This window comes from Protopterus annectens, chromosome 7.part0, assembly GCF_019279795.1.
Source record: "Protopterus annectens isolate FY-2018-M chromosome 7.part0, PAN1.0, whole genome shotgun sequence".
In the NCBI taxonomy this organism is placed as follows: Eukaryota; Metazoa; Chordata; order Ceratodontiformes; family Protopteridae; genus Protopterus; species Protopterus annectens.
In genome coordinates, this window is record NC_056739.1 from 1,821,850,481 (window position 1) to 1,821,994,659 (window position 144,179).

Below are 144,179 nucleotides of genomic sequence, written 5' to 3' on the forward strand. Positions count from 1 at the left end.
GCACAGTACTTGTTTACATTCACAGTTCATGACATTTTTATTGGAACTGTGCAGGCACCTTTGCTCTGTCGTGGTATTTCTTGTTATTATCTATACATCTGTTTTATTTTAAAATACCACGTATTGACCATGGCAGATTGTTTGGAAAGTAGCGTTGAACTACCATACAATCCTCTCAATATTCCACCTAAGAAGTTGGTACATTCCAGGCTACAGAACTGTGTGATTGGTGACGTCAACCCATTGTTAGAGGCTGAGTTGGTAGCTTCCAACAATGGCTCGCTTAGCAGTATGGAATATGAAAGTATTAATTCCACTATTTCTACTATGGAATCGGATTTTTTAAAATTAAAACGACTCAAAATGCAACGTTTTCACTTTGAGGTTTGCATCCAGAAGAAGATAATACCAAGGGGACTCAGGATTCTAAAAATGCCAACCACAGGTAATACCTATCCTGAACTTCTTTTTCGTTGGCAGCAGTTAAATATTGAACTAAGTATTAACTATATGAAGCTATTAAATGAGTTCTTCTTACCAGAAGAAGTCAAACTACAAGAAGCTATAGAGAATAAACAACATGATTTGTATAGTCGATACCAGTCTCTAGTAATTGACCCACTTTTAGATCGCCTGTTGGATTCAGTGTGCTTATATGAAAAAAGACTTTTGGAGCAGAAGAAATATAAGTTAACCAGAGACTTATATGATTTTGCAAATGGGCAAGTCTTCACTTGGCCGAGAAATATTAGAAATGGACATGAAAGGGTTTCATTTCCTAATAGTAACAATGTAAATGTGCATAATAATGACTGTATTATTAATAATGTTTCTAATGTAGAAATGAATCAGAATGATGTTCATTTAAGCACTGACCAAGACAATTCAAGTATTGCTCCACTTGGAGAAAATGTATCTGTACCTGTGTTAGGAAATGTAACTAATGCTATTAACTCTGACCCAAATAATTTGAATGTAAGAGGTGCACTGAACTATTCTGCTTTAACATCTAATAGCCCTATCCCTGCAGATAGCAGAGATAGAGTCAAGGGTAACAGCAGTGACATAGTAGTGCGTAGTAAAACCACTTTCTTGTCTAATATTAATACAGGATCAGATAAACATAACCCTTTCCCCATAGCAGAGAACTCTGCCAGAGGGAGAAATCGCTCTATGAGCAGGGAAGACAGAAGAGGAAGGCTATAGGAACAGACTTGAGAGAACCAACTATAAAGAAAATGTGGGAGAAAATGACTTAGTCTGGAACCTGTCTCATAGACCCATCGACAGGTTTGAAAGGGATGTACTGAATAGAGGTCTTTCATTTATTCCGTCCAGAGTTAGCAATGTCACTGAAACTATCCTTGATGTTAAGTTATTTGTCAGAAATGTACAACTGAAGATGTTGTTTAAGAATAGTGAAAGAGGAATGGCTGATGGTCATTTCAGGAAACCTAGCACATATGTTCCTATTTTACACCCTATACTTGATACTTTCAGCAAAATTGTTGAAAAGGAGTTATTTAATATGAAAGAAAATAATGATGGCATTAGTAATAAGCGAAATCTAACACCGAAACAGTTTAATTCCCTTCAGAATCTAAGAAATGACAGAAATATATCTATAAGGCCGGCAGACAAAGGTGGGCCAATAGTTATTCTAGACAAAGACATATATAATAGAAGTATGTTTGAGATGCTTAGAGATACAAGCTATTATGAATCTATATCTAGACATAGGGTACAAGAATTTGTCTCAAAGGTACATAATGTCTTAGATGAATTATATAAAAGGAAACTATTGATATAAACTTGTATAATTTCCTTTTTGTAGACACACCTGTCACTCCGGTTATTCAAGGACTACCGAAAGTGCATAAAAATCCAGAAAATCCCCCAATGAGACCCATTGTCTCAGGCCAAGGATGGGTGACAGAGTATTTATCAGTGTTCATTGAGAAGACATTAAGACCTATAGTTAATTTAAATACTTTTATTTTGAAGGATTCTAAACAATTCCTGTTGGATTTCTATGATGTAACTACAAAATTAAAGAATATTGAGTCAGTCACAATGGTGACAATGGATGTCACGTCACTGTTCACAAATATACCCAATGATGTAGGCGTTAGTAATATTAGAACATATTTAGAAAGACATAGTAGTTTAAATGCAACTAAGAGTGAATTACTTTGCTTATTTCTTAAACTGGTATTAGACAACAATATTTTCTTATTTGAGGATTCCCTATACTTACAGAAGGATGGCATAGCTATGGGCACTCCCTGTGCCAATAGCTACGCCAACCTAGTGATGGCCTCATGGGAAGATGAAAAACTTTTTCAACTTGAAACATTTAAGAAGTTTGTTTGTTTTTATAGGAGGTTCGTGGACGATTTGTTTTTTCTGTGGGCTGGCCCAGTAGAAGATCTGTTCTTATTTTATGATGAAATTAATTCTTTAACCCCTTTTTTAAAATTTACTATGATGAGTTCTAAGGACAGTATAGCTTTTTTGGATGTAACTATACAACGCATGCACAATGGACTTTTTAATACAGGTGTACATAGGAAAAACTGCTATAAAAACACATTACTGCACAGAAATAGTATGCACCCTCAACATGTCTTTAGAAATATTATCACAGGACAGGCTACAAGAGCATCTAGATTAAATCCCAGGCAGAGTAATTTTGAAAAGGAACTTGAGGTACTAAGTAATAGATTAATTACACAGCTACAACCGTGAAGAAGTAGAAGCTTGTTTTACTAACGTTGTGCAGAAGAGAGAAAATGGAGCTTGCCCCTATTTTTCTGATAAGGGCAATATCTATTATAGAAACTTAGATAGAATAGAGGATACAGTTGATAGTGGACAACAGAAAATAACTTTATTCTATACTCAAGATGTAGGTTTGGTTAAGGATGTGTTAAATAAACACTGGGAAATCCTTACCACAAATTCTGATATAAAGGAATTAGTAGGTGAACATCCACGATATACATATAGAAACAAAAAGAATCTACATCGGCTTTTATGTTTTCCAGACAGTACTACACTAAACACATCAGGTTTCGAGGTACTGCAGCTTGTGGTAAATGTAATTTTGCACATATATAGATAGTAGTAATATGTTTATACATCCTGTAACTTCAAAACTTTATACATTCAAGGCTACTGGTTCATGTCACACAGAACACTTAGTTTATTTAGCTACCTGCCTGGAATGTAGTGGTTTTTATGTAGGAAAAACAGACAGGCAGTTGAGGAATAGAATCAGGGAGCATGTGTACCAAATCAGAATAAAATCTGAAGTAAATGCATTATCCAAACATGTCCTAAAGGAAGGGGCTAGACATAGGTTTAAGTTCATGATTTTACAAACTAACTTACCTAGGAGGAGAGGGGGAGATGTAAGGAACCGAACTGAACAGTTAGAAACAGACTGGATAATTAGATTGCAAGCACACATCCCCCCAGGACTGAATGACAAGACTCCTTTAAAACCCAAATTAAAAAGTAGAAAATTTAAATATTAGATGTAATATCATATTATATGAGATGTATTTTACCCTATATTTGTATAAACTTTTTTATATTAACTTGCTACATGGTTTTATATGAATATAAACATTCATTGAAGTAATAGAATTCATTGCAGCTTATGTGAATGGTTTGCCTTTCTTAAGCTGATTTTTTTAAAAGCAGAATTAATTGTTTAATTGTTTGATTAATTATCTATGAGCATGTGTATATAAGTCAAGTTTTTAGTTCAGTTATATCATGGTCTGAAGAAGCTGTAAAGCGAAAGCGCTCACCTCCTTGTTATTAATAAAAAGCAGTTTTATACATGATTTTACAACATCGCTTTTTTAAAAAAGAAACTGATTTTGTTGGAGTACTGGTCTGAACAGACATCTGCAGCACAGTTTATGCTTTAAACAACCTAGCTTCTTTTGGAAGATAAACTGTTTTTGTTGGGACATTGGTCTGAAGAGACATTTGCAGCATAGTTTATATTTGTGACCTAAAACTGCCTGGGTGAGTCTTGCACAGTACTTGTTTACATTCACTATTCTGCAAATATGTTTGCAGTTCTACCAGTTCAATGGTACACACTTGAAATAGTAATGTCAGACACTGCCACACTCATTTACATATAGAAGTACATAGACTGCATTAGTATTCTGTCCTCCTGTCTGGGGTACAATAACCAATAAACCATATACAAGCAGCAGAAGCCACTGATATAACAGTCAGTCTGTCACAATCCCTTAACTGATGGGCACTGCTACTTAGTTGTATGACTGATGGCAAAGTATTAGTGCATGTGTAATTATTATTTTTAACTTAGAATAGAAATTATTAGTGGGCTTTGCTGCTTGATGCAAGTGCTGTGCAAATGATGAGTACAGAAATGTAGACATTTTTTTCTAAAGCATTTCTGGCAATATGTGTAGTATGTGAATCTACTTTTTGAGATGAATAATTTAATGTGTGATGTTGTTTGCAGTACAGTGTTGAAAATATGGAGCAAGCAAAGGATAGGATACTGGTAAAGTAAGTGAAGAATAACCAAAATGGTGTTGGGAGACTAACAACTCTATTCACTACTTCATAAGGTAAAATGTTATAATAAAAAAAAAACTTTAATAAATGTTGTATACAATGCTGAATTTGAACACCTGCCAATCTTACTCAAACATTTGTAGATCCATATAATATCTGATAATAGACCATGTTTCAATTAGTAGAAATCACAGTTGATGGACTCTTGACTTATATATGTAGGAAAGGGACCTGGTTTATGGCATTACATGTAAAGAATGGTGTATGTTAACTGACTAAAATATTAATTCTAAGTTATTGGTTTTAGAATAATAAATATTAAGTAATACAGGGTAATTGCTGTTACTTGGATTCAATCCCATAGACATCTATGTTTACTGAACCATTGAGTATTGTAGTCTTGCAATGGCTATTAGTACAGATAAACACTGATAGCCTATTTTTACAATAAGTGCTATTATGAAATGGAAATCAGTCATCCTTGAACCCATACTTACTCCATACCTCTCTGACATGTTGCAGTCTCTCCTGATGAGCCTCCCTGTTTCCTTTAATCTCTGCAGAAGCTACACATAACAAAAATAAATAAATACATAAATACAAAATGAACACTTGCTTGTATTGCCAAGTCATGGTACTTTACTGGCTGGTTATGACCCACTAGTCTTACACAAGTGAGGTGGCACTTGTGTATGAAAATATGCCTACCATCTGTAAAGGAGGTCCTACTATCATTTTTTTTAAGTCACCATAATGGATACTGCATTGTTCACCACTGTGTAAGGATGCCATTTGATAGGTGACAGCCTTGGCTAAGCCATTCCAAGCCTCAACCTTTACTGTGAACCAGTATAGTCACCTTGGCTGTACCAGTTAACAAGGAGTCTGGCAAAAATCATGCATCTCCTGACGCCACCTATCTGCACTAAATGGAGCACTATCTTCACCATATCCTGGCATACATTCTCGAAAGTCTCTAGAAAAATGACAGAGAATTGAAGCTCAGATCAAATATTGTGTGAACCAGCCTGTGCTCAACAATGGGCAAGCTTGACAACCACATTTGCATGACAGAAAGCACAGAAATGGGATAAAAGGGAATGTATTTACTAAGTTGCCAATGTCCAGTTTAGGTGAGAAACATGGCAGTAAGACTTATCCATGTGTGCCAATCATTATATATACGGATTCTCCAGAGCAGCTCCAGCAAATGCTAGTTAACACTGATATCCCAGTTACAGTTCAAACAATATATTGACATCTCTGATCATGTATGCTGGGATGGTTGATAGCATTCATAACATGAACGTTGTCACAATCAAATTTGACACAAAAATCTCAGTGACATCATTGTTATTACTAAGTATTGTCCTTATGCACATTTTCAATACTGCACAATGCTTTGGTGACACATAAGAAGTTAATAACTGTGAGTAATACCACCATGGAATTGAACCCATGACAAAAAGGAACAAAAATTCTGAATAATAAGTGTTAACTGTTGATTCCATAAGGCAACTGACATTCCTATAGTGTAAGTTGAGGAATGCAGATCTGTATATGATTGGCTATATATCTATTTCTAACAAGTCTGTAGCTATTGGACTATATAGGGTTTCTTTGGAATAATAGTTTAAAGCAAATATGTTTTTCTAGCAAAACAGTTTTCGTTGTATTCATATTTGTAATGTCTTCAGTGCTGACTGATGTATGCCAAAGGAAAGATTATTTGCATAGGCAAAGGTAAAGTCATAGTGCATAAGTGATTATTATTTTTGATTTTTTGCCATAGTATGAAGTTCCAGCTGTCTACAGTCATTTTTGAATAGTGACAATGCACCTTGCCAACTGTTGGACAGATAATAAGAAACAAAACAATGGTTTATCATATGTGTATAATGAGCTGTTATTATCAATGATAACATTATATATTTGTGGATTACAAATATTTAGGAAAGGCCCATACAGTGTACAAGTAGAATTGTTCTCCAGTGCATACATCAGTACTATGTAAACTTAGAATCAGTATAATTATATGTCATTGAAGCATTGTACTAACATGTTTTGAAAGCTAGGTTGCTGTGCTCTTCATATTTTCTGAATTCATTATCTTGCTAATTTTACTTCTTCATGATATTGCACATGTACTATTTATTTCACATTATACACACAGAAATAGTTTATTACTCTCATCAGTGACGTGAACAATGCAGATGAAAAAGGTAACATTATAATGATTAGCAGCCATAGTACACAATTATATTGCATTATTAACAGTATGTATTGCATGTGTAGTTCAGTTTAATGTAAAGAAGATCACTTATTATGTCATATGAAAATAAACTATCCCTACTGTGGATTTCAGCCCGGCATCACTTGTACTGTTAGTTAGAATGTACTTCATTAACATGTTGAGCCACTGAAGAAGCCACATAGCAAATGTAATTTTCTGCATTCAGTTATGTTTAACATGCTATGTAAGGTGTGCTACCACCAGTGTCATTTACGTGATTGACAGCTAAGTCTTCTCACACAAAGTGAACTGTCATTCCTTGTACTGATGGGCACCAAATGCATAATGCCAACCACTGTGTAAAGGATGAAGTCTAAAAAATTGCATTTATAAAGCAGTTTAATGAGTTCTCAATGGTATGGGGTTTTTCAAGGAAAAAGATTTATACTAAGGATCTCTACTTTCATGTAGTTGGTACCCTCACAAGATTTAAACAATGCATGTATGGCACTACAATGATACACTGACATGATGAATAAGTTTTGTCACCTGACCACTTTCATACAAAAATGGAGAATGTCAAGCACATGTGTTTAGCATTATACTTCTGAAATGTACATTTAGTCTGTGCTATACCCATGGTAACACACTGTTGTCATCTGTCCTGTCACAGTACAATTGTGTGACTCTCATCATTGGAGAAGTGAGGATGGTAAAGCATGGGAGATTTCAAACAACTGTCTGATATTACAAAGATTTCATTATTATTTTAGAACTGTTTTGTATGATGATAGACAGTGTCACAGTACCTGCATAACAATACATGCTGCTCTCCATAAAGATAACAGCCTGTATTTCTCTCCACTTTCTTGATGTGTTGTTTGGTCTATTATAAATATTTTGTTTTATATCACAACAAGGCTATGACTCCAAAATCCAAAAATAAGGGGTCATCTTCTCAGAAACCATCCTTCTAGATGCTGATAATGAGGTCATACTGCAGCTCCTCTGTCTCCATGGGGCACAGTTGCTAGATCCATGGTCCACAGGCAAGCTTTTCTGTGACGATGTCTGGTGGCAGGTGGTTGATGATGTCAACAATGTTAGTAGCCACATCTGTGACTACCTAACTTCTGACATAGGGCCAATGACATGATTTAAAAAAGCTGCTGACAGAGCAAAGGCTATAACACTGGAATGAAGATGAAGGGCTACTGGCAGCAGGCCTTCTACTCAGCCACCACTCACTAAGCTAGAGGAGTTCCTGTTTACTGTAAGGAATCACTCAGAAGAGGTTCACAGTGTGGTGCTGGATGCTGAGGCAGAGGTGGAGGACAACCACAGAATTTCCACTAGTGATGTTCCAGTTATGCTGTTCATATTTATAAATTAAGTACTTCTTTACAATTTCAGTTACGTTCTATGCTTATAATACCTTTGTCAACTGAAATGTGTGTGTCTAGGGTCATCTGGCATTGTGGTACTATGACCACCTGCATATGGTAAGGGCTTATACCTTATTAGTATTAGTTATATGTATTACTGTTTAGGATTATTTGCATTTGCATGTGTAGTTGATTTATTTAGGCATAAGTGTATTTTATTCGTATGTGTGCTTCTTTTATTTTTCTATTTTCTTGGTGTATATACAAGGAAAACATTGTCTAACACCAGCATTGTGGACCTCCCTCTACCTGATGTTTTCGACTGATAACCTCTGATGAGAATGGCAGCAAGGAACAGACACAGTTTGCTGTAGCAGAGGGCATATGTGACACAGACAGTGTATCTCACACATCCCCTCCTCACAGTATGGACACAGTTATTATGCCTAAACATACCCATGACACAGACTCATGTGAGAGTGGACGGGTTGATTGGGACATGGTTGATTAGGGTAGTGTGTTTACCCCAGTTGTAAAGATGGTGGAATCTACCCCAAGCCTTCGCAAGCATGAAATGCCACATAAGGGTGTCAGTAGAGGTGCTCAGATAAGGTAAGCTTACTACCTTCCCCTTGCTGTTAGTGCATCAGTAGCTGCCACCCATAGTAAGTGCAAGCCCATGATGGTAGCAAAGCAAATTCCATGAGGACCGTGGAAAAGATAGATTACAGCATGTTGTGCATTTTGATGTATGAGACTCCAAGAACCATATGTGCATCTCCTTTGACAGGATGAATGAAACACTGGGCCATGCAGTGTCTGTCTTGGATCATCTGAATAGTGAGAAGCACGATCCATGAGGCCAAATTGCCAATACATCATTAGCTGTGAGTCAATGTGGCTGTGGACATGCCATATCTCACTCCCACAGTGGTACTACTTCTGCTGATACATTGGTGCTGGATGTGTTCCACCCAGACATGGCCAGCCACATGGTTATGATCAAGGATATAGTTCTGATAGCAGCTCATCTAGCAGACATCATTCATGTTCAGGTATCACTTCAACGTATGCCCAACGTCATGGAGCTAGCAGAGTTGGTTCACAAGTCTGGGGACATCCACTACAAACTTGATCCTCTACCATGCATGGCTCTCACCTGTCCGGGATGCTAGAGTGTAGTGCTGGAACAAATGCTGTGACTGTGTCTCTGCAGACCCACACACACAGTACATCATGTTGACCATGACACATTCTTCAAAATGGACTTTTTTATATCTGTAGATACTTGCTCTGACAGTGCATACTTTGTCTGACCTCATATCTCGCATTCACGCACACTTCCTCTGTGTCAGGCTTATGTTCCTGTAATCCCCACATGCTGTGCAAAAGATGATGACTGAGCCCTGCTTATTGCACAGACTGTAAATTAGGTTGCATATGTTTGGTACAGAGTAGCTAACCAATGCTTATTTTGTCAAAGCTCATGTTTTCATTAGGATATGTAATAGTTTTCAATTCTGTTTAGTTTACTTAACTTCAGTAGTGGTATTAGTTGTAGTAATAAAAGTAGTAGTACTGATACACATAGTAAGCAGGCAATGCATGTTTTAGGCAACTATGTTTTCTTTGTACTGTAGAACTGCAATTTGTCGTGTGTAGTTTTAGTACTATTAGCAGTAATAGTAATATAGTAACAGTAGTAGTAAGTAATAAGTAGTATCAGTAGTAGTAGTAAGTAGTAGTGGCAGTGGTAGCGATAGTAGCAGTAGTAGTATTAGTAAGTAGCAGTGCTAAGTAGTATTGGCAGTAGTAGCAGTAATAGCAATAGTATTAGTAAATAGTACCATTAGTAGCAGTAATAAGTAGTATTTTTAGTAATAGCAAGTAGCAATACTAGCAGTAGAAGTTGCAGTAGTAGTATTAGTAAGTAGCAGTAGTAGTAGCAGTACTGCAATTTGTCATTTGTGCCTTAATTTATTTTTTCCAACTGTACTCATACGATTGTATAGATATCTTGATCATCTACCTGTGTACAGGATGCTGAGATTGCCCCCTACCCCTGTGGGGTTGATTGACATGGGTCTGCTTATGTCTGAGACACAAGGTGGCAACATAATACATATGAAAGTAAATATGTGTGTTATATTTAAATGCATCATAGTTAGTTTAATCTGTATTTCCTCCATATATCAGTCATTGTTATGAAATTCCTGTATAGATAATCATTGTGTTTTTTAATGTTTACTTCTATTTATGTAATATATAATATATTTATTACAGGTTCATCACACTGTTACTGCTCACAGGTTCATCATACTGCTGCTGAGAAGGTTCTAGCCTTCAGTGGTCTATATCTGATGCTCACAGTATGCATCAGTATTACTGTTTGCATCTGATTAGTTCTGTTGTTTAATTAAGTGGTAAGTGTATGTGCAATTTGCTACCTCTTAGCAAGTGCCATGGTATATTGTGCACACTTCTGTCTGTCATGATTTTCCCCAATTGCTGCTTCCTCATGTGACCTATCATCTATGTTGGCTAGCCCTTCCTGTGGTGCTGGAAATTGTGGCCCTGTTCTAGAGCACCCTGCTACAAAGTTTTCTAAGTATAATGTTATGTAAGATGGCACAGACAGCATTTTGGCAGAGGTGGTGGGGTCATATTGCAGTGCATCTCTAGACTTAGCCAGGCAGTGGAGCTGTGATTTGAGCAGGACAAATGAACACTCAGTGATACTGCTAGTCTGTGCATGTGCAATATTGAACCTTGCTGAGTGTAGTTTTCTCTAAGAAGTCATACGCCAAGGCTCTAGTCCATATCTGACATCCTTGTAGGATGTTGCTACTTTCAAGTCTTAAGTACAGGTCACAGGTCTGTTTGAGATGTGGAAACTGCCAGGGTGACCTGTAAAAACATTGCACTACAGACCACCTTACAGTTGATGGAGTGATAGTATTTCCTGATCACATACTTCTTTTCTATATCACTAAGTGGGGCTTTTATTCTTGAGGCAGAAGCCTGTGAAACCACCACTGTGCACCCTATAGGTTGCTAATAAATCCCTGTAGCTAGTATACATACAGCTACACATACCTTCGTTTCCACTGGGATGAGGTCTCCATGATTCCCACGAGGCCTCATGTGAGAATGGCAGATGTCCACTGCTTACTGTATAATATCTCTGTCCACCCTGTAGTGCTCTAGTATTTCACTTTCCTGTAGTCCATGGTAGGTCAAATGTTGTCTGAACACCCTTCTTCTAGGCTGAGGTCTGACAGCAGCAGCAGCTTGTATAAGAACCTGTTGTAGATACAAGTTTATAATGGCTGTGATGACGCCTAACATTATTTTTTAAAGTTAGATTTCAGAGTTAAAGCAAGTGCAACATGTTCATGCTTGCTTTATATGTTTCTGAATTGCTCTTCCATGAATTTCTGGTTCATTAGCATACAGCATGGCTGATTATATTGTTATTAACATATACCTCTCAAACTCTTACAACACAAGAAATCTGGACAAAGCCAAAAATAATGAGAGGACAAAGTCAAATTTCATAAAGTTGCTAGAATAAAAGGTTTTGTGTTTGCATGGATTTTCTTAAGGATATGAAGTCTGAAACTTAACTGCCTGTCATTGTTTAGTGAATTTAATCTTCACTGATTTACCAGAAAACCACAAGTTTAATGAGCAAAAAAAAAATATATATATATGAGGCAAAAATCTGGACATTCTGTGAAAATCTGGACAGTTGAGGTCTTTGCATATTTGGTTGCTAACCCTTCTTTAGCAGGTGGCCATGAGTTGTACTTTTATTTTCTTAATCACAAACTCGTTGCTTGACACTCCTCATCTCACACAGCAGCTTAGCATGAAGAGCAAGCTTTCATGAATCTGAGTCATATTGTGACCAGTGTTACTAAGCAAAGTAACAGCACTTCTCCTCATAGGGAAAATAAGTATGCTTCTAAATGATTGCCATGTAAGATAGCTTTCATGTATCCAAAACACACATTAACTAACAGAGAAGATGTTACCTTTACATTGCAAGTATGTTATACATAATGCATAAAACAAAGAATCCCAAGGTTGTATGGAAGTCTTATACAAGGACATGAGTGATAAAAAGCATGCTGGAGGCACTTTTTTTACAGATGCAAAGGGTATGCTATTCTTTAAAAGTATAAACAAATGTTAGTCTGGTCTATGCACAACAATACCTATCAAGAGCAGAGATCATACAAAAAACATAGCTTCATGGCATAGAGAGCTGGATCCCTGACTATAATCTAAATGGTGTACATTTGATTAATGGCTCAGCCATGAAGGAGATGGATGCAGGAGTAGGAAGGAAGAAATGGCTTTTTGCTGACTTGGATACTCTGGGATAGATTGGTTTTAGCTTGTGATCTGACACATTCCCCAGTGATGCTGACAGTACCATAAGCACATGGCACATTATGGCCATTATTTTGGCACTGATGGAGGGTACTGGAAGTAACAAACATCATGTGCAATGATGCACATGACGTCTGTAGCTCCTCCCAGTTATGAGCCCTTGTGGTCATTAGTTCTCTTGACTTTACACTTTTAATTGCTCTTTTATAAATATTGAGATGCCTGCCACTTACCCATCCCAATGTATGGGCAAAAATGAAAGGGGGTATACTCTGGAATACTGGGATCTGATTTTCTTAATGCTTTTTTGTTCCCCTGCTAAACATTAGTCCATTTGTTTATTAGGCTCAGCCCATTCATTCCCATGGATAAGGTATATATGCCCAGTTCCATAAAGCATTGATAGCTATGCAGGGATGCCATCCCACAGGCAGCCATGGGAGTTGTTCATGCCCTCACCAATAACCCAACAATTGATGGCATTGTATTATATCACTGATCTCACCCTTGTTGGTGAAATGAGCTCATGTGTTAAAATGGGAACTGTCTAAGTTCCTCTTCACACTCATGGTCACTTCTTAATAAGTGGAGATAAGAGCTACTGTCACAGACTTGATCAGTCATATCTCACATACTTGCTATTGTGAGCATATCATCCATTTTGACATGGAGACTCAGCTGAACCAGATATGACCCACCTGCCCCTTCCCAGGGTGGGAACACCCATTCTTCAATGCTCGCACTACAAGGTGCACAGGCTGCTCTTTGTTCATAAGTCACAAATGGCTGAAGCATGACTGCATCCCTTTATGCCATGTAGTTGGTTTGAATTTGTGATATGCATTTTGTATTTTTTAAACAATGTTTCAATAATCACATGGATAGTAACATCATCCAAGCACAGGAAAGATTCTAAGTCACCTATTGTATTACTGGAATTACTAGCAGTTTTATGATATTCCATTAAGCTTATTTTATGCAGCAGAACAGTGATTTAACTGCACATTTTTCAGGTCAGCCTCTACAGATTGATGACATCTAGTTGCTTAAGTATTGATTGGCCAAGGCACAAAATGCTGCACTTTCTAAATGGGTACCACTGCAGATTCCTATGCTGTGGTAGTTTTCTCCTTTCTTCATATTTGTGTTAGTATATATAAGTTCTGCTAAAGGTGTGATAACAATGCTTAAATGGCTGACAAAGTAAAAAAAAATATCTTACCACCTTACATGTTAATACAAGTTAGACATAAATATACACTACATTTATAGTAAGATATCTAATCTTACTAAGATAAGGATCTATCCTTTTTTCCCTGTTGTAGTTTGAGCAGAGATTAAAGAACTCTATAGGCTCCATAGCAACAGAAAATCTTATGTTTTCTATTTGCATTACCTGGTATTAAAGCTGAAGATAATTTTGTGCGAAATGTTCCAGCCACTCAGCTCATTCCAACCTGTTCAATGCTGAATCCCCCATCTATGTCATCATGCCCTTTGTTGACTGAATGCCTGATTTTCTATCGATATTTAGGTGCCATCTTAAGAGATGGGATGACTTCTCTAAGCATATGTACTTTCCCCAATGCTTGCTATATTTGCTAATCTCACAAAAATCTGTTGCTTACCAAAAAGCTGTGTCATCTGTCTCATGCATTCAGAAGAGATGATAAAGCATTATATGCTTTCAGGATATTTATTGTACATAAACATTGTCAGGAACTGTAATTGGAGCATGTATTTAAGATTATGGATTCACACATAACTTCAAACACACTCTCATGTGCATCCCCATTCATGCCTGCGTTTGCTCTGGCTGACTGCAGAAAATGGCACTATCCCTGCATGTGCTCAGTGACTTTATACACATGCTGAGTGCTACGGTGGCTGGTAAAGTACAACATGCACAATGATCTACAAGCAGGGCACTTTTACATTATTCATTCCAACATGAAAAATAGTGATGTCATAATCAGCCTTAATCCTTCCTGTCCTTGATGGGATGCCCTTACTTTTGACCTCATAGAAGGCATGAAATTGCCATATGCTCTGTTTTATGTACAGTGGAGTTACCATCTAATTGAATGTTTTTGAGGTTGCCAAACCAGAATGTCTGCATAATCGATTTTCTAATCTGTTTCAGTTCACTGTTAATCCTTGACATCTTGTTGTTGTGGAGTCTTCCTACAGCCATTGAATGGTGACTATATATATATATATATATATATATATATATATATATATATATATATATCATTCACTGTGGTCATTGGGAGGTCTGCACGATATGCTTGGAGGTTCCAGTTTCAATGAGCATATGGCCTCTCCAAATTTAGACATGGTCTTTTTGGGTGCAGTTTTCATAACTTCTGCGTGTGGTAAGTGTATCTGTATTCTCACAGAGTGAAGCCACTGCTGATAGCCGATATGGATAGGTTTTCAGATCTCACAGACATTTAAAGACATGTCAAAAGCAATGGCATTTTCTGTGAATATAATGCAGTGTTTCCTGTACCTTAGATAATGCCATGTCTACATAAATAATCTAAAGCAAGATCACTTGTATAAAAATATAATTTAGATAAATGTGTGCCGTGAGTCAAAACATTTTAGAAGTACATTGGAGAAGGTGGTTAAAGATGGATTCACTGCAGCTTATTTCAAGTGGGTGGGAATATGACATGTAGGACATATATATAGGAAATATTAATCATCTTAAGGAAAGGGCTTTGGCAATATGATCAAGCAGTACTAACTAATATGGACAAATGAGATGAGAGTATGAGAAGCTACTGAAGTCAAATTTACTTAAGGAACAGTCATCTCAAGACCCACTAAGCTTTAAGAACATAACAGCTGCAACAGGAACATAGTTGATGAGGTGAGGAAAATTAAAAATATTCACAAAGCAGTCTTTCTCTTCTAGCTTTCACAAGAAAACCTTGACATGTTTTCCTTACTTTAAATAAAAATGATCCCCTCTCTCAGTTCAAAATAGTTTACATTTAAATGACACATATGGATTTCTTGAAATGTAGAGAAGTGCATGATAAGAAATTGAAGGACAATTGATCATTTGTTTGCAGTGGAGATGGGAAGAAGTAATTGGGTTTTGAAGGAAGGGCAGGCCTGCAGATGATGAGGAGGTATATAAAAAATAAGTAGCTTTCGCCTGGAAGGCAGAATAAATGAGCAGAAGAGGATGAACAACACTAATAAGTTGTGTTTGAAACGTTGGAAGTGGGATGAGGAATGAAACAATACAAACAAGATTTGATAACAGATACAAAACCAGAATCTAGAAAGCATATTCTCTGGTAGGGTAGCTGAAGGCTAAGTAAGAAGAAGTTAATGTTTCTAGATAGCTGAAGGGTCGTACCAAAAATGTGAAGAAGTTATTTGAAAGAGGAAATATTGGAGTTACAACAGACTGCATTATTTAATTTAGGAAGATTTAGAAGAAACCCACCTATCAGGTTTTATTGATGACTACTGTAACCAGGTATAGGCAGATTGATTTACGTAGTTTAGCTATAGAGACATTGGGAGAGTATAAGGAGATGAGCCCTCTGAGAAGGTCATTCAATAGCCTCTGATGGGCAATAGCACTACCATGAAGTATGCATATGATCCCCTATGATAGAAGGGCTATATATAGCACTACCATGAAGTATGCGTATAGTCAAACACAACTTATTAGTGTTGTTCATCCTCTTCTGCTCATTTATTCTGCTTTCCAGGCGAAAGCTATATATAGCACTACCATGAAGTATGCGTATGGTCCCCTATGATAGAAGGGCTATATATAGCACTACCATGAAGTATGCTTATAGTCCCCTATGATAGAAGGGCTATATATAGCACTACCATGAAGTATGCATATGGTCCCCTATGATAGAAGGGCTATATATAGTACTACCATGAAGTATGTGTATAGTGCCCTATGATAGAAGGGCTATATACCTATTTTTGGTGAGTGGCTCATGCTATTGTCATGAATAGCAGCACCTTAAGATCATTAGGTTTGTGAAAAAAAACACCATAACATACTATTCTACCTAGATTTCTTGGTTTATAATTATATTTTAATGCTATAGAGAATATGTATTTTTAATTAGACTGGGTGTATTTTTTAATTAGGTGTCATCATGCACCTTTATAATGTTTTATTATTGTTGCTTAAATTACCACCATTGGGGACATCATGTGAATTTATTTTTATATTTACACTTTAATGAATGCTATTTAGTGAAAAAATCAGTAATAGTTAATGCCTAGAAAGGAAGAGAAGGACTGATATGGACCTTAAGTATACCTCTTAAAATTCTTGGAAAACATAAAATAATTTCAGATTGTAATAAAAATTCAAAAACAAACAGCAAAATTAATTAGTACTCAGAGAAGATTATTTTCCAGTAGATCTCACAAAAAAGGTGGGAAGACTAGGGAACCATTCAAGTGTTATTTTTGTAAGACCTGTGGATTTAAATATGTGTTAGTGATAAATCTTTCTCAGTTGGTCTTCTGGTGGGAATAGCTAGGTTGCTGTGCCAGATTTTAGTTCCCATTATCTAAATGATTATTTATAAGACATTATGTAATGAAACACACTCCATGATTTCTTCTAATGCTGATGGGACATACTTTTATAGAAAATGGACTAAGAGGCCCACATATTTTTGTATAAGGCATCCCTGTTCTGTAAAAGCTGACAGTAGAAATAAACCAATTTTGTTTTGCAACATTGTCTGTTTTAAGTATAATGTACTCTTGGGAGCCATGATTATACAGGAGATGTTTGATAGAAAGGCTGCCCCCTGAATATGTTCTAAATGAAAATGAAATATACAGATACAGTGCTAGACTTTATTTCAATGTATTCTTGTCAGTTAACTCCAACACCCTCTGCTAATATGTAAAAGGGTTTAAAAAGAAATTTAAAGAATAAAAGTAGTAAAGGAAGTTTTGTGTACTTGTTTTGAAAAATAGTTGTCATTTGATATTGAAAAGTCAGTGTTTTCCTGATTAAATTAATAGCCTCAAATCTTGGAAAAAAAGCAGGTTTAAAACTGTCAAGACATGACTATTAATTTTCATATCTGTTTGCTTTTTCTTTGACACTTGTGGCTCTCATATGAATAGAATGCTTCTGTGTTTACTACAACTACAAATCCACTGTCAGGTCCATTGGAATAAACATAAAATGCCCTCATTATCACATAGGCAGCAAAAGTTTAATTACTAACATGGGCACCTGCTGATGATGGTGACAGGAGGATGAGTGTGCCTATCTTCACTGGGTAGGAGCCTTGATGACAGCCTCCATGGATTGGAGGAGACGTAATAGCTAACAGATATGGGGACAAAAAGCATACAAAGAATTACAAATCACTAAAATGGCTACCAGTTTCTAAATTGTGTAGAAAGACATTCCCCAGGATTCAGCAAGCTTTGCACAGTGTGCAGGAATACTGCAAGAGCTGCTGCAGGCAATATGGCAGACGTGTGATCCAGGAATGAGCTCCCAGGACATGCACAAGCATTCCTTCACTTTTCCTGCATGGACACAGACCCTGTATGATAATTACCTAATTTGCTTGTGAAGCAGGCAGGCGTCCATGCAGGAATAGTGTAGACTGCAGAAATGTATTCAGCCAGTAGCTAAATACATTTCTGCAATCTAGAAAACGGAGACATGACAGCCCGTAAAAAAGCATGTATTATAAGGGTCAGGCATGCCAATGGCTAAATATATGGCTATAGGCATGAAAAATAGTTTCAGTTATAAAAATAACTTTATTTCTTTTGGCTGATTTTGCCCGTTTAAATGTAGGGCAGCGGTGTGCAAACGGGATCGGCCCGAAAATAAGAAAAAAGCTGGAAATTAGCTTTTAAACCAAAATCATCATTTTGTCATAATAGTCAATGGCATGCATAACACAACAAGACCATGGAATAGTGGTTGCTAAGTGGTAAGGCTGAGTGTCAGTTTTGTAACCATGCATTAGCAGTCAGTTCTATGCAAATGAGGGGAATGATACTGAATCACAGAATTCCCCTCAGTGCTAGCTTACACTCAACCATGTAGGTGCAATAACACCATGGTCTAAGTCTAAGAGCTAGATGACCTCACGAAGGGGAGTGTCATGACTGCTCTAAGCTTATTGGAGCACAATGGCCCGTGTTTGCCCTAGCTAAGCACAGCTGAGGAAGGGGGTGTATCTGAAGCTGCCTAGCAGTATTTACATTGCCTAAACAGGTGTGCATGCTGCGCACAGGGTTTAAAAAAAAAAAAAACACAGGAAATAGCAGCTCCATTCACATCTGAGCACTGGGTTTGCGTGGTGCGCCTCAGGGGTGAAACAGGAAGGCAATGGGAAAGGAAAACAGCAGTAGGAAGGTAATCAAGGAGAACTAGCATAGCTGGCAGGTGAAATGTATCAGAATCAGCCAATTACACAGGCAGCAGCCTAGCCCAGCACACTACTATAAACCATGCAAACACCTTTCACTCTGGTTTTTCTCACAAACTCTACACCACTGGTGTACACAAATGGGGAAATTTTACATAACAAAACCAACAAAATGATAGGGGCTGCTGTCACTCTCATAAATCAATATGTGGAAGAGGCTGAGGTAGTGAGGATGAGAATGCTGATGACCAACCCACAGTGAGGAGAAGGAGAAGAGTGTACAGACCCAGGGTAACCTACCAGGGGCTACATGAGCTGGAGATAGTGAAGCTCTATAGGGTGGACAGGGACCTCCTACAGCAAATTGTTGAGCTGTGCTGGCCACGCCTCACACACAGAACCAACAGAGGGGAACCCATCCCAGTGGATACCAAGGTATGTGTAGGCTTAAGAATACTAGCCACAGGTACCTTCCAAAGGCCAACTGGGGATATTATGGGGATTGCACAGGCATCAGCATCCAGGTACTCCACCAGTTCCTGGATGCCATGTCAGCACATGCCAGTGAGCACATATATTTCCACAAAACCCATGAGGCATTGACCAGCAATATGCATCTCTTCCACCAAATAGCAGAATACCCTGAGGTACTGGGTGTTATAGACTGCATGCACATGCACATCAAAGCACCACCTGATGAGCGGGGTAGGGTCTACATAAACAGCAAGGGCTTCTTCTCCATCAACTGCCAGGTCATGTGCGATGTCCAGAGCATTATAATGAATGTGTGTGCTGGCAGCCCTGGAAGATATCACGAGTCCCACATCTGGCATATGACGCAAATGTACCAGAGATTTGCCAGTGGGGACATCCCATATGAACACCTAGTGAAGGATGCTGGTTACTTACTGGAGCCGTGGCTGATGACACCCATCAGAAATGCACACACACCTGAACAAGAACTTCAGAATGAGGCACACACATAAACCAGAATCATAATAGAACATGTGCTTGGGATGCTCAAGTCACGGTTTCAGTGCCTGGACATATCTGGTGGAGCCTTGCAGTACTCTCCAGCTACATGTACACAAACTTTCATTGTATGTGCCATGCTACACAATATGATCCTGTGGAAACAGCTACAGTAAAAGGGATGCCAAACATGATACTACCTGTACTTTACCATGTATAGGGAGTGTACTATGTGCATCCATCATAGTCAGCCCTCCAGCGCCATTCTCAATACTGACACAGCCACAAGGTAAGTCACTCAACCTATTAATTGATAAATGGAGTAGTATGTTCTGCTACTTGTATCCATGATATGGATGTGAGCATGCAAGAGAATTGGGTGGCTGAATGGGATGGCAGCAGATAGTAGACACCTATATGGGCAACATGAAATCCATAACAAATACTGGTGTCAACAAAGTAGGCAGTACTAGACAAAATGACAAATACCACTGCAGGACATGTGGTAGGCCAAATGTGTGTCCATAGGACACACACATGCATGTCAGTGAGGCTCACATACCCAACAACAGTCTCAGCCAGCAGGACAGGTGTAGATGACCACAAAGAAAGGCTGTGCTAAGGCCTCCAATAGATGGCAATGGAGAACAGCCCCCCTCCAGACCTACACAGACAGACTACAGGTCAGGCAGTTAAATGTTAGTTCTGAAGGGTAAGAAGTCTGAAACTGAAATGTAGGTCAATAAAACCTAAGATCTGTACTCCACTGATATGCCTCTAGTCTGCATGATAGGTCAGAATACAGAATGCAATGGAAGCCAACAAAGTACCTGAAATACCAGTACAGTCATAGCAAATGTTTAGAGTTGTCAGGTGTGCCCCACCCCCACAATCCAACGTAGAAATGTAGTAACATGTACGTGTGGGTTTAATAACAGTGGAACACAGATTACCTGAGCTGGCCAAATTAGCAGGATAGATTGATGCACGTGTGCAATATGCAGGGTTCTGTGTGTGTTAGGTTGTTGTGTGTTGTATATTGTGTGGAAGTGGTCAGCATGTAGGCATGGAGGGTTGTGTCCCAATGACCTATGGCCAGCACTGGTAATGACAGGGCCATGTTCTGACAACTGCAGTGCCAAACACAATGCATCTCAACAAGACCCAATCCAGCAGTCATCCATACTCATTGTTCAGATGTAATATCTATCACCATTTGAAAGATGGACATGCCATGAATGTGGGCCCAGACATACACACAGTACACAGGTGGAATACCCTATACAGAGCATATAAAATGTAACTGTCAAATGCACACACCTTTGGAATTGTACATACAGGTTATCAGCACATTAGTTGTCTGTGTAGTATGGAATACTGATGAAGTCTGGCCAATCACTGGCAGACCACAAAAGGCATAGTTATGAAGTAATGAGAAACTGCTGATGTCCCCACACAAGCCAGCATATTGAAAATGTCCCAGGAATATCTGTGAGTCAGCTGCAAGAAGCTTTCATAGCACACATGCACTCAGCTCACCCCACCATCAGCCACAGGTTCATCACAGGTCATATTCCTGCTGTTGGGAATGAGTACAGTATGACCCCCACTTCTGTATAGGAATACTCACATAATGCAGCATGCTGAAGAGTTGTCCCATGCAGGTGTGTCCCTAGCTGTAAGCAGCACCCTGTCAGCATCCACACCAATGGATTAATAAGGACAGGAACTATTGCCATTAACACCTTGCACACCTGTTCTGTCATCCCAGGGGATTCCAGTGGCTTGCAGCCTGGGACTGTAGGAGTGACAGAATGCACTGGCCTGCTATAGATGGCCTGCATCACTACCAAATGCCCTACAGTCCTCTGTCAAAGGTCTGTGCCTCACCCATACTGCCAATTTATGTTATCTCATGGGGTCCCAAATAACATCATAACACAGTGCACAGAACACAAATGCAAGACCATGTTGACAAACCCCAGTAGCATGCCCACCATGTCCTACTGCATGAACTGTGGACCAACCCCTAAATACCACTGGAATGAAGGCTAACTATAGGGATACTTATCAGATATTGCTTGCACAATGTTAGGAAGAGGGCAGAATAACTGAGGGGGGTGTAGAAGCAATGACGCCATGGAGTGTGTGAAGTCTGAAACTCTGATGTGTGCCCATATTACCCCTGCCTGCAAACCCAGTAATGGGTGGCTACAAACCTGCTTGTAAACCACAATGTGAAGGGGAACAGACCAGATATATGAGCCCTGCCGCTGAGTAATCTGTGTGAATCTGTACAGCTGAGAGGTACTGTCACAGCAGGATATGGCCATTCTGTCATGTCAATAGATGTACAAGCAGGGGATCCTCAGCCACCACAGTACCAAGGTGCTGGACCATTTACAGAGACCCATCAGCAAGTGTCTGCCGCTCCCCCTCCAGAATGGCATGAGTGTGCAAGAATAAGTAGGCTGCAGCACAGCTTCATTCATCTTGTATTCCCCAGGAAATTACTTTGAGCAAATAAGTATATCTGGCAGTAGTTGATGACATAATACATCACAGTGTAAAACAGTATGTATATCCGGATATCTCTGCTAACACCAAAACCATGTAGCACAAGCAGCACAGACACAATTAGTTACAGTATCCCACTATCCTTTGCCCATTGTAACTCCATATTGTCAACCTATCTACAGAAACCCTGCAGAAACAGGTTGCTAACTGTGGGTGTAGAACACAAATGCCTGCACTGGAGTACAACCTAACTGTAATGGATTCACAAATTCAATACAGAAGGTCATACTGGGCATACTCCCACACTTAGAGACATGAAGCCCATGTCTGACAACAAAATACAGAAAGGTCATACTGGGCATGCTTGAAGCCCATGTCTAGCAACAACATTGGACTATACATATCTGTCAGTCACAGATGTCTGTGTACACACGCCACATTGCACACCAGTCATGCTTTGCACAAACATCAGATAGGAATACACAGATATATCCAAGGATAACACACTATAATAGGTCAAGCATGCACAAATAGAGATGTGGGGAACAGGGAGACAGACAGTGATAAAGAGCTTCCCATCATGAGGCCTGTCCCACCCACCACACATCCACTTGGCCAATATCACATAATGTGCCAATGTCTATCACTGTAGAAATTTGCTTCTGGTAGCCCTTAGCACTATAGTGTCTGTGGCACTTGTGATAACTGTGTAACATGAGAGTACAATTCATTATTCATCTAGAAGTTGTATACCCAGTCCTGTCAAATGTAAAGTTGTGTGTGACTGAGTGTTGTGTGTGTGTTTCCAGAGGAATGGTTTATGGCCCATTCACACACACTGCACTCCCCATTGCCCTACTTTAGCAAGCCTGCTGATGTCAATCACCTTGAAATACATCTTTGGTCAAAGGCTATCCCTATAAGCTCCGTGATACTTGCCATAAATGTGGAATAATATAGTAACAGTAACTACACAGCTATGGGTTTGAATCTCATCTGTGGCAAGTGCTTGTGTGTGTCTCCAAAAGATTTTGGCCACATTTACAGCCAGTACACATCTCAGAACCTGACTTTAGCAGTCCTGCAGATATCATCTGCCTTACAAGTATCTGTTGCTAAGCCTAAACCATATCAGGTCAGTGGTGCATGTGGTAAATGTTTAACATAGCAATCTATAAAGATTGTTAGATAGAGGTTTGAACCTCACCCTGGCAAGTGTAAATGTGTGATCAGGGTAAAACTTTTTTGGGGTCTCTCACCCACTACATCACCCAATGCCAGTATTTACAAGGGCTGGTGATGTTCCTCACCTTAGAAGTACCTTGGGACAACATCCATCTGATAAACTCCATGGTGCATGCAGTAAATGTGGTACACTGTACTAGTAATGCATAACTAGGTAGGGGTTTGAATCTCAGTACTGGCAAGTGTGTGTGTCATCAGTATCCTATGTTGAGGTTGCTGTGATTGTGCAATGGCAGGATGCATTGTGGGGTGGGTTTTGCTAAATTATTATATTGAGGAGATACTATATGTCACAATGTCCACCTTACAAGGACAACAGATGTCAAACAGCAGAGAGGCTGGTGCAGACAATCCATGTGAAATTATGGATCGGTGAACAATATAGGCAACCCTTGTATAACTCAGAGAACACTCTCCACCCATGTCTCACACACAAACACACTTGGCTGCGCAACAACCACTATATTGGTAGTTCCCTGCATATTGCCCACATATAGTAACCACGGTGTGATTGCAGTAGACTATATTCCTATTGAACACAACACTGCCACTGACATCAGAATGTACTGTGATGTGTGACATCTCCTGACTAAGTGTGTGTTATCCAGCAAGTAAAAGGACATGGCACCCTGTTCCATCCGTACAATAAGCAAATAAATGCTTACAGTGGTCCTTTGCTATGTTCCCCACTGGACGCCTGCAACAACTGTAGAGTCTGCAAATGTAACCCACACAGGGAATATCATGCCTTATACACATGCCCTGTATGGACAGATGCCACTAACTCCACTGAATATCTGTATCATGCTGTCACTGTATGTGCAGGCATGACCTCAGTTCCATAGCCAGGTCTCACCAAATGAGGTCAGGAATGCCACATCAGAAGATAGCAATCTGTCCACACAACATGCCCCAGAAACTTCAAGTACACTTCCACACATCACAGAACATGCATGTGAGACGTGCACAACCCAGACACTGTCCATGTTATGGAATATAGATCACATACATGGCAAGCATTGCACAGCACTGGCCAGCCACAATAATAACCCAGATGAGTGGATGGTGAATACAATACCCGCCTATGTGGGCCAATCCAGGGACTACACCCCTGATCCACACTGGAGGCCATTGTCATGTGGCCTGATGCCAAGGTATTCCCTTTGCCTGCCTTGTACAGCCTTCAGGCACAGTCAGCTACTACACACCTGTGAAGCAATGAACCCATGCATCTCAGTACTGGCAAATGTGTGTGTTTGTTTGTGTGTGTGTGTGTGTGCGTGTGTGTGTGTGTGTGTGTGTGTGTGTGTGTGTGTGTGTGTGTGTGTGTGTGTGTGTGTGTGGAGATTAATGGTTTTGAAGCCATTCACACTCACTGAACCTTCCATTGCCCTACTGTAGCACGCCTGCTGATGTCAGGCACCTTGAAATAATCCTTTGCCCATATGGCAGCCAGATAAGCTCTGTGGTGTGTGATAACTGCGTAATACTGTAGTGTAGCAAACTAGTTAGGTAGGAGTTTTTATCATGACTGTGCCAACTGTGATAATGTGTGTGATTCCCTGAGAGAGTTTGGGTGTGTCTTCCTTGACACTTGCTTTTGTGGGCAGTCACATGTACTACACTTCCCTTATCCCTGCTTTATCACTGTTGCTGATGCCACTCACCTTCAAAGATACCTTTGGAAAGCTCTCCAACACGTAAGCTCCATGGCATGTGCAATAACTGCATAACAGTGTAATAACAATACATAGTCAGGTAGGGGTTTGAAACTCAGTACTGATAAGTGTGTGTGTCATCAGTGTCCTGTATGGGTATTGGGGTGATTATGTAATGTCAGGATCCATTGCAGTGTGGGTTTTGCTACATCATTATATTGAGGAGCTACATGTCCTATTGTTGATATTACAAGGCCAACATTTTCCAAACATTGTAGAGATTGTTTTAGACAATCCTCAGCCATAAATGTGTACAGCCATGTGCAATTACCATGTGACAGTATGGATTAGTACACAATATAGGCAACCACCGTCATAAGGCCCAGATACCACCCTCCACCCATGGATCATACACAAACATGCCTGGCTCTTACTCTCCTACTCCCTTCCTTTCTTAATTTGTCTCTGTCTACCTCTCTCTCACTCCCTCTCTGGTGGATGTGGAAATGTACATCTGCTTTGCTTAGGCAGCAGCTTGGGTTTTGTAAGTGATGCTCATGATCAGCTGGATGGCCTTTGCATTAATTGCAGTCCCCACTTGCTAATTGCATGTCGAACAGCTGTGGTATCATTCCTTTAGACAATTGCATGGGAACACACTCCTATAACTGAGCACTTCATGTGGGTGTTGGTCCTTTTCCTTCACTGTGAGCAGGACTTCATGTGGGTGTTTGACAAACAGCATCACAGAGAGTAGTTGGATATACCTCTTACAAAATACACTGTGGAGACAGGCCAACAAACAGGAGGGAGATGTTCCAGACATGGGGACAGAGTGTAAGTATTGCTCTTCTACACTTGAAGTAATGTTGGGTTAACAGGGTTTGTGTGGATATAGGTGTTCTACATGATTTAATATCTGTCATGACAGTGTTATGTGGTTGGGGAAACTCTCACCTGTAGGGCTATCTGCAGACTGGCCAGTGTTTGGAGTCTTACATGTGTTGGGTTACTCACACATTTCCTATCTTTAGAAATGCAGTAGCATACTCTGATGATTGCAGTCAGTATATGGTGACATCCATGTGAGTTACTGACTTCATATCCCACAGAAGATATATGTCACAACAAACCCTGTTACACCAATAAATGTATGAGTTTATCACAATATTGCCCTGTGTTAGTGCCTCCAACCTCAAGTCTGTCAACCTTTGTACATATGTCATGCAGTAAGAGGTGCATATGTTCAGTACATCATTATTTACTGACATCATACCTGATAAGTCAGCGAGATATCAGACTGCTAGACATGTTATGTATAGTAGGCCTTATATTTGAGGACAAAACCTGGACATTTTGTTGTAGTGTGTAGAGTAGTGAGATCTGTGTACTTACGGTGATTGTTGACAGAGTGTATATTGTGAATATGTACCTTGGCCAGTGTACAGACTGGGGTAGATGTCATTGGTGTTGGTCCTGTTCTATCTGATGTTGTATGCTGCTCCAGTGTATGTTACCCTATCGGAGTACAGGTTTGTAGGGCCAGACCGACACATGCCATGTCACAGTCAGGCATCAGAATAGACAGTGTATTGATCCAGTATATGCAGGGTTAGTGTGTGAGTGGCACATATGAGGATGGTGTTGTTTACACAGTCCATATACTGTAGTATTATTTAGGCTTACCATATGTGACTGTGGCTGTGTTTAGATTGGTTGTGGTATGGACTTTCACACTGGACATTCCTGTAAAGTACATGCGTATTCCCCCATAAGACACATAGGCCAGTGTTGTGGCAGTCTGCCTGTAGTTTGCACAGTGCATTGTGACATGCATAGCAGCAGTGGGATGCTGTACAGTTGTATGTCACTAACTAGTGGGTAGTATGTGGGCCTGTCACCTCTGCTCCTCCAGTTAATATGTGTCAGGTAGGAGTGTGTGAATGTATAAACTGTGTGAGCTTATCTATTCCAGTATTTTCATGATATCCACATGGCTGTAAACATCAACTTTGTCAGGCTTGGTCCAGACATCTTGCACTAAGGAGTTCTGTGTATACCACATTTATTGGTCATATCTCTGCTGTATGCCACAGGATCATTACTGTGATTTGTTTGGTATGGCACTATGATGTTCTTATGATGCCTGTGGCGTACATATTAGTATCAGATGTGATTTCCTACTGTAGCAGCATTCTACATTTATTTTTATTTATTTATTTATTTTATTCAACATTTGTTAACCAGGAAAGTCCAACTTGGAATGAGCCAATTTTCAGCGGAGGCCCGGGGAGAAATGCTCCAGACGCATGTCTTTGTAACGTGGGAGGAAACCTACATGAATGCAAGGAGGACATGCAGACTCTGCACAGAAGGCACCCCAGCTGGGGATAGAACCGAAGAACCTCTTGCTGTGAGGTGACAACGCTACTGCTGCACCATTGCGCCAGCTATACATATATATATATATATATATATATATATATATATATATATATATATATGCATACATATACGTATATACATATATGTATACATAATAGACATATATATATGTATGTGTATATATATATATATATATATATATATATATATATATATATATATATATATACATACACACACAGACACACACACACACACATATATATATATATATATATATATGTATATAAACCAATATACAGATGTATATAAATACATATATAAATGTGCATGTATACATATATCTACATATGTATATATATATATATATATATATATATATATATATATACATATCCTTGTTATGTGTAAACATGAGTGTTATATTTACCTTCCCAGACATATCCCACCATATTTATGGGATATGTGTATATATAGATATAACAACATACTAACTCAACAATATTTCCACCATCAAGTACTACACAATTGTATAAGTGAAAGGAGTTGTTCACTACTATTCAGTACGTGTACTGAAAGATATATTGAAAAAAACAACAAACGTCTTCATAGCTGTGATGGGTTAGTGGTTAACTGCTGTGAATGTAGTGTTTAAGGTGCTTGGTTCAAAACCTGCAAGGGCTGTTGATTTTCTCACTAGGCAGAACAAGGATTGTTAGATACAGAGTGGTTAAGGCAGTTTTGAGCAGCTTTAAGTGGGTTTGCATGGGTTTGCGAGAAGCTAAGATACAGTTAAATGAAAAGGCAGTTACACCATGTAGGCTTTCCTTACCAGTGCACATATGTGCTTATCATTTACATTTATGCAATGCTTACACCTGCTAAGCATAGTCCAGCCCTGGTAACCAGTGATCACATTCCAGTCTAATAAAATAGCAGGGTAATGACATTGTTAATAAGTGTATTTAATTCCATGTACATAACAGGCTTCTATGTGGTGCCATTACAGTATCAAGGGGGTGTGAGTCTACCGTCTGGGACACCTGAGTATATATGGCTTGTACAACACTCTTTTCCATTTGAATGTGTTTCATAAATGGGTAGTATCCCAGGTTATATGCAGTCACAATGGCATGTAGTGTATCATTACGTCACTACTGTTAACAGTGCTTTCCCAAGTAAGAGTAGATTGCAGATTGTAGTACTGGAACCAAACACCCCTGCTTACAAAGAAGGACTCTGAGTCCTGACTATCATGCTCTTGGTGTATGAGCTGTGTGTCATTAAATATTTACTACTGGATATTGATCTGACATGTGAATGACACTGAAGACTACTGTGTGTATGGGACATGTCATTGAGGACTGATTTCATGTAGTAATGGTACACCTATTAGTGTCAGACATCTGTCTGTCAAAACATTCACCCTAATGCATAACTGGTTGGTTAGCTGATGTCTGCCTTTCCTCTGTACAGATGTGCAGATGTCAGGTATCCATCTTGGCTGCTTACAGGCAATCTATGCTTGACTGTCACTGATACATCTGTCCAGTTGTGTTATGAATGCCACAGCTAGGAAACCCCACCCTGTATGCACCAGATGACATGGATACCTCAAGTACACTACCACAGTCAATAAAACATGCTTGAGTACTGGTCTCCAAGCCAAACCTGACCATGTTATGTAACATATGTTGCATACATGTCAATTGGAGCACCTCACTGGCCCTCTTCAAGAAGCAACCAGACGAATGGATGTTGCATTTAGCTCTCACTCTGAGGATCACTGATGTGGCATCAGTTGATAGATGGCCTACTGACAAATGGCAGATTTGATGATACCACTGTACCCACATTCCCTACTCTTCTCATCTCTACATGGACAATACCCTGGTACACACCTATGAACACCTGCACCTATGGACCCCAGTCCTGACAAATGTGTCAGTGTGCATTACTGAGAATAACTGTGTCTGTATGTTTGTAAACCTGCAGTTGATAATACCCTGAGGCCCTTCTCACCCACTACACCCCTATTGCCATAGTTAGAAATGGCAGCTGCTGTAATGGACATTACATGTACCTTGTTACACTCTTCACCCTATGACCTACCTGGAGATTACAGTACCAGCACAACACTGTTGTACAAATGGGTAGATAGGCACGGGATACTCTGAATCCTGGCAAGTGTGTGTATGTGTGCAAGTGTGTATATTTGTAGGATACAGCATTTTGCAGCCACATTCTCCTAATACAATACACCTTGCCATACAGTATAAGGGAAAGTGATGTCACTGACCGTAGGATAGCCATGACAAACCATCACCCTATTATCCCTGTGGCATGTGCAATAGATGCACATCCCTGTAGTAACACTCTTGAGATAGACAAGGGGCTGTATTGCAGTCCTGGTCAATGTGTGATTGTGGGTATGTCAGAGTATTATCTTGGGTTTCAGTGAGTAAAATATCCAATGTGGGGTGTAGGTGCTGAGTATACTGTCTTTACACCATGGTACCCCCATTAAATGTCCCAAGGTCCACTGTATGGGGACCACTGTCATCATCAACCATACAGGTAAATGATTACACTAGCCAGCCCAATGATGCATGTGCTGTGTTTAAATTATCTGTAACAGAATGAACAAGGTAGTTAGCACTGATACACCCAGGTCTCTCAGATGTGTCTTTGACTATTATGTGTTTGTCAATGTGTATATGACAGTATGTTACACTATGTAATGTTCATAAAAAAACAGTACATCCCCCATTACCATACTGTACAAGGCCTGGTGATGTTCTTCAATTAACAAGTAACCTGGGACACACCTCATCCTAAAAGCTGTGTGGTGTGTGCAATTAAGGCCATACGCATTAGTAGCAATAAGTACCTAGGTAGGGGTTCTACTCTCAGTGTTGCCAAGTAAGACTGTGTGTGTATGTGAAGGGATCTACTTCAGTTTGCAAAAAACACATGTCCCAGTAGGTCATCTGTCTGAGAACTGACTGGCAAATGCTAACATTTCAACGCATGTGGAAATTCATTTAATCAAAACTAGTAGTAGATATGTAAATGCCCTCTTCCCCACTGTATAACTGCACAGCAATACTGGGGTTGGTATATATAGGTGGGTGTGGATGTTGTGGACACAGCCATCATCATTGGGGTCATTGTTGTGTATATCCCTCCACTTAGTCAGCTGTAATACTGTACAGTCTATGTTAACAGGTAACGTAGTTGTCAATCACACTATCTGCAGTTCTATACCACCCCGCACCCTCCAAAGGGTAGGACTGTTCCACCCACACCAGCACACCTATGTTTACCAGGATTTCACTTCACTGGGGAAGGGGACATATACCCTGCCAGTACCATCGTCAATGACATTAAACTAGCAGATTGATTATTTACTGATGTGATGTTGTGCCTATTCTGTTTTGGTGGAATTACATAGGCTAACATGGGTTCCCTGCAAAAATACATGCATCCATGTGTACAGTATTCTCTGTGTATTGCATCAACACCAAAGCCTGTGTGCATGTGTGTGTGTGTGTGTGTGTGTGTGTGTGTGTGTGTGTGTATCTGTGTTATACAAAAACATGTGGTGTGTAACACCCAGTACACTTACCATTGCCCACTGTAGAAGGGCTGCTGACATCAGCCACCATGCAATCACCTGTATACACCCCTCAGACCTATCAGCCATGCAGTAACTGTTATACAGACCTGTTACTTGTTCAGCTGTACCCAGGATATGGAACAGTCAAGGTGTCACCACAGTACCATACCCCTTGTAGGAAACAACAGCAGACCAACATCCTGCTGAAACACAGACACCTACAACACAAATGGAATACATTATGGAGATCACAATCAGTCAGTGTTAATAACAGCTATAATGCATCTCAGCTGGACAGCTACACATCCTGACATGTAAGCATTAAACTTCAGTGCTGAAAACATGTTACACAGCATTACATTGGTACACCTTAGTACATTTACCCTGTACATCAGAACCATATTAGCCTGTCCCTGCATCGATGTTATGGATGACAGGGATGTGGCACAGGTATTATTATATGCACAGGGTGTGTTGTAGATTTGCCAGAGACCTAGGGTGAGCCATTTGGTTGACATCATGTGTGTGTGTTAGGTGGCTTCATTATTAATTGGGCTGTGCAGATGTGGTGGGTGTAGGTATGGGGTTGCCCTAACTGTGTTGGTGATCTGTGTGTGTGTGTGTGTGTGTGTGTGTGTGTGTGTGTGTGTATGCATGCACACAGTTTTGCCATGTGGCTACCCTATACAGGGGTTTGTTGTACAGCTGCAGACCATACCTGGCAGGGTGTGCAGTTTACCATCTCCAGCCATGGACACGAGAACTGTGCCTGCCAGGGGTTCCACGGGCACTACCAGGTACAAGGCCAGATATAGTACTTTCCCTTGATCATGACAAATGTCCATTGGATCCAGGGCCCTCTTGGGACCAGCCAGGGCCACATGCATGTGGCCTGCTATGCTGTGGTGTGGACAGTGCCCCCCCCTGCAGTGCTGGTGCTGGTACTGCCACTACGGGAGCAGCTCTGACTTGTTGCATGTCCACGTTGACCTCCACCTGTTGGTGTTGCTGACCTACATCCATATGGCTGTTTCACTACTCCCACCATATGCTCAAGCACAGACATTGCATGGTCGAGGATTCCCACTATCTCACCCAACTGTCTATCCAGGACCTCTGCAAAATAATGGTGGACACTTGCAAGATCATGGATGTTGTCAATAACAGCAGAATGAGTTGCCCTCTGGAGCCTCAGACCCTGTCTGGTATAACGTTCCATGTGTGCCTGTGTCTCCATGATGGTCTGAAACATGCATCTTGTGACACCTGCTGTGGCACTTCTGCCAGGGGCATGATGACCAACAGCCCTCCCACGAGCACCCCTGTACATCTGCCTGTGTGGTACCTCACCAGTCATCCAGCTATGGCTGCTGTGTCCAGACACACTTGCCATAGTCACCCCACTGTCCTGTCCCATGCCACCACCCACCAACTGTCCCTCATCTATGGCTACTGGTGATGTGGTGTATATATAGGCAATGTGACTGTGTGCGGAGATGGGGTGGATAACAGTGGGTTGTCAACTGATGGCACAGCTTTAGCCTCTGACAACCCTGCCTGCGACTCACCATACCTATCATATTTGTCAGAGTCTGTATGGACACTAACATCAGTTTGCCTGCCGGAGGGACCCTGATCCATCTTGCCACCTGTGAGGGGAAAACAAGAAATGCACTTTAAGACATGTATGTCATTGCTTAACTGTACACACGCTCACACACACACACACACACACACACACACACACACACACACACACACACACACACACACACACACACACTTACTTACAGGTGAGGTTGCACAAAGATATTACACACAGATTTTTCATTACCCAACTGTCAACATGCATGACATATGACACTCAACAGCATGCACTGCAGCTATAGTCAATCCCTGTTACCAACAGTTTACATCTTGTTGATGCATGAGTTGTGTTAGTAGGTGATTCCCCTTCCCCTGGGACACACTGCACCCATGTACACAGTATTGCTGTGCACCTGTTCAGCACCCTGGCATGTACTGTGCACCTGTCATGTACTTTGCACCATATCTCACAGGTGTACATGCCATTGCTGAATGTGTATATGTGTGTCAGTCATGTTTGCTTTGCTGCTCACAGCACCTATGTGTTTGCCCGACACATACCTGGGATGATATGACGACAGATGTCAATAGTGAATGCCTGATGTCTGATTTGCAGATCTCATCATCAGTGGTGCATGTGTGAGCAATAAAATACAATTGCACTGACAACCTTCAAAGCTTGCTGTGGCCATGAGGACTGTACACACCCTTATTGACATGGCACCCTCTTCCCTGATATGCCATGGGGCCACAATACTGCATATGTTAACATTACACAAACCTGATATGTGACATATGACCTGTGCAATCAAATGCAGTTTCAAACAAATGTGTTAGTTGTGCAGATGCTGATTGAGATGCATACAATATGTGGGTGTATAAGTGTGCACACCCTTAACATGTTGGTTTGTTGCATCAACTGTTAAGTGTACTACAGGAGTCTCTTTTTCTGGAAGGGGTATACTAGCATGGCCCATCTGCACTTGCCAGTATTTGGTCACTCTACCCTACAAATGTCCCCCAACTCTGCCAGATTGCAAGGTCAACTCATGTGCCTATCCCTTGGAGGTCACAAAGTGCCTTCACTATTGCTGTGGAGTCAGGGTTATGTCTGCCACAATTCATGACCTTGACTGTGTGCATATACAACCATTTTTAGTGATATTTGGATGTCTGCTTCAGTTCACTGTTGTATTAAAGGAATGCACCCCTCCCCATCCTCAGCCTTTTTGCAGATGCTTGACAACTATGGGCCACACATGAGTGTCATTTTACAGTGTCCCAAATTCAGAACACTATGTGTACCGGCCTAGTCCCTGTTAATGAACGGCAAACATACAGGTTTACACTGGCACCAGTAAGGTACAGATGGGGATGGTGGGCCTGAGGTGGAGTAAGGTGTTGCTTGTGCAGCACATGTATCTTTATTAATATTGTCTGTAGGTTTCGAACTTGGTCTTGGTACACCATTACAAATTGCAATACATGCCTTTGGGTGACTTTTGATGTTATGCATATGCTACCTGTAGAGAGCCCTGGATGATGTTTCCTGTGGAACAACTTTCCCATCTGATTACCCTAACCCATAGGCCACACTTATGTAGAGTCCAGGCAATTGTTGACACAGGTACTGCACAGCCAGTTCTTGCTAGACATTCTTGAAACTCCCTCAGTGTTGTGGCATGTTTCTAGGGAGCCTCCATGACCAGTTTGCAACATGTGTCATCATCTGTCTTGGATGGCCATCTGTTTATTTTCTACATTAAGGTTGTCCCATACTTGCTCATCACATACATGACTGCACTGTTTGCCATGGTATATTCAATGGTGAGGTAAGGCTACATCTCCCACTCCTGAGTGCTACCTGTTGGATATGGGATCCATTCCATGGTTTGTAAGATGTGTGCAAGCCATGGCTGCCTCTGTTGCAGGTGAGTGGGCAAATTACATGACTTTACATCTTGGACAGCAGACCATTTCTTGGTGTGACATTGAGGACCTGTACTTGATAAAGGTGCATACTCATGAAGAGTGAATGCTGTCAGTACCTCAAAAGCTGCTTGAACAATATGTTATTTGGAGTGTGTGCATACATATGCTTCCAGTGTTTGTTAAGGTATGTATTCCCCATATTTGCTGTCCTAACATATGATTCCATATTACATATTCATTGCTCATGTTAGGATCACATTACAGGTTGTAAGGGTTGTGGAGTATGGTATTGTGATATGCCGTTGTGTAGATCTGTAACAGTTGCCATTGTAATAGTGGTATATGCACTGCTGTAGCCACTGTATAAGGGTAATGTTTCAGACATGTTCCTACTGTAGGCCATTTGTCCCACCATTATGTTTATCTCTGTGCACGCATCTTCCATGACAGGTTGTTAATTATATTGCAGAACTCTTACATACCCTTCAGATATGCTACCATGGTGACCACTGTGATGCAGTGCAGTTAACAGTAACAACAAGTGAACAGGTACAGCATGCATTATGGGTAGGTGTGTTAAATGTGTGCATGGCAATACCATGGCCATAACATGGCCGATGTATTGGCAAAACTGAACAAAAAATATAATTCTCATCAGCTACAGGCTGCTGCCCCAGAGGTATACCAGAGGGACCTACATAGTTGTGTGAGAGATGTGATGTCAGTAGCCACAACAGTGGCTTTGGTACAGAGTTGGAGCAGCATTTCAATACAACAGTACAAACCCACAATACTCAAATTATGCACATCTGTTCATTACTACACTGCAGCAACAGACTATATATATTTTACCTCACATATGTATGATGAAACTTTACAGATGCAGATGGAAAAGCAACAGTGGTCTTCTGATGTGCCCTGTGGCCTTACCTGCACGCTCCTCATCCATTGTGTGGGTAGCACTCACCTCCCCAATTCTATCAGCTGATTCTTGGCTTTACTGGCGGGCAGATGCCCCAAGGCTGGCGAGGAGCTCCTCAGCATGTGTCAGTGGGGGCTGGATGGCATGGCCCCCACCAGTGGCTAGCTGGTCCCTCCTAACTGCAGTAGCATGCTGACGGGTGTGGCGGATGAGGTCAGTGCAGCAATGTCAGACCTGCTCATGACTGCAGTTTGTTTTCCCTGTGGATGAGCTCATTCCACAGGGTGGTCCTCTCCTGCAGATCATGGGCTGTACAGCCTAAGAGAGTTTGGTGGTGTTGTACCAAGTAGTTAATGATAGCATAATTTTCCTGGGGGCAATACACTGGAAGGTGCTTTCTAGACATGGCACCTGAAAGACATAAAGAGGGAAAAAAAGGTCTGAGGACCTCATACTGCAAGGATATAATAGTTGTTAATTGACATCTCTGTCTCCCCCCATCATATCTGCAACAATAATCTGAACACACAACTCAGTGCGTATGTTTACAGCAAACCTACTGTTGGGACATGTATTGTACAACAAATATTGAAATGTGTTTCTAGTCATGTTCCATGTTGAAACACTATCATTGGTGGCCTTTTGCTAACAATGTTACCTGCATGACATTGTAAGGCCCACTATGGTTCTATATATGCATGTGTTCTGTTTGCTATGTGACTGCTCCAAATCTGGTGTTTTGTGTTAATGGGGATATCTATGCATGCAATTAGAAGTAATCCTGGATTGTGTGGATTTATTACTACCCACATATGTTCTAAAACTCTGACACAATAGCATGTTTGGGAAGGCTGTTCCCAGCAGAACCACATCTCCCACCTCATCTGGCCATGTTACCAGACCACAGCACATCTGGGACCCAGGCCAGGACCTCATCATCTGCTGGTCCTGCACTACTTTCAGGTGGAACCACCTCAGGGGATGGTACTGGTCCCCCCCGGGAGCAGACACAGACAGGATCCTGTCACCTGAAGTCAGGTCCAGGGTCTGGTGCATAGGCAGCTCCACAGAGAATTGGGGGATGTGCTACACCACCTTGAGGCCCTCGATACACAATTACAGGGTCTGCATTCTCCTCCTGCTCAGCCCGCAGCTCAACCACCTTCAGAGCCATGAAGGTGCAGTGGTGACTTTCCATAGGTGGGGACCTTGGCCCCACTGTTTCCATTTGGGGGCTCATGGGCTTCCATTTTTCAAACACCCCTCCCCATCCAAGGTGTTTACCACCACATGTGTCATATACCGCCCCTGTATGCTGTCTTGTCTGTCTTCCAACCCAACCTGCCTCTGCAAATATACCTACTATCCTTCCTCAACATCCCACTCTCACCTTCACAATCAAAGGACAGTGTGTTTCCAATATAGATTTCACACCAGATGTAACTGTTCATTTTGCACCCGCTTACAACTATATATATATATATATATATATATATATATATATATATATATATATATATATATATATATGTGTGTGTGTGTGTATAGATATGTGTGATGTTTTCTCAAACATATTGTGCAGTACATTCAACTATAGGGAAAATGTATATATATATATATATATATATATATATATATGTGTGTGTGTGTGTGTGTGTGTGTGTGTGTGTGTGTGTGTGTGTGTGTGTGTGTGTGTGTGTGTGTGTGTTTGTATATATGTAGTCATACATGTGTATGTATATATATATATATATATATATATATATATATATATATATATATATATATATATATATATATGTGTGTGTGTGTGTGTGTGTCTGTACATATATATATATATATATATATATATATATATATATATATATATATATATATATATATATATGTGGAGTGCATTCAGACATCAGGTCCACACTCTCTAAATCTCCTTCCTCCATAGCTGCACTGTTCTGCCTTGCTACAAAACAGAAGAGTTTTGATGTGGACACAGCCTAACATTAGGGGGGGTATATATAGGGACAGATTGTGGGTAAGCCTATTACAAACCTATGAAGTTTGTGCATGACACATTTCACGTTAACATGACTCTCCTGAAGGTGGTGGGGTCTGAAACTCATGTGTCTATCATGACTTCATTACTTCCACCTTTAGGTATTTGCCTCACTAATATACATGTCTTGCGGTACAGAACACACACTATAATGGCTTACATCTTATCATTCAGTGCAGATCTGCACAGTTGACAGGTATGGCCCACTGCCCAAAGGGCCAGATTCTATGTCCATAGCAGCTTTTCAGCAGGACATCATTACAGCAACAAGTTTTGATAGCACATATAAATCTTTCCACACCATCTAGCTCATTATTACAGACCAAGTAGTACATTCAATTACATGCATACCTGTTTTAGTATTGTTGTCTCTTCTATGTACACTTGTATATGTCCCTTGAATTATTTTATTTTATTTTGGTTTGGTTTGGTTTGTAGTATTTCTCTCTCTCTCGCTTTCTCTCTCCACTACAGGGATTGAGCTGGTTTGAATAGGTTGCAGCATGGATTTTGTAGGTGATGCTCATGATCAGGTGATGGCCTCTGCACCAATCGGTGTTCACCAATTGCTAATTGCATGCAGCCAGCTGTGTAGTGCTTCCAATTACCAGTGTCATGGCAACCCACCACTATAAATGACTACATCATGTGGGTGTTGTCCCTTTACCTTTCCTGTATGGAAGACATCCTTCCTGTGTGTGGACAGCAGTGTTACAGATACACCAGGACTTGCAGACACAGGCCAACTACATGTTTGTATAAGGTTCCAGACCTACGGACCGTGTGAGTATTGCTGTTATATGCATTGAATACCGCTAGTTTTACAGGGTTTGTGTGTACATGCTAGTTTTGTATGGAATGCAGTCTGTCTGCATAGCTCTCAACTGTGGGCCTATCCACATGATGGCCAGAGGATTGGCTGTTATGTTTTGTCTGTTCACCACACAGGTCTTGTCTCTGACATATCAGTGGCATTCTCTTTGCTGAATGCAATTAGTACATGGCAACATCCATTTGTGTTTCTGACTTCATATTCCTGAGTAAGGGTATGTTACAAACAATCCTGTAACACCAGCAACTTTCACAGTGTATAATAGCAATACTGCAAATATGGCCCTGTGTTCCAGCCTTTGTCCTCCACCTATATACCAGGCTTTGCCCAGATGTCATGCAGTAAGAGGTTGTTAAGTAGTGGCCTATCATTATTTAGTGCTGGCATTCCTGCTATAATTCCAGTGATGTTGTGGACTCCCACACAAATTGTGGGGTAGGGTCCATATATATGAGGGCTACATCTGGATAAAACTTGTGTGACCTTGTACAGTCCAGAGGCAGTGTATGTAAAAGACTGTTATATGCCCTTGTAAGACATTTTATGAGGGAGGGGTATGAATTGATTTTAACCTAGACCGTTACAACATGTGAGGGATATCAGTAGTAAGACACATTAAGGTATATGGTTGTACATTTTCATACATTTCACCATGGGAACAGTGGTGGGCTACAGCTTACTGTCTTACAGACAGTTCTGTTTGAAAGTGTGATATTGATGTTTTAAGTTAAGCATTGTTATGTAACAGATACATTTTCATTGTGACAACTTAATTTTTTTCCCACTAGGGGTTTGGCATAGAGTGTCATTGGAGGCTGCTGAACTACATTTGTAATTAATAAGAGTTGATTGATTCTTCTACTTGAAGGGCTTAGCCTGGACAGCAACATATGTTATGTTTTCAGATTACTGTATCAAATGTTTTGTTTGAGAGTTGCATTACTCAGTTATTATGTATTTCAAACACCTAACTGCTATAAGAAATGCATATACCACTGAAATAGTACACAAATAAACATTTCTATGTATGCAAACTTGTGTGTGGTGTCATGTCATTTGCATTGTCTGTGGGTATATGTTTCATGCAATAATTGTCTTTTGTATGAAAAAATCAAACACTGACCATTTTAAAAGGAGGCAACTATAGGAATACTGGCTGATCGATATGCTGTGCAACATCTAAATATATATCTTCTTATACATATCTATAAGCAATGCAGACGAGCAGTGCTAAATCTGTTCACCTCAGTTAATGCATTCTGCAGGACATACACATTTTTATTTTTCAGGTACAAGTGAGATGACACACACCAGTGTTTGGGATCACATTTATTAGTTTTGACATACATATCTGTGTACAACTCAGAAATCCACAATTACTATTCCTGCATGATCTGTACAGGGGAATGCTTTTCATTTCCAAGTGTTACAGTAGCCCTGACATGGCACTTTCTTGGCAGGTTCAATCAGACGCACTCATACATATTCTAATATTCCTCTCCTGCATATCGTACCTTGTTTGCTACTTACATCTGTATTATACAGCAGCTGGGAATGCTCCATTGTAATGCTGGCAGCTGGACGCAGGCATTTATTTCTAACTTTTACAGCACAATTATATATACAGGCAGTACTACCATTACTATAATTTTGATTTCTTACTGCTAATATTAGGGGGTATTCTGTACTCCCCATACTGCCAACGCAGCTAAGCCAGTCACTGGGCATGAGCTTCAACATTCTGGGACCCCCTCAGTAGCAGCTATATGGGGAGATAGCTCACATTAATCACACCTGCACAGTCACAAGTTGAACTTTTTCCACACTTAGAGATATATAAGATTGCATACTTACAGACAGGTGGGACATCCTGTGCTTGGGCTTCTTGGATCCACTGGTCCAAGAGTGCACCCCTCCTCCACTTCAGGTCATTATGGTGGTGATGTACCTGCTCACCAGTCCGGGGTATGTCAGTGGCACTGGTGAGATTGCTTGCAAGCTGGTCCCAGGCCTTTGCTTTGTACTGCGAGCCCTGGTACTGGCCCTGCAGCAGCCTGTCTCATGTTTTTTTACTAGGGGCCCAACCATGACCCTGGACTCCTGGATCCCCCAATGTTGCGCTCGGAAGCGAATGCCTTCACTGACACCAGACATTTTGGTCCTGCTGTAAGCAATCCCAAATGGTTATGGCTGTATTCCCACTGTGCAGTTTAAACAGGGCAGTTTTCCCACACTTTTTCTTGATTGGCCAGTTTTAATATGCTGAACTATGCTTAGCTCCACGCAAATCAACATAGCAATACTTACACCGGGTAAGCACAGCTGAAAGCTGGTAAGCAATGCTTACACTAGCAAACCATTGCTTAAATCAAATTTTTTCATTAAATTTATAAAGTATTTTTACAGTTATATTTTACATATTTCTACCCCTACTGTGCTATACTTGAACCATATGATTGGCATCTATCATTCAATTTCCTTAAAAGTTTTTAAATAAATTGGCAGAGGGGGGATTTGAACTGAACATGTTCTACATGCTAAAAAATGACAGTACCACTATGCTACAGCCACTCAATGATCTTTTGTATCACAGTAGCACTTGTCTGTCATTTTCAGGATTTCAGCCAGACTAAGCATAGCGAAGCTCCACACAAACAAGCTGTGCAACGCTTAAATTTCAGATTTATTTGATGAAAAAATTATTTTTTTGTATTTTTATTGCTTTCTTCTTGCTCTACTGCTTCCATGCATGTAGGGGAAGAGTGCATACATTTGGGGGTGTGCACTTGAAGGCTGCTGCCTTCTAGGTGTTTGTATTTTTTTTTCAGTGTCCACAGACACTGAAATGTTAGCTACTTACATTTCAGTGTCTGCGGATACTGGTTTAGTATATAATATTAGAGCCAGGTTCTAATATTATATAAATTGACACTCTGTGTCACAAAGTGCCGTATGGCAGTTTCTGAGCAAAAGGGGCGTGTTACATGTGCAGGTACTGTGCTCATTCCTGGTTTGTGTCTATGTAGATTAAATAGCAGCATGCCTTCATGCATATGCAAGGCGCGCTGCTATTCTATATGGACAAAAAAACACTCTGTACAAGAATAGTCTTATTCTTCCATGGAGTTTCATGAATCCTGGGGATTGTTTAGTATAAAAAAATCAGTTTCTAAATGAATGTATTAACTCATTTAAGTCTAAAAGGCATTTTTTGTTATGGCATCCATAAGTTTTTGGAGCTGGCTTCTTTAGCTAATAACAGGCAGCTTTAGAAAGGGCAAGCAGTTATTAACAAAATAACACTAAAATTTTTAGACTAGGATGTCATGCAATGAAGATATTAATCCCTGTTTTCCACGTATTATTCATATTTTCAAAAATATGTTGTATTTCGATAACTGAGGCACCTATGCATTATTGATTTGTACAGTGTAAAACATCAAAGTGAGATGCAGGACAATTCACTATCAATGTTGGTTTATATCATAATATACTAGAAATATTGCTGTTTTTTTGCTAGTTATTGTGAACATAAGCAATATTTCCTTATGTAATTAATAACTGAAAAACCAAATGACTTATAAATTGCTTTATGACATTAAGTGAAACCTTACATGTTGGTGAAGAAAACTGTCTTTAATATTTGTACTGCAAACACATCTTGAGAGATATCCAATGTTATGTGTATTGCTAATTATTCAATTAAGCATGTTTTTATATTTCTGTAAATATCTCAATAAACATGCACTTATATAAGAATTACTTGTTGACATGTGAAAGCTTATGCCTGGTTAAAAAAAATGTTCTAACAATATATTTCTATGTTGTAAAGTTTTCAAAATATGAAAGCGTGTAAACGTTTACAAAAAATATAATTTGGGGTTTGTATGCTTTATAATATATTATATGAAAAAGACCATGGGCCAGATTCAGGAAGGCTTACACGGAGTTCAAGAGTAGTGTAAGCCTCCGTGTAAGCCTCCTGATTCAGGAACAGCCCAAATCTCCGTGTAAGAGACAGCTAACACGTCTCTTACATGGACTGGGCGTGGAAATGCTCAATACCTCATTTGCAGCTCCAAGATATGCAAATGAGGTATTTGAGAGATCCACAAAGCCAAAACCAGTCCGTGTAACGGACGTGTTAGCTGCAGAAATGTACTCAGCTGACAACTGAGTACATTTCTGCAAAATTAAAAACGGAGCTATGTCAGCTCAAAATAAAGGGTGCATATGTTTCATTAAGCATGCCAATGGCCAAATATGTGGCCATTGGCATGAAAAAGTGTTGCAAAAATAAGTTATATAACTTTTTTTTTTTTTCACGGGATTTTTGTTTAACTGCAGCGCACCAGCAAACGGGTGCGCTACCTAAAACTGAAAACCAAAGCTTATAAGCCCACAATTGTGGGATACATGTATTACATTGAATGTCAATGGAGGGACTTGCAGAACAAAAACAATATGGCCTCCGTTCAGTGGTTGTCAAGGGGGGGAAGCTCCGTGTAAGACATGTAACTAAGCATTACTAGGCAATCCTATGTAAATGAGGGTTACAATACTGAATCACACTGCCACATAGGTAATGAGCACTTTCTGAGTAGGGTAAGAGTTAGAGAAGGGGGAGGAACAGAGTAAGAGGTAGGTGACATCACGGGGGGGAAGGATAGTAATAAATGTACCAGATTGGAGGGCAATGTAAGGTAACAGATGACAGACAGACATCAGGGAGGGAGGTGTGTCCCAACAGAACACTAGGAAAGTCAAGAAATTGAGGGTGTACGCTATCCCTACACTCAAAGTTTCTTGATATACGTGCATCTTGGCGTGTGCGCGTAAGGCAGGTTCAACATGTGGGAGCGTGTTGCAAACTGTTTACAACGGTTTGCGTGGGCGTGCACATGTGTAAGGCAGTGTGCGTGCGTTTTAGCATGAATCAGCCTAGCTAACACCGTGTAAGGATGTGTGCGCGCGTGTAACACCGTGTAAGGATGTGTGCGAGCGTTTAAGTGACTGTGAGCGTGTTTAAGCTGGTGTGCACATTGCTCCCCCTCAGGAAACAGAGAGGAAACAGAAAACAGCTAAAATCCAGGTAAACTGCCAGAGGATACTACTGGAGTTAATTGGTGGAAACAATTAGAAGCAGGCAATTACACAGGCAGACTAGAAGCCCAACCCAGCACTTAAAACACTGCAAGGAGCAGTGCAGGCTGTTTCTCACAACAGATACTGCCAGAAACTAAGCTATCAGAATTGAAAACTGAAAAAAGCTGAACTCAGAGCAGAAATGCTAGGGGCTGCCATAGCTATTATAGTCAGGCATAGGCGAATTGCTGAGGGTGGTGACAATGCAGATGCTGACAGACAACCCAGAGTGAGGAGAAGGAGAAGAGTATACAGGCCCAGGGTCACCTACCATGGGTTACATGAGCTGGAGATAGTAGAGTGCTATAGAGTGGACAGAGAGCTCCTGCAGCAGATTGTTGAGCTGTGCAGGCCATGCCTCACACACAGAACCAACAGAGGGGAACCCGTCCCAGTGGAAACCAAGGTATGTGTTGGCCTAAGAATACTAGCAACAGGTACCTTCCAGAGACCAACTGGCGATATGATGGGGATATCACAGGCATCAGCCTCCAGGGTACTGCACCAGTTCCTGGATGCCATGTCACCACATGTCAGTGATCATATATATGTCCCTAATGACCGTGAGGTTGTGGCCAGCAATATGCGTCTCTTCCAGCAAATAGCGGGATACCCTGAGGTGCTGGGTGCAATAGACTGCACACACATACGCATCAAAGCACCAGCCGGTGAGTGGGCTAGAGCCTACATTAACCGCAAGGGATACCCCTCCATCAACTGCCAGGTCGTGTGTGATGCCCAGGGCATAATAATGAATGTGTGTGCTGGCTGCCCTGGGAGCTACCACGATTCCCACATCTGGCATCTGACGCAGCTGTACCAATCATTTGCCAATGGGGACTTCCCACTCGGACACCTAGTGGGGGATGCAGGTTATGCACTTGAGCCGTGGCTGATGACACCCATCAGAAATGCACACACACCTGAACAGGAACGCCATAATGAGGCACACGCACAAACACGTAATATCATAGAGCATGTGTTTGGGCTGCTCAAGTCACGGTTCCGGTGTCTGGACACATCTGGTGGAGCTTTGCAGTACACACCAACTACATGTACCCAAATGATCATGAAATGTGCTATGCTACATAATACGATCCTGCGGAAACAGCTGCAGCAGGACCAGCACAGGGCTGGGCCAAACATCCCCCGACCATTGCCAAGGCCACCACAGGCAGGGGTGACTCGGAGGAGGAACAATCTGACCTTGTCCCAGTAGGCAGAAGGAGGCGTGCCCAGTATGCCCTGGCCTTGGCAAAGAGGCAACGCATAGCACATACGCTTGGACAGTAGGAACACTGGGACTGATACCCGCTCTGACTCACTCATACAGTAACAGGGATGCCTAACATGACACAACCTGCTTCCAAACGTACAGGAGTGTAGTATGTGTATCCGACAGAGGTGGCCCTGCAGCACCACCTGAGGCATGAATGCCATGTGTTAAGTAATGTAATATCATGTACAATATGCACACCTGAGGACCCCAACTAACATCCATATCCACGCATATGACCCTCACGGAAACAGCTGCACGTCATACAGTGATGTACATGTGCAAAAACATGGAACAAGATACAAAATGAGGGTGACTAGCAATAAATAGCATGGATAACCACACACCCATGTTTGTACCACAACAAGAAGCAACATGGAATAGCCATGGTCAAAATCCAATGGCTAAAACCGACTACTACTATATAGCCTGCTGCAGACCACTGTGCTAATAGCAGGAACTGCCCCAGGCCTATGTCCATAGGTTCATAGGTTCATACTAGGCTATCTGCCCTAGGGCATTAATAAGCCTAGCCCAGAGTTTTGTGGCTTCTGCCACCCCTGCAAGTTGATGGATAATATGCCCATTATTTTGCTGTGCCTCTGTCAAGCAGTGATACTGAGGTTATCCTGGGGTATACCTGCAATCTCCCATCCATTGGTCAAGATCTCACTTGAACAAAGCCAGTGAGGTGCTCAGCCTCACATGTACCAGGATGTTGTTCCACAGCATATGGACTCTCTGGTTGATGAATCTGTCCTCCAGCACATCCTATTAATATCTGTGTTGAGGTTTAGGTCTCCTGCCCTTGTAGTTCTGATGGATGTAGAGGTCTTGAGGTGAAGCATGTTCATTAATTCTGGGTTGGACATAGCCTTGTATGTCAGGCACAGGTCACCTCTGAGCAGACAGTAGCGACTGAATACAGCTGGAATTCCTTCAGTCGGGCAGCATAAGAAATATGTTTGAGACCCTTTCACCTCCTGTCGAGGAATTTGTGGGCCCATCCAATCTGAATGGGGCATTGTATGCAATCATTGGTCTGATGAGTGATGAGTACAGGGGAACAATGACCTCCCTTGATCTAGATGTGAATCACTGCATGATGAGGTGGCCAATGTAGAAGGCCTTCCAAACTACCCTGGCAATGTGAGTGTCAAACAAAAGGTCACTGTCAACCTGGGTGCCCAGGTCCCTGATAACCTACGTTGTGCTTAGAGGATTGCCACCTAGATGGGAAGTAGTGGTAACCTTGTTCTTCCTGAAGGGTATGGCTATGCATTGTTTAGTGTTTAATGTAAGGCCATGGCCGTGGCACCAGTTATCTGTGTCTATGAGACCCTTCTGAAGGATGTCTGTGTCAGATGGGTTTCCAACTATGCTTCCCAGTTTGCAGTCATCTTCAAACTTTGTCAGCCATAATCATCCTGTGTTTGCTTGTACTTCTGAAAAGTAGATACTGAACAAATGTGGGCCCAGGACTGAGCCCTGTGGGACACCACTTGTGACAGCTCTGGAGTGTGAACTGGCACCAGCAACTTTGACCCTGTGTGTTCCGTCACTTAGGCAGTTTGCAACCCATGCTGTGATGTATGGGTTCACAATTAAGCTGGTGATGTTTTCAATGATACCTGAGTGGGGTATTGTGTCGAAAGCCTTTGCCAGGTCAAGGTAGGCTGTGTGGACTGCCTTGCCCACGTCAATGGCCTGGGTGAGTGTTTTGAAAAAGTCAACCAAGTTTAAAAGGCATGATCTGCCCTTGACAAAGCCAAACTGGATTGAATCCAATGTCTGCAAGTCCCCTATGTCTTCATTTAGAATTCCCATTATGATCCTCTCCATAGCTTAGCAGAACAGGCTTGTCAAGCTGATGGGATGGTAGTTTCTGGGGTTGGTGGAGGCACCTCCTTTGTGAAGTGGGTCCACCATTGCTGTATGCCACTCCTTGGGAACATATCCTGAGATGAGGCTAAGATTAAACAGCTGCCCTAATTGCGGGTGTAATTACTCATTGAGTTCATGGAGCACACAACTGGGGACACCATCTGGTCCCATGGATAAAGTGTTTTCTGCCTTGGATTGAGCAGTTCCCACCCTAGCAGTGGAGATGTTTGGGGGGCTACAATCCTCTGGTGTACATACCCCCAGTTGGGGAGGGGAGAAATCTGCACTGAACCTGTCAGCCAGTATGTTGCCAATGTCTGTAGGTGCAGTGATATCAACATCATTCTGAACTAAGTCTGAGCATATCTGGGAGTTTCCTCCCAGGTCTCAAACATAGGTAAAAAAGGCCTCATGATTGTCCCTGGAGTCCTGAGTGGGTTTACTCTCAAAACATGCCTCGGATGATTGTATGGGGGAACCCAGTGTTTTACTCACAATGAGCAGGGGTGTCTTCCCCCCTACGGATTACGCTCCATCTCGTAGTAGCTCCTTCCTTGTGTTGTACAGCTTGTTTATGGCTAGGGTCCACCAGACTGGATGCTTGCCTGTGGTACAAACAGTCATTATTTTTTGGGATTGCCTGAACCATGCAGGCCGGGAGGTGCTGGTAGAAGGCATTTCTAAGTGATACAGTGGCTTGGGTAATGGTGTCCGCTGGCCTGCGGGCCTTGAAAGAGACCACACCAGTCCTCAGAAATGTGAAGTCGGCATTTGAGAAGGTCTTCACCGTTTCTTTTCCCATCTGGGGTGTGGGTGGGACGTGGACTCCCACTGAGAGTAGTCCATGATCTGATCTCACCAATGATGGGTATACGTCTGGTGTTGAACAGTGTGACCCCATGTTCATGATGATGTGTTCTGGTATGTTGCCTCCACTTGAGGGGATTGGGACCAGATGTTCCATGGCATTTCAGTGTATGAACTCTTGGAACCTTTGTGTTAGAGTGTTGTGGCATGATTAGTGATCCCAGTCTATATGTGGATAGTTGGAATCACCCAGTAGGATGGTGTTTGGAGATACATTTATCCCCTTCAGTGTTTGCAGGATAGCTGTGTGAGGTACCTGAGTTTGAGCGGGTGGCATGTAACATGCTACAAACTGCAGAGCAGTCTTGCCTACGGTCACTGGCACCTGGATGGTCTCCGATGCATCGTGTGTTGCCACCAACAATGAGGTGAGGGTGTCCTTGATGAATATGGACACCCACCATCCTTCTTGGTGTTGTCGGGATGCTGGTGCCGGAATGCATGATATGAGGTAACACCCGATAGTGCCGGGTGCTGTCAGAAGCTGTGAACCAGGTTTCAGGCACAGCACAGACATCAATGTGCTACATACTGAGAAGGGCATAGAGTGTGTGCAGCTTGAGGTTGAGACCTTGGGCATTGAGCAGCATTAGCCTTAGTGTCTTTCCTTTACTGTGTTCTAGGGTGGTAGGTGTAGAATCTGAATCTTGCATAAAAAAGGCACAATGGGCGTGGCAAGAGCATCATCTGAAATCCGAAGCCCAGGGTGACAGGTGCAAGCCGTCCCTTGCAAATCACCGTGGCCTGTCCAGCATGTCATCCCAGGCAGACAGACATTGGACACCCTTAGAATGACACCATAGTCTAAGCAAAATACTACAGCTGATCATCTTGTCTCTGTTTATGTGGCATCATACTTGGTGAAGGTAGGATACTGTCGAAGGTCAGGGTCATACCTGCCTGGCCTACATAATCAGAGGGATCCTCTATGTCTCTTTCCATGTAGTCCAGGGAGGTACATCTCAGGTCGTTCACACCAGCATGGATTATGACTGGGTCAGACCTGTACTTGCAGTTTAGTGACCTGAGTGCTTGCATTATGTGGTGGATTCCAGTGCCCGATAGGGAGCTTACTGTGACCTCCTCTGTACCTGATCTGGTGAGTGGGACATCAGTGTGTCTGACTATGGAGTCACCTATGACAAGTGTGTCTGGCATTGTGTTTGGCCTTAAGGGCTGTGACTGTTTGGCACACTGACTCTGTGTTCAATGTGTTGCATGTGCTGTGCCCTGTGGAGGCAGTTGTGTGAGTGTCTGCTGTGGTGGCCACTGCCATTCTGGTAGACTTCTGATCAGAGCCTCCAAGAGTGTCTCTGTGTGTCTATGTGTATGATCTTAAGTTGTGACAGTGCCATGTGAGACTGGATTAAAGATGTGTGTGTGGTTACCTTCACCCTCTCTCTGGTCTTGCTAGTCCTATGTTGAGAGAGCTCAGCCTCCACTTTGGCTATATAGTTGCATCTCTCACATGTATGTGTGTTTTATGGCAGAAGGTGAGGGTTGTCAGTGTACATGAGGCAACTGTAACAGTGCCTCAATATTCCCAGGTTCACCATCTGAGCAGGAGAGGACACCAGCAACTGATCCCTAGACATGCTAGAAGGAATAGACAAAACAATGTTGGAATACAGGGAGATATCAAGCCCCCCAAGCCACATCATACTGTTTGATTGACAATAGCTACACATACACCGGTGTTTCATAGTGTCATAGTGTACTACTAGGCTATCTGCCCTAGTGCATGTATAAGCCTAGCCATAGTGATGTGGCTATTGCCACCCCTTATAGTGGTAATAAGTGTACAGAATAGAGTCTGAATATTGTGCCTCTGACTTAGTAGTGACACATTATGACCCCCTTACGTAATTGAATAACATGACTGTGTCTCTGTCTAGTCTGTGCCTCCATCTCATATGCAGTTGTCCAGATGTCTCCTGAAGAGAGTCAGTGAGGGACTCTGTCAAACATGAACTGGGATACTTTGCTAGAGTGTGAGATGCCTCTGAGTTATGACTCTGTCCCTCCAGCATGTCCTATGCATGTATGTGCTGAGGTTCAAATACTCAGCTCTCATGGCTCTGGTGGATTTGGATTGCTTGCAGTGGAGCATGTCCACCAAATCCTGATTGGACATGGTCTTGTATGTCAGGCATAGGTCACCTGTAAGTATGTGGTATGACACTGAACAAAGCTGGACTTCCTCTATTCTGGAAGCATATGACATGTGTTGAAGAACCCTGATCTTCACGGTAGGTACTTTTCGGGTGCAAAGGTGCAAAAGGCAGGATCTGCCCTGTACAAAGCTGAACTAGGTGGGAACAAGGGTCCGTAGGTCAGTAATGTGTCTGTGTAAGAGCTCCATGACTCCTCCCATATTTTTGCAGACAAGGCTGGTTAAGCCTGTGTGGTGGTAGTTGCCATGGTCTGTGGAGGCATCTCCTTTGTGGAGTGGGACCACTGTTGCCGTATGCCAGTGTTCAGGTACATATCCTGTAGCAAGACTAAGGTTAAATAGCAGTTGTATATATGGGTCCACCCCTTCTGGAGTTCACATAGCATGCAACTGGAGATACCAGCAGTTCCCATGGATGCTGTGTACTTGTCTTTGCTGAGTGTGGCTCTCACATGGACATCCAAGATGACAGTGAGGTTACATACAGCAGTGATAACTATCTTGTTTTGGGGGTGAGGGAGGGGGTAAATCGCACTGAAGCTGTCCACTGGAATGTTGCCAATATCTGTCAGGTCACTGGAATATATGTTGTTGTGTACCAACTCTGAGCATATCCGAGGGTTCACAACCAGGTGTCTGACATAACTGAAGAAAGCAGTGTGGTTACCTTCATTGTCTTTGGTGATTTATGTCCCCAAGTTGACCTTGCATGTCTTTATGAGATAATGTAGCTTTCTACTAGTGCTGATCACAGCTGTCTTCCCTTTTGGAGATGTAGCTCTGTCTTGCATTAGTAACCCTCATCTGTCATACAGTTTGTTTATGGCTGGGGTCCACCAGACAGGACACTTTCCCTTTGTGGAGAGGGTCCTGTTTTCAGTTGTGATTGTATGGTCCATGCTGTCTGACATCTAGCTAAGGGGAGGTCATTCTGGTTCTGCAGTTATCTTTCATCAGCATTAGAAATGACCACAACAGCCCCTGTGGGTGTACCTCATGCACACACATCCAGCACCTGTAAAGTCCACAACAGTACCTCACCAGGAGTATGACAGAGCTGGAACACATGTAATGTGTAGTCTGATTAAACAGAGTGCAGCTCCACACACTGCCATGCTGTCCACCCAGATGCAAGCTGTGCCTGATGTAGAAAGCCATGTCCAAGCTGGAATCAATGCACATGCTGCACCTTGTACAATCTGAATGGCAGGGAGCTATGCACATGAGGGACCTGAACCCCAGCACTGACATATATAGGACAGGCTGTACTGCATTATCCAAAACACAGAAGCCACCCCACACATGAGTAAACTACCAGTACAGGTCGTCCATAGAGACACTGGTTGAGTCCCTCAACAGGAATCCTAATGAGTGGATGGGAGATGGGAGGTTTACCCTGGGTATCAATGTTATGTCACAGGTAGACAGAGGCACAGTATACTAAACAAGACATATGACATGGCAAACTACGCACAATGTGTTGATGGACAAACACATTCTCCGACTAGCATTAGGTCAAGATACCTCTTGAACACAGCCAGCAAGGTGCTCTGCCTCAAATGGACCAGGATTGTATTCCACAGCATAGGAGTCTCCGAGTGATAACTCCATCCCTCCAACATGTCCAACATACATCCCTGCTAAGGTGTAAGTCACCTGCACTAGTGGTTCAGGTGGATCTTCTGAGTCTGAGGTGGAGCATGTCCATTATTCTCTGTTTGGACATGGCCTCGCATGTCAGGCACATGTCACCTCTAAGCAGACGGTATGTGAGTGAATAGAGTGTGAGTGTCTTCAATCTGGCAGCATATGACAGCTGTTGGGGTTCCTTGATCCTTTAGGTGGGGACAGTCAGGGTGTCTCCAATTGCTGCAGATGTTGGGTGAGATACAGCCAGAATAGGGCATTGACTCGATCACCGGTCTGATAAGTGAAGAGTACAGGGAACAATGACCCACTAGATCTGGATGTGAATCCCATCCTGATCAGGTGGGCAATGTAGAAGGTCTTCCTAGCCACTTTAGCAATGTGAGTCTCAGAAGAATGGCGACTGTCAACCTGGGTCCCCAGGTCCATGATAACCTCCTCTGTGCTTAGAGGATTGCCACCTATATGGTAGCTTGGGGTCACCTTGCTTTTCCTGAAGGGTATGTCTACACATGTTGTGCACTTTGACTTCAGGCCATGGCCCTGGCACCAGCTATCAGTTACTGTGAGTCCCTTCTGAAGGATATCTGTGTGTGATGCACTGTCCACTATGGTGCCCAGTGTGCAGTCATCTGCTAACATTGTCATCCAAAGTCCTCCCATGTTAGCCTGTACTTCTGGGAAGTACATGACAAACAATGGGGGCCAAGGACTGAGCCCTGTGTGACACCACCTGTGACCAGCCTGGAGTCTAACATAGTGCCAGCAACTCTAACCCTGTGGGTCCCGCCCTTAAGCCAGTTTGCAACCCATCTTGTGACATATGGGTTTACATTTCAGTTGTTAGGGTTTTCCACAATACCTGAGTGGGGTATTGTGTTGAAAGTGTTTGCAAGGCCAAGGTAGGCTGTATGGACTGCTTTTCCCCAACAATGGCCTAAGTGACCAATTTGAAGATGTCAACCCAGTACAAAAGGCATGATCTGCCCCTGACCAAGCCAAAATGGGATGGGTACAATGTCTGCATGTCCCCTATATCTTTGTTTATGAGCTCAATTATGATCCTCTCTATAGATTTGCAGACTACACTTGTTAAGCTTATGGGGCAGCAATTAACAGGGTCTGTAGAGGCATTGCCTTTGTGCAGATGTGCACAACTGGACCCTAACCAGGCTGTTGTGCACACTATGGAAATGTAAAGCAGTGATAGGACTAAAGCCCAGGATACTGACCACCACAGTGAAAGTACTGAAACACTACACTAGACAGTGCTACAGTGTTAGGTCAGTATGAGCGGATGTTGACAATTGTGTGCAAAGTATCCCATGCAAAACCTGCAGGCACAATATACTTCCTGTTTTGTTCACACAAAAAGCATTTGGACAGTAACTACACAACATGGCACAGAACACACAACCATAAACTGGAGGTATTTGTTGAAGGTCACACTCATCCACAAATGTGATGGGCTGCAGAGTTCAACATATGTAAAGCCCACACTGGGCATGCTCACACACTTAGATAAATGAGACATCTTTCACGCAACATGCCATGGGAAGGCTGAACTGGGCATGCTCACACACTTGGTCCAAATGTTACCCCTAGCAAATGTGAAAACACACCAGAGGATGCTCATCCCCCTTTCTAGACACTGATCATGTAAGCACCCTATAAGTATATTGGAGAAAAGGATTCTCTCAGTAATCCAAATAGCATGCCGGGCTAATGCGTCCATCTGTAGTGTCATAACATAGTTAGGTAGGGGTTTGAATCCAGCAGATGGCAAGTGTGTGTGAAGGGGGGTACATGTGTGTGTAAGTGTGTGTGAAAGAAATATCCCTTTTGGCAACTGGGAAAACACACCACAGGATGATCATTCCACTTTCTAGACTCTGATGATGTCAGCACCCTATAAGTATATTGGAGAAAAGGATTCTCTTAGTAATCCGAATAGCGCGCCGTGCTAATGCGTCCATCTGTAGTGTCATAACATAGTTAGGTAGGAGTTTGAATCCAGCAGGTGACAAGTGTGCGTGAAGGGGGGTAAGTGTGTATGAAAAAAACATCCCTTTTGGCAACTGGGAAAACACACCACAGGATGATCATTCCACTTTCTAAACTCTGATGATGTCAGCAACCTATAAGTATATCAGGGGAAAGGAAATCCCCCAGTAATGCGAATAGCGCGCTGTACTAATGCGTCTGTCTCTAGTGTCATAACATAGTTAGGTAGGGGTTTGAATCCAGCCGGTGGTAAGTGTGTGTGAAGGGGGATAAGTGTGTATGAAAAAAACATCCCTTTTGGCAACTGGGAAAACACACCACAGGATGATCATTCCACTTTCTAAACTCTGATGATGTCAGCACCCTATAAGTATATCAGGGGAAAGGAAAGCCCCCAATAATGCGAATAGCACGCTGTGCTAATGTGTCCGTCTCTAGTGTCTTAACATAGCTAGATAGAGGTTTGAATCCAGCAGGTGGTAAGTGTGTGTGAAGGGGGGTAAGTGTGTGTGTATGAAAGAAACATCCCTTTGGGCAACTGGGAAAACACACCACAGGATGATCATTCTACTTTCTAAACTCTGATGATGTCAGCACCCTATAAGTATATCAGGGGAAAGGAAATCCCCCAGTAATGCGAATAGCGCACTGTACTAATGCGTCCGTCTCTAGTGTCTTAACATACCTAGTTAGGTAGGGGTTTGAATCCAGCAGGTGGCAAGTGTGTGTGAAGGGGAGTAAGTGTGTATGAAAAAAACATCCCTTTTGGCAACTGGGAAAACACACCACAGGATGATCATTCCACTTTCTAAACTCTGATGATGTCAGCACCCTATAAGTATATCAGGGGAAAGGAAATCCCCCAGTAATGCAAATAGCACACTGTGCTAATGCGTCCGTCTCTAGTGTCTTAACATAGTTAGGTAGGGGTTTGAATCCAGCAGGTGGCAAGTGTGTGTGAAGGGGGGTAAGTGTGTATGAAAAAAACATCCCTTTGGCAACTGGGAAAACACACCACAGGATGATCATTCCACTTTCTAAACTCTGATGATGTCAGCACCCTATAAGTATATCAGGGGAAAGGAAATCCCCCAGTAATGCGAATAGTGCGCTGCGCTAATGCGTCCATCTCTAGCGTCTTAACATAGTTAGGTCGGGGTTTGAATCCAACAGGTGGCAAGTGTGTGTGAAGGGGTGTAAGTGTGTATGATTGATATACCCCTTTTGGCAACTGGGAAAACACACTACAGGATGCACATACCCCTTTCTAAACGATATCACAATTATGTATGGCTTTTGATTACAGACATGCCATGTGTGTTGTGCACACACAGAATGCCCATGTGTGTGGGTTGTCCCTCACAATAATGCATGACATTGATTACACCGGTTATGGCAATGAACACATGATGTATGTGTGTGCCAAATACACATATGTACCTGTGACTTTCAATAGTTACCATGTGTGATGCCTGCCACATGTGAATACATGGTATTTGCACAGGGTAACATTATGACCGTGGTCTTCTGTGCAGATGCTGCATGTGGGATGTGTATATACAGTGTGAGATGTAGATGCTATCAGCCTAGTAGTGAGGATGCACACCTGGTCTGGGGCATAAAGTCTACATGTTGTTGATGTACAGGAGCTGCATGTTCTCACCTGTTGTGGGAGTGGTAAGACAGTATTCCATAGCAATGCAGTGACTGCATGCTAAGAGCCATTCAGCTAGGGTGTTGTAGCTACACTTATTCATTAGCATTCAGTAATTTGTCGGAATCCCTGGTGAGGGTCTGATGCCAACCAAGGTCAGGGGTCTACCAGCCTGTGTCACTTGCTCAGTGATCCCTTCAATGTTCCCTATCATGTATCCCAGTGAGCGACATCCCACATCAGCTGTGGTGGCATGGACAATGACTGAGTCATATGTGTCCATGCATCTGACTGACTTGTATGTTGTTGTTACAGTTTGGCCATGTGTTTCCATCTCATACATGTGATGTACATCAATGGGTAGGGGATAGGGTTGACTGTGTACATGTGGCAGCTGTGACATTACTACATGACACACATATTCCACAACTGTACCATAGAGGTGACTGACAACTGACCTTTGCACATGCTACCGGAGTATTGAGATTACATTGGTGATTGACAGCACATAGGGCCAATGGTGAAAAAGAGACATAGGTCCATAGGTTCGTACAGGGATATCTGCCCAGGGCATGTATCCACCTAGCCAGAATGTGTGTGCCTTTCAACATGCATTGTGAATCTGTCTTGCTATGCCCTTTTCCAAGGTTAGTATACTGTGCCTCTTTCTCACAGTGACACATAAGTGATACCCAGGGTAACCCTACAATGTCAAATCCAGTCATTAATATCGCTCTTGAAGATAGTCACTGAGTCAGTCTGCCTAACCTCTATTGGGATAATAATCAGGAATGAAGGGAGCCTCTGAGTTGCGAATGTGCCCCTCCACCATGCCCTATGTATATCACTCCTGAGGTTCAAGTATTTCCAGCGTGTATCCTGGTGGGATCTGGATATTCTGAGATGCAGCATGGCCATTACGTGAGGGTATGACCTGGCCTTCTATGTCAGGCACAGATTGTCTATGAAGAGGCAGTATGTCACTGAGTAGAGCTGCTGCTACTTTAACCAGTCAGTATGTGGCATCTGCTTGAGAACTTTGATCCCCTTGTCGAGGTACATATGTGGTAGCTTCAGTTGCTGCAGGTGTCTGGTAAGGTGCATGCCGACAGGTTCATCATAGTCAATTATGGGCATGATGAGGGATGAGTAAAGGGGCACAATGTCCTCCCCTGGCCTACATGTGGATCCCATGATGATGTGGCCCATATAACATGCTTACCTAACCACTTTGTCCATGTTGTTGTCAAATGGTAGAATGCTATAAACCTGCGTACCCCAAGGTCCATAATTCCTTGGTCTGCACTTACTGGATTAACACATATGTGGTACGTTGTGGTCACTTAGTGTTTGACAAAGGGGATGACTATACTCTTTCTGTCATTCATGTTGAGGCCATGGCTGTGGCACAAGTTGTGTGTTTGCAAGAGTCCCTTTTGGAGGATGCGTGTGTTAGCTGTTGAGTTGATTATGGTGTTCGGTCTGCAGTCACCTGCGACTTGCTGAGCCACAGTACTTCCATGTTGGCCTGTACCTATGACAAATATATAATGAACATGACAGCTCCTAGGGCTGTGCCTTGTGGGACACCACTTGTACCAGGTTGGAGGCTGACATGGCTCCAGCAATTCTACCATGTGTGTTCTGCCCTTGAGCCACTGTGCAATACCCATAGTGACATAGGGGTTAATATGTACACTGGTGAGCTTCCCTAGAATGCACAAGTGGGGTATTGTATCCAAGGCTTATGCAAGGTCCAGGTAGGCTGTGTGGACCTCCAACCCCTTGACAGTGGCCTTGGTGACTGTTTCAAAGAAATCAAACAGGTTTGATAGGCAGGATTTGCCATTGACAAAGCCAAACTGTGTATGGTGACATGTCTGTAGGTCCACAATATCTAGATATGTGAGGTTCATGATGATCCTTGCCATAGCTTTGCAGACAAAGCTAGTCAGACATATGGGGCGAGTAGTGTCCAGGATCCGTGATGGCACCACCTGCATGTTGAGGGACCACTGTTGCTGTATGCCACTCTCTGGCCACATATCGTGTATTAAGGCTGGGATTGAACAGTGGTGTTATGTCTGGGTGTAGCTCTTCTTGTGGTTCATGTAGGACACAGCCTGGGGCACTGTCTGGTCCCATTGATGCAGTGTTTATTGCTTTGGGAAGGGCATCTCTTACCTGAGCATCTGTGATGTCAGGGGGGAAGCACTGTGCTGCGAGACATATTTTCCCTTTTGGTGTGGTGGGGAGAAGGCAGCATTGAACCTGTCCACTAGGATGATGGCAATGTCTGTGTGTTTTATATTTTGTGTGACATATTGGATTACCTCTGATTATATCTGGGTAATACCACCCAGGTTACTAACATAACTACAGGCAGCCTTGTGATTATCCTCAGTGGCTTGTGTAATCCTCTCTCAAAGATGGCCTTAGACAATCATATGGGTGCCTGTAGTTGTCTTCCAATACTCATCAGTGGTGCCTTCACATTTTGGGAGGTTGTTGTATCATGTAGTGGCGTCATCCTTCTATTGTATAGTGTGTTTATGGCTGGTGTCCGGCGCCCAGGACATCTGCCTTTGGAGAATTGGGTCATGCTTTCATATGTGGCTTCATGATCCATGCATTCCTGAATGTGTCCACAGAATGCCTCTATACAGGTATCTGCAGTCTGGTCCATATTTTCAACAGGCCTTGGGCCTTTGAAGGTTTCCACATCATTTATGAGGGGTGTGCACTTGCTTGACATGAGCTGTTGACAGACGTGCCGCCCTCCAGACAGAGCAAGGTGAGGGTCACAGTCAGCTACCTGTTGGGTGATAGAATGTGCCACATAACACAGGCACACAGGTCACTCCACAGCAAGTACAGCTATGAGGCAGACATTGTCCATGCTGGTGCAAATAACCTGAGATGTACCTCCCTGGACCACATGGAAAGAGACACAGAGGAGCTCTTACAGCACCCTCTCAAACTCAGGACTCCCACACAGCCTTCATGCTGACACAGGAGAGTTTAGATTACTCTGCAAATACCATCATACTGGGTGATGCCAGCTACCCAAACATAGACTGTGAACATTACACAAGCCACAATACCCAAGCTCTAAGGTTCCCATTGATCAGACATTCTTTGGCTATGGAACAGGTAACCAACCTTCCCACAAGAGGGGCAGATATACTAGAGCTGATCTTTACAAACATATCCCTCATTGTTGCAATCAAACCATATACTAATCACACTGGAGTTCTGGATCCCCCACATATGCAAACCTCCAACACATCGATGTGTGTGTGTGGGAAATGTCCCTATTAGCAACCGTGACAGTATCGTACAGGATGCAGATCCCCCTTTTGAAGCACTGATGATGTCAGGACTGTATAACTATATCACCTGTAGTAAAGTCCTCCAGTAATTTGCATAGCGCGCTCTGCTAATGCGTCTTTCTTCAGTGTCATAACGTAGTTAGGTAGGGGTTTGAATCCTGCAAAGGGAATGTATGTGTGTTAGTATGAGTGTGGTTTATGTGTGTGCACTATGCTGGGAGGATTAACTGCCTTTTGCCAACTGGGAGAACACACTACAGGGTGCACATCCCTCCTCCTACACACAGATGATGTCAGCACCCTCTAAGTACAGCATTAGTAAAGATTTCTCCAACTACTGCAAATAGCACACTCTGCTAATGTGTCTGTTTCTACTGTCATTGCACAGTTAGGTATGGGTTTGAATCTTGCAAATGGAAAGTATGTGTTTTACTGTTGGTGGGGTTAGTGTGTGTGCACAATGATGGGGTGGGATGTGGCTTTGCCACATGGGGCTATGCACTGCAGGGTGGTCATTACCCTTAACAAGCAGTGATGTTGATAGCATCCTATACAAACAAAACTACAAAACAGAAGGTGGTGGTACTGATAACACATGTAAGGTAACACTTCTTCAAGTAATGTCCACAAAACGGAGTAGGATAATCAAACAATTCTTTTATTCTATACAGACAACATGACAACAGACAACAAACTGCCAGTACTCAGTATAGTGTTACATGCTACTGTAACATGCACATGTACCCGAATATACCTAGATAGTGTTCTGAAGCCTGAATGTGGCAAGTGTGTGGATGTGGGATGTGTCTGTGTGTGCATTTCCGTATGGGAAACATGTTTGATGTGGCAATCAGGGTACTACAGTACCTGATGCACATTACATCTTCCAACTGATGAGGTTGCCTGCACCCTGTGAGTACAGGTAGAGAAGGGGATGCCAGTAGTAAACAACATAGTGCACTTCTGAAATGTGTACCTGTCATGTATCAACAGCTACTCATGTAGGGTGATAAATAATGGGAATGGCAGGTGAGCGTGTGCATGTGTGTGGGTAGCAGGGTGTGTATAAATGCATGTGTGACAGAACAGAGACATGTAGCTGAATCTACATAACAGCACAAGATGCGCATTGCCATAGTCAATGTTAGCATGTGATGGTGTGCAGCTGGTACACTTTGTTAAGTAGTATGGGTTCAGATAACAATTGAGGACATTCATACAGTTACTGCAGCTGGACTGCTGGGATATACACATATTTATACTGCAACAGTCAACAGTTACCAACATGTTACTACTTATACACATCTATGTAGTCACCCTGTGCATCAGCAACGTGTTTACCTTTACCTGCACCGATGTTGTAGTATGCAGGAGGTGGCACAGTGTCATCATATGCACAGGGTGTGGGTTAGGTATGCCCAAGCCGGCCACTGGTAACACCAATTGACATGTGTGTGTATGTGTGTTTGTGAGGGGCAGCAGTACAGGGTGGACCGTTGTTGGTGCAGTGTGTGTGTGTATGTGTTTGCCCTAGGTGTTAGGTTTCTGCATGTGTGTAAGCATGCACACAGTCCCACATAATGGCTGCCATGTACAGGGTTTTGTGGACAGCCACAGACTGCACCTGTCAGGTCATCCAGATCAGTGTCTGTGGGCACAGACACGGTACCTGTGCCTGGCAGGGGTGCTACCGGTCAGATCCGTACTAACCCAGACTGGGTACTGTCATCAGAAGCAGGGGTGTGTTGACTGGACACAGTTCCCTGTTGGGACTGTCCAGAGCCACGTGCACATGGTCTTCTGGGGCGTCTGGATGACAGCACAGACCCAGCATTGCTGGGGCTGGTGCTGGCACTTGAGGCGCGCGAGTGGGCCTGTTGTCGTCCGCGGCCACTGCCAGCTGGTCCTCTTGCTGGCATATGGCCACGTCGATGTCGCAAACGCACACCATCGCCCTGGCTCATGGACATCTGGTTGTGGAGCAGCTGTTCTATGCCCCCACAACGTCTGTCAATGACATCTGTGAAGTTACGGATAGCATTCGCAACATCACGCATGCCGTCTGTCATGGCTATGCGGCATGCTCTCAGCTCCCTCAGACCCTGTCTGGTATACCTTTCCATACGTGCCTGTGCCTGCATGACAGTTCTAAACATAGTGGAGGTTGACATACCTCCTTGGGCACGTCGGCCAGAGGCAGTACGGCCACGGATGCCCCCACGAGAACCCATGGGCGAATGTCTGTGTGGTACCATTGGAGGCCTCTGCTCATGGCTGCCTTGTGGGGATGCATGTACAACAGGTACCACATTACCCTGATCTATGCCCACTGCTGACTGTCCATCACCTAGGGACAATGGTGACAAAGGATGTAACGGCAGGATGACTGTGCGCATTGACGGGGTTGAAAGCTGTGTACTGTCAATTGGCTGACCAATGGCGGACCCAGACACACCTTCCTGCACCATTACAGACATTTCATCATCATCAGTACCTGGGGCACAAGATTCAGGTTCCCTGCTGCAGGTCACCAGAGCAGCACCAGAACCTACGGGAGGAAAACATGGAACACAGATTACAGTCTCAATACATATTTGAAAGAGATGCACTTCAATACTAATGCACACATTCAGAAATGGACACATGCACTCATGGACACTAACACACATGCACACTTGGGCACAGGCACACTTGCACACATGCACACCCCACAGTAAACACACACATCAGTACCGTGTTACACTACTCAATTTACTACCTGTCAATTACAGTTATTGTGAACACAGTCACCAGCATGTCTACTACAGAGTTACACTACTCTTCCTAGTTTTATAAATTGTTTTACAGATAGTGTTAAAAGACTCACCAGCATGTATGGCCTGCCTCATTGCTAGATGGGAGGGACCTGGAAGTGTGAAGAGAGTAATGTCAGTGGGCACATGTGTGCCATTCGTTTTGCACATGATACAGTACAGTAGTACACTAGTTCCCTTATACACATCAGCTGCACATCATGTCTGTATATATATCATGATGACAGATACATACCACATGCACACCTTATGCGTGCATGAAGTAACAGCGTACAGAACAGTCATATGTACATACCAGGAGTTAACTCTAATCTCACCCTTACCTCTCTTCAAACGTCAACTGAAGCTGTACTTCCAAAACCACTGGCTTTGTTCTTCTTGGAGTCCAGGCTAACGTCCCTCTCCCTACCCTCTCTTCACCTTTAACCCCTCATTGTGCATAGAAACTAGCTTCTACCCTGTTTCTTTCACCTTGATGTCCTTCTATGCTCTGACCTACTTCTCCCATCCCTCCCACCTCCTCTTGACTGTCTTCCTTCTTTTCCTCACTTCCCTTCTTGACTCCTGCCTCTTCCATATCATTGTATCTGTCATACTCCTTCTACTTCTCTACCCTTCTGAGCCCTAACTATTATGTATATGGCTTTTGCCTTATTGCATAACCATTATGCTTTAGGTAGGATTGCTTTGAAACCAACGGTACATTGTGTATGACTCTAAACTGTTTGACTTCCTTACATGTATGTTGATTTAATTAACAGGCTGGTGTACAATTCTATTATGTTGGCTGTCTGTATTGACAACTTGTCTGTCTGCCTTTATTACGTTATGTGTGGAGCTTTTCTCCACAGGCCTCTACTGAAAATGAACTTATATCCAGCTAGACTATCTGGGTCAACAAATGTAAAAGTAATAACAATAAATGAATATGGCATCTTACCTGCACGCTCGCTGTCTTGCTGCTGTGTGGATCCAACCTCCATCAGGATGCATGATTGTTGCTGTTGTTCTGGGGCTGGATCCACAACACTTAGCAGTAGCTCCTCCTGTCTGGTGAGGGGGGGATGTGTGGCAACCCCCCCACCTGTGGCAACCTGTTGCCTGCGGATATCTGCAGCACGCTGGCGGACATTTCTTATCAAATCACTGCAGTGATGTCTCACCTGCTCATAGCATAGTCACGCACCAGGCTCTGGTGGATCACGTCATCCTATGCAGCAGAGTAGGCAGGATTCCTTTTTGGTGCCATGTCTATCTGGAAAGGTACACAAACAGGTTATCAGCATAGTATCTCAACAATACATGGTACACATTCTATACAGGGAGTGTTAACTTCTACTTATTACTGATTGGTTAAAACCTGATTACAGTGTAGCTATCATTCTATGTCATTTGTACTAAGTACTCGGCCTTCAGACCAGTTGTTTTACATTAGGGAGGTTGGTGGCAAGTACTGTGGTGGCAGGACACATATCTTTCATCCATTGAAGTTGGGAACTGCTGATTGTGGGCCCAGTGTACAAGTGTATTACTTCTGGTATGGGCAGTTGGCCTTCAGGCCAGTTATTTAACATTAACGAGGTTTGTGGTCTGCACTCGTGTGTGACAATAGGCTGTACTCTGCCATTCATAGTTGGGGACATCTGGTTTCAGGTTTATAGTGCCTGCATATCTGAGCTGTATCTTACTGACATTGCTACACCTTGTTTGTTGTAGCAAACACTACATCCAGGCCTCCTGGATCTACCTTTGTTTATATGCTTGTTATCTGTTAGCTTGTTATTTCACTGGTATGCTACTTCCACGTAGTACACATCTTCTCAACACATCTGTGACTCACTACTGTTATCTGCATTGCTTACTGTACGTACTTCCATGTTACACATGACAGCAAGTGACTGCTTGTCATTGTTGCATTTACTTAATTGTGACACATTGCACTTAGGTTACCTGGCATTTGCTCACTGACACTTTTATATCAGTCAGCAGTTGTAGGTAATGTCAGTACACCCTCACTCCCCACTGGACCTTTATATCAGTCAGCAGTTGTAGGTAATGTCAGTACACCCTCACTCCCCACTGGACCTTGTTTTCAATCATTAGTGATTACAGAGTTCACAATAGTATTCTAGCATGCCCAGAGGTCAGTTGTCAGTTCCCTCCCCAGTCCAGCTGGTGAGTGTGGTACTCCAGAGACAATGTTAGAACAGATGCATGTACACAGACAACCCCCTCCTCCTAACAACAAATTCAAACTCATGTGAGTGATGCAACCATATACCAGACTGGAGGCTAGGCTCTGTCTACTCAATACCACCATAACCAGTCAGGTGGCAAAGGGGATCACTCACTACACTCCAGTCTCACGTAGACCTACCACAACAGCGGACCTAACACATGATCACACATGATCATACTTGTAGGCTCAGACCACAGCTCTGCCTATGCAGCAGAGACCTCCTAAGCAGACATCCAGGCAACCACTACCACATAAACGAACATGTGCAACACATATCACACAAAGCCAATGTGCTGAACACTCACAGCCATTAACAGTTAACAACACACCTCATACACCTGTACTAGGTGCCTCTATCATCAGGCACACTCACATCACGTTCACCAGGCTTAACGAGGTGAGGGTCACGGTGTGCAGCCTGTCAGGCACTATGACCTGCCACATAACACAAACACTCAGGTAGCCCCAAGGCAGGTACAGGTATGACTCAGTCAATGTCCATGCTGCTGTGAATGGCCTGACACATTCCTCCCTGGACTACATGACATGAGACATTACAGAGCTCTCTGAGCACGTAGCCCGAGACAGTTTGACCCTGACCTTGAGTAGCATCCTACCCTCACCTAGAACGATGCCACAATATCAAGGCACGATGATACCTTCCAACAAGTGACTGACATACTGGTGTCATTCACAGGTGTGCCAATGCCTGCCATCTTGGGGTGGTATGCTTTGCTAGGGACAGCTTGCACCTGTCACCACAGTCCTATTGACATTTGGCGGAGCCTCCTGCTACACCCATAGTGCCTGTATTAGGCAAGGCTCATAAGGCAAACCCACATCTATTTGTATCACAAAGGATGAGGAAGTAAGAGTGATGCTACTCAACACTGGATGTCTAGACCCAAGGATGCACGCACTCAAAACCCTACCTAGCATTCTGGACATCGATATCTGTGCAGTAACATGAACCTGTTTCAGGTTTCACAGGAGCACACCAGTACTACCACATTATAGCTGTTACCATTCTTGTCGGCCCCAACACTTGAACAAGGGAGGGGGAGTATCAGTATTCAATGCAGATTCCCACGCCTCCACATTGGTGGCACAGTACAACATAGGTGTTAGGCCATTGAGTACAGAAGATGTAGTTGGGGACCTGGGGAAGAAACATGGTAGCGGTCTGTCATTTGTCTACCACATGGCCAACGTAGATTGACAGACATGTTATATAGCTCAGCTAATCATGACTGATTCACATGTATGGCAGGGGAGGACATTGTGCCTCTTTACTCATCCATCATCAGGCCTATAATTGCGTACAATGCACCTTTTGGGATGTACCTAACCAGACACCTACAGCAACTGGTACAGGACAACAGTACATCATCAAGGGGATGCAATGGCTCACACAGATGTCATATGCTGCCCAGGTAAAGTGAATCCAGCTGGACTCAGTGGCATACTGCCTGTTCAGAGGCAATCTGTGTGCCATATACAGCCATGTCCTACCTAGCAGTAATGAACGTGATGCACCTCAGGCAATCAGAGTCCCATACAGCCACATGCTCAGGAGAGCTGGACCTCAGCACTGACATACATGGACATGCTGGAGGGGCATATTCCTAACCGAGAGGCTCCCTTCACTCTGTAATGAGCTCACACTACTGGTTAGGCAGAGTCCCTCATTGACTCTCTTCCATAGGAATCTGGATGAGTGGATGGAGATCATAGTTGTACCCCAGGTATCACTTCTATGTCACTGTTAGACAGAGGCACAGTATACTAAAGTTGGACAAGGGCATAGCAGCATAACTTGTGATTGGGTGGCAAATGACAAACACATTCTACTAGGCTTACCAATGCCCTAGGGCAAACAGCCTAGTATGAACCTATGAACTGTTCATTCTCAACTGTTCGAGCTCATTACAGAGTGAAGGGAGCCTCTCGGTTAGGAATATGCCCCTCCAGCATGTCCATGTATGTTCTATTCAGTCGCTTACCGCTTGCTCAGAGGTGACCTTTGCCTAACATACAAGGCCATGTCAAACCCAGATTTGATGAATATGCTTCACCTCAAAAAATCTAGATCCATCATCAACACGGCTATTAATAGGACGTGCTGGAGGGATAGATTCATCACCCAAAGACTCCCTATGCTGTGGAACAAAATCACGGTATATGTGAGGCAGAGCACCTCACTGGCCTTGTTCAAGAGAAATCTTGACCAATGGATGGGAGATCGCAGATATACCCCAGGGATTACCTCAGTGTCACTGCTCGACAGAGGCACAGCAAAATAATGGGTATAGTTCCCCATACTAAAGGGGTGGCGTAAGCCACAAAATGATGGGCTAGGCTTGTAAATGCCCTCGGGCAGATAGCCTAGTATGAACCTATGAACATGTGTGTACTGCTATAGTACTTCTGCCATATGTTGCATGTGTGTGTGTTGTGGGGGATGCACAGGTAATGGCCAGATACTTCTGCACAGGTGACATGTCTGACACATTCTGGGTGTTCATCCATACATACTGGATGTGTGCTGCCATCCAACCCTGTGATGTGGACACACATTACTCAGCCTGGATATACATATCCGAACAACACCACAAGCACAGTACACTACCTTGCTATGTATGCATGTTATTACACAGTTATACAGTAGTTATGACAGTGATGCTATCCATGCAGCCCACTGGGCCAGTGGAAGCCACAACACACACCGCCAGCACCTTTGCATATGCTTACCACAGACATCCCACATACTGCATGTACTGTGCACACAGTTATCTAACCCAGAACAACTGCACACCACTTATTAATCCTGTCCAGTGGACTACAGATACAGGCATATTGTATAACAATAGTAGGAGGCTACTGCAGCACAGGGCAGATTCACATGACGGGAAGGCATCTGTTGTCTGCAGTGTTAAGATGCTTCACATTCACCAAATGCACAGATATTGGCAACATTGTTGCAGACAGTTTAGGTGCAGGTACCCCCCCCCATTGTCCTACACATGTGTTATTAGTTATCCCAGATGACTGTAACCTCCCTATCCTCTCACTGGTGGTGAGCTCCGCTAACACAAGCGCACACCCGTGCTAATTTCTTTGAAAGAAAAGAAAAAGGGGTGACAGGAAAGTGGTGAAAAAGGGGTCACAAAGAGGGTAAGACAGTAGGGAAACAAGCGTGGGATTTGCAGGAGGGATGTAGGTAAGGCCCATAGATGCCCATGTCTTTGGCAGCAACAGCTGTGCATTTCCATGTATTTTGGTGAGACATTGGAAACCTTTCACCCCTGAGAGAGGTGTCAGGACAACATTAATATTTGTTGTAGAGCCAATTGTAATTAACTGTTTCAATGTCAAGCAGAAATGTGTGCGACATTTGGACAGCTATGTATGGGGCGTAATTTTTTTGTGGGTACAGAGTGCCCTTTTTTTTTTTTTTCAGGTGAGAGTGGTATGTCAGGTGAAGGAAGTCGGTATAGCTGGGGAGGTAGGTTGGGTAGGTTAACAGACAAGACAGACAAGACGCATACAGGGGCGGTGTATGACACACGTGGGGGGGGTTACACAATTGACGGGGACGGAATTTGGGATTTCTAAGATGCATGAGCCCACAGATGGCAACAGTGGAACTGATATCCCCACCCATAGGCAGTTGCCACTGTTCCTTCACAGCCCAGGACGGGGCTGTGCTGGGGCTGTGTGGCGGGCAACAGCCGGGGCCGTTAGCTGTGCCACACGAGCCTCAAGCTGGCGTAGGGGCCCAAGTACAGTGTCTTGGATCTCCCTTTGCACCACAGACCGGACACCGCGGAGGGTGAGTGGCCGAACCCCTCCGGCCACACTTGCAGAGGGGGACGGCCCCCACCCCAGCTGTGCTTCCACCCGAAGGTGGCACAGGGCCACTCGAGAGCGTTCCGGCCTGGGCACTAGTGCCAGGTGCAGGTGCCAGCTGAGGTGGGAGAGGTGGGTCCGCTGGGACCCGCCTTCCCAAGCGTTCTAGGTTTGTGAGTTGTTATGTTAGTTTGGGTTAGTGGCATTTTATTCCATTCAGATTAGTTGTAACAGCATGCATTGGTATTCCCATCAAACAAACACCCAGATATTAACACCATTGAACAAGGGGCATATCAATATCACATGCATTATTTGAACAGAAATACACAGTCAAACAACATGCAGGGTTGATTAATGGCAACAGGCCATCAGATTTGCAGGTATGAACAGGGCACATGCATGAACAGACATGCATATATTTTTTAAATGGACAAATGTCCATGATTAATGAAATGTTCACATACCATTATTTAGTGGATGTTGTTATATGGAATTATAGGGTTGGGCGGAGATAGAAAGTGATGACACATTCATATGTTACACATTGATTTACATTTGTATAAGGTACACAATTAAGTTGAGGCTGATGTTTCAAAATACATTTTATTTGACTGTCAAGCTACACCTGTTACAAATACATCACTATCCTACTTATTTTGAATTTGATCAGATACATCATCCTGCTACACTTTGATGACAGGACAGGGGACAACTATGGCTGTTTAGTCTGTCAGATAATCATTCATTCTATCTGCAAATTGTTTACTGTGATCACCATATACAGCATTTGGCCTAGACATTCCAGATTCTGACACACTGAAATCAGTTTGGGATATTAAGTTGTACTTCCCACATGCATTTAGTTCTGTAGAAACACACTGGGGCTACTATATTCAGGGGTTATTACTACTTTATTTATTCATACATGACCCTTTCTGTCACTCTCACACATCCTGCAACTTCACAGTTCAGGTTGGTACTTCTAGGCTTTGTTCACATGTTAGACTGGTGGTGATTCAAACACTTTCCAACAGCCTCACTTCTGTCATGATTCAGCATTTCAACAGGGGATATATCTCACATATGACTACCTCAGATTCTAAAGCTGTACTCTTGGGACTACTGCAGGTTACACTATATTTAATTCATGGTGGGACATCTGTATTACAGCACTGTTTAATTCTATCAATTATATTTCCAGTTACACTTGCATACTGATGAACTTGTTGCAGCCATACCTGCAGACTTACAATTCCTGCTTGCACATTATATTACTTTTAATCAATACACTGCAGTGTTCTGCTACATGCTACAGTACAATATTTATTTACAAGTAATGGGTGGGGTTACTAACCTGCATGGTGGCGCAGCCGCACCAGCCTGACCATACATCTCGCGATTCGCAGAGCGGACACCTGCAGCTGTAATACGAAAGAAGTAATATTGGACTACACATCTCCATGGTATCGGCCAGTTGAAATCCTTACATACATAAGCAAAATGTAACTTACTCAGTAGTGGGCGTTGGGCATATCCTGGGCCTCCTGGATCCATTCGGTCAACTGGTCTTCCTTGCGTCGCTTCAGGTCCGCATGGTGGTGACGGACCTGCTCACCAGTGCGTGGAATGCCAGTAGCACTGGTCAGATCACGAGCCAACTGGTCCCATGCCTCTGCCCTATACGCTCCCCATGAGACCTGGCCCTGCATGAGTTGGGCCTCGTGATGATGGACAAGGAGCCAGACCATGTATCTGGACTCCTCAACGCCCCAACGCTGTGCTCGAAAGCAACGTCCCTCACCTACTCCACTCATTCTAACTGCAGGTCTGTTCTACAATCGTTTCTGCTGTGTATTCCCGCCTATGGGGCTTATATATGCCGCTTTTCCCGCACATTTCTCTGATTGGCCATTTTGGAATTGTATCTACTTCACTGAAAATGCTTTATCATGCTCCATTCTGGATTTTATCCCATATATATGCTATTTCTGCCTTTCTAGGTATTGCTGTCATGGCTTAGTGGTTTAGTACCTTGACTCTAGTGCATGGTATCCTGGGTTCGAATCTGACAACTGATTTTTGATTTTCCTGAAAGATATGAGTTGAGGACCTGTCAATCAAACATGCCAAAACCACTTTTAAGCACTTAAAACCAGGTCTGCGCTCGTTTGCGCGGAGGTAACGCATGCGCACTGGCAGTTAGCTTGTGGGAGCGGCGTGCAAACGGTGTGCGCTGGGATAAACCTTAAATGGCTAGTGACACACATGTTCAGCTAAGCACAGCTAGTTGCAAACGGTTTCAGCCTATTAAACCGGTGCTTAGCAACGGGCATGCAGTTTGCAGCTTTTTAAACACTACTCAGCTACGGGCACTCCGTCTCACAGCAGCTTAGCTATCAGTACATTTCTGACTATTTTTATTATTGTGTTACTTCGGAATATATGCTCCATTTCATTCCATTTTACAAAAGGGAATACATTTACATTTGTACAATACTGTCAGGGGGCTTTTTCGTGCTTATTTACAAAAAAAAGTTGTTGTGGGGCTCGAACCCGCCTGCCTACTCTTAGGCGGCAACTCTACCGCTAAGCTATTACTTCTTGGCTTACTTTGCATATTTAGTTCTTATATCCTTTTCCACTGACTGCTAACTGTGATTGCGCTAGTAGCACACCCGCGCACACAGTAGCAAACATTTACGGGGTTTAAAAAAAAAAAAAAGGTTTTAATTTAATTTTATAACATCTCTTCACTTTATACAGTGATGGTCTATCGGGGCATGTGTTGTGTAGTGTGTTTATTCACATTTCCATGGCCTCTCTCGTGGCTGTTTACTTTCAGCCATTCTAGTCTTCCGGGGGCGTGTCCGCTTGCAGGGCTTAGCCTACAGACACGCCCCCTACTCTCTTACACGGACCGTGTAAGAGTTACTAGTGTGATTCAGCATGCCTCATGCACCTCATGCATATGCATGACATGCTGACATCACACAGTTTCACTGCAGCCTCCGTGTAAGAGTTATAACTCTTACACGGAGGCTTCCTGAATTTGGCCCCATGAATGCACTAACTACTATCGCTGTAAAGAATAATTCTTAATGATAACATTGCTATTTGTACAGTTTTAATAGCTTTTTTTTCACAAAAGATTTACAGTTGTTTATTTTATTCCCTTTAAGATTATTTTTCAGAAGACACTGCAGAATGCAAGATGTGTGTAAGTTGCTAGAAGTGTAACATTCCACACCACATAGGTGCTAATCAGTTAAAGAGGATTTTTTCATAGTTTCATTGAAACAGAAAAATCAAGCCAAAGCAGGTAAGGGTTTCTATAGACATAATATAAGAAAATAATGCAAAAAAGTAATATATATTCTTTCCAACCAAAAGAGTAGCAGAAAAGTAACATGGAGGTCTTCATAGAATTATATCAAATTATTTAATATTGCAAGCACTCAAAACTGGTGCAGTCTAGCAAGTACATTAGGGTGTATAAACAATATTAGCATGATTGGGATTTTGAAAATAAAATGAGTATTTGAATAAAATCTTAAATGATAATATACATTTATTAATTAGTTTTTAACTAGTTTTAAATTACAATTTACTGTCTTTAAGATACAGTTTTGTCTCCAACCTAAGTAAAAGTTTGGTTTATTTACCTAAAGCTAAATATAATCCCTAGTTCCGTTCATTTTTTTTACAAAGATGTCATCAGTATCTTTTGATATTCCTTTTTTCTTCTTTTTCAGATTGATTCCATCCTTCCAGAAATTGCATTTAGATGCAAACTTGCATAAGCTTGATTTTTATGTATAGCCAGTTATAATCTATCATAAAACATTTCTTCATGGCAGTATGATGAGCCAAACTACTTTCATTTTTAATAGTTAAATGTTAAGGATTTCATTACCTCATCAGGCCTGTTCTAAGTTTAAGTAACTATCCACTTATGTTGCAGTGAAAATATGAATGTGTCTGCTGTTCCTTGCCTACACTAAATGATAAGTTATTTTTAAATAATTTAAAACAATTTTTTGTCTTAAGGGGCTCCTTTCAAATGGAAGGTCATTTTACTGCTACATATACAATATATCTTAATCTTAAACTTCTAATGTTTATTTTCATTCTGTGGTTTGTTTTTCTGTAATAGTTGATCCTGAGACAGAAATATGTATAGTTTCTCTTATTTGACAAACATATGGCTTATAGACTGTATGATTAAGACATGTTTCACATTTACTGGACAGTGTCTATATTACATAATCGAACTTTTAGAAGTTCGAACGTCATATGGTCGACACCATATTATTGAACTTTTAAAAGTTTGAAAATGTAATTAAAATAAAAGGAACCAAAGAAAAAACCTACCTGAATGGTTTTAAGCAGGGGAGCTGCGCCCCACACCCCCGCTCTTTAAATATACCAACTTTGAGATTGCACTACAGTGCAGGAAAGGGAAATCTTCCCATTCTGCACTGTATGGAAATCTCAGTAGAAATTTAAAAGTTTAATCATATGGTGTCGACCAAATGACTTTCGAACTTTTAATAGTTTGACAGCATGATATAGACCCTACTGGACATGTATATAAGTTAGATCCTTAATCAGGAATTTTGACAAAAGGAATTTTATGCATTTGACTGTCAAATGGAGATTGTCACTAATGCAAATATTTCAAAGGAGTTTGACCTTAGATTGAACATAATGTAATAATAATTCTGTCTGCATCAATTTAACATTATACTACAACATGACAGATGGGATAGATAAAGCTAAAAAATGTTCATTCAGATTTGCATTAACTGTCTTAGAAAATACATAAATGCTCTAAAACATTTTTGTTGATTTGAGATCAACCTAGTTAACCATCCTACAAGAACCATCTTAAATGATACATTTCACTGTTGGATTTTGTTTTACATTTGAATTTTTATCAAATGCAATAAATTAACCTAAATTGCACTTTTCCTCCTGAAGATTTACAAAATAATTCTTAAACATCCCCACACACTATTGCTTTGCCAATATTTCATTTTCATCATATTCTGATTCCTCCCTACCATATTTTCATCTTACAATAATATCTCCTAAATTGGAAAAGCTTTCATATTACTAGAAACATGGAAGCAATTGCATCCTCTTTTGGTTTCTAAAGCTCTTGGTTATGTTAGCAATCATCAATGTACCTTCTGTTTACTGAGGAAAGAAGCACTAGCCTTTCTAGTTCACAAATCCAACTCCCTGATTACTATCTTAGAGTATAGTATTATTTTCCCTTCCTGCTCAGTTGCTGGAAATAAAAAATGCTATAAGCAAGCCTCACAATACCTAAGTAGATACCACATCCTATAAAGCTATATGAACAGCTTTATCCTGGGTTACACTATTACTCACCCTGCTTTATTCTTCTTTCTGTTGTTATGGACATGAAGGTCTTTTCATGGCTGCTGTTTTCATAGGCATTAGTAAAGCCTCTAAGTCTATTAACCCTACTCTTTCAGTGATCTCTCTTTTTTTCTTGTAATTTTGTCCCAGGTGCTATTCTCTCATTTAGACGCTATCACACTAAAACCTCATTTAAATCAAGCTTGGAGCCTCCATGCCCTGTTTGGATATATTAAGCTATAGTGTGCTCTAGGGCTTAGTACTGTGGCAATTTTTACTGACTAACCTTATCTTTACTCTCCATTATGCCCTCTGATCCTGAACAGTTATTTTATCTGCTGAGGTCATGACAACACTAATCTCTCTATTTTCATCTTTCAATACAATCTGACATCTTAAATGAGTTCCAATCCTCAATACTTTAAGAAAGCAACCTGAACATTTTTTTAGTAATAAACAACTTATTTTAAACTAGTGGACAAGTAATGATATACTTTTTGTTAACTCAGCTAGGTTTAAGTTATTCACACCCACCAAGGTATTTCTCCCTCTTAATGATCTCAATTCAAAATTATCCTTTGGTTTAACTACTTAGGTATTTCTCTGGCTCTTTCTTCCTCTGGACTCTCACACTGAACAGCTCAAACACAGAATTAACTGCATACTTTTCAGCTATCATAAGATTTCTAGATTCCTAGCAAGAAGGACAAGCTCAACCACAGCACTAGCTAAGGAATAATTCAGGAACAGCTGGAGTACAGTATAATGAAGCTAATAAAAATCTGAGCAACTTCCACATTCTCTAATAGAGTACGCAGATTTATTTTGCTGCCAGCTAGACATTAACATTATTGTATCAAACTCTACAGAGGCACATGATGCATCATGAAATGATGCACTGATCTCTTCCAATTAACAGTTTTTAAACATTTCTGACGATGAGGGACACACTAGAGACTGAACAAAGATGGCTGCCTAATTACTTAAATCTGTCCCAGGTACTCTATGAAATAATATGCATGGTAGTGAAAAGGCAGAGTTATGAATAATATATTCTGCACTGATGGGGAGTAATGGAGTTTGTAAAACTCTTTAGGATGCTTAAGAATTTAGACCTCATATTGCAAAAGTCAGAAACACTGTGCCTTGATAAGGGATCCATGAAACATTGCATTGAGGCAGTAATGGTTGAAAGTGAGGCCATTACAAAGACAGTGGAAAACACAGAGATCCATAGAAAGGACCTAGAGGGAAGTTTACTTATTATGAGGGTCAACTGATTCTGATTCTGTTTAAAATTCTTCAGAAACCCTATAGGAAAGAAATATTTAGAAGATAGATCCTGCAGGGCAAATATTTAGACTGTGGGCCTGAAATGAGGAAATGAGGGAATGGATGTGGAGTTATTTGTATAGCACTGACTTTCACACTTGAGGGATCTGCTGCCTTTTTATGCTTAAGTGGATCTTGCCTATACATTGGGGAGACCGATTACTGTGTGGAATAACTGAGATGCTTAACTGTTATGTGCCAGACTTTCTCCATGGAAGAGAGACTGGTGCAGAAAACAGTGCCAGAAAAGGGATTTACAGTAGCAGCACAATAGATAGGTATTAATGAAGATTTCAGTCAGAAATGGTATCAGTCGAGACTACTGTTTTTGTTATTAATATGGAAAATAAAGGAAAAAGATGTTAGGATCTGCTTGCTTTTTTAATCTGGCACAGTTAGGGGTAACCTGGTAATGGAAGTCAAGCATTTGCCAGAATCTGAAGGAAGTAGTTGCCTCTTGTAACAATGTTCTTAAAGAAAAACTGGTTGTGTGTAGCTGCAAGTGAGAAGGCAGATAATATGGAAGCAACACAACCCGCAGAAGATATTCCAGTGTCTCTGTTTTAGTGTATACCTATTAATTCTCAACAGACAGCAGGGATCCTCATGCATTTCTTGGGATTGAGAAGGTCTGAGAAAGTTAGGAGTAAGCATGCCTCAGAAATTCCAAATATCTCAAGATGGATAAACATGTGGTGAGTAAAATCTGGGGGAAACCATGATGATTTCAATGAGTTTGAGTCTCAAATGGAAAATAATGATACAGAAGCAGAAAAAGTGATGGAAGACATCCAGAAGTATCACAAAAAAGAAAGGCCAAATTTAATATCCAGTTATGAGATGGGTTGGGAAAGGAATGCAGGGGCCTGTGAGGAAATGATAAGTTGATACACAAAAACATTAAAAGTAAGAAAGCATATGGGTAAGTGGCATTGCTCAATGGGTCACTAACAACCCATATCTTCACTGTTTCTCTTCTCTTCCTTGATTAATCACTTAGCAAGGCAACTGTTTTTAGACTGAATAAAAATGTGTGCAGTTTAACTGGCATTGTGAAATGGTGACACCATGATGACTTGGAGGACTGAATGGAAGACAGTACTATGGGATTAGAGGTATAGCAGAGATATGCCAGTTCCAATGGGTATCATAAATTCATGATATTGAGCAAGATAAACAGTGATGTGGTGAGGAACTGATTGCACTGATTACTGCAGGACTACAGACAATGTCTTTCTTTTGGGTTAGCTACGGAGGGATCATTCAATGTTAATTTTTTTCAAGAAAGGAAATTTGTATTATTATTGTTATGCTTTTCTATCTCTTTACATTATTCAACTGGTGAACTTTTAAAAGAATGGAAGTAGATTATACAGATTAAAGATTATAGCATAATATTATGAAATATTAGTGGAGATGGAATTCGGGGCACGATACCAATAAAGTGCACTATAAGGTGTTTTTTGTGCATTTACTCTATGACTGTTGGATTAGGAGGGATCGGTCTTTTCCACCTTCCTGATTCCTGACTGGTATGTCTGGAAATGCAGGGGGAAGAAATTTCATATTTTATTATGAACTCTATGTTCTGGGGATAATTATTATCTTTTTTTGGCTTTGTTGAGGAGATTCATGATTACTAATGGTATAGGCATAACAAATGCTGATGAATAGTTTTGCAGTTTAACACTTTGATTTGGATCTTATATATTCTTACTAGGTAATAAATCACTATAGCCTTGACTCTTTATTCTTTTATGTGATTTAACATTCTATGGCCCTAAATGATGCTGATGTAATACTCTTTGGAATCTAAGTGCTTTGTACATGAAGATGAGGGAGGTCTTTGTGTGTCATACATAGATGTATATAGGAAATTATAGTCTGTATTAATTCCTTATCAAGTACCTTACTCCCTGTGGTGGCCATGTTTAAATGCTGTAGAAGTAGCTATGTGAGGATAAGGGAGACCAAACATATTATACCCATTTGTTGCAAGGTAGATTGGAAAGCATATTATGAGGTACGTAGGTAAAGTACGAGAGAACAGTGGACACTAGTGCAGGAGCAGGGTGAGTAACTTGTGTGTTTTATTATATTTACTCTAAAGAATTGGTAGCTTTTCTTTCAGAGATTTGTATGCAGAGTGTGTTTATACTCGCACTATTTATAGAGGCACAAAGCTGTATCAAAATAAAAGAAATAGGAGGATATTATATTTAACTGTCAATGCTATAAGACCAGGAAATTCAACCTATGAAAATAGAATTTAATTTTGTAATGACCATAAATAGGTATTCATGTTCATGCATTGAAAAAACAAACATGCATGACTCCAAAATAAAAGCCAATATCATACTACCATTGGTTGTGATGAAGTAAAGGTGAAATATTATTGTTAACAAGCACTACTGTAATCTGGTAATGGAGGGAGGGAATCAGTATGTTGTCTGTGTGTCTTATTTAGAAGCCAAGAAGAGAGAATTCCCTGTGGTAGTGATTTTGGTCAAACAGATGTTGCAATGCTATTAAAAGGGAGTATGGTGAGATAACAATGATAAAAATGTCCTGCTTTGTTAGGAGTTATGGTGCCTGGATAGAGCAACATGGTATCCATGTTTGTTAAGGATCGCCATTGGTATCCACAGACTTCTGCTACCAGAGGGAATATAGGTAGACCTGCGGATTTCACCCAACCTCTGGAGCAGCCTATCATCTGAATAGCAGCAAAGAGGTGAGATGAGGTGTATTAGTTGGTGGAGCTGTGGGCTCGAGGTAGAATATTGGGGACATAAATAATCTAATAAAGAGTGAAGCTGTGATAGTCAAGTTGAGGACAGAAACTATAGATGTGGCTTTTCCTCATGAGTTGAAACTGAAGAAGAAGGAGATGGGCAAACTGCAAAAGAGAGGATACAAATGCTTGAATTATACCTGCATGTAATGATATGTTAAGGTGCTGGCTTCTTTATCAATTAATAGTAGTGAAAATAAGAGATCATAGTACTAGTAAATAAATGAGTAAGAATGAGATAAGATCCATGAGCTGAGAAAGATGTTGCAAAAAGTGGTAATGGAGAATAAAGATGGGGAAGGAAAAACTGGTAAATGGGAATGGGATGTTATTAAGGTGGCATAGAGATTCAGGTTAATGGAAGAGGATGGGCTTATAAACACACCTCAGGAATTTACAATGTAAGATAAGAGAAAGAGAATGACAAGGGGGTGGCAGAGTAGTTAAAGCCAAAGGAAGTGATGACAAATTGGAAAAAAATGCAAAATATGAAGCATCATATTAAGTAGATAGAAGATTTGAAAGCTGAGAAAAATGGGTAGGGGAGGAATATCACGGTGGGTCAAAGGAGAAGTAAACTGAATGTCATTGTAGTGGAAATTAAAGGACTAGAAAAAGTGTGGATGGATTAGGGCAATTCAAAATTACAAGGAGTGAGTAGGGATATGAGGATATAAGGATGGTATTTAAGACATTTGATAAGAATTTCTAATTAAGCAAGCCAATATCTGGATGAAACTTCATAGAATGGTGTGAGACATAATTAGTAGAAGTTGATAGAAGGGGGAGATATAGCAGCAAGTGAGCTCATGGAATGAGGAGGATGATGTATTTCAATTGGGTTCTTACTGACTTTTTCTAAGTTGATTTGAAGTAGGTAAAATGATATCTGGGTATTTTATATGGGTAGGAACATGGGAGGGAGGGGAGTGAATTCATATTTGAAGTGGTAATGGTTATACTTCCTAAGGGAAAGTAGGATCTGAAGGATCCAGAACAAGATTGCCTGATCTCATCATATAATCTGGATGCAAAGCTCTTTATAAGAAGAGAATGTTGCAATACCATTGAACTTTGTTTCTGGTCTTTTTCATCAACTTGCTACTTGCCATTCAGTTATATTGCTGTTGCTACTTGGGTATGACAAATATTTTGGAATTGCTGTCCTGTATTATAAATATGCTGTTTGTTTATCTGGTTGTCTGGACTTATAGGTTCATAGGTTCATAAGTTCATAGGATGATACTAGGCTAATGGCCCAGAGGCCCTTATATGCCTTGCCAAGAATTTTGCCCATGTTCTCTCAAAGTCAGCACCTGTTTTCCCTATCCAGCATGGACACAGATGGGATCAAAAGGGTATATTTTCTGTTTCTCGTCCAGTTGTCCAGGTTCCTCTTAAAGAGGGCTAGTGAGGTCTGCTTGACATGGAGATAGAGTATATTCCACAGGTGGGGAAGTCTTTGGGATACAAATCTATCCCAACAGCAAATTCTATTAATGTCATAGACCAGGTTGAGGCCTTGCATGCGGGTTGCGTGAGTGAAGTTTGACTTACGGTTATGCAGCAACTCCATCAAGGTTGGCTCTCAGATGACCTTGTATGCCAGACACAGGTCACCTCTGAGCAGTCTGTATGAGACTGAGTAGAGGGACATGGCTTTTAGCCTATCTGTATAGAATAGGTGTTTGAGGCCCTGGACTTTCCTGGTCAGGACACTCTGTGTTTTTTCCAGCTGCTGCATGTGCTTGGCAAGGAACATGCTGAAGGGGTCATTGTACTTGATAATGTGTCTGATAAAGGAGGAGTACAAGGATGATATGACCTCCTGGTTCCTGGTTAAAATACCCTTACTTATATGGTGTGCCATGAAGAAAGCCTTCCGTACAATGGAGGCAAGGTGGTGGTCAAAAGTCAGGTTGCTATCAACTTGGGTGCCCAAGCTCCTAACGACTGATTGCTTGCTTAGTACATTGTTATTAATGTGATAATTAGTGGGGACACCATTTTCCCCAAAGGGGATAATGATGCATTTCTTGGCATGCAGTTTGAGGCTATGCTTATGGCGCCAGTCATTAGTTTGGGTAAGACCCACTTGCAGAATGTCCACATCACTAGAAGAATTTAAGACAGTGCCCAGCTTGCAGTCATCTGCAAACCTGATCATCCACAGACCACTGGTTCTGACTTGCACCTCAGAAAAGTATATCCCAAATAGTTGAGGACCCCAAGACCAATCCTTGGAGTACACCGCTCATTACAGGTATACTGCTAGAGGTAGCTTCCCCAATTTTGACTGAGTGGGTTTTGTCAGTGAGCCAGTTAGCTACCCATCTGGTAACATATGGGTTGATGCCTAGCAGGGAGAGTTTATCTATTATGTCCGAGTGGAGAATAGTGTCAAAGGCTTTGGCTAGGTCAAGGTAGATGGTGTGCACGGTCTTCCCATTGTCCATGCCTGTGGTGACTGTTTCGAAGAAGTCAACCAAGTTTAACAGGCATGATCTCCCTTTGACAAAACCATACTGTGTGGGTCAAGTGTTTGGTGGTTGCCAATGTCCTTGTTTATAAGGTCCATGATAATGCATTCCATGCCCTTACAGATCAGGCTAGTTAGGCTGATGGGCCTATAATTGCCTGGGTCAGTGGCCACTCCACCTTTGTGTAGAGGGATCACAGTGGTTGTCCTCCATTCAGCTGGGCCGAAGCCGGTGCTCAGGCTTTGGTTGAATAAGGTACCTAATGGAGCTGAGAGCTCATGCCTGAGTTCATGTAGGACACAGCCAGAGATGTTGTTAGGTCCCATGGATACTGTATTTTTTGCCTTTGAGAGGGCATTAAAGACCTGCTCCCTGGTGATGAGGGGAGGGGGGTAAGTGCTGGGGATGTCCCGGTTTACTGAAGGGGGGGCAGGGGGGGTGAAGTTTTCATTGAACCTGTCTGCCAGCGGGTTGGGTATATCTATGGCTTTTGTGTATGTGGTGTTCGTGACCACCAGTTCAGACCAGATTTGGGTGCTACCTTTGAGATTGCAGATGTAGGTGAAGAAGGCCTTGTGATTGTCCTTAGCGGATGTGGCCAATTTGGACATGAAGTTAGCCTGAGAGGATTTCACCAGTGATCTTATTTGCTTGTTCAGACAAAGGAGAGATTTTTTTCAACTTGGCACCTGTTCCTTCTTGGCCCTGGACAGCAACTTTTTTCCTTTTATTATAGAGTTGGTTTGTTGCTGCACCTATCCACCAGACAGGTTTATTATTCCTTGAGGAAGATGATTTAGTCCTGTCAGGTATTACTGAGTCCATACAGCTGTGTGGTATGTAGGTGCTCATATAGTTTTTTGGTGTAGGCTTGGATATTAGTGCTAGTTCCAACAGAAGGGACTTACTCAGTCTGAATCTTTGCTGGTCAGTTAAGTAACAAGAGCACTTTATTTTTTATTTGAATAGTGTGACTTATTTGAATTAAGTATTCAGAGTTCTCACAGATTTATATAACCTGTCATGTCATGCAGTATTTGTTTGTTTTAAATTGTATTTCATTTAAGTTTCTCTTTATTTTTAGATTTATGTAGGAAATAAAAACTATGATACGACTGAAGTTGAAGTTGAAGCAAAGTCAAAAGAGCAGAGAGGAATCTGTGTAGGGAAGATGATGGTTTCTTGTACTGTCTATTGTTATGCTAGACATGCTAGTTGCAAAAACAGCAGGGCAGATGTGTTTCTGAAGGGCAGGGTCCCATAGAGATTATAAGTGGCTCCAACCCAGAACAGCAGATACCTCTTGTACCCCTTGGCAGTCCTCATGTGGAAGTAGATATCTTGTTGTCCAATGGGTATATCAAGTCTCATTCTAACTAATGTGGCAAGATTAACTGTACTATGGGCATTTTAAATATTTATTTTGGTAAAAGTCTATGCATTTCTCCCCGGGCCTCCGCTGAAAACAGGATCTGTGGAACCTAGTCGGACATTCCCGGTCAACAAATGTAAATAATAAATAATAAATATTTAGGCCACTGAGATCCAGAATGACCTTTATGTCTTTTATCTTCTTTGGCACCTAATAAAGAGCATCTCTTGGAATTTTTTTTTTGCCAGAGGTTTAACAGTTCATTCTTTAATGTATGTCTCTGATGGGGTTTACATATCTAGCAAGGGAATTGAGGGTCTTTAAATGGACACAAACAGGTTAGACCACCATGTGAATATGATTACCCTGATACACTTGCCCGAGGCAGAAGTGAACCACTCAGCTTTGTCCAGAATTTGACAGTTAGACAAGGTGTTAGACTGACCACAGGCTCATGGGAAAGTGAACCTGCTGAAAATTAGACTGCAGAAATTGTCCATTTTCAAAATTCTCCTGCTGTTGTCATTGTTACTGCCGTGTATCTTGCCAGAATCACACCTGAAAGTGACTCATCTGTGCTCCATTAATTGAAATTGTGTAGGATGAAACTTGAAAACTATAACAATAATGGTCTACCCTTATATATATTGTACAGGTGATGCTGAAACTCTTTCACATACAAGAATGAACCTGAAAATGTGGACCCAAGGTAGGCTGCTTTTGTGCCTTTGACAAACAAGCAGAACCAGTAGTGCTGTTGCAAGGCAGTGGCATATCTTGCTGCCTGATCAGCTGCCTGTGACATATAATTTACGGAATGTTGACCATGAGTTCAGAGCAAGAAAGAGGTAAATTGGTATCCACAAATTGCCTAAGTGATCAGGCATAAGCATCATTACAACAGCTGTGCAGCAGTGACTGTTTTAATGAAGGACCTGAATGCCAAATTGTGATATGTATTTAATGCCAGCAATGTATTTCTGGCACTCTACTTCAGCATGGGCAGTTGTGCCCTCAGTAGCTTATGTCTAGGGCACCTGTTCCCTACACGACCTCTTAGCTATGGCTGTGCATGAACTCACTTAAAAACTTCTCTTCTGGTGACCCATATGGCAATGCTTTTGATGGCTGGTGCACTTCATCAGCCATATCCTTCTGGAAATGCACCACGTGCATGTGGTAGCTCAATGCCCGCAATGGCAATGTGGCTCATGCACATTTGTGCTTCCCAAAGTTATCCATCACATGAGGCTCCTTCTCTGGAATATACACAGATGTTCTCTGAGGAATGAGAGATTTTCTACCATATATGTTTTAATTAGACATTTAAAACTGAGAGGAATGGATTCAGTAGTGAGGGGGGTTTCTAATAATGGTATTACCAATTCATAGCAATTTAGGGTGCTACTAATTCTTAGCAATTTGGGTGTAATATATGGAAATCTGGGCTGTAGTGGCAGTCTGTTTTATCTGATAGTTCCTGCATGTATTTTGTGGAAAAGTTCTTAAGAAGGAGAGACAGGAAATACAGTCAAGTGGGGGGGGGGGGGTTGTCGAAGTTGTGGGGGAAATGTTGTTGAATATATTTGTTAAAAAGAGATGAAGGGATTATTATAGATTGCCTTTCTGTTCATTAATATTTTTATGATGCTGTGTGCATTGATGGTGTGTTTTGGAAATGCTGTATTCATAGTGATGCTACTAAAGGCCTGCCAGAAAATGAGTATTCAAATAAATTATTTGGAAAGAGAATTAGTAGGTCACTTTATCTTTGTTGGTGTTTATTCTGGTGCCTTTTCTTAGGCTTGTTTGCTGGAATATAAGGAACACCTGCTAGTATAGCAGATAATCTCAAAGACTGATGAGAATGACAGTTCATGAAATCTATGGCAACATTCCTGACCAGGCCCATAGATCTTCAGGCTTCTGATGGTTGAGATTTTAGTATGCAAGCTTAAGGCTATGAGCTTTTATTGGCTGGACAAAAATATCTAAGATGACCTCGAGAAAGGAACCTCTCTTGATGCTATCAGGAGTTATAGGACCGGACAATATTTAGAAAATCAAAGTACTTAAATGAAAAGGTGATTGAATAACATGGAATCAGTCTTATATGACCAAAAAGTGTAACTTGAATTTTATTTATGAGTTAAGTTTAACTCCTAAATTTCACATTCATCAATTTGATGTGCACTTTTCCCTGAAATAATGCATATGCTATTTGCATACAGTTAAAGAAACTCTGCCAAAAATTGTCAGATTCTAAAGTATTTTTACACAGTATATAAGCTAGCCTAAGGCAAACTCTATATAAAATGATTTTCTGCCAGTGCAGATTTGAGATCTTAAGAAATGCCTCAGACAGCCTCCTACACATATATTGAAAAATAACGCATCTGAATAACTCGTGTTGTTGCTTGCATATCTGAGTTTGATTTCCAGCTTTCAAAACTGTTAACACCATTGTGACCACTGAAAGAATAACACCTTAAAAAAGTCATTGCCTGTTACATTAGCTAGAATATTCTTAACATGGTGGCACTGTATGCTGCAATTAAAATCTGTACTTTTTTAGGCAAAAGTGCTGGGCATTGTTTATGACTTATTTTATTTTACATTTTCCCCCTATTTTGTCAAATAATTTGCACTATATGAAACGTTTGATATATATATATATATATATATATATATATATATATATATATATATATATATATATAAGTGCTGAATATTAATTATATCAAACTTTTTAAAATGAAAATATCTTCATTTGTTGATGGACTGACTTTAAAGGATCTTTTTAAGCCACGTTCCAGAAAATGCAGAGCAACGTTAACAAATATACTAGATGCAATCACATATAGATGTACAGAACAGTGCATAATATACAGCAGGTCACAAAATGGCGTATCAAAAATGTTACAATATTTGTATAGTTTTGAGCGCATAAAAAGTAGAAAGAGAAATAAATAAAAGATTGCTAAGAGACATTTACAGTAATGTATAATGAGTGTCACCAGAATAACTCAGAATAGAGAAGGTGGGAGGATTTACCTCGAGATATACCTGCAAAATATGCAAGATCTTAAGAATGTCTGTATATTGGACAGAACTGGGAATTCTGTTTTTTTTTTTAGAGTTAAAACTGGTAAAGGCAGGATATGATAATAGTTTAAGAATACTACTCTATACTACAAAATGACAGCAAGGTTTATGTCCAGAGAAAAGAAACAGATATACTACAGCTGAGAGGTAGACGAGTACAGTGATGTAAAAATAGAATAGCATCTGTCAGTTAGTAAGGCTTGCCTTCACTGGGAGGACCAGATATGTGCTCACACACAAAGATGCCTTAATGTCCTATATGGCTTTTATTGAACTAACAAAAATAAATAAATAAATAAATAAATAAATAAATAAATAAATAAATAAATAAAAGGCTTATTTTGCCCCCTTTCTATTTGTGATCTGGCTAAATACATGTTTCAGTAAATATGTGCATTCAATTTCATATCCATGTAAAGATGATAATATACTAAACCAAATCATGTTCATTTTGTGTGGGGGGGGGCAAACATGCTTAAGCATACGTGCTCACGTGTTCACATATGTACTTATGCTTGCGGAGCTGTTTGTTTCAGTACAGTGCTGCATCTGCAGTTTTAGTACAGGCAGACCAAAAATACATTTTTGATATACAGAGAGACATATGGACATAACAATGCTTGATAAGATTCTACAGCAACATTTCAGAAATGGTGACAGAGCTCCCATGGGTAGGACCCAGTTATTTTAGGGTAAAAGCACATATAAAATGCAATTGAAACTTTTAATTATATGGTATTATTTTTAAGAATCAGATAATATACAGAGAAATTTGAGTCAATGAATATGTGCATTTGACTGTACATAAGGGTACTGCATGAGCAACATTATGGTTATTTCAAGTACCTGTGTGTAGTATTAGAGTGGGCATGAAGGCCTGAAGTCAATTTTGCTATTTAGGAAAGGCTTGAGAACTTTTCTCTGGTTTATGGAAGGCTCAGTGTGAGAGAATCTAAGAACCTGTGGTCCAGACAGTTCAGTTACAGACAGTCTAAAATGAAGAATAATCAATACCAACATCAGAATTAGCACTTTTTTTCTGAGGTCAGGATTCAGAAATGTATAATGCACTGTGCAATTTACTTCATAGCAGTCAATTCACTAATTTGAATTTTCAATAAACCTAAACTTAAACATATTAAATCAAACCCCTAAATACAAAGCAGAACTTGTCAAAACATATAACAATATTTTTCATAAGGACCAAATCCCCATTTCTTTAGTATACTAACTCTGAAACTGTACAACAGTGTGTGTGTGTGTGGGGGGAGGGCATTCACCTGTAATTCACTTTGTGCGATCTCACAAGTACACTCACAGAGTTTTAAGAAAACCTAATATGTTCTTAGGTGTGTAATAGGCTAACAACCACTGCGACCTTTTAAGCCTAGCCATGCATCTGAAATCTCTGACAAATTCTGGTACTCTTGGTAGTATAAACAAGGGACTGGGAGATGAACCATTTAAAATATGCCCTTGTCCATTAGAGACATAGGTGTCAAACCAGGGGTGAATTTTCAGTTCCTCATCCAATTATATAAGTTACAATTGACTTGGGTTAGAGGGGAGCACTACTTCACATGGATGGGGGGGCTTGTTCCAGAGAAGGTTCAGTGTCTGCGATATATACCAGTATCTCCAGCAGGTCTATTTATATCATAGGTGAGGTTTAAGTCTGTGGATGGTCCACTTGTTGAATGCTACACTGAGTACTACACTCAGTGATAGGTCTGATGAGCACCAAATACAGTGCAACAATGATCTCCATGGATATAGGTACCATATCTTTGTTTATAAGCTGCATAGCATAGAATTATTTCCTCACTACTGCAGACACATGATGGTTGAAGGTTAGATTGCTATCTAAATGTGTACCCAGGTCCCTGACTGCTAGTTCACCTCTAATCTAGTAGTTACCAGGGGTGACACATTTCCTGAAGTATACTGTTATGCATTTCTTGGTCTTTAGTTTTAGCTCATAGCTATTACTGCTTATTTGTCTGAGTCATCCCTTCTTGGTGAACATTAGCATTGGTGAAGGAATCTATAACTGTTCTTAGTTTGGAAATCACCTACAAATCTTATCAGTCAGAGGCCCTTGGTATTGTAGTTGGCTTCAGAAAAGGAAATGCCAAAAAAGTGTGGACCCAAGTATCAGGGATAAGGTTAGGCTAAGGGTTAGCATTCATAAAATGCATTTGATGTCTTCAGCCATATGAACATGAATTATTATTGTCATCAACCCCATTTTATAAGTGGGGTCAAGGTGTCACATCAACAGTGACCATTATCTAGACACAATGTTCACACTGCTTCATTATTCCATATCTCACACACACACGCGCGCACACACACACACACACACACACACACACACACACACACACACACACACACACACACACACATGTCACTCGGCCACTTTAGAGTACCCAACTACCCACTTCATGTCGTTGGAATGTGGGAGGAAAATGGAGTACCTGGAGAAAACCCATGCAAACACAGTGAGGATATGCAGACTCCACAAAAGCCACTTTAGCTGAGAAATTAACCAGAGCATCTCTTGCTATGATGTGACAATGCTACCTGCTCCACCACTGTACTCTTCCCACCTAAACACATACGTATAACATGGTTCTGTCAGTTGAATGAAAACTCAAGCATCTCCACTCCCTCTCAGAAACCTGCCGAGTAACTTATTCTTTGAGCAATAGTAGTAAATAAGAAAATAAACTAAGACCTCTGAAACTTTACAAATAAGGAGCACACTCACCTATCTGACTTTAGGGTTGGGTGAAAGATTGTTTTTATATCCATTCACAAGCTGGTCAGACTGGTGGTTCTACCCGCTCCGTTTGCCCTCACTTTGCTTGGGCTCACTCCACTCCCCATAGCCTATACCCATTCCCACCCACCCCCACTTCCATTTCATTTATAGCTAACCACACAAAACCCCTCCTCCATAATCATCCAATCAAAATAAAGGATCTACACCACACCCACAATAACTAATCCACTCATATCACAGGAGCAGACACACCAAAAAATAATTCTATAGCTACTAATGGCAACTCAACTCAATAGCACCTCACAACCTAATCTACTCTACATTTCCCTTTCCTTTAACACCTCACACTCAACCAAACAGCAGCTATTCCAAAATGCACTCCCTATGTGCCTTATATATTATAACACTCTGACTACTCACACACCTCACCTCATAACAGAATAACCTCAATGCCAACCTACTAAGTAAACCACGCACCTTAACCAGCTCTGTTATTCACAGCCAAATAACATTTCATATCTCTGGCACTATCTATAACCATTCTAACCTAAAGTTAACCCCTTTCAGAATACAATATAACACTACAAATGACCGCATTGACCTAGTATATAACCTACACATATCCAAATATCTCCAGTCCGTTATGTACATTGCTGCACAACTAATACTTAGTGGAGACATACATCCAAATCCCAGTCCCTAATCTAACCCCATAAACAAAATGAATCAGGACAAAATCAACTTAACACTCCCTAGAACACCAAATGACTTCTTAATTCTCAACATAAACATTAGAAGCATTCTTACCAAAATTGATGACTTGCATGCCACCCTATCCTTTTATTCCCCAGATATTATAATCCTTGCTGAAACATGGCTTAAGCCACATAAGAAAGACAATGAAATACTCCCACCAGGATACCCCTACTTAGAAACGACTGCACTAACAAAAGAGGTGGCGGTGGTGCCATTCTTTTCAAGAAAAACCTTACAGTTGACCTTATTAACATAAACATCCCTATTTTCAACAAAGCTGAAAACCTACTTGTAAAGGTAAAGCTTCACCATCAAAAACAACTAAACATACTATGCTCATACATTCCTCCCCATGACAACAAAAATACATTAGAATCCATAACCCACTGGGCATCTGAATCATTCCCCCACGAAACACTCCTGTTAGGCAATTTTAACATAGACTGGACTTCAGAAAACTCACTCCACCCCACTACTCATATAAACCTACATAGCTTTACTCAGATCATCCAAACCCTAACTATTAGTGACAAAGCCACCAAAAGGAATTTTAGATTGGATCCTCACTAATCACCCATCCATGACACAACATGCTGGCACATTACCAGATACTCTTAGTGACTACCTTCCTACATTTCTCCTAAGGCAACAAATCAAACCAACTAAAAACAGACCCCCACTCCAAACAAATACAATACACTAAAAACTTCAAAGCAGAAAACCTAATATTTGCATCAAACCACTGCAACTAGTTGCCCCTGCTTAACCTCCCCTATAGACAAGGCAGTTGACTATTTTAACTTCACGTTTTAGACAAACTTAACCAACTTGCCCACCCTCCCCAAGAATTGTTTGAGCAAAGTCTGACTTTGCACCATGGCTCACCAAAAGTACCCACTCCTAATAAAACAAAGAGCTAAAGCATGGGATACCTGGCGAGAGAATAAAACTAATACTAATAGACAAAGAATTCTTGAATTAAGAAATAAAGTAAAAAAAGCAAATAAGAACAGATAAAATAACCCAATACACTAATATACAAACAAAGCACAATGCTAACCCTCAAAAATTCAGGGCTACCATAAATAAAATTCTCCAACCGGGCAAAACTAGTACCCCAACCACAAACATCGACACTTCTACAAATAACATTGCAACACAATTCAATGAATACTTTATCAATTCCATCTTGAAACTATCAGCAAATTCTCCACCCACAACCCTTACATACTCAGCAGACTCTGCAAACAACCAGAACTATTTCTCCATCCAACCAGTCTAAACCAGTACAGTCCTCAGATACCTGTCCAGACTAAAACCCACTACCCTGACTGCTAATAAACTCCCAGCAGAATATCTCTGTATAGTAGCCAAAGCTATCTCATACCCTTATACTTATACCCTATACTCATGAATAGGTCAGTCTCTGAGCAAAAAGTCCCAGTCCTCTGGAAAGTATCACATATAATACATCTACACAAAGGGGGAACTCAACTGAGTTATCAAACAACTGCCCAATAGCCATTCTATCCCTACTCTCAAAAATTCTAGAGAAATGTATACATTCCCAAATACTAATGCTCTCCTTGTCAAAATTCAACATGGTTTTTGACCTGGCCATAGCACCACCACTGCCCTTATCAGTTTTACCAATCACATTAATCAACAAAGAAATGCAGGCAGTCTTGAATTAACTGCCTTTTTTGGACCTCTCAAAAGCATTTGATACAAATGTAGATGGCAAACTACTGTCGGCCCTCACAGAACTGAAACTAAATAACTCTGCACTCCTATGGTTCAATGATTTTCTAACAGACAATAGACAGTTAAATGGCAGGACACTTTATGCCCCCTCCTTCCATTCACCTTAGGTGTGCCTCAGGGATCCATACTCAATTCTCTGTTATACACAATGTTCACAAACAACCTCCACAAAGCCACCCTTCATGCAAACTTAGCAGATGATTCTACGCTAATCTGCTCTGCCCCTTCTCTCCATCTTCTACAAAAAATAACTCAAGAATCCTTTTCTGTAGTCAAAACATGGCTGACTCCTAATTAATACTCATTCCCAAAATAAACATCTTATGCTCTTTCATCCCTCCAAAGCTATAGACCCCATACCCCCTTTCACTATCATTGCCTCTGACAACAACCATGTCACACCAATTACACACACCAAACTACTAGGTGTTACTTTTGACCAAAACATGAAATTTGACAAACACATAGCTCAGACCATAACTAAAGTGCATAAAAAGCTAGGAGCACTCTACAGATAGAAAAACTACCGAACTTCCAATAGTAAAATGACCATAGCCAGATCCCACTTACCCTCCGCATTACTTTATGCTCCGCCCATCCTAGTTAATCCAAACAAAGGCGAACTAAACAAACGATCCACGTTTTCACAAAATAGGTAAAGTCACTACTATCTCTTCCTACAGATCTCACCATTGTCTAGCCCTCCACAAACTGTCCTGGATAGAATTACCTAACTTACTAACCCTAAATCTACTCACCTTGGTTCGTCAAATTATTTTATTACCACAAAAAAAAGCCCTGTATGGCCTAATCAACCACTACACTAATAGCCATCAGCTAAGGTCTACCTATAAAGGTCTGGTTGAGGTATCGTAATGTAGATATAACTCAGGGGAGTCTCTGTAGTCCTGTACTGTCGCACAAATGTGGAACTCCCTCCCACCCAAAATTAGGACAAATATAAATACTCTCAGTTTCAAAAGCAGTTAAAATCCTATCTCACCAGGTCCTGGATTTGTAAATGCTCTGACCCAGGATAACTCCTGTAAGACCACTGTTGTCAAAATTATCTGACCCATGTTAACTCCTATAAGACAACTGTAGGCATATTATCCACCATATATTATATTATAAGGGCCTCCAAAACTTCAATACTCATATAATTTTTCTTACATTTCTCTTTGTAATATAAACTTTACCAGTGTTATAGAATTTTGCATTGTCTTTCAACTTAACAATGCTGCCTGAACTAACAATCTTTGTAACTGGAATCCTTGAAAAAAAACTATCAAGTCTCTTTCTAGACTGTTATTTTGTATTTTGTACTTTGTAATTTCCATACTTGCGGGGTCCTCACAATCCAGCCTAACACTGCCCTTCAATGTGCAACACTTCCTAACTCTTTAAGCGACCACAATCCCTCTTTCATCCTCAGGCATAAACTTAAATCAATTAACTCCCCCTCCCTTCTACAAACCCATTACCACAAAAACTTCCCCACAGACCACTTCATAGAAGCCTTAAAACCCTGCTACTGGTCTCCCATCAAAACTCTCACACTAGACCATGCCATAGAATACTTAAACTCCACATTCCTATGCATCCTAAATCGTATAGCCCCAATAAAAACAATTAGAATATGCAGCGACCTTGCCCCCATGGCTACAAAGCACAACTAGGGCCTTACTAAAGGATAGGGATAAGGCTTGGAATACCTGGCACCAACACAAAACACTCACAACTAGGCAAGTATACCTTGAACTCAGAAACAAGGCTAAGAAACAAGTTAAGACTGACAAACAAAATTGCTACACTTCCGTACAAAGAAAATTTAGTAACAACCCAGATAAATTCTGGGCCACAGTTAACAACATACTCCATCCTGGTAAAGCAACAACTCCACCACCCAATATAGACAGGTCAAATACACATATAGCCTCCACTTTCAATGACTACTTTACTTCTTCTATTCTTAAACTAATAAGCAATACTAACCACAACAACTGCCTCCAATTTCCCACACAACAGTCTAAGTCTACCCCCTTCTCACTTAAACCAGTACCAGTATATAGTATCCAAAAACTCTTAGCAAAACTCAAACCAACCACCCTTGTTGCCAACGATCTCCCAGCCAAATACCTCCAAATAGCATCCGCAGCCATAGCCTACCCGATCACACTACTAATAAATAGATCTATCACTGAACACACTGTTCCAACATTGTGGAAAATCTCCCACATCATCCCCCTCCACAAAGGAGGTACATCCACCGACATCTCCAATTATCGACCCATTGCTATCCTCTCACCACTATCCAAAATCCTAGAAAGATGTATTCATCATCAACTCCTCAACCACCTTCTCTCTAACAACCTCCTATCCAACTCCCAACATGGCTTCTGCCCATACCAATGCAGCACCACCATTCTAATTAACTTCACCAACATAATAAACACATACAGAAACCAGGGTAATCTTGTCTCAGCCACCTTTCTAGACTTATCCAAAGCTTTTGATACAGTTTCCCACAACAAACTCCTAATCGGCCTCACTGATCTCAACTTTGACAGCCCCACCATATAGTGGTTTAACAGCTATCTGGACAATCGCCAACAATCTGTCAAATGGACTAACTGCCTATCCCCCCATTACTAGTCACAGTTGGTGTACCCCAAGGCTCCATCCAAGACCCCCTCCTGTTCAACAACTTTACAAATCAACTCCACTCCACAACTACAGGTGCCAAAGTTGTCCAATACACCGACGATACAACCCTAATCTGCTCCACATCCAGCATTAAACTTCTACAATAAAAAAATCAACAATCCTTCACTGAACTAGAATATTGGCTTAATAATTCCCAACTAATATTAAACCCAAAGAAAACACAGCTTATGCTGTTCCACCCTACCAAAACCCAGGATGTTACCTTCTCCATATCCTCAGGTAATAGGACTCTCATCACCCCAGTACCAGAAGCTAAGTTACTTGGATTCACCATTGACCAACAACTAAAGTACAACAAACACATATCCCTCACTGTCGCCAAAGTCCACAAAAAGTGAGGGACCCTATATCGCTGCAAATTATTCCTAATTTCAGAAGCTAGAATCACCATAGCCAGAACCCACCTGCTAGTAACCATCTTATATGCATGTCCAAATATAATAATAATAATAATAAATAATAATAATAAGGATATTCCATATCCTTATTTGGATAAAGGGAAGCTTCTTTGTTCACCAGTGGGAGTGGGGAGCACTGAGCAGCCTATTTGTCCCTAGAGCAGTGGTTCCAGCCAGAAAGTTGTAGTCTATTGGCCATTTTGGGTCAATTCCTAGCTCTTTTCAACCCCCTGCTATAAAGCCCGCTTTAGCGCGCTTTTGCGTGACTTAGCTCAGAGTTGCCCATAGAGCACCATCGGGCAGCGCTGGTTAAACAAGGTTAAACTGTTTCTGGCTCCGTAAAGTCTGCTCTTCAATTTTTCCCTTAGAACTTCTCTACTTGCAATCTAAACAGTCTATTCTCTATCTCAATAGCTCAGCACTTGCTCCTAAAGCATTTTTATATAGGTAAAGTACTTGTATACTAAACAAAGTACTACATTAGCCTAGAATCCCCTTGAGTACCCATTTCCCTCTAGGTCCCTTCTGACTCAGTTACACAGCAAACTTTTTCACTTTTTCTAGCATGTCGAATGGTCAGTTGCTAGTGTCCTCTCCTGTTCAGCTGGTGAATCTGGGCATCTTGAGGCAATGTTACAATTGCCTCATGTACACAGACAACCCACTCCTTCTCCCACAAAACACAAATACATGTGAGAGATGCAACTATATAGCCAAACTGGAGGCTGAGCTCTCTCAACTCAGGACTGGCAAGACCAGACAGGAGGAGAAGGAAACCATGCACACCACAAACCCAGTTTCACATAGAACTATCACAACTGCAAAACAAACACATAAACACACAAAGACATACTCGGAGGCACTGATCAAAAATCTACCAAAACTACAGAGGCCTCCAAAGCAGACACCCAAGCAATTGCCACCTCAAGACATAAGACATACAACACATAGTTCTTAAAGTCAGTGTGCTAAACAGTCACAGCCCTTAAGGCCAAACACAATGCCAGACACACTTGTTATAGGGGACTCCATAGTCAGACACACTGACATCCCACTCACCAGACTGAACAAGGAAAAGATCACAGTAAGCTGCCTGTCAGGCACTAGAATCTGCCACATAACACAAGCACTCAGGTCACTCCACAGCAAGTACAAGTATGACTCAGTCATTGTCCATGCTGGTGTGAACGACCTGAGACGTACCTCCTGGACTACATGAAAAGAGACATAGAGGAGCTCTCAGATTATGTAGCCCAGGCCGGTATGACCCTGACCCTGAGCAGTATCCTACCCTCACCAAGAATGATGCCACAATACAGAGACAAAATGATCAGCTTTAATAATTGGCTTAATTACTGGTGTCATTCTAAGGGGATCAATGTCTGTCTGCCTGGGATGACATGCTTGACAAGCCACGCTGCTTCAAGGGACGGCTTGCACCTGTCACCCTGGGCTTCCGGATATTGGCAAAGGCTCTTGCCACCCCATAGTGCCTTTTTAGGCAAGGCTCAAATGATAAACCTACCGCCCTAGAAAACAAAGATGGAGAAAAACTAAGGGTAATACTGCTCAATGCCAGAAGTCTAAACCTCAAGATGCACGCCCTCGAAGCCCTCCTCAATATGGAGAACATCGATGTCTGTGCTGTGACTGAAACCTAGTTCAAGGCTCCTGAGAGCACCCCAGCACTATCAGGTTATACCTCATATCATGCGTTCCGGCCCCAAAATCCGGACCAAACCACAAAAGGAGGGGGAGTATCCATATTCATAAAGGATACCCACACCTCCAAGTTAGTGGCAACGCACAAAGCATCGGAGACCATCCAGGTGCAATTAACCATAGGTAAAACTGCCCTACAGTTTGTAGCATGCTACAGACCACCTTCTCAAACTCAGGAAACCCACACAGCCTTCCTGAAGACACTGGAGAGTATGAATGTCTCTCCAAACACCATCATATTGGGTGACTTCAACTACCCAAACATAGACTGGGAACATTACTCAAGCCCCAACACCCTAGCCCAAAGGTTCCTGGAGTTCATAAACTCAAATGCTATGGAACAACTAGTCACCATTCCCACAAGAGGAGAAAATATACTAGACCTGATCATCACAAACATGGGGACAAAATGCTCCACACCGGAAGTATATCCCTCATTGGTGAGATCAGACCATAAATTAATCTCATTGGAGATCCACATCCCGCCCCCACCCCCAGCAAAAAAGACCACAGTGAAGAACTTCTCAAAAGCAAACTTCACACTTCTTAAGACTGGAGTGGTATCCTTCAAGGCCCCCGAGCCAGTGGAAACCACAACCCATGCTGCTGAAACCCTTACAAATGCCTTCTACAAGCACCTCCAGGAATGTATGGATCAAGCAATCCCTAATAAAATCAAGACCCTTTCCACCAAAGCCAGGCGCCCGGTCTGGTGGACCCCAGCCATAAACAAACTCTACAACAAGAGGAGAAAGCTACTACATGACAGAGCAAAATCCCTAAAAGGGAAGGCATCTCTGATCAATACTAGCAAAAATCTATGATCACTCATAAAATCATCCAAGGCCAACTTTGAGAGAAAAATCGCTAATGACACAAAAGACAATCATAAGGCCTTCTTTAGCTATGTTAGAAACCTGGGTGGAAACTCCCAGATATGCTCAGAATTAGTCCAAAATGATAAAAAAATCACTGAACCCACAGACATTGCCAACATACTGGCAGACAGGTTCAGTGCAAATTTCTCCTCCCCCCCCCAAAAGGAGAAATATCTATCCCACCAGAGTCTAGCCTCCCAAACATCTCAGATGCCCAGGTGAGAGCTGCTCTCTCTAAAGCAAAAAACACAGCATCAATGGGACCGGATGGTGTCCCCGGCTGTGTGCTACACGAACTCAATGAGGAACTAAACCCACACATAAGGCTGCTGTTTAATCTTAGCCTTACTACAGGATACGTACCCAAAGAATGGCGTATGGCAACTGTGATCCCACTCCACAAAGGCGGTGCTTCTATGGACCCTGGAAATTACCGCCCCATAAGCTTGATGAGCCTTGTCTGCAAAGCTATGGAGAGGATCATAATGGAACTCATAAATAAAGACATTGGGGACCTACAGACACTGGATCCTACCCAATTTGGCTTTGTCAAGGGCAGATCCTGCCTCTTGAACTTGGTCGACTTTTTCGAAACAGTCACTAAGGCCATTGATGAGGGTAAGGCAGTTCACACAGCCTACCTTGACTTAGCAAAAGCGTTCGACACAATACCCCACTCGGGCATCATAGAAAAGCTCACCAGCTTAGATGTAAACCCATATGTCACAAGATGGGTTGCAAACTGGCTCAAGGACAGAACACACAGGGTTAGAGTTGCTGGTGCCATGTCAGACTCTAAGCCGGTCACGTGGTGTCCCACAGGGCTCAGTCCTGGGCCCCTCTTGTTCGGCATTTATTTTTCTGAAGTGCAGGCAAACATAGGGGATTGTGGCTGACAAAATTTGCAGATGACTGCAAACTGGGCACCATAATTGACACTCCATCAGACACAGACATCCTCCAGAGAGGTCTCATAGAAATGGATAACTGGTGCCAGAGCCATGGCCTTAAGCTAAATGCCAAAAAATGTATAGTCATACCCTTTGGGAAAAACAAGGTAACCCCTAATTACCACATAGGTGGTAATCCATTAAACATGGAAGAAGTTATCAGGGACCTGGGGACCCAAGTTGACAGTAACCTCTCTTTTGACACTCACATTGCCAAAGTGGTTAGGAAGACCTTCTACATTGCCCAGCTGATCATGAAAGGATTCACATCCAGATCAGGAGAGGTCATTGTACCCCTGTACTCTTCACTTATCAGACCAATGATTGAGTACAATGCCCCATTCAGAATGTACCTTACCCGACACCTGCAGCAGTTGGAAAGACCCCAAAAGTTCCTCACCAAAAGGATAAAGGGGCTCAAACATATGTCATACGATGCCCGACTGAAGAAACTCCAGCTCTATTCAGTCGCATACCGTCTGCTCAGAGGTGATCTGTGCCTGACATACAAGGCCATGTCCAACCCGGAATTAATGGACATGCTCCACCTCAAAAAATCTAAATCCACCAGAGCCACGAGAGCAAGAGACTTAAACCTCAACACGGATATAAATAGGATGTGCTGGAGGGACAGATTCATCACCCAGAGACTCCCTACACTATGGAACAGAATCCCAGTCCATGTGAGGCAGAGCCCCTAACTGACTCTGTTCAAGAGAAATCTTGACGAGTGGATGGGAGATCGTAGGTTTACCCCGGGAATCATCTCTGTGTCACTGCTGGACAGAGGCACAGCAAACTAATGGGTATAGTATTCTCATCCTAAGGGGTGGTGAAAGCCACACACACTCTGGCTAGGCTTATAAATGCCCTAGGGCAGATAGCCTAGTATGAACCTATGAACCTATGTCCAGTACTAAGAAACCTAAATAAAACTGACCTTAACAAACTCTCCACATGCTATAACAAAATCGCCAGATTTGCTGCCAACACCAGGTCACTGTCCCACCACTGCCAATCCCTGAACAAACTACACTGGTTAGAGTTCCCAAATTTACTACAATACCACCAACTCAACCTGGCACACCAAATACTATACTATACTATACTGAAAAAAACCTGGTCTGTCCGGCCTCATAAACTTCTACAACCCTAATAGGCAATAACAATCTACCAATAAAGCCCTCCTTGAAAGTGTCCAATGTATAAATAGCTTGGCCAACTCCCTCTTCACCAGTGAAGTTGCAAAAAACTGGAATATCCTGCCTCCTGACCTCAGACTTCAAACATGTACAATCACCTTAAAAACCCAATTAAAACCATACCTACACACCAATAATTTATGTACCTGCAAAGGGCCGCCCTGAACTCCCAATCTGCTAATGGAGGGTATTTGCAGGAGGACCTCTCTGTTCTCCCATTCTGCTTATGGAGAGTCCACTCAAACAATCTACTGTATTTCTCCCTCTCTCTTTGTACATATTGTAATATTGTTTGCATGCTGATAGTATACTATAATGCTACTTGACTATAGAGTAGTACACTTATTCTTGTATATATAACTCCTCTGTACTACTGTATTAACCTTTTACATTTGTTACCTGTGTTATTGCTATATATATTGTTTATATTTTGTAATTTTTTCTGCGGCTTTTCCCCCAGGACTCCACTGAAAATGGACACTAGTTGTCCAGTTGGACCATCCTGGTAAACAAATGTTAAATAAAAAATAAAAATAAATAATTTGTATTACAAAGGTGTCATGTATGTATGGAACAGTCTGCATCTTGCTTTTACATTTTGTAGTGGAACGTGTCATGAATTTTACCTTATTGCATGAAGCTTTTCTCCCTGGGCTTCCGATGAAAATGGGCAACCCCTACCCAGTCGGACTTCCCCGGTTAACAAATGTAAAATAAAAACTAAAAATTGCAATATAAAACTTTAGAAGTATATAGATTGTTCACAACAGTGTCATTTCTGACAAATAAGTTACTAGGGAAGTAATTGTAGAAGAATATGTGTGGATTGGCAATGACAACCATCATATAAGCACCTTCAGATCTGTCGATGATTGTGTGCCAGCACTGATTTACTGTGTGTTGTGCTTTTTCATTTCTCCTTGGTTGTGTGATTGTTGGATTAATATATATAAGTCAGGGATTGTGGAGGTAAAGCTCACCCTCTTGGGGGTACAGGGTAAAAAAAAAAAACGTATGCTTGATTTTACCAACATGAAATGCTGGACATCCTGCACAAAATGCAAGGTAAACCACTCTTTGGTTTGGATTGGTTTGGTTTGGTGTGGCCTCAATGGGAATTTGCCCTTTTCCCCACTGTAGTGTGATCTTGGAGTTGGCATATTTAGTTGGGGGTGTAGCACCCACCTGAGTGGGTTTTAAATTTTGCGACTTTTGTGATGATCAATAGTTGGCCAAGTGGTTATTTTCTCTGGGAAAAAAAATGCTAAAATTATCATTAAATGGACAGAGGTTTCAACAAGTGAAGTTTGATGAAGAGGCATTCCATGAATAGGTCATTTGACAATGTGATATATGTATGTGTGTGTGTGCGTGTGTGTGTGTATATATATATATTTATATATATATATATATATATATATATATATATATATTTATTTATTTATATATATATTTATGTTTCTCCTTCAAAAGGTTGAACGGCTGAAATCTCTAAATGCATATGGTCGAGACCATATGCTTGAAATTTCAGAAGCTCGACCTTCTGAATGGGGATCGGCATACAGTGCAGAATGGGAGATTTCCCTTACTGCACTGTAGTGCGATCTCAGAGTTGGTATAAATAAGTAGCGGGGGGTGTGGGGGGTGAAGAGGGGTTTGCACCCCTGCAGAAACATTGTTTTGTGTTACATTGTTTTTTCTTGTTTCCGTTTCAGAAGGTCGAGCTTCTGAAATTCGAGCATATGGCTCCGGCCATATGCATTTCGAGATTTCAGCCATTCGACCTTTTGAAGGGGAACCATATATATATATATATATATATATATATATATATATATATATATATATATATATACATATATATATATATATATATATATATATATATATATATATATATATATATATATATATATATATATATATATATATATATATATATATATATATATATATATATATATATATATATATATATATATATTAAATACTTACTCACATTTTTGGGAAAGCTGAGTTTAATTTCACTAGCCACACCCAGGCGTGATTACTGCCAGACCTGTTGAGTCAAGCGATCACTTAAATAGAACCTGTCAGACAAAGTGAAGTAGGCCAAAAGATCACAAAAAGGAAAACATCATGCCACAATCTAAAGAAATTCCGGAACAGATGAGAAACAATGTAATTGACATTTTATCAGTCTGGAAAAGGTTACAAAGCCATTTCTAAAGCTTTGGGACTCCAGCGAACCACAGTGAGAGCCATTATCCGCAAACGGAGAAAACATGGAACAGTGGTGAACTTTCCCAGGAGTGGCCAGCCGACAAAAATTACCCCAAGAATGCAGTGACGACTCATCCAAGAAGTCACAATAGAACCCAGAACAAGATTTAGAGAACTGCAGGCCTCATTTGCCTCATTAAGGTCAGTGTTCATGACTCAACCATAAGAAAGAGACTGGGCAAAAATGGCATGCATGGCGGAGTTTCAAGGCGAAAACCACTGCTGACCAAAAAGAACATAAAGGCTTGTCTCACTTTTGCCAAACACCATCTTGATGATCCCCAAGACATTTGGGAAAATATTCGGTGGACTGACAAAACAAAAGTTGAACTTTTTGGGAGGTTTACATCCCATTACATCTGGCGTAAAAGTAACACAGCATTTCAGAAAAAGAACATTATGCCAACAGTCAAACATGGTGGTGGTAGTGTGATGGTTTAGGGCTGCTTTGCTGCTTCTAGACCTGGACGACTTGTTGTGATTGATGGAACCATGAATTCTGCTCTCTACCAAAAAATCCTGAAGGAGAATATCCAGCCATCAGTTTGTGACCTCAAGCTGAAGTGCACTTGGGTTCTGCAGCAGGACAATGATCCAAAACACACCAGCAAGTCCACCTCTGAATGGCTTAAAAAAACAAAATGAAGGTTTTGAAGTGGCCTAGTCAAAGTCCGGACTTGAGTCCAATTGAAATGCTGGGGCATGACCTGAAAAAGGTGGTTCATGCTCAGAAACCCTCCAATATGCCTGAATTAAAACAATTCTGCAAAGAAGAGTGGGCCAAAATTCCTCAACAGCAATGTGAAAGACTCATTTCCAGTTATCGCAAACACTTGCTTGCAGTTGTTGCTGCTAAGGGGTGGCACAACCAGTTATTAGGTTTAGGGGGCAATTATTTTTTCACATAGGGCCATGTAGGTTTGGATAGTTTTTTTCCTTCATAAATAGAATCATCACTTAAAAACTGCATTTTGTGTTTACTACGGTTATCTTTGTCTAAAATGTATATTTGTTTGATGATCTGAAACATTTAAGTGTGACAAACACGCAAAAAAATAAGAAATCAGGATGGGGAAAATACTTTTCCATTGCACTGTAGATATATATATATATATATATATATATATATATATATATATATATATATTCACTTCATAACACTAAAAACTCAAAACACTGAAAATGAGAAAACTTCATAATATAGAAAACCAAAACACTCAAACTTCAAAACACTGAAAACTCAAAACACTGAAACTCAAAACACTGAAAACACATATCATACATATACTGAATTTGAACAATATAAATCGTGGCACTTTCCACCAAGTGTAAAAAGGGGGGCAAGTCCCCCTGCACCCCACACCCCCTGCTACTTAAATATTTCAACTCCAAGATTTCACTTAGTGTAGTGAAGTGCAATCTTGGAGTTTATATATATATATATATATATATATATATATATATATATATATATATAAGTAGCAGAGTGTGTGTGTGTGTGTGTGTGTGTATGATATACACACACAGAATTATTTAAAAGTTATGCATGCAGCAATAATTGTTACAACAAAGTTCATCATTTGTAATGCACCATCAACAATCAGCTCATGATATAAATAAATTTAATGCCCAGTTTACATAAATATATATCATAGACTTCAGATAACACTGTTCATCATGCTATTACGTACATGTTTGCATCTATGTCACACATGGAGTATTATGAGATTGCCTCCCCTGAATATATACTATATTTTTGTCATTCAGTCTGGCAGGCAACACAAACTTTTTCACCTAAATTATCCTTATTATGTCCAGTGTGATACATAGAGCTCTTCCTTTGGTATTTGTTTATTGCAGCTTAGTTTGCAAAATGTTTGTTTGAAAAAACTGTTTATACTCTTTATTTATTTTTTACCCAAAACTCAAACTGACTTTACCTAACAACACAAGTTTGTGCCTAGATTGAGTGCAACATGCATGCAGACTTACATACCTTGCAGTTTAAACACATTTTATAAATTGATTCAACTATTATATTGCACTCTGCCCCAGTGTCCATTTCTAACGCTAGTGCTTTACCTTTCATCCATAGTTTCATAGTTTCATAGTTTCATAGTTTAGTACTAGGCTACCTGCCCTGGGGCATTTATAAGCCTAGCCATAGTGATGTGGCTTTCGCCACCCCATGTAATGGTACAAAAGTGTAGAGAATAGATTTAGAATACTGTGCCTCTGTCTAGTAGTGACACAGTGAAGACCCCCTTACATAATAGAACTGTGCCTCTGTCTAGTAGTGACACAGAGATGACCCCTGGGGTAAACCTACGATCTCCCATCCACTCGTCAAGAATTCTCTTGAAGAGAGTCAGTGAGGGGCTCTGCCTAACATGAATTGGGATTCTGTTCCAGAGTATGGGAAGCCTCTGAGTTATGAATCTGTCCCTCCAGCATGTCCTATTCATATTTGTGCTGAGGTTTAAATCTTTAGCTCTCGTGGTTCTGATGGATTTGGATTTTTTGAGGTGGAGCGTGTCCATCAATTCCTGATTGGACATGGCCCTGTACGTCAGGCACAGATCACCTCTGAGTAGGCGGTATGCTGCTGAATAGAGCTGGAGTTTCTTTAGTCTGGCAGCATATGACATATGTTGGAGACCCTTGATCCTCTTGGTGAGGTACTTTTGGGGTCTCCCTAGCTGTTGCAAGTGCCGGGTGAGGTACATACCAAATGGGGCATTGTACTCAATCATGGGCCTGATAAGGGAGGAGTATAGGGGTACAATGATCTCCTTTGATCTGGATGTGAATCCCTTCATGATAAGGTGGGCAAGGTAGAAAGTCTTTCTAACCACTTTGGCAATGTGGGTGTCAAATGAGAGGTCACTATCGACTTAGGTCCCCAGGTCTCTGATTACTTTTTCCATACTCAGTGGGTTACTGTCTATGTGATAATTTGTGGGTACTTTGTTTTTCCCAACGGGGATGACTATACATTTTTTGGCATTTAGTTTAAGGCAATGACTCCGGCACCAGTTGTCCATTTCAGTGAGGCCTTTCTGTAGGATGTATGTGTCAGCTGGTGCATCGACTATGGCACCTAGTTTGCAGTCGTCTGCGAACTTTGTCAGCCACAACCCTCCCATGTTTGCTTTCACATCTGAGAAATAAATGTCGAACAAGAGGGGTCCCAGGACAGAGCCCTGTGGGACACCACTTGTGACTGGCTTTGAGTCTGACATGGCTCCAGCGATTTTGACTTTATGGGTTCTATCCTTTAGCCAGTTTGCAACCCATCTTGTGACATATGGATTTACATTTAAGCTGTTGAGCTTGTCTATGATGCCAGAGTGGGGTATTGTGTCGAAAGCTTTTGCCAAGTCCAGGTAGGCTGCATGGACTGCCTTGCCCTCGTCAATGGCTCAAGTGACTGTTTCAAAAAAGTCAACCAGGTTCAAAAGGCAGGATCTGCCCTTTACAAAGCCAAACTGGGTGGGATCAAGTGTTTGTAAGTCCCCAATGTCTCTGTTTATGAGTTCCATAATGATTCTTTCCATAGCTTTGCAGACCAGGCTTGTTAAGCTTATGGGGGGGTAGTTACCAGGGTCTGTAGAGGTGCCTCCTTTGTGGAGTGGGACTACTGTTGCTGTACGCCAGTGTTCAGGTACATATCCTGTAGTAAGGCTAAGGTTAAATAGCAATTTTATGTGTGGGTTTAGCTCCTCTTGGAGTTCACGTAGCACGCAACCCGGGATACCATCAGGTCCCATTGATGCTGTGTTTTTAGCTTTGCTGAGGGCGGTTCTCACCTGGACATCTGAGATGACAGGGAGGTTACATTCAGCTGGGATAAGTACTTCTTCTTTTGGGGGTGAGGGGAGGGGTGAAATTTGCACTGAACCTGTCTGCCAGAATGTTGGCAATATCTGTGGGTTCAGTGTATTTTTTGTCATTGTGAACTAACTCTGAACATATCTGAGGGTTTCTGCCCAGGTTTCTAACATAGCAGAAGAAGGCCTTGTGGTTATCTTTAGTGTCCATAGCGATTTTTCTCTCAAAGTTGGCCTTGGATGTTTTTATGAGAGAACGTAGCTTTCTACTAGTGCTGGTCAGAGATGCCTTCTCATTATGGGATTTTGCTCTGTCATGCAGTAGCTTCCTTCTTTTGTTATACAATTTGTTTATGGCTGGGGTCCACCAGACAGGACGCCTGCCCTTGGTGGAGAAGGTCTTGGTTTTATTTGGGATTGCATGATCCATTCATTCTTGGAGATGTCCGTAGAAAGCATTTGTGAAGGATTCTGCATTGTGGGATGTGGTTTCCACTGGCCCAGTGGGCTTAAAGGATACCATTTCAGTTTTAAGAAGTGTAAAGTCGGCTTTTGAGAAGTTTTTCACTGTAGTCTTTTGTGTTGGGGGTGGAGGTGGGATATGTATATCCAGGGTGATTAGTTTGTGGTCAGATCTCACTAGTGAGGGGTATACTTCCGGTGTGGAGCACTTTGTCCCCATGTTTGTGATGATCAGGTCTAGTATATTATCTCCCCTTGTGGGAGAGGTGACTAGCTGTTCCATTGCATTTGAATTTATGAATTCCAGGAACCTTTGGGCTAGGGTGATTGGGCTTGAATAATGCACCCAGTCTATGTTAGGGTAGTTGAAGTCTCCCAATATGATGGTGTATGGTGAGACCTTCATATCCTCCAATGTCTTCAGGAAGGCTGAATGGGGTTCCTGAGATTGGGAGGGTGGTCTATAACATGCTACCAGTTGTATAGTAGTTTTGCCTATGGTTAGTTGCACCTGGATGGTCTCTGATGCTTCATGTGTTGCCACTAACCTGGAGGTGTGGGTGTACTTGATGAATATGGACACTCCCCCTCCCTTTTTTGTTTGGCCCGAGTTTTGGGGCCAAAAAGCATGATACGAGGTATAGCCTGGTAGCACTGGGGTGCTCTAAGGAGTCTTGAACCAGGTTTCAGTTACTGCACAGACATCGATGTTCTCCATACTGAGGAGTGCTTCGAGAGCCTGCATCTTGAGATTTAGACTTCTGGCGTTGAGCAGCATTACCCTTAATTTTTTTCTGTTTTTTGTTTTCTAAGGAGGTGGGTTTGTCTTTTGAGCCTTGCCTAAAAAAGGCACTATGGAGGTGGCAAGAGCCTTAGCCAATATCCGGAAGCCCAGTGGTGACAGATGCAAGCCGTCCCTTGCAAAGCAGCGTGGCTTGTCCAGCATGTCATCCCAAGCAGACAGACATTGGATCCCCCTAGAATGACACCAGTATTTGAGCCAATTATTAAAGCTGATCATCTTGTCTTTGTATTGTGGCATCATTCTTGGTGAGGCAAGATGCTGCTCAGGGTCAGGGTCATACCAGCCTGGGCTACATAATCAGAGAGCTCCTCTATGTCTCTTTTCATGTAGTCCAGGGAGGTACGTCTCAGGTCATTCACGCCGGCATGGACAATGACGGAGTCATATTTGTACTTGCTTTGAAGTGACCTGAGTGCGTGTGTTATGTGGTGGATCCTAGCTCCTGATAGGCAGCTCACCATTACCCTCTCCTTGTTCAGCCTGGTAAGTGGAACGTCAGTGTGTCTGACTATAGAGTCACCTATTACTAGTGTATCAGGCATGGTGTTTGGCCTTAAGGGCTGTGATTATTTGACACACTGATTTATTGAAGTATGTGTTGCATGTGTTACGTTTTGAGGTGGTGGATTTTTGGGTGTCTGCTTTGGGAGCCTCTGTTGTTTTGGTAAGTGTTTTGTTAGAGCCTCCGAGTATGTCTTTGTGTTATTATGTGTTTGGTTTGCAGTTGTGGTAGGTCTATGTGGGACTGGGTTTGGTGTGTGTGTGGTTACCTTCTCCTCCTGTCTGGTCTTGCCAGTCTTGAGTTCAGAGAGTTCAGCCTCCAGTTTGGCTATATAGTTGCATCTCTCACATGTATTTGTGTTTGTTGGGAGGAGGAGAGGGTTGTCTGTGTACATGAGACAATTGTAGCATTGTCTCAAGATTCCCAGATTAACCAGCTGAACCGGAGAGGATGCTAGTAATCTACCACTCAACATGCTAGAATATTATAAGGGAGTGCTGTGCCAGGGAAGTGGGTACTCACAGGGGTGGGAGGTGGATGTAGTGCTTACTTTAATTAGCGAGTGCTTACTTAGAAGAGAGGTTTTGAGAACAAGTGCTAGGCTTATAATAAAGTGAGTAGACTGATTATTATAAGAGTAGAGCTTTCTTAAGGGAAAATTTGAAGAGCACACTTGGCGGAGCCAGAAAAAGTTTAACCTTGTTTAACCGGCTTCCATCCATAGCTTTACAGACAAAACTTCACATTTTTCTGTCATTCACAGCTTGGATAGTATACAAACATTCACTCCAGCAATCACTGATTATACTGTGAGTGTGTTTAGCATGCACTGAGTCCAACAAATGCACTTCAGTAGAACCTATAAACATTTCTGCCTTATTTTGCTTTGACAATAGTATTGTCATGTTGCTTCACTTGTTCCTGTTTCGCACACTCTAACGAATTATGATTATGCTCACAAAATTGACAGAATTTATTTTTAGCTTTAGAGTGTGCCTTTTCATGTCTAAAACCACAAATGTTTCACAGGTGAATCTTCTGAATATTTGTTTATAACTAAGTGCAATCTTTAATACCAAGCATTCACAGGCAGTTTTTTTTTTTTTTAACTGGGTCTTCCCATGATGACAAACAAGCCTCCTTCTTCCTGTCAATCTATAGACTCATTCATTCTCCTGCTGAGAGTCCTTTGACCCATTTATTCCCTGGAATGAGTTTTGAGTGAACAAGGAGGGATGGCCATCATTCCCATACTACGGAGAGACAGATTTTTTCATTAAGCTGAACTTTTCTCTACACTTATCAATTCACATCAGAGAAGTCATCATGCAATGCCCTTTGAGTGTGCATCTGTGTGCAACATATCCATGTGGCCTTGCCACCCTTGTACACTTAACCCCCTGCATTATCTTTGGTTTCTACCAAGAATTCAACAATGGACAACCTGCCTAGACTCATGCTTGCCAACCTTCTCCTCAAGCAAAGTTGAGTTGGCTAAGCCAAATCATTTATTTTTTTCCATGCACAAGGTTCTAAGAAAATAATTGAATAACTTGGAATGTAGTCTAGGCTTTACATCTCTGTACTCTCATAACTGCCTTTTTTATTTTAGTAAGTTTAATATTTGTTTTCACATAATGTTCATGGACAATCTTAATTTCCATTATCTAAGCTGTGATACCTTTATGTCGCACACTTAAATATTGATTTCTTCTACATACATCTGCGACTTTCTAAAATGTTATATCAGATTCTGTCACTAGTGCACGAACCATTAGTCACCCATCAGGCTGGTCCATTATGATTAAGATTAGTCACATAAGCACTTTTAGTTTCCTGAACCCTTTAAATTCTCATGAAAAATAAATAACTCAAATATTGTAGGGTCTTCGTTGGCCCACAATGTGTTTAGAATTTATTTTCTAATACTACAGTTTTGCTTTTCTCATCCTCTTTGAAATTAAACATATTGCATATCTTTACAGCTTATTTGCCAACAACATGAATAAATATGACATTTTGGATTCTTTCTGGTCTGCACACGAGGTCATTCATAATGAGTTACAGCTCAAAATATTAACTCCATGTCTTCCAATTTTCAGACAAATTTCACTGCAATTTTATAGATGTTGGTAGCTGTGCAGTCATCATATTGAAAAAAGAACTGAAGCAAAAATATAACAGCAGTTCAATGGACTGAAACAAATATATATAACGTAATGAGAGCAAGATTCATAACTGACTGTGACATTTATATAAAAACAAAATTAGTGGCAGAGTTAGCACAGCAGCTAACTGGTAAGTGTGCTGGTTCAAGTCTTGCTCAGTGTTAGCCTTGTGACTTATATGGTACAGGCCTGCTATCTGACGTCTAATGCAGTAGTAAAATGCAACAATTTCAAAGTCAGAAAAACGACCTTACTTCTATGGAAATTCTGTTTTCTTTTGAAACCATGACAGATCTACAGAAGAGGGCATTAGCAATGCAGTTAAGGATATAATTCAAGAGCACACAGGATGAGATGATTTTAATTCATTACTTTACTGAAGACCCAGACACTATCACCTGACTCTCACTCCAGCTACTTGCCCTAAGTTATAGTCCTGTTTAAGAATACACTATTTGACTGAAAGAAACTGCCAAATACATAAATGTGCTTTTGTAAATAAAATGTTTCAGAACCCAAACCTTATTTTCTGCTTTTGCACTTTGAAATGCCTTATGTCTCAGTCTGCCTCCCACTTGCTTAACAGTGTCTTCATTGCTCTTTTGCTATATGTACTAACTCGGCACATAAAAATCTACTGCCAATCATTAGCGGACTGGAGTTCCGCTGTGGCGACCCCTAACCGGGAGAAGCCGAAAGACACAACAACAACAACAACTAAAATCTAAAGACAATGGTGTCACAGTTCCAGCTACACAATTGCATGGTATTACAAATGGAGTAAAAGATTTTTAAAGGCTGTTGCATAATTAACTTCTTCACTTTTAAGAATTCCCATTTCAGCACCATAAACAAGTTATGGCTTAAGTGTGACAACAGTAGAAATCTGAACATTGTTCGAGAATTAAATTATACTGTCTTCTGAAATGGTCTTTTCCACTTCTTCACTGATCATTTTTAGCTACTGATAATGTTGTCTTAAAGTTATCTGTAGATCTATATATATCTATATATCTATATCCATTTATTGGTCTCTCTCTCTCTCTTATATATATATATATATATATATATATATATATATATATATATATATATATATATATATATATATATATATATATATATATATATATATATATATATATATCCACTTCACATGACTGAATGCTCAAAATACCGACATTCATTTAATTGAGTCTACAATCCTGAATGTTCAAAATACTGAAAACTCATCTGATTGAATTTCAGAATACTGAAACTTACAGTGGTGAATTGCAAAATACAAAATATTAAGCCATAGACATGATGTGTGTTTCCCTTCACCTGTGAATTGCTTAATATGACAAAAAATGGACAGATCCATGAATACCAAACATTTCATCACAAATAACTAAAATTCACAAAACTTAGGTTCACAATACCAAGAAAGGAGGGGGGTGTCCATATTCATAAAGGACACCCACACCTCAAGGTTGGTGGCAACGCATGATGCATCGGAGACCATCCAGGTGAAATTAACCATAGGCAAGACTGCTCTGCAATTTGTAGCATGTTACAGGCCACCCTCTCAAACTCAGGAACCTCACATGGCCTTCCTGAAAACATTGGAGGGGATAAATGTATCTCCAAACACCATCATACTAGGTGATTTCAACTACCCTAATATAGACTGGGAACACTACTCAAGCCCAAACACTCTAGCCCAAAGGTTCCTGGAGTTCATAAACTCAAATGCCATGGAACAACTAGTCACAATCCCCACAAGAGGAGAAAACATACTTGATCTCATCATCACGAACATGGGATCAAAATGTTCAACACCGAAGTATACCCTCACTGGTGAGATCAGATCATAAACTAATCTCGCTGGAGGTCCTCATCCGCCCCACCTGAAATAAGAAAAGACCACAGTGAAAAACTTCTCAAAAGCCGACTTCACACTTCTAAAAACTAGCGTGGTCTCCTTTAAGGCCCCTGAGCCAGTGGTAAACATTACTCAAACCGCTGAATCACTTACAAATGCCTTCTACCAGCACCTACAGGACTGCATGGATCAGGCAATCCCAAACAAAACTAAGACTCTTTGTACCAAAGGCAAGCGTCCAGTCTGGTGGACCCCAGCCATAAACAAGCTCTACAACAAAAGGAGGAAGCTACTACAAGATAGAGCAAAATCCTTGAAAGGTAAGACACCTTTGATCATTATAAGTAAAAAACTAAGAGCTCTCATAAAATCATCCAAGGCAAATTTTGAGAGAAAAATCGCCAAGGACTCAAAAGACAATCATAAGGCCTTCTTTAGCTATGTTAGAAACCTAGGAGAAAACTCCCAGATATGCTCAGAATTAGTTCAAAATGATGTGAAGATTACTGAACCTACACACATTGCCAACATACTGGCTGACAGGTTCAGTGCAAACTTCTCCCCCTCCCCAAAATGAGAGATATCTATACCAGAGGATTGTCGGCGCCCAAACATCTCGAACGCCCAGGTGAGAACTGCCCTCTCCAAGGCAAAAAACACAGCATCCATGGGACCGGATGGTGTCCCCGGCTGTGTGCTCCACGAACTCAATGAGGAATTAAACCCGCAGTTAGGACAGCTGTTTAATCTTAGCCTCACCTCAGGATATGTACCCAAGGAGTGGCGACGGCGACTGTGGTCCCACTTCACAAGGGCGGTGCCTCCACCGACCCTGGTAATTACCATCCCATTAGCTTGACAAGCCTTATCTGCAAAGCCATGGAGAGGATCATAATGGAACTCATAAATAAAGACATAGGAACTTGCAGACTTTGGATCCAACCCAGTTTGGCTTTGCCAAAGGCAGATCATGCCTTTTAAACTTGGTTGACTTTTTCGAGACAGTCACCAAGGCCATTGATGAGGAAAGGCAGTCCATACAGCCTACCTCGACCTGGCAAAGGCCTTTGACACAATACCCCACTCAGGTATCATCGAAAAACTCATCAGCTTGAATGTAAACCCATACATCACAAGATGGGTTGCAAACTGGCTAAGTGACAGAACCCACAGGGTCAGAGTTGCTGGAGCCATGTCAGACTCAAAGCCTGTCACAAGTGGTGTCCCACAGGGCTCAGTCCTGGGTTCACTCTTGTTCGGCATCTACTTTTCTGAAGTACAAGCAAACACAGGAGGGTTATGGCTGACAAAGTTTGCAGATGACTGCAAACTGGGCTCCATAGTTGAAAACACATCTGACACAGATATCCTTCAGAAGGGCCTCACAGAAACGGATAACTGGTGCCAGAGCCATGGCCTAAAGTTAAACGCCAAGAAATGCATAGTCATACCCTTCGGGAAAAACAAGGTTACCCCTAGCTACCATATAGGTGGCAATCCACTGAGCACAGAAGAAGTCATCAGGGATCTGGGGACCCAGGTTGACAGTAGCCTTCGCTTGACACTCATGTTGCTAAAGTTGTTAGGAAAACCTTCTACATTGCCCACCTGATCATGAAGGGATTCACATCTAGATCAAGGGAGGTCATCGTCCCCCTGTACTCATCACTCATTAGACCTATGATTGAGTACAATGCCCCATTCGAATGTATCTGACCAGACACCTGCAGCAGCTGGAAAGGCCCCAAAAGTTCCTCACCAAAAGGATAAAGGGTCTCAAAATATGTCTTATGCTGCCCGACTGAAAGAACTCCAGCTCTATTCAGTCTCATACCGCTTGCTCAGAGGTGACCTGTGCCTGACATATAAGGCCATGTCAAACCCAGATTTGATGAATATGCTTCACCTCAAAAATCTAGATCCCTCAGAACCACAAGGGCGGAGACTTAAACCTTGACACGGTTATTAATAGAACGTGCTGGAGGGACAAATTCATCACCCAGAGACTCCTATGCTGTGGAACAAAATCCCGGCACATGTGAGGCAGAGCACCTCGCTGGCCTTGTTCAAGAGGAATCTTGACCAATGGATGGGAGATCGCAGATATACCCCAGGGATTACTTCAGTGTCACTGTTTGACAGAGGCACAGCAAAATAATAGGCATAGTTTTATTCAAACTAAAGGGGTGGCGAAAGCCACATAACTATGGGCTAGGCTTATAAATGCCCTTGGGCAGATAGCCTAGTATGAACCTATGAACCTATGAACTAAATAAACTGCACAAATATCACTAACAATTCATCTCACCAAATGAAGACTATAGAAGAAAAAAATGCATACTTGCAACACAAATGACTAACTCTTTCCAAAATTAAAAAATACTTACTTACCTTATTAACAGACACTGGATGATATAAAGCCAAACTAGGTGGGGGTTGCCCCACCCCCAAATATATACTAACTCTGGGATCGCACTACTGTGGGGAAAAGGGCATGTACCCTTTACTGTACACACTGCCATTTTGTATTTTGCAATGGATTCAGTGAAATTAATTTCAGTATTTTGAGCTTTCAGTCATGTGAAGTGGACCCATGCACACACACACACACACACACACACATGCACACACACACACACACACACACACACATGCACACACAGGCACACACACACACACACACACACACACACACACACACACACACACACACACACACACACACACACACACATATATATTTTCTTCTTCTTTCGGCTTTTCCCAGTTAGGGGTCACCACAGTGGATCATCTGTCCGCTCATGATTGGCAGTGGAGTTTTACAGTGTCGAGTTGCCAGCCCGGCCCAACCTTCCAAAGTAGGTACACACATGCACACTCTCACACCTAGGGCCAATTTAGAGTGTCCAATCCACCTACTAATATATATATATATATATATATATATATATATATATATATATATATATATATATATATATATATATATATATTTATATATATATATATATATATATATATATATATATATATAATGAATTGGATGAAGCACACCAGAATCCACAACAATAAATGTATTTAGTGCTTTCATTTTTTTGTAAAAACTTCATCAGAATAAGATACATCAAGCTACTGACCCAACTTATATATCTACACTTAATTAACATAATTGAATAATTCATTAGCCATAATTACCTAAAAGGTATATAGCCCTTAAAACCATTACAGTTCCATAAAAACATACATTCCTATATACATATATACAAATATAAACTAATATAACAGACAAACAAGTAAATACATATAAAAATGACTAAAAGCACTCAACATATACCACATAAATAATATTTACATATACCCTTCAGCTTTGAGCCTAAGGATGGAACTTATAGACATACTACTGTTCAAACTTGGTTGTTCAGTGGCATTATATCTCATTTGGCACCTTAATTCCCTTAATTCTAAGAAGTCATTAAGCGGGCCACCTCTGTACCCCAATGTCACTTGCTCTAGGACTGTAAACTTAAAACTGTGACCCTCATTTTTAAGAACATGTACTGCCAAAACATTTTTCAAATCTTGTTTTTAATATCATAGAAATGTTGGTAGACCCTACTTCTGAGGGCATTAATAGGTTCATAGGTGGGTACTAGGCTATCTACCTGAAGGCATTTATAAGCCTAGTCAGAATGTGTTAGCTTTCGCTGCCCCCTTAGAATAGTTCCCTGTGCCTCTGCCCAGCAGAGCCACTGAAGTGATCCCCGAGGTAAACTTTCTGTTTCCCATCCACTCGTCCAGGTTACTTTTGAAGAGTGTTAGAGAGGAGCACTGCCTAATGTAGACTGGGATCTTGTTCCAAAGCATGGGAAGTCTCTGGGACAGGAATCTATCCCTCCAGCACATCCTATTTATTGTTGTGGGGAGGTTTCGATCCCTAGAGCATGTGGCTCGAGGGGATAAGGTTTTCTTTAGGTGGAGCGTGTCCATCAATTCTGGGTTGGACATGGCCTTGTATGTCAGGCAGAGATCACCTCTGAGAAGGCGGTATGCAACTGAGTACAACTGAAGTGTCTTCAGTCGAGCTGTATAGGGCATCTGTTTGAGGCCATTGATCCTCTTGGTGAGGTACTTCTGTGGTCTTTCCAGATGTTGCAGGTGTCTTGTAAGGTGCATCCCAAATGGGGCGTTGTACTCTAAGATGGATATGATGAGTGATGAGTAGAGGGGCACAATGACCTCTTTTGATCTGGATGCAAGCCCTTTTGTGATTAGGTGGGCCACGTAGAAGGATTTTCTAACCACTTTGGCAATGTGATTATCAAAGGTGAGATTACTATCTACTTGGGTAACCAGATCCCTTATTACGTCTTCCATATTTAGGAGACTACCACCTATGTAGTAGTTTGTGAGTACTTTGTTTTTTCCATAGGGGATGACTATGCACTTTTTGGCATTTAGCTTAAGACCATGATTTTGACACCAGGTATCCGTCTCAGTGAGACCCTTTTGGAGGATGTCTGTGTCAGCCAGAGAGTCAGTTATAGCCCCTAGTTTGCAGTCATCTGCTTACTTGGTCAGCCATAGTCCTCCTGTGCTTGCCTGTACCTCTGAGAGGTATATGCCAAACAGGAGAGGTCCTAGGACTGAGCCCTGGGGAACACCACTTGTAACTGGTTTAGAGATGGACCTAGCTCCTGCAGCTCTCACCATTTGGGTTCTGTCCGTGAGCCATTTGGCAACCCATCTTGTGATGTAGGGGTTTATGTTTGGGCTGGTAAGCTTGTCTATAATACCAGAATGGGGAATGGTGTCAAAGGCCTTAGCGAGGTCTAGGTAAGCTGTGTGTACCACCTTTCCCTCATCTATAGCCTTGGTAACTGTCTCAAAGAAGTCCACCAGGTTTAGGAGGCATGATCTTCCCTTAACAAAGCCAAACTGGGTAGGGTCCAGTGTTTGGAGGTTTCCAATGTCTCTGTTAATGAGTTCCATGATGATGCGCTCCATAACCTTGCAGACCAAGCTAGTCAGGCTTATAGGGCGATTGTTCCCAGGGTTAGTTGTGGCTCCACCTTTGTGGAGTGGAATGACTGTTGCTGTGTGCCACTCTATGGGTATGTAGCCTGTGGAGAGGCTGAGTTTGAACAGTGTGTTTAGGTGAGGAGTTAGTTCATCTTTGAGCTCATGTAGGATGCAGCCTGGGACACCGTCCGGTCCCATTGATGCTGTGTTTTTGGCTTTGGAGAGGGCTGTTTTAACCTGAATGTCTATGATTTCAGGGACTCTACATTCTTCTGGTATGGTTATAGGCCCTTTTGGGGGTGAGAGGGGGTGAAGTTTGTGCTGAACCTGTCTGCCAGGATGTTGGCGATAACGGTCGGTTCAGTGTATTTTGTGCCATTCTGCACTAACTCTGAACAGATCTGAGCATTGCCACTTAGATTTTTGACATAGCTAAAGAATGCATTGTAGTTATCTTTGGAGTCTTTGGCAATTTTGCTTACAAAGCTCGTCTGGGATGATTTTATGAGGATTCACAGTTTCTTGCTGATGCTGATCAGGGATGTCTTCCCTTCTTGGGATTTTACTCTTTTCTGTACTAGTTTCCTCCTTCTATTGTATAGCTTGTTTATGGCAGGAGTCCACCAGACTGCTTTCCTTTTCTTGGAGGAGTAAGTCTTAGTTTTGCTTGGGATGGCACAATCCATGCATTCTTGTAGATGCCCATAGAATGCATTAGTAAAGGATTTTGCAGCTTGGACAGTGTTATCCTTCAGCAAGGGGGCTTTGAAACTTTCCACCTCAGTCTTAAGTAACGTGAAGTTTGCTTTTGAAAAGTTTTTCATGGTGGCTTTCTTGTCCGAGGGTGCAGGCGGAATATGGATATCCAAAGTGATTTATTTATGGTCAGATCTAACCAATGAGAGGTTGACCTCTGGTGTGAAACACTGGTCGCCTATGTTGGTGATGACCAGGTCCAATATGTTGTCACGTCTGGTGGGAGTGTTGACTAGTTGAACCAGGGTGTTTGAGTTTATAAATTCTAGGAAAAGTTGGGCAAGGGAGTTAGTACTTGAGTAGTTCTCCCAGTTAATGTTTGGGTAATTGAAATCACCCAATATTAGGGTGTTTGGTAGGACCTTTACGTTTCCCAGTTTTTCCAGAAATGCGGAATGGGGTTCCTGGGACATGGTGGGTGATCTGTAGCAAGCCACAATTTGAATTGCAGTTTTACCCATTGTTAGTTGCAAGTGGATGATCTCTGAAGCATTGTGCTATGCCACTAACCTGGAGGTGTGGATATCCTTGATGAATATGGATACACCCCCCCGTCTTTTGTATTTTGTTTTGGGTTCTGTGGCCAAAATGTATGGTATGAGTTGTAGCTTGGGAGTGCTGGGGTGCTCTCTGGAGCCTTAAACCAGGTTTCTGTTACTGCACATATATCGATTTGCTCCATACTGAGGAGTGCCTCGAGTGCGTGCATTTTGAGGTTTAGACTTCTGGCATTGAGTAGCATTACCCTCAGTTTTTTGTTACTTGTGCTATTTTCGGCAGTGGGTTTGTCTTTTGAGCCTTGCCTAAAAAAAGGCACTGTGGGGGTGGCAAGAGCCTTGGCAAGAATTTGAAAGCCTAAGTGTGACAGGTGCAAGCCGTCTCTAGTGAAGCAGCGTGGCTTGTCGAGCATGTCATCCCAGGCAGGAATGGTCTTCCCTATGTAAAAACTTTGACACATATTATGTGGGGCAAGGTAAACTACTGCCGTACTACTGCAGGAAAATTTCTTTTTATGGACATGCTTGCCATAATTGAGTATTACTATCTCTGTACCTTCTATAATATGTTTACATTGTAGGCAGACGCCACACTTAGATATACCACCTTTTTCTGTATTTATTTTATATGTTCTCTCAAGCATATTTTTAAAGGTGATGTCCTTTTTATAAACAGTTTTTAGGAGACATCCCTACTAGATCCAAATAATCTTTACTAGTACTGAATAAATTCCAATTATATTGAATTATTTCACTAATACCTGTAAATTGCTTATTGTAGCTAAAAATAGCTGATTTTTTTAATCCAATGACTACCGACCTTGGCCCTTCCTCTTGTAAATCACTTAATTTACCAACCAGTGGTAAGAAGTGGCCGCTCTCTCTAACAACCACCTCTTGTAGAATATTATCTACAAAGACTTGGGGGTACCCCTTTGTGTAAGCATCACCTTCAGTACTTGTATTTGATGTAAAAATTCATCCCACTCAGATACCATCCTTGCTAGCTGAACACCCTTCCCTTTTACCAAAGATTTTTTCTGATGTATCAGATGAAAACTATCAAAATGTAGGAGGGTGTTGGAGTAGGTAGCTTTCTAAAAATTGTTGTTTTAAAGCCTTTTGCCTCTCTATCTTTACTAATAGTAATGTCCAGATAATTTATCTTTTCATTCCCTATTGAATGGGTGAAATCTAAAAAAGTCTGTACTTTCCTTAATGAAGGCCAGAAATGTCTGCAGTTCTTCCTCATTGCCATTCCATAAAATAATTATGTCATCCAAATACCTTCCTTAATATTTCCAATGTTTGGCAAAATTGCTGTTAAAGACAAATTCCAATTCCCAAAAGGCTAAAATGATATTGGCAAAATAGGGGCACAAATGGCCCCCATTGCTACCCCCTTACATTGTTTAAAAAGCTGTTCTTCAAAAACAATAATGTTGGTGACAAGTACCAACTCCATAAGAGTTCTAATGGTTAGAATATGGTCATGTCTGATGTGTGAATGCTGACAAAGATACAAATAAAACCACTCGATATCAATATCTTGGAGGATTAGAGAAAATAAGTCCCTAACATTTATGGTAACAAAAAGAAGCCCATCATCATACATGTGCTTATTAATTTTCCTAAGGAAGTCCCAGGAATCTTAGATAATCCATGTACAGTTTTTTAGTACATACTTTAATTGTGTATCTATAAATTTTGCAATAAAATAGGTTTATATATATATATATATATATATATATATATATATATATATATATATATATATGTGTGTGTGTGTGTGTGTGTGTGTGTATGTATAATGTTTAACTGATACATTTATAGATAGGTAGATATGTACATGTCTCGTGGTCTCATCAAATAGTGACCGCTTATAAGAGAGCTCTAAAAAGGATCAATCTAAAAACTATCAATAGTGAAAGCAAAGAAAAAAAATGAAAAAAATAAAAAAAAACAGAGGCTATGCTCCTCACCCCCTTGCTAATTATATATACCAACTGTGAGATTGCACTATAGTAGGGGAAAGGGTAAATTCCCAGACCCTGCTGTACCACAATCTTGTACATAGAGGTGACAGCAGGCACGAGAAGAGAAAAAAGAGCATTTGCTTATTGATAATGCCATGATATATTACACACACACACACACACACACACACACACACACACACACACACACACACACACACACACACACACATGCACACACATGAGTTTGTGAATGCATTTACATATATACATATGCATGTGTTTGTAAAAGGTCCTTTTTACAGCCATGTAATAAACATGTAACAAAGAAAAACAACATTATAACAGCTAAATAAATAATGTGTGTCTAGCATAACAATTTCGAGAATGTTTCAACAAAACTGAAGCAGATATCAGATAAGGCATATAGAGCAGAAGGAAAATGAATACAATGACAAAATGTGTTCCTGTCACCATGGAAAAGGTATTACTATAATAACTAACTCCATGGAGACTAATGATAGGGCAGGAACAGTGGTGCAGCCACCAGTAATAAGGCCAAAGAATATACAGTGCAATCTGTGCTTAGCTCAGCAGGTATAAATGCCTGGACTAGAAGACTGCCCTGGAAAGATGAACAAATGGATGATGCAGACAAAAGAAGCCAGAAGATTTATTTAAGTTATTATACTGCAGCAGAGTTTCTGGGTTTAAGATACCAGTAAAATTTACTCATCTAGTATATTTATAGTACCAGTCTGTTTAGTGAATAAAGAAAAGAGGGCAACGTGGTCAGTTTTCTGATTTAGCAGGTATGAAATACACGCTTTAAGCTCTTGAATATAGGCACCTTTTCTAGCATTTAACTTTTATGTGTTGCAGAATGTGATATGTGAAAATCAGACATAGAATAGTGTTATGTTACATAGGATCACAGAGTGAAAATGTCTGTCTGCGTGCACTATTGTAGATACATCATTTTGTAGAAGAATGTACAGACAATAAACACAGAGCAAAGGTTAAGTGTGAGTTGTTGCATATTTTAAGGGTATGGTAAATGTATTCTCTCTTTGGGAAGCGGATCCTAAATCTGCATATGCTATCAAGTGAGGACTGAAGGCAGGGTACATTGATTTCGTAAGTAAAGAAACTGGAGTAACATATTTAGTGTTAAGAATAACACTCCATTCACAAGACTTAGGCATGCCCTGGCAATGAGAAACATTGGCACTACAGAGCAGGCTGTAAGCATGAAATAAAATTGTTCTTCTCACATAAGGGAAAAAAATGACACTAGGATCAAGTACAAAACCCACGTTTGAAAGAATGAACATGTTCTAGACATCTTGCATTACAGAGGGGTAGAGAGAGACAGTCAGAGAGAGAGAGATACTCCATTTAGACCAACTTTATCTGATAGTTGTTCCAACTAATGAAGCACTGGTTTCCTTTAGTTGGCATGAAGCTCTGTCTTGCTAAATCAGAAAGTAAAACAAGGTAATTAGACAGATGAAAACAGATGATAAAATAATAGTGCTTCAGTGTGAAGATGGCTGTGTCAATAGCATATAACAGGAATTTAGATCTAATACCTGATGGCTGGAAGGTATTGCTTAAAATGAAAATGAGTTGATGGCCATCATCAGTCCTTGTGATACACAGTCTTGCACTAAAAAGAGTTGGGTGTATTTGTCCAGGGCAGATACCCTGCCTGATTTATAACTAACCCGAAAATGTATTTATGCTTGGTTGACCAGGTTTGTCCAACAAGGCTAATAGCCACTTTTCAGAGGAGACCCAAGGTGGCATTTGTACTATCAGGGGCAATGTGGCCAATGCATCAAAGAACTTCCCCTAGTCTTTTTGATAGGTGCTATGGGATCTTTATACATCCACCTGTGCTACCAGCAATTCAAGCAAATGGTAGCCTTGGTTTAACATCTCATCTGGACAACAACACACTCAGGACTGCAGCAACCCGTGCCCGCATGGTACACTGTGGTATCAGTAATCCATCTACTTGGGATGAGAACAGAACCTTCAGCCTTCTGAACTAACAGTGAGTGTGCAATCTGCTATGCCACTAACATTAAGAGTCATGGAATCATGAAATCGCACGGTTATTCATTCTGTGCTCCTTCAGTATATAGATGTAAGGAAACTGAATTAAATGCTTTGCTCAGATCAACTAATATGCTCCAGCATTTTGCCTCCTTTATGCTGTTATATATAGACTTGATGATTGACATTAATGAGGCAGGAGTTTTGTTTCATCTACAAAATCTATGTTGAATATCATTGTGAAGAACAGAATGGTCAAGGTTGTCTTGAGTCACGGTAAAAGAACAGTTTTCTTTGTTTTGCTAAAGAAAGCAAAGATTGAAAAGTCACAAACTAGAGGCAAGTGTTGTAGTGTCACTTTTATGAATAAATATTAAGGCAGTGGCCCGTAGGAGGTTAGGGAGCTGATAAAAAAGAGGAATGAGAGTTCAATAACATGAACGAAGGCTGTCTGCTATGGTCTCTCCAAGTTCATCATTTTCTAGAAGTCTGTTAGCTGTATTGAATAAAATGTGGGAAGAAAAATATGCTGTAAATATCAAGTATTAAGAAGTACTAGCACAAAATTAATTGTTAGGTGGTGGAAAAGCTAGATTGCATGGAGAGTATGAATTTTTATGTTAAGTTTTACGTTGTACACGTTAACATTGATTTACACAGTCTGTTAGATTCGGTATGTTCAGTACATTGCATGTTGCTATAATGCCATCATTTAGCTTATGATCTTCGGTCTGTTACATCTGCTGTATTCAGAACCTTATGTATTGTAATAGTTCTGCTACCTGAAACGTAATGTAATACCGTCTGCCTTGGTTATAAAGGAAAATGGCATCCAAGTCAATCTGCTCATATGGGAAGAAGGCATGGAGGAAAGAAATAAAGGAAGTACATTGCCCAACACTAAGGATATGATCATCTCATACAGCAGAGATCCAGGCATTTGGACTTCAGGACTCTTTATATGCCATTTTTTCAGGCTTTGTGCTAAAACTATTAAATTAACAGTATAAAATATAACAGCAGCATGGTAGTTAGCTGAATGCCTAATACAGATTACGAAATAAGGAAAATGAACATAAGCTACAAGAGGCATAAAATGCTAGCAAAATGCATTTCATATGCCATGGTACCTTGGCAAGAATACGTCTTGGGAGTAACAAAATAACATCACAAACATTACACTTAAGTAGGCAAACATCCTTCATTAAGAACATCATTAAACAAATAAATAGTTTTGACATGCACCTTTAGTGAAGCAACTTTTCCAGTGCAAATCAACATTCATGTTGAAAGGCTTAAGTGTACCAAATTTATGAATTATCATACTTTGTTTCATCATTTTTTCCTGTAAAAAATACCATGGGCTGGATTCATGTTCGATTTATTTCTGCACTAAACAAAAGTAAACAGCACAGTATGCTAATAATCAGCTGAATTACATGCATACACTAATCCAATATGGCTAAGTCATTCAGGAAACTCCAAAGTACCCATGTAGAAATGGTACAGCCCTTGGGTCTAAGCAACAAAACCTGTTGGAATATAGCCACTATTACACTTAGAAAAAAACAATGTTAGGGCCTGCTGCTACTCTCTTACATGTTTATAAACAACAGGCTTAAATTTGTGCTGCGGATACTACAGAGAGTCATTATTCATATGCTCATAGGTGTTTACTAGGCTAATGATCACAAGGGTCTTTTTAAGCCTAGCTATGCATCCCAAATCTCTGAAATGTTCTGATACCCTTGATAAGTGTAAGCATGGGCTTGGGACATGAACCATTTACAGGTTACCTGTGTCCATTAGAGGCATATGTGCCAAACCAAAGATGAATTTCTGGTTTCCCATCCAATTGTCCAAGTTGCACTTGAATTGGGCTAGGGAGGAACTCTACTTCACATGGATGGGGATCTTGTTCCACAGACGTGGTAGTCTCTGGAATATATACCCATCTCTCCAGAAGGACCTATTTATATCACAGGCAAGGTTTAAGTCTTTAGAATGGGTAATTCTGGTGCTGTTTGTTTTGTGGATATGCAGAAGGTCCATCAGAGTGTGGTCTGACAATGCCCTGTATGCCAAGCATAGATCTCCCCTCAAAAGCCTGTAGGAGACAGAATAAAGGGATAGGGCCTTGAGGTTGGCTGCATAGGACATTTTACTTATGCCCTGTATTATTAGTAGTGAGGAACCTCTGTGGACGTTCCAATTATTGGTTATGCCTGTTTAGATACATACCAAAGGGGGTATTGTGCTCAATTATAGGTCTGATAAATGCTAAATACAGTGGAAAAATGATTTCCTTGGACTTAGATGCCATACCTTTGTCAAGGAGAAGAAGGGTGTTCAGACTCCATTTAGCATATCATGGACTGCATGAAATTGAAATAGTAGAGGAAAACACTACAAGAAATCTGCGACCTCTACTGCTCCCACCTCAGACCCTTGGGAAATTGAGGGGAACGTATATCAGTGGAAACGTATGTCTGTGTAGTATTAAGGACATTAGCAACCAGTCAATTCCTGATATCCAAAGGGGTATACTAGGAGTATCACAGGCCTCAGCTTCCAAAATATTTCACCAATATCTAAATACTATGCTACAAAATGCAAGGGAGTACATCTATTTTTCATGCACAACAGAGAACAGAACAAAAACAGTGCAAGAATTCTATGCTATAAAACACTTTCCTGAAGTCATGGGGTGATAGACTGCACTCACATAGAAATGAAATCCCCAACTAGTGCACAGTGAAGAATATACATCAACAGGCAAGTGTTCCACTCAGCTGACTGCCAGGTTGTCTGTAATATCTGAGGGATCATCCTCAATGTATGTGCAGGCAACTCAGGCATTTATTATGACTCACACATATGGCACATCTTAGGGCTCTACTGAAGGTCTGCTAGGGGTGATGTTCCATTAAGTCCATCTGCTGGGTGATGCAGGTTATGCACTGGAACCTTGGCTCATGACATCCATCAGAAAAGCACAAACACCCACAGAACAAGGATACAATGATGCCCATTCTCAAACTAGAAACATCATAGAAGATGTGTTTGGCTTGCTGAGATCATGTTTCCAACTGTCTAGACACATCAGCGGTGCCCTGCAGTATGACCCAGGCACCAGTTCTGAAATTCTCACAGTCTGTGCATTGTTGCACCAGGAGCATCAAGGGCAAGGACCACACATTCCTGAACCAGAGGCAGGGCCAGCACCTCCCTTACATACATATGAGGAAACTGAGGAGGAACCTCTAGCTGCAGAGGTAGCTGGGAGCTATAGGAGTGCATAATATTCCCTTGCCCTGGCTAACAGGCAAAGTATAGCACACACACTCACCACCTAAGACTTAGAGGTCAGCACACACAGACCCAGCAACTAACAGACAAGTGATATCAAACACATTCACCAGGCATACATATAACAACCTAAGCACATACAATTATAAAAAGCAATGCCATCTGATGTCCACAAACTTTACTTACTCATGTAATGTCTGTGTATGGATAGCATTAGACAGAGACAGCCCCAAAGCATGACTCATAACTGCAGTAATGTCAAGGTAAATGTGAAACCTTTAGTAGATGAAGAAATGTGTAAAATGATAAACTACCTGCATGCTGTCAGTCTCATACCTATCCACTCTGTGCATCACACATATGTGCAACTCTAAATCAATCAGACATCATCAAAGCCCATGGCATGGTCATCATCACTCTCAGGGGTGGGGTGGGGTGGGGGGTGCATTAAGAACTGCCATATGTGCAGTATAGCAGCAATGACATTTCAAAATTGCATACATTGCATTTTTCCATTGCATGGTGAAATATATTCCAGATATGAACATGTAAGCAGTGTGCATAAAGGATAAACATAACTTATGAAATAGTACAGTAATTTGTAGAAGAATTTCCTCCAACTAACTATTAACAGTGCTCTGTCAGAATCCAGTAAGTCTTCCCTCCTTCCACTTCCACAGCTACATCATTACCTCCCTATAGGGTATATTCAACCCTCTAAGCACTGTGGAGATGCAAATGAGGTGTGAAATCATTAGCAATCCTGAATACCAAAAAAATCACTTGTGTAGGGGATGTAAACATGGTGTAAGTAGCTGCACAATTGCATACACACACCCTAGGACTGCAGGGAGGAGCAATAACAATTTATCACTGCTAATAATGGCTTGCAACTATTTCTGATTGCTCTCAAAAAAGCAACAAGTAATCCTGTAGTGACTGTTGTCTCTGAGGTATTTGTATCATGCAGAGTAGACTTACAAAAAAGAGTAAGCACTTTGAGAGCTATGAGAACAACTTTAACAACATTGGCATCTTTGTAGTAAGAGAACACTGTTCATCCTCTTTTTAAAATCTGTCTGAAATTTTGGTCAGCTATATTACACATTTAAGCAAAGATGCAAATAAATGGCCATGCCATTCCATTTCTGTAATTAAGCTGAGAGGAGGGGAAGATGTTCCAGAAAATAATCAGAAGACATAGCTGGCAATGTTGGCAACCTGACACTAAAATGATGTAGACCATTATTACTGTAAAGGACTGGTCAATATAACATTGATCTAGACAAGTTGAAGCATCTGTGAAAAGTAACATTTTCTAGTCCCATGTTGGTGGCAAAGAGAGATAAAAAAACACAACAGAGTGTGTACTGTTATTACACCGAGTTAAAAATTAAATTCCAAATAGTATGGTGTCTGAAAGAATTAATGCATATTTTCTGAGCACATGATTAGATTGTACCACCCAGACATAGGAAACTTCACAGTCCTGCCTTTTCATATTTATTACCCTATATGTGTTACTATTGACAATTGTCTATTACTTTTTTTTTCTTTTTTGGTGTTCCTCATTTGCACGCATTTTGCAAGAGCACACTGTTGACTGGAAGCGTTTTAAGGCAGTGACTAGGATTCCAATGCCCAAGATACAAACTTAGAAATGTAACTGGTCTTGTCATTAGTATTGCATCACACAGTGGCATAGGTGCACTTAGTTACAGCACTCAGAACAGCAGTAAGACAAAACTGATGTGTGGCATATAAATTGTTACATTATGTTTTTTTGCCTATGTAATGTCAGCACTGCTTAGAAGAGTGCAAACAGAGCTCACAGATGAAAGAAAATGAAAAATGCCATTTCTGTAATCTGCATTAGTGCAAACATGTTTGGCAACACTGCGTGGTATTTCTAATGAGCGAGTGATGTGCACATTTTGTATACCTGTTTCTGTGGCAGAAGCTGTAAATGCAGTGATTTTGGTCCCTTATCCCAGTTTCCCTGGGGTTCAAATCTATACAGTATGAAGGGGCTGCAGAAATGACTCCAGATGTAGGAATTACTGTTCTCATAACTTTATATGTTTAATTATTGTTTTTGCCTTCTGCACTTGCTGCTGAGTGTAGTGCAATAAGGTGTAGCTAGTTAAGGAAAAAATTAAAATATTTGAGCAGTCTTTTGTAGCACAAACAGGCTTTGCGATGATGTGAGGCTGTCAGCACTCTGAACAGTACTTACTGGAGACAATCCAGCTCATAATATAGCTTTCTTTGTGGCATAAGGTAGAAGTGCAGTGTTTTTAGCAATATCACTTAGGTGAACCAGTCAATTTCTAACAATGCTTTGATTAGGAAGGTAACATTACTTACACATGGCTATCGTAATTATGCTTATTGCAGTAAATGTCTCATTAATGCTTTGATAAATACATTTTTCAAAGTATCATATGTCAGAATACTTAAGTTGAAATTATCTTCTCTCTTCACGTAGGACAACTGTGTATTTAGGACAGTATGTGTAGCTTCATATGTTTATAGGTTCATAGGTGTTTACTAGGCTAACAACCACAAGGGCCTTTTTAAGCCTAGCCATGATTCCCAAATCACTGACAAGTTCTGGTACCCTTGATAACTGTAAGCAGGGTTTGTGAGGTGGAACATTTACAAGCAGGGTTCTAATAGATGAACCATTTACAGGCTGCCTGTGTCCATTAGAGACAGAGGTGCCAAACCAGGGATGAATTTCCTGTCCCCCATCTAATTGTCCAAGTTACACTTGAATTGGTTTAGTGAGGAACTCTGCTTTACCTAGATGAGGAGCCTGTTCCAGTGAGGGAGTAGTCTCTGGGATACATACCTGTCTCTCCAGCATGTCTTATTTATATCACAGGCATGCTTAATGTCTTTAGAATGTGTAATTCTGGTGCTGTTTGTTTTGCAGATATGCACGAGGTCCATTAGAGTGGGGTCTGACAATGCCTTGTATGCCAGGCATAGATCTCCCCTCAACAGCCTATAGGAGACAGAATACAGGGATAGGGCCTTGAGGCAGTCTGTATAGGACATGCTACTTACTCCTGTATTCTTTTAGCGAGGAACCTCTGTGGATGTTCCAGTTATCGGAGATGTCTGGTTAGGTGCATACCAAAGGGGACATTGTACTCAATGAAAGGTCTGATGAATGCCAAATGCAGTGGAAGAAAGGCTTCCTTGGATATAGATGCCATGCCTTTGTTTATAAGTTGCACAGCATAGAATGATTTCTTCACTACTGTAGACCCATGATGGTCAAAGGCTAAATTACTGTGTATGTGTGTCACCAAGTCCCTGACTACTGGGTCACCTTTTAGGGGTGTATTTTCAATATGATAATTACCAGGGTGGATGACTTCCTGAAGACTACCATTATGCATTTCTTGGCATTTAGTTTTATTCCTTCGCTCTGACACCAATTGTTTGTGTCAACTCTTCCTGGAGAACATTTGTCTGGGTGGGCAATTCGGGTCTATATCACATTGTCGAACTCTTAAAAGTTCGAATGTCATATGGTCAACACCATATGATAGAACTTTTAAAAGTTCAAATGTTTCAACAGAGATCTCCATACAGTGAGGAATGGGAAGATTTCCATTTTCTGCACTGTAGTGTGATCTCAGAGTTGGTATATTTAAAGAGCGGGGGGTGTGGAGGGTGCAGGGGGTCTTGCCCCCTGCTTAAACCGTTCAGGTATATTTTTTTATTTGGTTTATTTTTTTTAATTACATTTTCAAACATTTAAAAGTTCGATCATATGGTGTTGACCATATCACGTTTGAACTTTTAAAAGTTTAATTATGTAATATAGATGCAGCAATTCAATGGGATTTTCTAATTTGCAACCATCTACAAATTTAGTCAGCTAGAAGCCATTGATACTGGCCTTGACTTCAGAGAAGTAAATGCCAAAAAAAGGAGCAGTCCCAGGACTGATCCCTGAGAAACTCCTCTTGTGTCTGGCTTCTTTGTAGAGATGAACTCCCCAATTCTAACTTCCTGAGTCCTGCTGTAAGCCAGCTGGCTATCCACCAAGTGACATAAGGTTTTGGACCTAACCTCTTAAGTTTTTCAACAATGCTTGAGTGGAGTATGTATCATACCCTGATCTGTACTGATCAGCTCATGAAAGTCTATTCATCTGAAATACGTTTACAAACAGTAATAATGCCTCACAGGACTTCTTTATGTCACACACATATAGGTCTATCTGCCATATATCCCCATCCATACTGAATGCAGTTTGTCTCTCAAAAATATGGATAAAAGGAAGTTCTGTGGTAGCACTGACAAATAATCACCTTGCTTTGAAATGCATGCTTTATTTATTCCTTAGATTTGATTCCCACATTGGACAACTAACTTTTTACAGTGTGTAGTTCCAGAAAGGTATGTATGAAGTCATATATTTAACCTCCAAAACACAAAGGATAACAAGTCAAGCCATTGAGGCTGTCAATGTTGACCACCTGAAAAGTATGAATATATTCTGCATCGCACATGGCAAATCTTACTGCCATGTCTCAAACCTTCATAGCTGCCAATAAAATGCCTTCCACTTTGCTTACAAGTGCCTCTTTGTGCTCACCATTGCACAAGTGCAGTTGATATGGTTGTGCATGCTTTGCACACTAGCCATGAAACATGAGATTAGATTGGTGCCAGTTCATTATTAAGTGTTGCTGCTTGACGTCTGCAGGTGTGACTGGTGCGGGAAATGATGGTGCTAAATTTAATGCACATAAGTAGGGTATGGAGCAGTTCAGGATTTTTGTGGCACTCCTTGAGAAGTGCTAAAGCCATAGGCTACTGCAGGGGGACTACACTAGTTGTCAATTTCAGACTGAGGCTTGGAACAGAATAGTCAAGGCCGTCTTGACTGCAACTGGCATCCCACACACTGGAGAGAATTGTCAGCATCACAACAGTGACCAAAAAAGATGTAAGAAGGACATTCTTAGCTGATGGGAAGATGATTTTAGGATTACTGACATTTCACAGATGTGTAAATATACTGATCCATCTGTGTTAAATGATATAGAATACAGTACCCAGGCAAAACTGTTATTCAATATGCTTTCATGTCTCTTCTTGTCTTTTTTGTTTTGTCTATCTGCTAAAGTCATTGCAGCAAACCTTGAGGCACACCAAGAGAGGTTAACTCTCTTTACATAAGCATTGGATACGTATGCATCAGGTCTTAATGAAAGCCTAATAGCTATTGTACTTGCATGCAGTATCCAATACTGTAATAAATAGCTGTATTTATGATATTATAGCACTGCAATTGATTAATGGGGACAGTAAGACCTTCCCCATTATACCTGGATCTTGTAAAGGTGTATAGACTGGATTATCATAACTCTTCTTTGTCTGAAATTATATAGTCATGTGATATGTCATGGATCTAATTCTGTCTCCCTTTTTTGTCTCACCCCACCCCTTCTCTCTCTCTCTCTCTGTTTTCATGGTGGGAGAGTAATTATATGCCTAAAAAGTATTGGTTTCATACATTTCTTTTTATAAACCCTGACATGCAGCACAGAGAGGTAGACTAACCACTGTGTATCAGCCCACCATCCCTCCACAGGTTGCAGCACTGACATCTAGCACTTTGGGGTCCCAAGCTGTCAACAGTGCCTCCACAACCCCTGCTCTAACTGGTCCATCTACATTGGGTAGCTCTGTCTGGCAGCTGGCACACTGTTACCCTCTGGGAGTAGTATTAGTGGAGGAAGTGATTTTGTCACCCATCAAGAGCTAAAAGAGCTGACATTGCCTGAATTAGCTGTGTTGCAAAGGCACTTTGTGACATTGTGAAGGTGATACCATGTCAAGCACTGACATTGGGAACTGAGACAGGAGACAGTGATGACAGTTTTGAGAATGAGGACTGGATTCTCATTGTTTTCATGCTTGACATGGATGCACCTCCCATGCTACCTACCTATCCCTAATCATGGTGTCCCCCAAACCTTTGCGTCCATCATCATCCTTATCTATCTAGTTTGCCCTGTATGTCTGCACCTGCTTCCTCATCTAACCTTCCCAACAGGCATTCAGATTCCTAAGCACCTTCCTCAGCATTCTTCTCTCTTTGAAAGAAAAAAAAAATGAGCACCTGTCCCACAAAAAATAACGACCCATACATAACTTTCCACGTCACATGTATACCTTGTTGACACACTTGATTTGTTATAGTTGGTAGCACAACATTATTCTGTTGTTCCCTACCATTGGTGTGGTGAGTCGAAAACCAGCAAATTCTTGTTATACTTCTACATTTCTGTTGTGAAGAAGTGGATAGCTATAGTTCCCTCCCACTACCTTCCTCCAAATTCCTATATTATAGGTTCATAGGTTGGTACTAGGCTATCAGCCCTAGGGCCTATACAAACCTAGCCATAACAATTCCCTGGCTATTTCTTCCCACAGTATTTACTTCCCTGGACCCCTGTCTAGCAGGGTGACTGATGTGATCCCCAGGGTGAATTTCCTATCTCCCATCCAATCATCAAGGTTCCTTTTGAAGAGTGCCAAAGAGGCATTCTGCTTGACATGTATGGGCAGTCTATTCCAGAGTCTGGGGAGTCTCTGGGTCTGGAATCTATCCCTCCAGCATGTTTTGTTCATTGTGATGACAAGGTTTAGATCCCTGGAGCGTGTGTCTCAAAGCGATTGGGATTACTTTAAGTGTAGCATGTCCAACAGCTTTGGGTTTGACATGGCCTTGTATGTTAAGCAGAGATCGCCTCTGAGTAGACGATATGTGACAGAGTATAGGTGGAGGTTTTTTGGGATGGTCAGCATAGGTCATCTGCCTTAGGCCTGTGATTCTTTTAGTGAGGTATTTCTGTGGCCTTTCCAGTTGTTGCAGATGTCTTGAGAGGTACATACCAAATGGGGTGTTGTATTCTATAATGGGTCTAATGAGGGATGAGTACACTGAGACAATGACCTCCTTTTTTCTGGATGAAAAGCCCTTAGTGATGAAGTGTGCCACATAAAAGGATTTCCTGACTGTTGTGGTAATGTGGTTATCAATGGTGAAACCACTGTCCGCCTGTGTCCCTAAGTCTCTTATCACACTTTTGGTGTTTAGTGTAGTGCCACCTATGTGGTAATTCATGGGTACATGTTTTTTTCCCAAAGGGGATAACTATACATTTCTTGGCATTGAGCTTGAGCCCATGGCTCTGGCACCAAGCATCTGTTTCTGTAAGGCCCTTTTGTAGAATATCCACATAATTTGGGGATTCAGTAATGGCTCCCAGTTTGCAGTCATCTGTGAACTTTGTTAGCCAAAGTCCCTTAGTGTTGGCCTGTACTTCAGAGAAGTAGACGCCAAACAAGAGCATTCCCAGGACTGAACCCTGAGGTACTCTACTTGTCACTTGTCTGGAGCTGGATTTGGAGTCAGCTACTTTTACAGTGTGGGTTCTGTCAGTAAGCCAGTTGGCAACCCATTGAGTGATGTAGGGATTAATGCCCAGCTTAGTAAGTTTATCTATGATTCCAGTGTGGGCGATTGTGTTGAAGGCCTTGGCAAGGTCCAGATAGGCTGTGTGGACCATCTTACCCTTGTCCACGGCTCTGGAGACTGATTCAAAGAAGTCAATCAGATTCAGGAGACAAGATCGGTCCTTCACAAACCCAAACTGTATGGAGTCCAGTGTTTGAAGGTTGTCAATGTCTTTGTTTATAAGTTCCATGGTAATACGTTCCATGAACTTGCAGATCAGGCTCGTCAGAATGATGGGGTGGTAGTTCCCAGGATCCAAGGATTCTTGACATAGCTATAGAATGCCTTGTGGTTGTCTTTGGAATCTTTAGCAACTTTATTTTCGTAACTAGCTTTGGAGGATTTTATGAGGGATCTCAGCTTGTTACTGAGGCTGGTAAGGGAGTTTTTTGCATCCTGGGATTTTCTGCTTTTTTGCAACAGTTTTTTTTTCATTTTGTTGTAAAGTTTGTTTATGGCAGGGGACTGCCAGATTGGCTTCCTTTTTTTGGAGGAGAGCATCTTGGTTCTATTGGGGATGGCATGATTCATGCATGAGTGGATGTACTCATACAGTGCCTTAGTGTAGGATTCAGCAGTCAGACTTTCAGTTCCCATCTGCATGGGTGTCATGAAGTTGGTCACTTCTGACTTGGGTAGCATGAAGTTGGCTTTGGAGAAGTTTTTTAAAGAGGTTTCCTTACTGGGGGGTGGGGGTGGGATGTGGATGTCAAGGGTGATTAGCTTATGATCAGAGCTGACCAACAAGGGGGTGACAATAGGTGTGAAGCATCAATTTCCCATGTTGGTAATGACCAGGTCTAGGATATTGGAACCCCTGGTGGCACTAAGCATTAGTTGATCCAGGGCGTTGGAATTTATGAATTCTTTCCCCTGTCTCCTCCCCTCTGCTTGACCCTCCCATCATTTCACCACTTTCTTACCAACCCCATTTTTACAGATTTAAGCTGATCAAAAAAATAGAATCACACACAACATGCAACACACATGACCAGAAATGGCCCATAAGAAAGCCTTCACCTTTTGTCCGTAGCCTTTGTGTGAAGTTTGGCCTCACACCTCATTGTCCACCCAGTTAACTTGTTGTTTCCCTTGAAGCATGTCTATGTGCAGTAATCATAAAAAGTTATTTCAGTAGCTATTACATATACAGTTTTTCCATGAAACATATGTATAGCAGTCATAGCTAGGTATTCTTAAATTCATGATAAAAAGTAAATATAATAATCACATTCTGGCACTCTTTGTGAAATCATCTGGATACTTGAGTTGACCGCTACCTCAAGTCTGCTTTTTCATTTAGCTCAGAGAGTTTGCACCTTGTGCCAAATAGCAAACTAGGTTAACAGGTGGATTTTCTCCACCAAGTACTGTCCAGACTGCTGATGGCCACGCATCACCACTAAGCTTGTCTGTACTGTAGAAGGCCCACTAAATATAGTATTTCACTGTTTCCTTCAGCATAGAACTGTGTTTTCTCACAATGTACCATCACACAAATGGGGAAGGCAAGCAGAACATTTCATTTTTGAACCGAGTTTTGTAGCTTACATGGAAAGGTATAATACAACATGCAGAGCACCACTGAACACCACTGTATACTGGTACTTCACAGTCCCATTTCAACACATCAAAGTATAACCATGCATGCCCTAACATTTTACCAACCTTCACACAAATATGTTTCTCATCATTGCTCATTTGGAAGTGATTTGAAAAAAATAAGTATTGCTACTGGATGGCATTACTTCTTTACATGGAAATTGTGTAATGTACTGATGTGACATGCAGTGAACTGTGTGGTTAATTGTCCACTTCATTCTAGACAGTTGACTCTGCCCTGCAGCACTAACACTTAGAAATGAGGTTGATCCCACATCAGTTTCCAATCCTTCTCCCAACATTATCTTCTCTGCTAAACCACATTGATGTCATTGCATGTAAAGTGCACTCTGACACTGTATAAGTCAGACTTCTGTGGTAGGGCTTTACAGTAGTAGCCTGGAGTTAAGTTTAAATTGCAGGGTGAGTCCATATCAATTTGAGACACTTCTCCCAACATCATCGCCGCTGCTAAAAACCTCACTGTCATCCTGTATAAAGTGCACTCTCACACTGTATAGGTTAGTCTTCTATGGTGGTGCTTTCTTTAAGTACTAGGTCCTCTAGATTGCACAGGTAGGGGTTTAATCTCACTGCCATTCATTTTGTGTGTGTGTGTGTGTATGACATTGTGCAGATATGACCTGAACTACTGCTGTCCATAATACGGTAATCACCTGGAGTTAATTTTAAACTGCAGGGGGAGTCCTCATCAATTTCAGACCATTCTAACCACATCATCTTCTCTGCTAAACCACACTGATGTCATCCTGTATAGGATGCACTCTCACTCTATATAAGTTAGCTGTGTGCAGTGGCACTTGTGTTAAGTACTGTGCCCTTTTAGATTGCATAGCTAGATAAGTAAGGTTCTAAACTCCCAGCAGTCAACTTGTGTTTGGGTATTTGTATGCTGTTGTTCAAATATGATCTGTATGACTGCTGTCCACAATACAGTAGAAGCCCACAGTTAATTTTTAACTGCAGGGTGAGTACCACCAGTTTCAGACCCTTAGCACAACATTGTCTTCTCGGCTAACCCAAACTGATGTTATCCTGTATAAGGTGCACTATAACATTGTATAAGTCAGACTTCTGCAGTGGCATGTACATTAAGCATTGTGGCCTCTGTATGATATAGCTATATAGGTGGGGGGGGTTAATCTCACAGCAGTCAACATGTGTGGATGGAGTTGTGTAAAAATGATCTTATCCACTGCTAGCCTTATTAAAGTAGCAGTCTTGTATTAATTTTACACTGCAGGGTATGTCCACATCTGTGTCACACTCCCATCACAACATCATTGTCTCAGCAACACAACACTTATACCATCCTCTATGAAGTGCACAATCACACTGTATAAGTCAGGCTACTGTGGTGGTTCATACATTAAGTACTGTGCCTTCTAGGTTATATAACTAGATAGGTATTGGTTCTAATTTTACAGCAATCAAGTTGTATGCATGATGGTGGGTCAATTGCATCACTAAAGGACTACTTCACCAGGTGTCATCAATTGACATCAACTCATGAGAAACATTTACATGGGTGATCAAGCTCACATCCCTTTTTCACTCTGTCCACAAAACGCATACTGTCTGTAACACACTGATGAGGTCATCATGTCAGTAATGCACTCTCACACCACTAAAGTCAGACTTCTCCTGTGGTGTGTGTGTGTGTGTGTGTGTGTGTGTGTGTGTGTGTGTGTGTGTGTGTGTGTGTGTGTGTGTGTGTGTGTGTGTGTGTGTGTGTGTGTGTGTAGTATAATACACTTATGTATAGATTGTGTCACTCAATAGGTAGGGAATTCAAATACAGCAGTGAGACTCTCCTGATTGTGTGTGTGTGTGTGTGTGTGTGTGTGTGTGTGTGTGTGTGTGTGTGTGTGTGTGTGTGTGTGTGTGTGTGTAAATGTAAACAGATGCTGGAGTGTGTTACACACCATAGTATTGACAGCATTTAGAATTCAACATAGCCGTAGAAGTAATTTTTGCATACACATTTCCTTTACATGACACAGCTAATGTGATCCTTTCAAAGATACAGTATGACTCAAATGCACTCAGATTATTTACTATGGTGTGTGCATATAATACACTTGTCTATAGACTGTTTAAATACATAGGTAGGGAGTTCAACTACAGGAATGACTGTCATCTGTGGTTGTGTTTCAGAACAGGCTGCAAATACTTATATGAGTTATATCTATTCAGTGTGCAGTGAAATGACTTTTTAGCAGAAATATGATAGTGATACAAAATGGTGATGTCATCCATTGAAATGTGCAGTGTCACAGTAGTCAAATCTGTAGTTGCCCTTGTGTTTCATCAAACCTTCATTTGCCTGCAGTGTTGAATATATGGGTCCATATTATTTTAGCGAACACAATTAATTGTGAATGCTGTTTAGTTGAATGTCATTACATTAAATGGCAAAATAGCAAAAGCATGGAACAGCAAATTTTTTCTTACGGAAAAAAATCACTGGGCCATTTTCGGGACTTTGCCATTTCCTCCACTGTGGTGTGATTTCAGAGTTGATATATTTAAGTAGGGAGTGTGGGGACCCAGCCCCCCCACATCAGGGGGTGTGGGGAGTGAAGCCCCCCCATTTTAATTTGTGTTTTGATTTTTTTTTTTTATGGATCAGCATTTTTTTCCCCTGGGAAACAAATTGCTGATCGGTGTGTTCGACATTTTGAGTTATCGGGGATTGTGGGCCGATTATATTGCATTCGCAATTCAGTGCATTCACTTATATAATATAGACCCGAGTACATAGTTAAAATCCCAACATCACTGCTTACAATCAATGTACCTATTGTTAACAGTGCTGCTTCCCACATCTGCTATGTTCTGGTGTAAATTTTGTTTCCTTTACAAGATTTTATTTTGCATTTCCTTTAGAAAGGCTGTATTGAAGACTGATGCTGTCATTTGAATAGATCATCATTACATCACAGTTGTAGTGAAATACCTCGTCGGGACTGAGGACATAAGATAATATAATGTATGCTGTTGACTAAGTCAGGCATGTGTTCCAATATGGGATTATATCCACATTAGATGTAATTGTTGTTCTGCCTTCACAATAACAACAACAGAGAGCTACAGATTTTTTTTTTTTTTTTTTTACTATACCTAGTATTAGGCAATGCTTTCTGACATACAACAAGATTTTTTTCTAAGTAATTACAGGGACACATATTCCGTGATTCATACACATGATTAGTGCTTTCACATAACCACTCATATGACAATTGGTGGCGCACTTATACTATGGCACATTCATTAATCTCACTATGGTATTGATTTTCACAATGCTTAGGTAAATGATCCAAACCAGCATTGAGTGACTGTAAGCATTTTTGTCCTTAATTGTTCTGCATGAAAGACACCCCCTGCAATTACACTTTGTACGTATAGAGTGGCTGAGGCCTCCCCATCACCTTCTAACAAATACAATTTATTGCCATATAAAGTACAGTTAATTGAATTATTTCTCTTAGGTGGAGTTCAACTGCTGTGATAACATTTCCACTGCGGAAAATGTGATTAATAGCTGTCTTGTTATTTGGCGGCATTGTACAGCTTGAAGTTCAATTCTAGCATAGGGATTAATTTTGTGTGAATGCAATGATGTCACACAATAAACATTGCTTCACATCAGTGTTATCCCTTGAGATGTTATACAAACACACGTGAACATAGCCTTGGATTTCCTGAAATTACACATTTGATCTACCAATGTAATGGTGAGAGTGTTAACTTGGCACATGCATTGAGTACTGTAGTGCACACGTGTGTGCTCCTGTTCTTGGGTGGCATGTGTACAGACATACAGAGAAGCCATCCTTGACCATGGAACATTGATATAGGACTGATTACATTTGTGGGCACATGAGTATACTTATTTAATTGCCATCTAGGACTGATTACATTTGTGGGCACATGCGTATACTTATTTAATTGCCATCTAGGACTGATTACATTTGTGGGCACATGTGTATACTTATTTAATTGCCATCAGTCTGACATGCTGATATGGCATTCATTATCAAGTATCCTTTCATAATTCACACATTAATTTCATTTGTTTTTCACAATACCCATTACTACCTCCTGTGCAAGATGCTGACAATACACAGCTCTGGGAATACATGGCATCATGGTATGGGGTTTGCATCTGTTATCTGTCAGCACAATAACTTTGTCAGGCAGGGGTGCCTTACACAAAGGTGTTATGTATGTCATACTCTGCTCCCACATTTGTAACATCACTCATACCTATATATGGATGCATAACTATTATAATGTTGAGGTGCATATTTCCCTTCAAGGGTGATCCTCCTTATATATACATTTGGCTTCTTTCTGTAGCATACACAGTTAAAACACAGGTCAGTGTTAACATAGATGGCATGGGTGATTGTGGCTTCTTAGCCATTCCTATTTTCCTACATGTTAAATGGACATAATGCATGCTGTGCAGATATCCCATTATGTATATACTATCCTTGTGAACTGTCAATTCAGCTCAGCTTGTGAAAGACATTCATATATCACATAATTTGCCTCTGTTATAATGTGATTCTGTGTAACTGTCACATCCTGTAATAGCATGTCTGTTTTTATTTACCTACATTTGCTCCGAAACAGTGATCGTTATTATTTATTCTAACATATATATTAGGAAATGTCATTATTACAAGTTGTCTTTGTGACATAAGCATGTTCACATCAATTATCGTATTAGACTTGAACATTTACCCTCCCCCTGACATCTTTCTGTATGCATCTCTTTCATTTCTCTGCCCATTGTTCTCGATATACGTTTCCCATCTGGTAATCCATGTATTATAGTTGCCTTTGCTGTTTTACACCCCCTCTTACTTATTTTTGTATTCCTATGTTTCATTTATGCACACAGTACACTCAGTACACTTTACCTGCCTGTGTACAACACGCATTATTGCCCTTATGAACCTCTTTGTGCTGTCCGGGAGAGCACACTTAACAGATTAGGCCATAGACAAGCTTGCCCGTTTACTGTGCGTGCACATGCAGCTCGACATGGTTTCCTGGCCACCAACACTGTTGTTGGCCACAGACATGAGCGATTACTGCTGCTGCTTAATGCTCTAACACATAAACATCATGTGGGCTTAGCTTGAAGTCTACATGATTGTTCATGAATCCCAGGGAATATGATATATTCACTTTATTTGTCTGAGTATGGCAGCTTGCATTGATTTTACGTTCTCCATATGATTTCTTTCAGAAGTGCATGGCTACTGAGCTTTTAATTTTCCCATTTTCGTAGACTTGACATACTCCTGTACCTGGTCTTAAGTTTTCTTGATGTTTGGCTAATATAAAATAAACCAGAGGAGCAAGTCAATGCACACATTGCTGTAGGCATGTTACAATTATACATTCCAAGTTAGAAAAAAAAAACATTTTTTTCACTCAAGCCTATAAAGCCTTTTATGTATACTTACAATTCACATCTTTACCTCCTTATGGCATCCAGAACTTTTTAAGGTCTGGCTTCTTTAACTTAGAGACTTACCAGTGAATAATAGGCAGTATTAGAAAGGGCAAGGAGTTATTAACAAAATGACACTAAGATTTATTAGTATAGGGTGTCCTGCAGTGGAGAAATGAATCTTTGTTTGCCTCTTATTATCAATAATTTCATATTTATGCTCATATTTTCATAACTGAAGTTGAAGTATAAGATATGATACACCATTGAGGAAGACAAGGCAATTCACTGAAAATTCTGGTTTATATCATAATGTACTGGAAATACTGCTCATTGTTTGCTCTTAATTATGCAAATGTGCAATATTTCTATATGTACTTAATATTTCAAAAACAAGTGACTTATAAACTGTTGCATGACATTAGGTGAAACCTTAAATGATGTTGAAGAAAACAGTCTTTAACATTCGAACTGTAAGTTGCACATCTTGGGAGATATCTAATATTATTTGTATTGTTAATTATACCATTAAATATATGTTTTTATAGTTATGCAAATATCCCAATAAACATGCACGTATAGAGGAATTTCTTGTCACATGAACGCTTATGTCTGGTTAACAAAAATGTCATACACTATATGTCTAGGTAGTACAGTTTTCACGACATGAACATTTGTAAAAATTTAACAACAAATATAATTCGGAGTTTGTGTGCACTATAATATATTACAATATTTATGGAAAAGACTACGAATACACTGACTATTATTAGTGGAAAGAGTATTTTGTACCAGTAGCATTTCTGGTTGAACAGTTTTAATAACTTTTAGGGTTCACAAAATATCTACATTTATTTATCTGACGCTTTTAAAGTTTATTTTTCATAAAATCATTTGACAACCACGTGGCCAAAGTGGTTAGAAAAACATTTTATATAGCCCACCTAATCATGAAGGGATTCACATCTAGATTAGGGGAGGTCATCGTGCCTCTTTACTCATCCCTCATCAGGCCCATAATTGAGTACAATGCCCCTTTTGGGATGTACCTTACCAAACACCTGCAGCAACTGGAAAGACCCCAAAAGTACCTCACCAAGAGGATCAAAGGGCTCAAACAGATGCCATATGCTGCCCAGTTAAAGAAACTCCAGCTCTACTCAGTGGCATACCGCTTGCTCAGAGGTGACCTGTGCCTGACGTATAAGGCCATGTCCAACCCGGAATTAAGGGACATGCTGCACCTCAAAAATCCAAATCCCATCGAGCTACACGCTCGAGAGACTTGAACCTCAGCACTGAAATAAATAGGACATGCTGGAGGGACAGATTCATAACCCAGAGGCTCCCTTCACTCTGGAATAAAATCCCAGTCCAGGTTAGGCAGAGTCCCTCATTGACTCTTTTCAAGAGGAATCTTGATGAGTGGATGGGAGATCGTAGGTTTACCCCGGGTATCACTTCTGTGTCACTGTTAGACAGAGGCACAGTATACTAACCTCGAAAAAGGGCATAGCAAAATTAATTTAAAATGGGTGGCGAAAGCCAGACATACTCTGGCTAGGCTTATAAATGCCCTAGGGCAGATAGCCTAGTATGAACCTATGAACCTATGAACCTATAAAATGCTCTGGAATACAAGCTGTGTGTACACTGGTAGAGGTGTGACATTCCACAGCACCTAGGTGTTAATGAGTTACTCCATCCAAAAACAGACTGGCTACTACATGTGTATGTGGGTGTCTCTGCTTGCCCCTCCGGCCCCATTTCAATTATCTTTTCACGAGGACTGCAACAATAGTGTATAACAAGCATGATTTAAGACTACGTGACTTGCCTCCATTCTGCCTAATTATTTCAACAATTTCATGTGACAAACATACACTAAAGTTCTCCCGTGGGTGACAGCCTTCTCCTTACCAGTCATCTCCAGAGAATATTGTCATAGCAATATGCCTTTCATTCTAATAATTCCTTTCTGGGTTTAGTAGCAATTTTCCAATCAGATTTCAGAACATTTTCAGTATTATATACTCTTTTAACTCCCTACCTCACTGGGAATGTGTTCTCTTGCTTCCAATGGCTGCATCCCGAGCCTCTTGACAAAATCAAATTATATCCCCACAGTTCAAACACATGCCCACATCTCTAGAACCATAAGTGTTGCTAAGAAAGTCTAAATGATAATAATAATAAAAACAAACTGTGTGCGAATAGCATTAAAAATGATTTAGCAACATAGTCCAGTTCAGTACAGTTGTGTTGTCCATCATGTATGGTTTAAGATGGAATCTTTCAATAGTCTTATATACCATGTTTTTTGGAAAAGTAATGGAAAATTGGAAATGCACCCTTGGTCAAGCACCTTTGTTTCTAACAGACAGATGCAGCCTGCAAAATTGCTCTAGCCTACATATACCCATAAAAATAATTTGTAAGGTACAGAAACTTACATGATACAATTGAGATGCTTAGCTATGCCTGTATATGCCCCAGTGGTTACTAGCTTAATATGCACTTATGAACTTATGAACCTAGCTAATGTTAGTATGATCAGAGAGCATTGGATATTTAGAACATCACCAGAATGGTCCTGGAGAAATGACTGAGGACTTAATGAGTTTCTAAACATCTCAAGTATGCTGTCAGCTTCAGTTGTAGTGTCTATTTTCTCTACAATCTCTTTTCTTCCTTACGAATTCATGTAATGGTGAGCTTGAAATAAATATAAGGGATGATAGTTTCCTCCAACAAATAAACCATATTACAGGTAGATTTCCTATATAGCTTCATGGAAATTAATTTCCTTTCAGTAGTCATCACAGAGATGTCTAAATAGATGTTTTCAGTCTCTTGCATGTCAAATCATGAATTGAATCTAATGTCACTCATGTCTTCAAGAAAATCGTCTATCTCATGGGTGCCCCCTTTGCAGAAAAAAATCAAATCATCCGTGCATTGTGAATAGTACAGCAAATATTTATTAAAAACTTCAAACAGCTCACCAAAGTACCACCATGGATCAGGAGTTCAATTTTAGATTGCAGTTCATTTATTGAAGTAAAACATTCAAGATAGTAAGCACTTTTGGATTATATCCAAGCCCTTCATCAGATCTTGAATAATCTCGGATGCATTATGCTCAGCAACTAGCCTGGAGGTGTGGATATCTTTAATGAATATGGACACACCTTCGCCTTTAGTGTTTCAGTCAAGGTTAGGTGGCCAAAAGGTGTGGTATAAATTATAGTCTGGTAATGTAGGGATGCTCTCTGGAGCCTTGAACCAGGTCTCTGTCACTGCACAGATGTCGATGTTCTCCATTTTAAGGAGTGCCTCGAGTGAATGCATTTTGAGGTTTAGACTTCTAGCATTGAGTATCATTACTCTCACATTTTGCTTGCTTGTACCTGTTATGGTGGTGAATTTGTCATTTAAACCTTGCCTAAAAAAAATGCACTATAGGGGTGGCAAGAGCCTTTCCAAGTATCCGGAATCCCAAGGGTGACAGGTGCAGGCCATCTCTGGCAAAGCATCATGGTCTGTCGATCATGTCATCCCAGGCAGACAAATGCTGGATCCCCTTAGAATGACACCAGAAGCTTAGCCAATTGTTGAAGTCAATCATTTCGTCCTTGTAATGTGGCATCATTCTGGGTGATGGCAGGATGCTACTCAGGGCTAGGGTCATAACTGCCTGGGCTACAAGATTGGACAGCTCCTCCATGTCTCTTTTCATGTAGTCCAGGGAGGTACATCTCAGGTCATTCACAGCAACATGGACAATGACAGAGTCATATTTGTACTTATTGTAGAGTGATCTGAGTGCGTGCATTATGTGGTGAATCCTGGCATCCAACAGGCAGCTGACAGTAACTTTCTCCTTGTTTAGCCTGGTGAGTGGAATCTCAGTGTGCCTGTCTATAGAGTCACCTATGACTAGAGTGTTGGGTACGTTGTTATGCCTTATGGGCTGTGGTTGAGTGGCACACTGAGTTTGTGGGCTATGTGTCATTTGGGTTGTGTTGGGGGGGTGGAGGTTGCTTGCATTTCTGCTTTGGAAGTCTCTGTTGCTTGAGCAGATTTTTATTAAGAGCCTCCGTGAATGTAGGTGTGTGTTTTGTATTGCTATGTGTGTGTATTGGTGGTGTAGGTTTTGAGGGACTATGAGATGAGTGTGGTGTGTTGCAAGTGTTTACCTTCTCCGCTTGACTGTCTGGTCCAGTCTTGGGTGAAGAGAGCTTTGCTTCCAGTTTGGCTATATAAATGCATCTCTCACAGGTTGTAGTTTTGGGTGGTAGGAGGAGAGGGTTGTCTGTGTACATGAGGCAATTTCTGCATTGTCCTAAGATGCCCAGATTCTTCAGGTAGACAGGAGAAAATATTGACCCTTAATCACGCCTGGATAGGTGCTTATTTATTAAGTACTAAAAACTGTTTTCCTCTAGACAAGTGAGGAAAGTTGAGTGATGTAGTAATTTGTAGTTTATTTAGTGCTTACAACACTGTAGTTTATTTAGTGCTTAGTGTTCTGAACAAGTGCTGAGCTCAAAGAAACCGATTTGAGTGCTAAAACTAAAAAAATTGTCTAGTTCGAAGGGAAAATTTGTAGAGCAGACTTTATGGCCAATATTTACTGGTCTACACTAGATATAACCAGATCTACTGGCATTATTTTGGTAGGCACTAGGACTGCCCCTCTGATAAGTTGGTTTAGCTTATTGGATAAGTGATATAAGGGGTTTTGTCTCAGTACCTTTGACAGCTTATAGCATATACCATTTTTCTGATTTGTTTCTACATATTTCAACTATTTTTCTGTGATCTGAATAAACCAATTATTTCACAGCTTATTGTCATGGATCTAGAAACTATACTTCAAGGGCTTTGTGCCGACAAAAATGACATTGGTGTCTTTGGTATACCAAATGAGGATGGTACTCCACAACTAACAGATCCAGTTGACGGCTGCAACGATGCTTTTCATAAACTCAGTAAAAGCATGAAAAATTTGAGATCTAATATTTGGCATTCGAGGCTTTTTAAAGCTTATATGAACAAGGAAATAACCCCTAGGGGTTTGAGAATCAAAACTCAACCTCTAGTAAGCAAAATAGATGAAACTCTGACCAACGAATGGTATCTAGCCCAACAACAGGCATCCATGAACTTTGTTCAAATATTAAGTTCATATTGTGAACGAACTATTGAAACTAACATTAAAGAAGTGGGTGACCTGTGTGGGGAAGTCAAAGTTTATGAAGGTCATTCACAATTCTCTATATGCCTCAATAAGCTGTCAAAAAAACTTTTGTTGTTTGAAAAACAGATTAAGGATAAAAAAATAAAAAAATTTAACAGAGACTTAACCGATTATCAAAGGGGACGACCTTTTGACAGCACCAAAAATATTAGATTTATGGACATCGGACAGAAACCTGGTAGGAATTATAAAAAAGGACCCAGATCCATATTAAAGGGGTCTCATACATAAAGCAGTACATCAGCAGATGATTCCTCCACTACAGACACTGAAGGGACTAACACTGGGGAATCCCCGGTCCCCAAAAAATCAAAGAGTCAGACCCACCCTTTAAACACATTATGAGGAGGGGTGGGAGAAACATAGAAGGTACAAAGATAGACACAATCAAGGGTCTCATACAAACACTTATGAGACAATAGATGGTAATATTTTGAACATTTCTCAAACTGTTTTAACAGAGGATCAAAAGAAAGTGTTGAATAAAGGTCTGAACTTTGTTCCTGGGTTTTTTGTCGATGAATCTGACATAGTTAATGATATTAATGATTTTTGCTGTAGGATTAACCTCAAATTTTCTTTGGATCCAGGTCTGATTCTCAAAGATCTAATGAATTCAAATTTCATAAATCCAACTTTGTACCACCTATGAACCCGAATGTAGCTGTTTTTCAACAAGCTGTACTTAGGGATATACACTTTAAGTTGGATCAGTTTTCACCCTTGAAATATAACCTAATGAATACTGAACAACAGGCATTGCAACAGCTTAGGGATAATAAAAACATTGTTATTACTCAGGCTGACAAGGGTGGGGTGGTAGTCATCATAGACATGGATTTTTTTATCTGGGGGAGGGAAATGGACAACTTTCCAACCCTTCCTATTACATGAAAATGCTTATTGACCCCACTCCTAATTTTAAGCAGGAAATTGACAATTTTTGGGATCTGGTAATTTCGGAGGGTATCATATCCGATACAGTGAAAACACATCTGACGGTCGATGATCCACAAAAACAAACATTATACCTGCTACCCAAGATACACAAATGCCTTAACAAACCTCCTTGAAGACCTATTGTATCTGGGATGGGTTCATTGACGGAACCATTATCTGAGTTTCTCACATTGTATCTTAAACCACTACTAAGCCTGATTCATGCTAGAATACAGGATACCACACTATTTTACATACTATTGCTGACAATCAGCTAGAACCTGATTGGCTACTCTGCACCCTAGATGTCAAGGCTCTATACACCAATATACCACATTGGGCTGGATTGGAAGCCCTTACGGTTTTGGTGAGACAGAGCCCAACTCTATCCCATAGGCTTTAACACACTTTTGGTCTGGCTGCATGGCTGAACATGTTCTTAACAAAAATGTTTTTTATTTTCAGGGAGAATGCTATTGGCAGCTCAAAGGCACCGCTATGGGAGCATCTTTTGCTCCCATATATGCAGACCTATTTA